The sequence below is a fragment of the Mobula hypostoma genome, chromosome 5, assembly GCF_963921235.1.
Source record: "Mobula hypostoma chromosome 5, sMobHyp1.1, whole genome shotgun sequence".
NCBI classification, from domain to species: Eukaryota; Metazoa; Chordata; class Chondrichthyes; order Myliobatiformes; family Myliobatidae; genus Mobula; species Mobula hypostoma.
Window position 1 is genome coordinate 13,031,863 of NC_086101.1, and position 144,179 is coordinate 13,176,041.

At 45.2% G+C, this 144,179-nt stretch overlaps 3 protein-coding genes across 3 annotated transcripts; all 3 read left to right on the forward strand.

The window, feature by feature from the left end:
• The first annotated feature begins 23,935 nt into the window (after positions 1-23,935).
• LOC134346609 (nuclear factor 7, ovary-like) lies at positions 23,936-37,508 on the forward strand. The gene is made up of 6 exons (XM_063048048.1): positions 23,936-24,475; positions 24,555-24,650; positions 27,814-28,047; positions 29,046-29,068; positions 29,154-29,272; positions 36,876-37,508. Exons 1-6 carry the CDS (start codon positions 23,951-23,953, stop codon positions 37,406-37,408), a joined length of 1,530 nt encoding a protein of 509 aa, XP_062904118.1. The 5' UTR covers positions 23,936-23,950; the 3' UTR covers positions 37,409-37,508.
• A 14,414-nt stretch (positions 37,509-51,922) lies between these two features.
• On the forward strand, positions 51,923-64,385 carry LOC134346112 (valine--tRNA ligase-like). The gene is made up of 3 exons (XM_063047410.1): positions 51,923-52,046; positions 63,331-63,489; positions 64,310-64,385. The coding sequence occupies exons 1-3, from the start codon at positions 52,038-52,040 to the stop codon at positions 64,376-64,378; spliced, it is 237 nt and encodes a 78-aa protein (XP_062903480.1). The 5' UTR covers positions 51,923-52,037; the 3' UTR covers positions 64,379-64,385.
• A 9,423-nt stretch (positions 64,386-73,808) lies between these two features.
• Positions 73,809-99,735, forward strand: LOC134346610 (nuclear factor 7, ovary-like). Its single transcript, XM_063048049.1, has 6 exons — positions 73,809-74,235; positions 74,317-74,412; positions 80,167-80,400; positions 81,589-81,611; positions 81,697-81,815; positions 91,287-99,735. Exons 1-6 carry the CDS (start codon positions 73,825-73,827, stop codon positions 91,817-91,819), a joined length of 1,416 nt encoding a protein of 471 aa, XP_062904119.1. The 5' UTR covers positions 73,809-73,824; the 3' UTR covers positions 91,820-99,735.
• The last annotated feature ends 44,444 nt before the right edge of the window (positions 99,736-144,179 follow it).

The following is a 144,179-nucleotide window of genomic DNA, read 5'->3' on the forward strand; positions in this document are numbered from 1 at the left end:
CGACACACGGCTCTCCTGTCGTGACACCGACCCTCGATCCGCCAGTCTCCAGAGCCCCAAGATTCCAGACTTCCGATTCTGAGCGAGCCTCCTAGACCGAGCCTTTGGCGTGCCGAACGACAACGGCCGGTTGTGCAACCCCGACAGCGGGTCCCACCCCTCAAAGAACCGTAGTCAGCGTGAGACCCCAGGTCAGGGTCTTCAAAAGAACCCTGAAAGGGAAAAATAGAGATATTAAAGATGGAAGTAGAGCTGTTTCTGACGATGCAAACAAAGGAGTTCCCGTTCGGCTCCATTAACCTCCGAAAATCCGCCCGATAGAATACAGAGTTGGGAAATGTATGATAATGCATTTTGGTAGAAGGAAAAATAGTGCGATCTATTATCTAAATGGGGAGAAGATTCACACGTCAGAGGTGCACGGGGACTAAGGAATCCTCCTGCCAGACTCCCAGAAGATTAATTTATGTTGGGTCAGTGGTAAAGAAGACAAATGCAATGTTAGCATTTATTTCACGGGGAATAGAATATAAAAACAAGGAGATGATGTTGAGCCTTTATAAAACACTAGTCAGGCTGCACTTGAAATATTCCTAACAGCTTTGGGTCCTATATCTGAGAAAGGGTGTGTTGTTACTGGAGAGAGTTCAGAGGAGGGTCACAAGGATGATTCTGGGAATGAAGGGGTTAAGATATTAGGAACACTTGGCAGATTTGGGCTTGTATTCACCGGAATTTAGAAGAATATGGCGGGGGGGGGGGGCGATCTCATTGAAACCTACCGAATGTTGAATCGGATAGATTGGGTGGATATGGAGAAGATGTTTCCTGTGGTAGAGTATTGAGAGTTGGAGGGAACAGCATCAAAACTGAAGAGCGACACTTTAGAACAGAGGTTAGGAAGATTTTTTTTTAAGCCAGACAGTAGTAAACCTATAGAATTCTCTGCCACAGACTGCAGTGGAGGCTAAGTCCCTGGGTATGTTTAAGGGAGAAGTTGATCGTTTCCTGGTCGGTCAGGGCATCAAAGGAGAAGGCAGGTTGAAGGGATCTGGGATCAGCCATGATGGAATGGCGGCCTGGACTCGATTGGCTGAATGGCCAAATTTTGCTCCTATGCCTTATGGTCTAATATATGTGAATGCAACCAGCGCTGCCACGCCTCGGTTCTCCTCCTTTTCCTCTCGCCCTGCAGTACACTCTCCACAGCTGACAGTGCTGCGCATGTCTCCTGAACTCGGCAGATTTCCCACCACTCAAATTTTCTGCCTACTTTACCCTTCCTAATCCTGGATATCTTAGTGTGTCCCATTCTTTTGAGGTTTGTAGAATCACTTACCCCCGTTTGGGCTTGCGTTAAAACCCACTTCCCCATCAACAGAGCTCGATATCCGGGGTCCTGCGCCCTCGGTTTCTCGGTTTCCCTTGGGCGAGAGCAGTTGGCAAAGCTCCCACCCCCACTCGGACTCAGCCGAGCGATGGTTCATTAGGTGGCAATTGCTGGCTGAGCCTAGTGCTGGAATCGACCGTCCAGCAGCTGTCCGATCAGCGTCGAGTTCTCCTTCTCCAGCTGCGTGATCCACTGCCTTTCCCTTGGCATTTCCTGTGGAGCAGAAATGCGAGAGAACGGCGACATTTCCGTCCCTTTTCTCACTTAACGGCTTATGTTGGGGGTCGGGCGCATTGCAATTCCGCCATCCTTGGGTGAACCTTCGGCCCACTATCAACGTGCTTGCCCTCTGAAATGCTGTATACAGCCATAGAAGGTTGTCGGGGGATTTCTTCGAGCTGCCTCTCAAGGACTTACACTGCAGCATGTTCTTTGGTCACACGAATTCGAGAGGGACTACTCATCCCATCCATATTCAGCTTTCCATCAAAGCACGGCTGAACCGATTGAAATCTGAACTCTGCATTTTTGCTCTTCGCGAAATAATCTTTTAAGCTCCGCCCCACCCCACTTATCAGTAATCTTGCTCTGCTTTAGAAGTATTAAAGGAATCTCCTTCCAGTGTCCTTTGTAGAGAGATTTCAAAAACTAAAATCTCAGGAAAAAATCTCATTAACGTCAGTTCTTCCACTGTATATCCTCACAAGAGAATCACCTCTCCATACAAGACCACAAGATCACAAAATATAGGAGCAGAAGCAGGCCATTCGGCCCATCGAGTCTGCTCCGCCATTCAATCATGGGCTGATCCAATTCTTTCAGTCGTCCCCACTCCCTTGCTGTCACCCCATACCCTTTGATGCCCTAGCTAATCAAGAACCTATCTATCTCTGCCTTAAATTTACTCAATGACTTGGCTGCCACAGCCGCTCATGGCAACAAATTCCACAGATTTACTACCCTCTGACTAAAGTAATTTTTCCACATCTCAGTGTTAAATGGACGTCCTTCAATGCTGAAGTCGTGCCCTCTTGTCCTAGAATCCCCTACCATGGGAAATAACTTTGCCATATCTAATCTGTTCAGGCCCTTCAACATTTGGAATGTTTCTATGAGATCCCCCCTCATTAACCTGAACTCCCAAGAGCTACCAGGCATTTTTCATATGGTAATCCTTTCATTCCTGGAATCATTCTCGTAAACCCTCTCCAAAGTCAGTATATCCTTTCTGAAATAAGGAGCTGTCAGGACGCTGAAGCAGGGACCCAATCGCAGACCATGTACTGTACGCACTGTGATATTTACTGAGTAGGAAATCCAGAAGGGCAACAAAGTCGGAGTTAAAGTTCAGGCGGAGATCAAAAATTCCAGAGAAATCCAAAAACCAGAATCCGGAATCAGTTGGAGTCGATATTCGGACGGACAGAGTTCAGATACGAATGCTGGAAAGGCTCAAGGAAACTCACGGATACAATCTGGCAACAAACAGGTGAACACACGCGACTAAAGTACACTGAGCAATAAACAGAGAGGCAGATGATAGGTGGAGCACAATGAGACAGAAGTGGCAGCAAAACAGGTAATAATGAGAAACAGGTGAGAGGCGGAGTACTGAGTAATACACGGGCCGGAGTAGAGCAAGAGCGGGGACAGGAGCAAATGGGCATGAAAACAAACAAGAGCACATGAGAATACAAAACCACAGACTGATTGCTAGGGGCAAAACACCCCAAAAAACAAAGTTCAATTGGAGGTAGTGACAGTACCACCCACCTCCCACCACTTACTGATGCCTCCTGGCGTCAAGCCAGGTAGAGCTGGTGGTGAAAATCACTGATGAGAGAAGGGGCCAGGATGTTACGGGCGGGGACCCAGCACCTCTACTCAAGACCGTAGCCCTACCAATCCACAACGTAGTGGAGGGCACGGCCCCGGCGGCGAGCGCCCAGCAAATGACGCACCGTGAAGACCTCTGACCCATCGATGAGTCGATGAACCACAGGGTGATGCAGCTGGTCAGGACACTGAAATTTGAAAGTTCAAGTTCAAAGTACATATATTATCAATGTGTTTATACAGTATACACATTTGAGATTCTGCTTCTTGCAGGCGGCCACAAAACAAAGAAACACAACAGAACCGATTAAAGAAAAATTCCAAAAGTAGGGCACCAGATTGGGCGGTAGAAAAAAGGGATCAGGAAATTTAGGTCCATTATTCATTGATAAGTGGTGGCACAGATAGATAGGGTTGTTAAGAAAGCTTTTGGTGCACTGGTCTTCAGTAATCAAAGTGCTGAGTGCAGGAGATGGATTGAAATATATTTTTTTTAGAATAGTACAGCACGGTACAGGCCCTTCGGCCCACAATGTTGTGCCGACCCTCAAACCCTGCCTCCCATATAAGCCCCCACCTTAAATTCCTCCATATACCTGTCTAGTGGTCTCTTAAACTTCACTAGTGTATCTGCCTCCACCACTGACTCAGGCAGTGCATTCCACGCACCAACCACTCTCTGAGTAAAAAAACCTTCCTCTAATATCCCCCTTGAACTTCCCACCCCTTGCCTTAAAGCCTTGTCCTCTTGTATTGAGCAGTGGTACCCTGGGGAAGAGGCGCTGGTTATCCACTCTATCTATTCCTCTTATTATCTTGTACACCTCTATCATGTCTTCTCTAATCCTCCTTCTCTCCAAAGAGTAAAGCCCTAGCTCCCTTAATCTCTGATCATAATGCATACTTTCTAAACCAGGCAGCATCCTGGTAAATCTCCTCTGTACCCTTTCCAATGCTTCCACATCCTTCCTATAGTGAGGTGACCAGAACTGGATACCGTACTCCAAGTGTGGCCGAACCAGAGTTTTATAGAGCTGCATCATTACATCGCGACTCTTAAACTCTGTCCCTCGACTTATGAAAACTAACACCGCATAAGCTTTCTTAACTACCCTATCCACCTGTGAGGCAACTTTCAGGGATCTGTGGACATGTACCCCGAGATCCCTCTGCTTCTCCACACGACCAAGTATCCTGCCATTTACTTTGTACTCTATCTTGGAGTTTGTCCTTCCAAAGTGTACCACTTCACACTTCTCCGGGTTGAACTCCATCTGCCACTTCTCAGCCCACTTCTGCATCCTATCAATGTCTCTCTGCAATCTTTGACAATCCTCTACACTATCTACAACACCACCAACCTTTGTGTCGTCTGCAAACTTGCAACCCACCCTCTACCCCAACATCCAGGTAGTGAATAAAAAACAGGAAAAGTAGAGGTCCCAGAACAGAGCCTTGTGGGACACCACTAGTCACAATCCTCCAATCTGAATGTACTCCCTCCACCACCATCCTCTGACTTCTGTAGGCAAGCCAATTCTGAATCCAGCTGTCCAAACTTCCCTGGATCCCATGCCTTCTAACTTTCTGAATAAGCCTACCGTGTGGAACCTTGTCAAATGCCTTACTAAAGTCCATATAGATCACATCCACTGCACTACCCTCATCTATATGCCTAGTCACCTCCTCAAAGAACTCTATCAGGCTTGTTAGACACGATTTGCCCTTCACAAAGCCATGCTGACTGTCCCTGATCAGACCATGATTCTCTAAATGCCTATAGATCCTATCGCTAAGAATCTTTTCCAACAGCTTTCCCACCATAGAGTAAGGCTCACTGATCTGTAATTACACGGACTATCCCTACTACCTTTGTTGAATAAGGGGACAACATTCGCCTCCCTCCAATCCTCCGGTACCATTCCCGTGGACAACGAGGACATAAAGATCCTAGCCAGAGGCTCAGCGATCTCTCCTCTCGCCTCGTGGAAGAGAGAAGACATATTTGAAGACGTATAAGACGTAGGTGAGGCCTAATTAGGAGCACAGTGTGCAGTTGTCTACAGGAAAGAGGTAATTAAGATTGAAAAAGTACAGAACAAAATTACAAACGACAATCTTCCTTTCACTGAAAAGGCAGAGTGTGAGGGCGAATAACCGGAGCAATTCTCCCACCTGCTGGCCGCACATGGGAATGCACCTTCTCCAGCGGTCTCCCAGTTCTCTCTTCCACTCCAGAACTGATGTGACTGATGAGGCGAATGTGGGAGCTGCAGAGTAGGGTTTGTGTAAGTGCGTGGGTAATGAATGGCGATGAATCGATTAGGGAACGGTTTGTTTCTGAGCTGCACTTTGTATTCTAAAAATAAACATTATTCCTAATAAAGTATGTAGAAAAGACAAAAAATGGTGGAAAGATTGTTTTACATTCTTAGTAGCATATGGTCGATATTTTCACTCATGTCAACAGTATGCACTATATAAACCATTTCCACTCAGATTGCCCAATGGATGATGCACCATTTCAAGTTTTGGGAGCTTCCCAACACGACTCAGCCCCTCCAAGGTGTCTCTCGACTGCGGTCCTTCCCCACAGAGTGCATCGGCTGCACTGAAGTTTACTGCGTCCAGAAGCACGTCCTCCTACAGCCTGGATGATGCTAGTCGGCAACATTCCCTTACGGATACCTCGCTGTGTTGGGAGACCAACAGGTTTTGGGCAGACCAAAGAGCGTCTCTCACTGAGTTGATGATCTTTCAGCAGCAGTTTCCGTGCTGAATGACTCGATGACACTGAGATCACCCGAAACAGGAACATCAGCACTGAGGGCGGCAGGTTACATGGCTTTTTTTGATTGTGGGGGCGGGATAAAATATTGCAACCCTGGTCTTACTTGAGGGTCCAGCGCTCTGTAATATTACACGCTGTGGAGGGAGGGAGTTGGGTTCAGAGTTGTACAACGGAGGAATGGTAGAGGGAATCGGAAGGGTGGACGGGGAGATAATCGGAATGTTAGGAGGGCGTCATGCACAAATTTGGAAGAGGTCTGATCAGACGGGTCATTAGGAGCTTGTCGTGGATTATGGGGGCGTGTCCGGGAAGGTGAAATGGTGATGGACAAAATGGGGGAGGGGTTCGGTGATTTGTTTTGGCGACGGTCTGGTGATTGGGAGTGGGAAAGGGGACGGAGAATATCATCCGGGAATTGTGTGCGTTGCCAGATAGATGACGGATGAGTCTGGAAAATGAAGGTCAGTCCACCTGAATGGAGGAGATGACAATCTGGTGATTGGACGGGTTTTGAAGTGATTGGAAGCAAGAAGTGAGGGTGCAATCAGTAAAGTGAAAGAAGACCCCCAGGAAATGTAGTGAGGTGGAGCTTCTACACCAATAATAAGGAAATCTTTTGCCTTCCAGTCTAAACAAGTCTCAATAACCTTGTGGTACTGTAGGTGTAGTAGAGGTGTGTCAGCGTCTGTCAAACACATTTATCAATGGGCTTTGCAATATAGGAGGGGCAGGTTGTTGGAGGACATCACAGCTGGCGTAAGGCCCAATTTTCCGCATGTTTCAGTGAACCATGACGACTTAGAGGTGGATGTCCAAATGCAGATATTTGCAAGGGTCGCCTGCGTTGTACGATGAAGTTGTGGGGATAGACCAGAGGTATTGTTGTTCACAATTTTCCCAGTCGTCCTGGGGACCAGCTTCTCTGCATGGGGTAGACTGCGGGAGACGGGAGTTGGAGATGCGCAAGCGTTTTATCGAGTATAATAAGTAGGCATTTTGGAAGAATGGCTCAGAACGATCTTCTGGAAGAATCTCTTCCTGCATTGCCATATAAATACAGCTCACGAGTCTCAAGGTGAAGATCACTCAGCCCATGGCCCTGTCACAGCCTTGATCCAAAGATGGACACAACGAATGAACCCCAGAGTGTAGCTGGAACGAATATGGCATCTGGACTCCTGGATAATCTGCAAAATCAAAATCATGGCAGGCCCTCCGTTGATCAGGGTTGTCCGTGGATATTGCATCCAAGCTGTCTACGCAAGCCAGAGCAGTATGATAGGGAGAGAAGTCTGTTGCCCATACAGCAGGCCCCCCTCTTTACGCAGCTGATAAATCTAAAGACCGGTACAGTTTAGCATCAGTGGCATCGTAGGAATTGCCAGTCAGTATTTAACTCAACCAGGGGAGACCAGCTCTAAACTGATATTTGGAGTTTACACCAGAACCCTCCCCCATGAGTGGTACAACCGCAAGATAACAACGGTTTGAGATTAGGACTAGGGACTGCACCGGGGTACATTGGAGTTGTTACACAGCCACTATACCCACTGCATCACTAATATCAGTCAAGACAGGATTTAAAAACAAATAGTTTTTGGCAGTGTAAAAGGTCATCACCGTGACACAGTGGTGTAAAAAAAACGCTCCCTCAATGTCGCAAAATCAAAGGAGCTAGTTGTGGACTACAGGAAGAAAGCAGACAGATTAACCCCTATTGATATCAATGGATTGGGGTTGAGAGGGTGAACAACTTTAGATTCCTCGATATAAACATCACCGGGGATCTCATATGATCTGTACATACCAGCTGTGTGGTGAAAAAGGCACAACAGCGCCTCTTTCACCTCAGCTGGTTGAAGAAGTTTGGTATGGGCCTCGAAATCCCAAGAACTTTCTATAGGGGCACAATTGAGAGCATCCTGCCTGGCTGCATCACTGCCAAGTATGGGAACTGCACTTCCCTCAATCGTAGGATTCTGCAGAGAGTGGTGCGGACAGCCCAGCACATCTGTATATGTGAACTTCCCACTATTCAGGACATTTACAAAGGCAGGTGTGTCAAAAGGGCCAGGAGGATCACTGGGGACCCAATTCACCGCAACCACAAACTGTTCCAGCTGCTACCATCTGGGAAACGGTAGCACATCACAGAAGCCAAGACCAACAGGCTCCCAGACAGCTTCTTCCACCAGGCCATCAGACTGCTTAATTCATGCTGACGCAACTGTATTTCTATGTTAAATTGTCAAAATATTTATTATAGTTTACTACAAATTGCACATTGAACATTGAACTGGAAACGTAACGTAAAGACTTTTACTCTTCACGTTTATGAAGGATGTAAGTAATAAAGTCAATTCAATTCATTTCAATTCAGAGAACGGAGCAAGTGGGTGCTGGGAAGAAAAAAATGGGAAGAAAGGTGTGGACAGGGACATGTCAACCTCAATGTCCGGCTGCTCGAACCGCTATTTATCACTGTCACATGTACAGTGAAAGGATTTTGTTTGCCTGCCATCCAAACCAATCATTCCATGTGTTGGTGTCGTCCTTACACTGAGAATGTATGATGGAATGTGTTGAGAGAGCTTTCCTCTGTGCTGCTCCCTAGGACTGTGCGTGGAGAGAGCTTTGTGCCTGTGTCCTTAGCCAGGGTGAATGTAGAAACCTTTCCTCTGTGTACCTACTCTGCGAGGGTGTGGAGAGAACTTTGCTCTGTGTACCGAGTCTGGGAGTGTGTGGAGAGACCTTTGTTCTGTGTACCTACCCTCGGGGTGTATGCAGAGAGCTTTCCTCTGTGTATGTACCCTGGGAGTGTGTGGGGAGAGCTTTGCACTGTGTACCTGGCCTGGGGGTGTGCGATGGAGCAGTTGAAAGGAAGGTGTTTTCTGTGTCTACCCTGTGCTGGGACTGTGTGTAACCAGTGACACACCACATTGCTGCTTTCAAATGGCAGAGTTTCCGTGTTTGGAAGTTATTCTGCCGGCAGGGTGTGGCAGTAATCTGGGGAATTTGCAAAAAAAAAAAAATTCGGATTCGGGACAGATTTCATTTCGTAACTGATATGTTTCCACTCACCTGAGATATGAAAGGATCCAGAGGTGGGGAGAGGGCTGGGTTGGTTGGACAGTAAGTCAGTCATAGTCCTCTTTGAATGATGGATTGTAGTCAAGGGGTTGAGCTTCCTGCAATGCCTCTGCCTCACCTAAACATTTCTGCGCAGTGCATCCAGAGCTGGATTTGAGTTTCTCCTTTCCTTCCATTGTTGAAGGAGAAGTAAAGGGAAGTGCAGAAGGTGGAAGAGGCCATGAGGAACTTTGAGAAGATGATTTGACCTGTTGAGTGCAGCAGGGACCGTGCCGGGGATTTTACCCGCTCTCATTTGACTGCGTATACCTGAAGGATGGTGTGACCCATCATCACATGGGACATGGCCTGAGGATGTAAACTCATCTCTGGTCTGGGACGCATTGGTGATGAAATTAAATGAAGTGTCTGCTCTCCCCCTCCCCCTCTGTTTGTCTTCTTTCCATCTTTTTCTCTCCCTTTCTCTCCCCCTCTCCCCCAGCCCCATTCTTTCCCCCTACTACCCCTTCTCCTCTCTCTCCCACTCACTCTCCCCTTTTTCATTCTTTCTCCCCCTCTCCCTCTTTATCTCTCATTACTTCTTCATTGCTTTACTCTCTCTTTTCCTCTTCCTGATTTCTCACTTCAATTTGTCAGCTTCGCTTCCTTGTTTTACCTCTAGTCCCCTTACCCTCCTTTTACTTTCTGTCTCATTTATTTCCTCAAGTTGTAAGTCAGTTTACCCCACCTTTGCCCTCCCTCTCCTGATTATTGATTTCCAATCCCCTTTCTATCTCCTCGTTTACTGCGGCTATGCAGCCCTGCAGACACACCTGGTGTCTACTTCCCAACCAGCTCACCATAAACTGTCGGCAAACATGGGCCCTCCTGTTCGCTGCCTCACTCTCACTTCAAGATGGTGTCGAAGTTTTAAGTTTCTGGACTTCAGCTGAATGATCTGCTGCAGAGGTTCATTGTGGCAAAGTAGTCAGCCTATGCTCGTTTGGGAGAAGAGGGAGAAGGGAAGAAACAATTTTCAGTCACTAATGGACGTGGAGAAGACGTTCAGTGGTTGCCATGTGGAGTGCAGGAGGAGCAGTTGATGAGCTGCCATTCTTTGTTCTAATTGCTGGGGATGGGGCTCGAGCCCGGTCCTGGAGCCCGTGGTGCAGTGTTTCTGTCCACTGTGGTACTGAATCATCAGTCCTTTTATAGAAGGGTGGAATTGGATTTCAGCACCCCTCCCTCCTTCCTGAGCTTGTCCAGATGATGTCCTGTGGCCTAACGCTGCAAATGCCTCTCAGCCACCATTTGTTCCCCTGGGAGTTTGGAGAAAAGCTTTTGTAGGCTCTCTTGCCTTTGCAATAACAAGCCGCACTCCACTTCCAGTGTCGGCGCTTTCCCTGTGACCAAGTCCAGGTTTTGGGATCTGCATTGCTGATGAACATAAGACCGATGTTAAAGTTCGTAGAAAGAGAGTAGACCTTATTCCTTACCAAGGTCTCTCCCTCACTTGTTCTTTTCCTCTTTGTGGCAAGATCAGTGCCAAATAACCCTCACTGTACCCTGGCTGCCTATACACCTGTCTCAAGGTGGAGGGTGGTGTGGATTTAAAAGATTTTTCTGCATGCCACAGGGCAGTGAGAAGAGAAAAACTGAATATTTATTGATGGACTCCATGACGTCGATCTGTGATCTTCTCTTTAAGAAGGGAGCAAGGCAAAAGAAAGGAAATTTGGCCTAAACTTAGTGGTGAGGAAAGTGTTGGCGTCCATTATTAACGATGAGGTTTCGGGGTACCTGGAGACTAACAGTAAAATAAGCCACAATCAGCATGGTTTCTGTGAAGCAAAATCTTGCCTGACATATCTGTCAGAGTTCTTGGAGGAAGTAATAAGCAGGGTGGACAAAGGAGAGAAGTGGATATCATTTACTTGGATTTTCAGAAGGCCACGATTCTGATAAGGTGACATACTTGAGGTACTGGCATGGATAGGGGAATGGCGGACAGGCAGGACGCAGTGAGTGGGAATAAAAGGAGCCTTTGCTGGTTGGCTGTCAGTGACTTGTGGTGTTCCTCAAGGGGTCAGTATTGTGACCACCAATGTTCACACAGTTTGTCATACAAGGATAGGTAGTGCTGAGGAAGCAATGTGATTGCAGCAGGTCTTAGACAGATTGCAAGAATGGGCAGAATGTGGCAGATGGAATACTGTGTTGGGGAATGCATACGAATGCATTTTTTCTAAAGCATAGAAACATAGAAACATGGAAAACATACAGCACGATACAGGCCCTTAGGCCCACAATGCTGTGCCGAAATTATATAGGGTTATCCACAGCCCTCTATTTTTCTAAGCTCTGTATATCTATCCAGGAGTCTCTTAAAAGACCCTATCATTTCCGCTTCTACCACTGTCGCCGGCAGCCCATTCCACGCACTCACCACTCCCTGCGTGAAAAAACGTACCCCTGATATCTCTTCTATACCTACTTCAAAGCACCTTAAAACTGTTGCTAATCCAGGCAACATCCTTGTAAATCTCCTCTGCACACTTTCCATGATTTCCACGTCCTTTCTGTAGTGAGGCGACCATAACCGAGTACAGTACTCCAAGTGGGGTCTGACCAGGGTCCTATATAGCTGCAACATTACCTCTCGGCTCTTAAACTCAATCCCACGGTTGATGAAGGCCGATGCACCGTATGCCTTCATAACCACAGAGTCAACCTGCGCTGCAGCTTTGAGTGTCCTATGGACTCAGTACCCACGATCCCTCTGATCCTCCACACTGCCAAGAGTCTTACCATTTATGCTATATTCTGCAATCACATTTGACCTACCAAAATGAACCACCTCACACTTATCTGGGTTGAACTCCATCTGCCACTTCTCAGCCCAGTTTTGCATCTTATCGATGTACCCACTCCCGCAGAGCCACATCTGCCAGAAATGCACGCGTCTGGGCGATATGGAAGACCGCGTAAGGAATCCGGAGCAGCAGCCGGATGACCTTCGACTCATAAAGGAGAATGAGGCAGTCATAGATGAGAGCTACAGGGAGGTAGTCACATCTAGGCTGCCGGAAGCATGTTGTTGTGTGACAGTCAGAGGGGGGAATGTGAAGGTGAGTAGACAGGTAGTTCAGAACACCCCTGTAGCCATTCCCCTGAGTAATAAGTTTACCATCCTGGATACAGTTGGCCGGGGCGACCGAGCAGGGGAGAGCCTCGGTGGCAGGGCCTCAAGCACTGAGTCTGACCCTGTGGTGCAGAAGGGTGGGACGGAGAAGAGGAGAGCTGTTGTCATTGGGTACTCTATAGTCCGGAGAGCAGACAGGAGATTATGTGGACGTGAGAAGGACACCCATATGGTCTGTTGCCTCCCGGGTGCCAGGGTCCAGGTTGTCTCTGACCGGGTGCACGACATCCTTGTACGAGAGGGAAAGCAACCAGAAGTCGTGATACATGTTGGCACCAACGACATAGGCAGGAAGAGGGATGAGGTCCTGAAGTGTGAGTTTCGGGAACTAGACAGAAGGCTGAAGGACAGGACCTCAAAGCTGGCATTCTCAGAGTTGCTGCCAGTGCTATGTGACAGTGATGGTAAGAATTGGAGGAGATGGCAGTTGAATGCCTGGCTGAGGAGTTGGTGCAGGGAGCAGGGTTTTAGATTTTTTGATCATTGGGATTTCTTCTGGGGAAGGTGGGACCTGTACAGATTGGATGGGTTGCACCTAAACTCAAAAGGGAGCAATATCCTTGCAGATAGGTTTGCTAGCATGGTTCGGGAGGGTTTAAACTCATTTGCAAGGGGGATGGGACTCGGAGAGATAGAGCAGTGAAAGAAGTGCACGGAGTAAAGCCAGATCTAACATATAGAGAGGCTTTGAGGAAAGAGAAGCAGAATAAAGGGTGTAAAGGTAGCAAGGTAGAAGGGCTAAAGTGGGTGTACCTCAATGCAAGAAGCATCAGCAACAAAGGTGATGAACTAAGATCTTGGATACATACATGGAATTATGATGTTGTGGCCATTACAGAGACTTGGCTGGCACCAGGGCAGGAATGGATTCTCAATATTCCTGGATTTCAGTGCTTTAAAAGGGATAGAGAGGGGGGAGGAAGGGGAAGAGGGGTGGCATTACTGGTGAGGGATACTATTACAGCTACAGAAAGCGTCCATAATATAGCAGGATCCTCTGTCGAGTCAGTATGGGTGGAAGTCAGGAACAGGAAGGGAGTAGTTACTCTATTGGGAGTATTCTATAGGCCCCCTGATAGCAACAGAGATACAGAGGAGCAGATTGGGAGGCAGAATTTGGAAAGGTGCGAAAATAACAGGATTGTTATCATGGGTGACTTTAACTTCCCTGATATTGATTGGCATCTGATTAGTTCCAACGGTTTAGATGGGGCAGAGTTTGTTAAGTGTGTCCAGGATGGATTCCTATCACAGTATGTTGACAGGCCGACGAGGGGTAACTCCATACTAGATCAAGTATTAGGTAACGAACCGAGTCAGTTTCAGATCTCTCAATGGGTGAGCATCTGGGTGACAGTGACCACCGCTCCCTGGCCTTTATAATTATGAATGGTAGGGTGAAGGAACCATGGGTGACAAGACTGGTGGAAAATCTAGTCAGGTGGAAGAAGGCAGCATACATGAGGTTGAGGAAGCAAGGATCATATAGGTCTATTGAGAATATAGGGTAGCAAGAAAGGAGCTTAAGAAGGGGTTGAGGAGAGCAATGGGAGCATGAGAAGGCCTTGGCGAGTAGGGTAAAGGAAAACCCCACAGCATTCTTCAATTATGTGAAGAAAAAAAGGATGACAGGAGTGAAGGCAGGAATGATTAGAGATAAAGGTAGGACGATGTGCCTGGAGGTTGTGGAAGTGAGCGAGGTCCTCGATGAATACTTCTCCTCGGTATTCACCAATGAGAGGGAACTTGATGATGGTGAGGACAATATGAGTGAGGTTGATGTTCTGTAGCATGTTGATATTAAGGGAGAAGAGGTATTGGAGTTGTTAAAATACATTAGGACAGATAAGCCCCCGGGGCCTGACGGAATATTCCCCAGGCTGCTCAATGAGGCGAGGAAAGAGATTGCTGAGCCTCTGGCTAGGATCTTTATGTCCTCGTTGTCCATGGGAATGGTACCGGAGAATTGGAGGGAGGTGAATGTTGTCCCGTTGTTCAAAAAAGGTAGTATGGATAGTCTGGGTAATTATAGACCAGTGAGCCGTACGCCTGTGGTGGGAAAGCTGTTGGAAAAGATTCTTTGAGATAGAGTCTATGGGCATTTAGAGAAATGTGGTCTGATCAGGGACAGTCAGCATGGCTTTGTGAAGGGAAGATCGTGTCTAACAAGCTTGATAGAGTTCTTCGAGGAGATGACCAGACATATGGATAAGGGTAGTGCAGTGGATGTGATCTACATGGATTTTAGTAAGGCACTTGACAAGCTTCCGCACGGTAGGCTTATTCAGAAAGTTAGAAGGCATGGGATCCAGGGAAATTTGGCCAGGTGGATTCAGAATTGGCATGCCTACAGAAGGCAGAGGGTCGTGGTGGAGGGAGTACATTCGGATTGGAGGGTTGTGACTAGTAGTGTCCCACGAGGATCGGTTCCGGAACCTCTACTTTTCGTGATTTTTATTAACGACCTAGATGTGGGGTCAGAAGGGTGGGTTGGCAAGTTTGCAGTCGACTCAAAGGTTGGTGGTGTTGTAGATAGTGTAGAGGATTGTCGAAGATTGCAGAGAAACATTGATAGAATGTAGAAGTGGCAGATGGAGTTCAACCCGGAGAAGTGTGAGATGGTACACTTTGGAAGGACAAACTCCAAGGCAGAGTACAAAGTAAATAGCAGGATACTTGTTAGTGTGGAGGAGCAGAGGGATCTGGGGGTACATGTCCATAGATCCCTGAAAGTTGCCTCACAGGTAGATAGGGTAGTTAAGAAATCTTATGGGGTGTTAGCCTTCATAAGTCGAGGGATAGAGTTTAAGAGTCCCGAGGTAATGATGCAGTTTTATAGAACTCTGGTTCGGCCGCACTTGGAGTACTGTGTCCATTTCTAGTCGCCTCACTATAGGAAGGATGTGGAAGCATTGGAAAGGGTACAGAGGAGATTTACCAGGATGCAGACTGGTTTCTAAAGTATACATTATAATCAGAGATTAAGGGAGCTCGGGCTTTGCTCTTTGCAGAGAAGGAGGATGAGAGGAGACATGATAGAAGTATATAAGATATGAAGTGGAATAGATAGAGTGGACAGCCAGCGCCTCTTCCCCAGGGCACCACTGCTCAATACAAGAGTACATGGCATTCAGGTAAGGGGTGGGAAGTTCAAGGGGGATATTAGAGGAAGGTTTTTTACTCAGAGAGTGGTTGGTGCGTGGAATGCACTGCCTGAGTCAGTGGTGGAGGCAGATACACTAGTGAAATTTAAGAGACTACTAGACAGGTATATGGAGAACTTTAAGGTGTGGCGTTTTATAGGAGGGAGGGTTTAAGGGTCGGCACAACATGGTGGAGGGAAGGGCCTGTTCTATGTTCTATATAACCTCTGACATCCCTCTACACTAATCACAACACCCTCAACCTTCGTGTCATCAGCAAGTTTACCAACTTATTTGATCAATAACTCATGCAGGTCGTTTATCAAAATCACGAAGAGAAGGGGTCCCAGACCAGATCGGTGAGGCAGACAACTTGTCACCGACCTCCATGCAGAATATGACCCGTTTACAACCACTCTTTCCATTCTGTGGGCAAGCCAGTTCTGGATCCACAAATCAAGTTCCCCTTGGATCCCATGCCTCCGCACTTCCTCAATAACACTTGCATGGGGTACCTTATCAAATGCCTTGCTGAACTCCATGTACTCTGCATCTACTTCTCTACATTGATTAACATGTTTAGTCACATCCTCAAAAAATTTAATTGGGCTCATAAGGCACGACTTGACTTTGACAAAGTCATGCTAACTATTGCTCATCATATTATGCCTCTCCAAATGTTCATAAATCCTGTCTCTCTGGATCTTCTCCATTAGCTTACCAACCACTAAAGTAAGACTCACTGGTCTATAATTTCCTGGTATATATCTACTCCCTTTCTTGAGTAAGGGAAAACATTCGCAACCCTCCAATCCTCTGGAACATCGCCTGTCCCCATTGCTGATGCAAAGATCATTTCCAAAGGCTCAGCGATCTCCTCCCTCGCCTCCTACAGTAGCCTTGGGTACATCTCGTCCAGTCCTGGTGACTTAAGTTCCAGCACATCCTCTTTCTTAATACCTAAATGCTCAAGCTTTTCAGTCCACTATAAGTCACCCCTACAATCACTAAGATCCTTTTCCTAAGTGAATACTGAAGCAAAATATTCATTCAGTACCTCTGCTTTCTCCTCCGGTTCCATACACACTTTTCCACTGTCGTACTTGATTGGCCCTATAGTCTCACATCTTATCCTGTTGCTCTTCACATTCTTGTAGAATGCCTTGGGGTTCCCTTAATCCTGCTCACCAAGGCCTTCTCTTTCCCCTTCCTGCGCTCCTAATTTTATTCTTAAGCTCCTTCCTGCTGACTTTGTAATCTTCGAGATCTCTATCATTACCTAGTGTTTCGAACCTTTCGTAAGCTTTTCTTTTCTTCTTGATTCGAGTTTCAACAGCCTTTGTGCTCCAAGGTTCCTGTACCCTACAATCCTTTCTCTGTCTTATTGGAATGTACCTATGCAGAACTGAACATTTGCCATATTTCTGCCGTACATTTTCCTGAGAAATTTGTTCCCAATTTATATTTCCAAGTTCCTGCCTGGTGGCCTCATGTTTCCTCTGTTACGAACTGTAATGTTTTAGAAATAAACCAGCAGCAAGAAATTTCACACTGAGTCGGGTTTTAATGTTAAAACTATTATCTTTACTAGTGTCTATTTATAATATCGTAACTTAACCAAGATAAACAAATGTTAATAGTGTTATGTGCATATGTGTGTATGTATAGCTCCCAAACTATGTTGAGCTTGGGAAAACAAAGCTTAGAGTCTTGAGATGGTAAAGTAGGAAACTTCAGTTCATCCACGGAATGAATGATGGGAGAGAGATATTTGTAATCCAGGGTGAAACGTAGAGAAAATGTGGCGACGTCGAATTCCACAGGTAAACGAAAGTATCCTCATCGAAGATCTTGTCCGTCCTATCGTTCCAAATCCACATACGAGCTATCACCGAAAGTGACCTGTCACAGGGACATTGTCTTCAAGTGATTACCACACAACATACCCAGGCAAGGGTTAACACATAAATCTCCAGAGGATATCGTGAAAAATCAGCTCCTTTGGATTATGCGTAGTGACAGACACACATTCTGGAGCCAAACATGCCCCGGAAGTTCGTAATTCCAAATCTTACGAAGTCTGCGAGAAAAGCTGATCTCTCTCACTTTCTCTCTCTTTCCTTCTTTCGACTCCCAGTCGCTCTCACTGTCTCTGCTGCTGCTGCGACTGCGACTACGACTGCCAAAAGTCTCTCTCTCCTTGTGGTTAAGCTCACATTCAGTAGCGGCAGCCCGTGACTGTCGTCACAGTCCCGCTTCACTTCGGCGCTCTTAAAGAAACAGTCCCAGTGAAAGAAGCTTGTGGATTCGTAACACTTGCCCCAAAAAGGAAAATTTTGATCTGAAAGAGCAAAATTTTAACTGCAAACTACACAATGTGAAACAGTACATGCATGCTACTCATAAAACATATTGCAGAAGCGTTTACAAATACCAGCTTCTACTCTAGTATTAAAAATACATTGCAAGCTTAACATCTGGAAAGACAATCGGCAATTACATTATCTTTGCCTTTAATGTGAGCTATCACAAGATCATGTTCTTGCAAGATCAGACTCTAGTTTAACAACCTTCTGTTTTTGTCTTTCATCTTTCTCAAAACACCGATGGATTATGGTCTGTATAAACTACAAGTGGTTTCTGAGCTGGGCAAATATAAACATCAAAATGCTGCGAAGCTAAAATAAGTGACAATAACTCTTTCTCTGTGGTGGAATAATTTCTTTGATGCTCATTGAACTTTCTTGAAAAGTAAGCCACAGGATGTTCAACTCCATCACTTTTGTGACAACACTGCCCCTGCAGTTCATCACTGGTATCCACAGCTGTAGAGAATGGCTTTGTAAAATCAAGTGCTCTGAGCACAGGTCGATGACATAAAATGGTTTTTAACTGATCAAATGCCTCCTGACAAGGTTTTGCCCAAACAAACTTTTCACCCTTCTTCAGGAGGTTAATCAAAGGAAGAGCAATATCAGCAAAGTTCTTACAAAATTTTCGATAATATCCTCCACCCAACCCCAGAGACCTTCTAAGAGCCTCTTTACCAGTTGGAATAGGAACTTCAGAAATTGCCTGAACTTTTGCTTGAACAGGAGCCAACTGGCCTTGACCTACAACATAATCAAGATAGGTCACAGTGGCATGGCCAAATTCACTCTTAGCTAAGTTAACTGTAAGGTTGACCTTCGAATGCCTTTCAAACAACTCTTCCACTGCAGAGATATGTGCCTCCCATGTGTCATTCCCTGTGACTAAATCATCAATATACGCATCTGTATGTTTTAACTCTTGAATAACAGAATTAATCATTCTCTGGAATATTCCTGAAGCATTTTTCATTCCAAATGGCAGAACATTGTATTCGTACAGCCCAGAAGGTGTTACAAATGCAGAAATTTCTCTACCTCTATCAGTTAATGGAACACGCCAGTATCCTTTGAACAGATCAATCTTTGTAAGAAACTTAGCCTTTCCAACTTTTTCTCTGCAATCATCCACCCGAGGGATGGGATAAGCATCTGTTTCTGTTACAGCATTCACCTTTCCATAATCAGTGCAAAACCTAATACTATCATCTGGTTTAGGTACAATAACACAAGGTGAACTACAATCTGAATTCGAAGGACGAATAATACCATTTTTCAGCATATATTCAATGTCTTATTCAGCCAGTTTACATTGTCCTATGTTCATGCGATAGGGGTGATGTTTAATCGTCTGGGGATTCCCGACATCCACGTCATGTACTGCGACTGTGGTTCGGTTTGGAACATGAGGAAATACATTTTTAAACTTCAAAATTAATTCCTTCAGTTGCTGTTGTTTCTGGGGCTGCAAATGGGCCAACTTTTTATCAATGTTTTCTAGAATAGCCGAATTTTTTAGTCTGACGGAGACAATGTTTGCTTTAGAATAAACCTCAGACGAGTCAATTAAATCGTTATCAGGGTTGCCAGATTCATTTGTTTTGACAACAACACTCACTGATGGTGCCTGCTTGTCAAAATATGACTTCATCGTGTTTACATGTAGCATCTGTGTTGATTTTCATCGATCAGGTGTTTTGACTACAAAATTTATATCATTAACTTGAGATATTATTTCATACGGCCCGTGGAACTTCACCTGAAGTGGGTTTGTCAATATTGGAAATGAAACAAGCACCTTATCTCCCACTTGAAACTTACTTTCACGAGCCTTTTTTTAAAAATATGTCCCAGTAAACGAAACCTGTGGGTTCGTAACCCCCCTTACTCCAAAGGGACAATAGTGCAGACTATTATCTGGAAGGCGAGAAGGTTAAGGCATCAAAGCTGCAGAGGAACTTAGGAGACCCCGTGCAAGGCTCCCAAAATTTTAATTTACAATTAGTGTGCATGGTAAAGCAGGCAAATGCAATGTTGGCATTTATTTCAAGAGGATAGTATATGAAAGCAAAGAGATAATGCTGAGGCTTTGTAAGGGACACTAGTCAGGCTGCTCTTGGAGTGTTGTGACAGTTCTGAGCCCCGTATCTCAGGATGTGTTGTTGGAGTAACTTCAGAAGAGGTTCACAAGGATGATTCCGGAATGAAGGGGTTGACATATAACCATATGACCATAAGACATAGGAGTAGAATTAGGCCATTTGGCCCATCGAATCTGCTCCACCATTTAATCATGGCTGATACTTTCCCCCCTCCTCAGCCGTACTCCCTAGCTTTCAGACTTTTTTTTTATCTCTGTAATCTGTGATGTGAAATGTGTTGCTTAGCAGCAGGAGTACAATGCAAAGACATACAATCACTATATATTAGAAAATAAATGGTGCAATAAAGGGAATAATGAGGTAATCAATGGGAATCAGGGGAAACCATTCCAGGGACTGGAACCATCCTGGAACAAAGAATGAGGTTGTGGTGTTTGGAGGCCGATTATTTCAGCCACAGGCCATCTCTGCATCATCTCCCCAGAGCAGTATCCTAGGCCCAAGCATCCCCAGCTGCTTCATCAATGACCACCCATTCATCGTAATATCAGAGGATGGGATAGTCACGATGTTCAGCACCATCTGCCACCCCTCAGATGTGAAGCAGTCCACAACAGAAATGCAGCAAGACCCAGACATTATCCAGGTCTGGGCTGACTGACGGCAAGAGATATTCACACCACACAGTGCCAAGTAGAGATATGTGAACAGCGAATCATAAGATTCTATCTAGGTGCCATACACACTGGGATATTATTATAATGGTAGATGAAAAGTGATGTCAGAAGAGGCAGTGCTATGCTGAGACCGTGGGAGTGTTCAGACAGAAAGGCATATCTCAACTGAGCAGATGTAAACAGGTGGAGGATGGCCAACAGTTTGTAGGCAGAAGAGTTTATTATCAGATAAGCAAAGTCACGGCAGAAACACAAGATCAGAAATTAAGCAGCAAATTACAGAGTGTATGGGGGAAATAAACAAAGGATAAATGCTGCAATGAAAAGTAGTTTTCTGGTGAACTATTGTGAAATCCGCATGTGACCATTGTAGCAGGAACACATTAAAGTGCTGGTAGTTTTTCTTCTGGCTCAGTGGAGTATCTCTGAGTTCACGTTGGAAGTGTTTCCCTGTGCTGACTGTAACAGGACTGGAATAACATCACTTGTTTGGGAAACTCACCACTGCTGTCTGGGGTGTTCTTTATGTACTGAATAATATTTAGTGGAAGATCATTAAGGATCAAGAGTGGGAATACATAAGAGGGGAGATCCTTGAAAGCCCTCACTAGTGGGAATTGACCAAAGAGAACATGAAGAGGTTCTTAATCCGCAAACGGTTTCAGAAACCAAAACAAGGTCAGAGGCAACAGCATAAGTTCCCTACAGGTTTGTAGCAAATTCTGCTATCTGTAGGGTGGATAAAAGGGAAGACTATGACAGGTGAAAAGTCGGTACGCCAGCAGTTCGTCGCCGAATCCTCCAAAATCATTTTCTGATCTGTGGTCCGCTCCATTTCTTCTTCCAAAAGGTTCACAGCTGGAGCCATGTGATCCACAGCATTATGGAAGAGGAAATACTCAGTAGCATCCTCACAACCGACATACTGAGGTTCTATAGGTCCTTCTGAAGCAGTCTGTATGACAGAAGATCCTCCGACTGCACAGCGGTACGGACCTTCATGTTATCTATTATGCAGGTGATAGACAACAGCAAGCGGGAGAGTCTAGACCAGCCACTGACAGACAGCATCCCCATCAAGTCTGGAGTCAGGCAGGGTTACCATTCTCCCCTGTCTTGTTCGTGTGCTGTATAAAACCCTTTGCTAAAGCCATCAGGAAGGAAAAGAACGTAAGTGGGGTGATGCTGCTGGGTAGTGGATGGACGCAACTGAAGACCTCCCTGTGCGTGATCGACGTCACCACGATCTGCTCAGATGCGAGGTCAGTTCACAGACCAATCAGATTCTGCGACTAGCTTGTGTTGGCATCAGGGCTAGGATTAAATACTTATGCTCCTCCGCAATCGAGCAGTCCACTGTCCATTTCACCATCAGGTCTGAATACGTGAAGATCCTGGGGATCTGGTTTGGAGGGGCCGAGGGCTACACCAAGAATTGGCCGAAGCGGATTGGGAAGGTAAAACATATATTGAGACCGTGGGGAGGACGCTCTTTGTCGATAACTGGGAATAACTGGTTATCAGGTGTGAGGTACTCTCGGGACTGCTGTACTTGGCACAGGCGTGGCACACGCCCCGCTCTTCAGGTTCATCTGGAGATCCAAGATGGAGCGGGTCAGACGGGTCACAGAGCACAAGTCCCTACACAACAGATGCAAACCCGTACCCGATGTCGCCCTCATCATGATGATCACCTTTGTGTCTGGCTGCATCAAGCTATGCGTGGAATCTAAATACGTGGGCAGCAAGTACCACTACGTGCCGAGGTTCTAGCTGTCCCCGGTTTTGTGAAGCATGGTCTGGTCGCATTGCCGCACCACATTCCTGTCAGTTGGACGGTGCGACACTGTTCTTCCAGTCCAACGCCTTTGAGACAGTTGTCAGCACTGAACATCCTGCAGCCACTACAGGAGAAGGACTCAAAGTACCCAGAGGGATGGTTTCCCGTGCAGACTGTACAAACCATCTGGTGGAACGCCTCATCGCCAGGCCTCTCCAACAGGGCTAACTAACAGGCACCAAGACATCCCTGAGAACATTATCCCCAGAAAACGCTGCCCGCCTTATGACTGTGGTGGGGAGGAGATACTAACCCTTGTGGACTGTGGGTTTGATAAAAGGGCCTGGAGGAAGATGAAAGAGACGGTGTCGCATTTCATCCAGAACAGATGTGTGACAGAGGACTCTCTGATCTGCGGACTGTTCCCGGAAATGCACACGAAGATAAATATCAAGCACTGTTCATTAACTCGTCGAAAGACGCTCTTTGGTGATTCTGAAACGTGATGGTATCCCAAAACATTGAGATTTCCATGGAAGCATTCTGTCAAATGGCACATTCCAGGATGCAGGAGTACATGCTGAGGGACGAAGTGAAGCTGGTGCAGCAAAGCCTTAGTTTGTGAAGGTCACGCTGTCGGGTTCTTCTCCTGCTGGAGGGTGGGAGGGTGGTGTTGGGTGGGGATGGAAGCCCCTAAATTCTTGTTGTATGTAATAAAAACCCGCAGAGTGCCACATCAATGACAGTAGTTCTAGAACAGAATGGGAATGTAAAGCATGGAAAGGCATGGAACGCTTTATCCTTGTAAATAATTTTATTACGAATAAAGATTCTTTTGTTAATTAAAAAAACATGTGGGTGTCTGGGCCAACTACACACAACTCCACTCCGTGTGCATGGAGCCGCTGCTGTAGAAGCCCCCTAATGATCAGTGTGGGACTGTGTGGTAAGTGGAGAGGCCTGCTCTCTGGAGATGAAGGGGTTCACAGGACAGCCGATTTACACGTGTAGGCACAGACTGGAAGAGATTCTACCGTCTATTGGAGCAGGGCCGTACGTGGCTGAAGACAGGAAGCTTCACGTGAAGAGCAGTAAAAATCAGGACTTCAACGAAACTGAATGTTTTCCACGCTGGAATGTTTAGTGTCCAGTCTTCTGCTTTTTCCGGCAGCCTCATCTCCGTCTCCACCATCGGCTTCTGTCTCCGCGCACACAGTATTCTCTCCACACACCCAGTTTCATGGCGTTAATTTATTTAATAGTTGCTATAATTTTACACTGAACGACTGTTTTACACCCTAGTCTGACTCTTCTTAGTCGTCGAGCAAAAAAATAAACAAACAACCGCAGGGACTCTGCCAGTCAGGCAGGTTCGTTGGAGGGAAATGGACAGCTGTCGTTTCGGGTCGAGTTCCTCCATCTGAAGCATTGACTGTCTGTCGCGCTTTTCAGGAATTTTCCCCTTCAGTCCTGTTTTACACTGAATCAAGCTATTCTCTCCAGCTTCATTTATGTTCCGACCAGCTTGATGTGTTTCTGATCCCACTCTGATGTGCAAATGGCCGTGATTACTTTAAATACTGGCAGCGACATGACGTTCATTCCCGGAGACTGCGCGCGTCTAGAGGAGAGGTGCGGTGCTGCAGGGGTTCAGCAGCTTGCCGAAAGCGAAAGGATCCTGAATCAGGAAATATCTGGAGTTGACATGGCTTCGAAAGGACAGGTTGAGAGTTTAACAGAGGAGGTAATTTGTCCGATCTGCCTGGATTTCTTCATCGAACCTGTAATGCTGGAGTGTGGACACAACTTCTGTCGCTCTTGTGTCACACAATGCTGGGGAAGGCAGGGGAGAAACTCCTGCCCGGAATGTAGAGAGGAGTTTGCAGACCGCATCCTCAAGGTCAATCGGGCTTTAGGAAATCTGTCTGAGAAAGCTCGGAAACTAAACCTGAATCCGAAAGAGAAGGAAAGTAAACTTTACTGCGAGGAACATGACGAAGAGCTGAAACTATTTTGTGAGACGGACAAGACACTGATCTGCCTGGTCTGTGCGACTGCGCGGGAACACAAGTCCCACAACTTCATGCCGGTTAAAGAAGCCACTGAAATTTACAAGGTAAAAATAACCCGATTTATAATCGTCTGTTTCTGTTGTACCATGTCTTTGTCTAATCCATTCACCCTTTAATTCCCAGGTTCGGGTTAAATCTTCCATGAACACTCTCGCAAAAAATAAAGCAGTGTTTGAGGAAATGGAACAGCAACAGAAAAAGAAGATTTCCGGAGTTCGGGTGAGGCTTTCTGAGCAGAATTTCTAATATTGTTCTGTGGGTTTGATCCTTTTAGTGTATAGTAGCAGTGTATGGCAGCTCCAGTGACCTGGGTTTGATCCTGACCTCTGATGCTGTTTCCGTGGCGTTTGCCTGTTCTCCCTGTGACCACGGTAGTTTCAGCGACAGCCTAAGGACATGTTGGTTGAATGTTTTATCGTTTTCTGTAATTAGCTCTGTTGACTACAACAGAGATGAACATCGGCATCGTTATAACGGATGCTGACAAAATTATGAAATGCATTTGTTCTGAATTACTCTCACTGCAAAATGCAGCCTGTAATTTGCCTATAAGCAACGCACTTTTGAACTGACGTAATAAATTAGCGATTTCACAATCTTCTGACGGACTCGGTGGACTTCACTCTCAAACTTACAGCTTCAGCATGTTTAAGCGGACGAAGTTCATCGCCGTGAGAGGTGGGGCGGGGTGTGGGGGAAGCACTCAAAGCCAAACTGAAACGCAGAGGAATGAAACTCCCTGTACCCAACTTCTTGTTAACAAACTTCTAGTTAGTCGCTGATGAATAAGCTTGAGGGCCTAAAGGCAAATTGTTGCAACGGAATGAAATGACGAATTGCTGTGTTCTGTGTTTCACGGAGACACTGATTATTCTAGAGATGCTGGTATGTCGTTAAGACCTGAAGGCTTCTCAGTTCACCAGATAGTCCGGATTCCTGACCAAAGCAAAAGTTGGATATCTCTGTTTCATGATAAACTTTTTGTGTAGGCCAGCGCAGCGGTCTAGTTTGCCTGACACAATTGTCATGGACTTCAGTCAAGCTTGCCTGAAGAATTATCACCTGCAGCCCCAGCGGTCCCAACACTCTTCACCACTCTTACACTACGTCTATGAAAGCTATGCTTAGATCACATTTCTGGAAATATGATCACTTAATTGTCCTCTACTTATCTGCATCCAAGCAGAGGCTAAAGAGCAGAGATAAGGACAACACAGAACTGGTCGTGAGAGGCTGAGGAGTGGTTACGAGATTGCTTCAATCGGTAGACTGGGCCGATCTGAATGAATACTCCATGGCTATCACGGACTTTACGAAAACAAACATAGATTAGTTGTCCACACAAAATCATTCAAGATTTTCCGTATCCAGAAGTCCTAGATGACCCAGATCAGTGGCATTCAGGTCTGGTAGCCACATTAAGTACAAGAGGTTCATGCACAATCACCAAAGTTGATGTTCGACAGCCGTGGCAGGGCTTGAATTCTATCATCTCCTACAAAGTGACAACAAAGCTTCTTTCGCAGATGAGCTGAATGCTTTTGATGTTCACGTTGACCATCAAAATATGTAGCCACCTTCACCAACTCCCGCTGCCCACAGTGAACCTGTAATTTCAGTCACTGAGGCTGACATGACTGCATCCCTCATGAGGATGATTCCACAGAAAACATCTGGCCCAGACCATGTACTTAACCGAGTGCGAAAGACCTGTGCTAATCAACTGGCTGGAGTGCTCTCCGGCAATCCTAACCTCTCAGTTCGGTAATCTGATGTACCCACTTGCTTCAAGCAGGCTTGACTAGTACTTAAGAAGAACAAGGAACCTGCTGCAATAATTATTGTTCAGAGCCACTTAAATCTGCGGCTATGATATTCTCTGAGGGATCAATGATGAAATACATCAACTCTTGCCTGATAAGCAACATCATTTTTCTTCATTTTGCCTACTGTCACAACAGGTCAACTGTAGATGTCATTTCATAGGCTCTTCACTCAAATCCAGAATATATGGACAATGAAAATACATACAGATGCTCTTCATTGACTACAGCTCAGCATTCAACACTATCGCTCCCTCAAAACTAATCAGTAAGTTTCAGTTCCTCGGCCTAAATACTGTACTTCCTTGTGCAACGAGATCCTTAATTTCAGACTCCAGTCAGTTCGGATTGGCAAAAACGTCTCAAAACTTTCCTTCAGCACAGGAGCACCACAAAGTTCTGTGCTTGGAGCCCTTGCTCTACTCACATAATACATATAACTGTGAGGCTAAGCACAACTCCAATGCCATGGGCAAGTGTGCCGATAACGTCACCGTCATTGGCCAAATCAAGGATGGTAACAAATGAAGATATAGGAGGGAGATTAAAAATATAGCTGAGTGATGTCATAACAACAACTTTTCACTCAATGTCAGGAAGGGTAAGGAGAAGATTATTGAATACAGGAGGAGGAAACCGGAGGCCCATGAGCCAGTACTCATCAGCATATCAGAGGAGGAGAGGGTCAGTGGCAGTAAATTTTGAGGGGTTATTATTTCAGAGGATCTGTTCTTGGTCTAGCCATTACAAAGGAGTAACAGCAGCCTCTCTATTTCCTTCGAAGTTTGCAAAGATTCGGCAGGACTACTAGAACGGTGACATTTTTCTGTACATGTGCGGTGGAGATTATACGGCAGTCTGTTATATAAATACCAATGCCCTTGTATGGAAAACGTACAACAAAGTAATGGATACGGACCAGTATGTCACGGGTAAAGCCCCATTCACCACTGAGCACATCTACTAGGAGCATTGCTACAGGATCTTCAGAACCCACACCACCAGGTTCAGAATCAACTATTACCCCTCATCCATCAGGCTGTTGAACCGGAGGGGATAACTTCACTGAACGTTACTGGCACCATCACTGAACTATTCCCACTGAAGTGGACTCACTTTCAAGTATTCTAAATCTCTTGTTCAATTATTGCGTATTTATTATTATTATTATCATCATCATCATCATCATTATTGTTATTACTATTATTATTATTTTTTCTCTTACTTTTTGTATTTGCACCGTTTGTTGCTTTTATGCTCATTGGTGTTGTCCATCCTGTTGGGTGCAGTCTTCCATTAATCAAATTGTTTATCTTGTATTTATTGTAATTACTTGAAAGAAAATGAATCTCAGGGTTGTGTAGGGTGTCATATATGTACTTTGATAATAAATTTATTTTGACTTTGAACTTGAGATGGGCTATGTGAATCAGATCGTATTTAATGGGGATGTGAGGGAGAACCAATATATAATTGAATGGCCGAACAGACAGCTTCCATGTCAGAAAGAAATACAACAAAGCAATGTAGTAAATTAGTCTTCACCTTTCATTTAACAGGCACAGGCACAAATCCTTCAGTCCCACGTCACATCGCAATTTGCAGAACTGCATCAGATTCTCATCGAGAAAGAGCAGTACATCCTGAGAGATCTCAGGGAAGAAGAGAAGAAAATTTTAAATCCAATGGTGAAAAATCTTCGAGAGATTCAAAAGAATTTAAATTCTATCCAGGAGGAGATCTCAAGGTTACAGGAACAGATGGATCAAAAAGAGAGTGTGATATTTCTCAAGGTAAGAGATTAAATTTCAATTTGTCTTTTAAAACGAGGACAAAATTGGGATCAATGTTTGAAGTAACTCTAACATTTACAAACGCTTGTAAACTGACTTAATATAAGCATATATTTCAGAGTTCAGGACTGTTGTGTCCCTAAACTGGACTTCCGCAATATCCGTACATCACAGGACGGTCTGCAAACTTCTTCTGAATGGGTTACTCTGAACATAACACTGAACTGGTGATTGTTTTCTGAATTCCTATGTCAAATATCCATGAAACTCATATTAACATTTAGATCCAATCACGTAGGTGTGAGAATCTCTCTGTCAACCAATGAGAGCAAAGCATGAATTCCAGAATGTGACCCACAGATCAGATTTGTCATCTGCTTTCCATTAAATTAGAGACTTACACTATTGCCCTATGTTTTCAGGTTATGGGATTACACGGGATTCTATCCCATTCTCCATCATTGGCAGGCCATTCCGGTCCATCTGCTCCTATCAATTTGCATATTGCTCGAGCCTTCGCCCACCTGCTCTCCAGACCCAGCAACAGTGCCCTCAACTCCGTGGTCCCTCATGTGTTTATCGAACTTCCTCATTACATCCAATCTTAACTGGTCCAATTTAACCATTCCTGTGGCAGGTAGTTCTGCATTCTCTTCACCAAATTTCTTGTGGGATTTAGTAACGCACAGCTGATTTTTTATCTTTTACATTTGGGCTCCATACAACAAAAATATTTTCTCTACTCCTATCCCATCAATTCCTTTCGGGTTTTTATATTCCTCCATCTGGCCCTCTCAGACAAGGTATCCACATAAAAATACATACACTGTTCAGTCTTTCGTGTACGTTCCATCCTCTCAGTTATGGCATAATTTTCATAAACATTCCTTGTAATTTACCCATGGTTCTGTATTGTTCATGAATGTGTGTGACTGTCAGAGTGGGAATTTTCAACACCTTGTCCAAGTCCATTCAGATCTGCATTTTATTTATTTCAGGAGGAAGCTTCTCAGAAGAGGAGGTAAGACCTGGTCTTTTCTGAAACCCTGTACAGATTTAAAAATAATCAAAACTGCAGATTATAACGAACAGTTTTATTTTTATAGGAGTAGTGAAGATAAGCGGAAATTGTCAGTGACAGAAGGTTTCCTTCCGGTTGAAAAGTTCGATCAGATCTATTTGTTGAACTCAGTGTTGAGAGAAATACTTGATACCATTAATCAAGGTAAAACTTAGACTGATTCATTTGTCCTTGTTTATGAGGCACAATTAATAAGAATTAGAAGAAAAGATTGGCTGTAATAATCTGTTGAATGGGAACTATTTTTATTCGGACATCAATCCTACCTGCTGTGAAACGTGACTGTCACAATCGACAAAGGGACACAATACAACCAATACACGGAACTTTTAGATTACCCACTGTATCCTGGTCACTGTACAAACCCGACAAAACACGAATGTGAATCCTACCACATAAGTTCTTTATGACATTATAGTGAATAAAGGGCGGGCATGGTGGCGTAGCGGTTAGTGCAAAGCTATTCCAGCTTGGGGAGTCAGACTTTGGAATTTACTTCTGGCGCCCTCTGTAAGGATTTGTATGTTCTCCCCTTGACCGCATAAGTTTCCTCCGGGTGCACCGGTTTCCTCCCACAACCTAAAATGTAGTAGTTGGTAAGGGCATTGAAAATTGTCCTGTGATTATACAGTTTGTACTAGTGTTAAATAGGGGTGTTGGTGAAAAATCTAGCTCATTGGGCTGGAAGGACCTGTTCCGTACTTTATCTCTAAATAAAATAAAGTTTATATCAATGTTGTCTCCAGTACTGTCAGAAAGATACACACGAATCCCTGATCAGCTACTTGCCCTGTCTGACCAGTCCGTGACTGCAGACGCAGGTTTGCCCCCTGCTGGACTCGCGAGCCTCAGTGTTGCTATCAAACCGTCACATTGAAGCATTGAAAGACTGAGCCCGGACACAGCAACCAACATTGACCTCGATCGATATTTCAACAGCACCTCACTTACAACACGCTGGAGGAACTCAGCAGGTCGGGCAGCATCCGTGGAAACGATCAGTCAACGTTTCGGGCCTGAACCCTTTGTCAGCACTGAAGAGGGAAGGGGCAGAGGCCCTATAAAGAAGGTGGGGGGAGGGTGGGAAGGAGAAGGCTGGTAGGTTCCAGGTGAAAAAACAGTCAGGGGAAAGATAAAGGGGTGGGGGAGGGGAAGCAGGGAGGGGATAGGCAGGAAAGGTGAAGAAGGAATAGGGGAAAACACAATGGGTAGTAGAAGGAGGCGGAACCATGAGAGAGGTGATAGAGTTGGGAGACGGGGCAGAAGGAAAATGAGATAGGGGAAGGAATTACCAGAAGTTGAAGAATTCAATGTTCATACCAAGGGGCTGGAGATTACCCAGATGGTGTATGAGGTGTTGCTCCTCCAACCTGAGTTTAGCCTCATCATGGCAGTAGAGGAGGCCATGTTTGGACATATCCGAATGGGAATGTGAAGCAGAGTTGAAGTGGGTGGCAACAGGGACAACCTGTCCGTTATGGCGGACGGAGCGGAGGTGCTCGACGAAGTGGTCCCCCAATCTGCGTCGGGTTTCACCGATGTAGATGAGGCCCCATTGGGAGCACCGGATGCAATAGATGACCCCAACAGACTCACAAGTGAAGTGTTGCCTCACCTGGAAGGTTTGTTTGGAGCCCTGAATGGTGGCAAGAGAGGAGGTGTAAGGACAGGTGTAGCACTTACGCTTACAGGGATAAGTGCCAGGTGGGAGATCCGTGGGAAGGGACGTGTAGACCAGGGAGTCGTAGGGGGACCGATCCCTGCGGAAAGCGGAGAGGGGTGGAGAGGGAAACATGTGCTTAGTGGTGGGGTCCTGTTGAAAATGACGGAAGTTGCGGAGGATAATGTGCTGCATCCGGAGGCTGGTGGGGTGGTAGGTGAGGACAAGGGGAACTTTGTCCCTGTTGTGGTGGCGGGAGGCTAGGGTGAGGACCGAAGTGCGGGAAATGGAGGAGATGCGGGTGAGGGCATAATTGATGACGGCAGAAAAGAAATCACGATCCTTAAAGAAAGAGGATATTTGAGATGTATTGGAATGGAGAGCCATATCCTGTGAGCAGATACGGCGGAGACGGAGGAACTGGGAATAGGGAATGGCATTTTTGCATGTGGCGGGGTGGGAAGAGGTATACTTGAGGTAGTTATGAGAGTCAGTGGGATTATCAACTCCACCAAATTTGTGCCAATTGAAGTGTGCAGGCCATGTATAGAAACATAGAAACATAGAAAATAGGTGCAGGAGTAGGCCATTCAGCCCTTCGAGCGTGCACCGCCTTTCAGTACGATCATGGTTGATCATCCAACTCAGGACCCTGTACCTGCCTTCTCTCCATACCCCCTGATCCCTTTAGCCACAAGGGCCATATCTAACTCCCTCTTAAATATAGCCAATGAACTGGCATCAACTGTTTCCTGTGGCAGAGAATTCCACAGATTCACCACTCTCTGTGTGAAGAAGAATATGTCACTCAACAACAGAGTTACCAGCACTGAACTCTGTGAAAAATCTCTGGTCACAGACCTCCAGGCCGAACAACACACCTCCACCACAGCCTCCTGTCTTCTGTGGCCAAGCCATTTGTGAATCCAATCTACATTCCTCTTCTATAATATGGATACGTTCCAAGACATAATGACTCATTTGGCTTAATTCCCCATCACCCATACCTGTCTCCATGGGAAGTACATGAAATGCCCCTCCCACCTCCTGTAACTCCAGATATCAACGGCAACACTGATCCTGAATGGGCTGAACCCTGGATCAGGACTGAGAGTGGAATGTGGGTGATGGGGTGGTGGAGGTTCGTTTGTGGCAAGGGGGACAACAACCTTTTGTTTCATCTGTATTACCAGTTCACCCACACACTTCTCAGCCCTGCCCATCTGCTTCTAATTCCATCTGTCATTTATCTCTCTCCTAATGGGTCCCATTATCACCTCCATTACTGATAGGATTCCTTCACACTTTTCCTTTTCTCCATATCCCTCTGATTTTAATTCTGTGTCTACACCCACCACTGTCTCCCAACCCCAGTCATCACCACCTCCCCTACCCTACTTGGAGGAAGCTGCTCGCCATTCCCCCCCAGTCCACAGTCACCCCAGACTCCTGTCAAGCCACTCCCCTTCTCCTCTCTATACCAGCAATCTCCCCTTTCTACTCTCAGTCCTGCTGTAGGGGTTCGACCTAAAATTTTGACCGTCACTTTTCTCCCACAGATGCTGCTTGACCTGCTGTGATCCTCCAGCAGATTGTGAGAGGCCTGGTTATTGGATATTGTTAAGGAGGAGTTAAAGAAACTTTTGAAAGATCAGGAGACGGAGGTTTTGGGGAACAGGTACAGAAGAAGAATTGATGATTGAATCGATGAGTCACTGTCATATTGAATGAAGGACCTGCTCCATTGCTGTACTGTTCTCTGTTCTCTGTCAAAGTTTAGAAGAATGAGAGGAGATCTTAAGGAAACACAAAATTTTTCCCATGGTCAACAGGCAGGATGCAGGGAGAATGTTTCTCCTGTGTGAGGAGTTGAGGGTCAGGGGTCACTGTGTCATGATGGGGTGAACCCTCAGAGGATTGTGTGTATTCGGAATTCTCTGCACCATAAGGCTGTGGGGTTTCAGTCATTCAGTTCATGTAAGTCGCAGATTTATCATGATACAGCAGAGAAATGGGCCCTTCGGCCCTTCACCTTTGTGCTGCCCTATTTACACATCTACACTCTTCCCAGTGGCCAGCATTGTCAGTCTCCTTCTGTGCCTTCCTTATTGAAGTGTCTGTCTGAGTGTCTCTTAAACACAGTGATTGTATCTGATTCCAGCAGCTCCTCTGCCGGCAAATTCCAACATCAACCACTCACGTTTCAGAAAAATTCACCTTTAAACTCCTTCCTCCCACCTCAGACATGTGATCTCTTAAATTTGATTCCACTCCTGTGGGATGAAGATTTCAACCATCTGCTAAATCTATGCCTCTCATAACCATATATATTTCTGTCAGATCACCCCTTGGTCCATTAATCTATGTTTGGCCCGTAACCTTCTAAATCTTCCCTGTCATTATTTCTCTGTCCCAGGCCTCAACTCCTCTTCTGTGCCGATTCCACAGAGGTCTCAATTCCCCTGTGTACAGAAGACGATCGGCCTCATTTTCTGCCACATTACCGAAGCAAATGTGCTGCAGGTTCTAAAATGCATAAATGTAGATACATCCCCAGGTCCTGATCAAGTGTATCCCAGAACATTGCGGGAAACTCAGGAAGAAATTGTGGTCCCTCATTTGAAGAAACACATTAAGTTACACACCAGACCGCGTGAGCTTCCAAGGCTTAAAAGCTCTGACTCGCCGGAATATGGATGGCTGGCGCAGCCCCTATAAAGATTCAGGCCCAGGATTTTAATGAGGTTCTGTGCTCAGTCTGTGCAAACAGCGTCATCAGTAATGGTTTTTCAACTGGGGTTATAAATTTTCATTTTGTAAGTCAGAATATCTGGTTTCATTCAGAACCATGGGTTGGATAATATTCACATCACTGTGTATGGACATTCACTGTCTAGGGTTCCCGTGTTTAAATATTTGGGTTATTGTTGGATGCGAGACTGACTTGGAGACCACGTATAAAGATTTGGAAGGATGATATGTGAAAAGAAAAAGAAAAAGATTGGTTAAGACAAATGTAGGTCCCCTACAGACAGAAACAGGTGAATTGATCATGGGGAGCAAGGACATGGCAGACCAATTGCATAATTACTTTGGTTCTATCTTCACTAAGGAGGACATAAATAATCTTCCGGAAATAGTAGGGGACAGAGGGTCTAGTGAGATGGAGGAACTGAGGGAAATACATGTTAGTAGGGAAGTGGTGTTAGGTAAATTGAAGGGATTAAAGGCAGATAAATCCCCAGGGCCAGATGGTCTGCAGGGCCAGAGTGCTTAAGGAAGTAGCCCAAGAAATAGTGGATGCATTAGTGATAATTTTTCAAACTCTTTAGATTCTGGACTAGTTCCTGAGGATCGGAAGGTGGCTAATGTAACCCCGCTTTTTAAAAAAGGAGGGAGAGAGAAACCGGGGAATTATAGACCGGTTAGCCTAACATCGGTGGTGGGGAAAATGCTACAGTCAGTTATCTAAGATGTGACAACAGCACATTTGGAAAGCGGTGAAATGATCGGACAAAGTCAGCATGGATTTGTGAAAGGAAAATCATGTCTGACGAATCTCATAGAAATTTCTGAGGATGTAACTAGTAGAGTGGATAGGGCAGAACCAGTGGATGTAGTATATTTGGATTTTCAAAAGGCTTTTGACAAGGTCCCACACAGGAGATTAGTGTGCAAACTTAAAGCACACAGTATTGGGGGTAAGGTATTGATGTGGATCGAAAATTGGTTAGCAGACAGGAAGCAAAGAGTGGGAATAAACGGGAGCTTTTCAGAATGGCAGGCAGTGACTAGTGGGGTACCGCAAGGCTCAGTGCTGGGACCCCAGTTGATTACAATATATATTAATGACTTGGATGAGGGAATTAAATGCAGCATCTCCAAGTTTGCGGATGACACGAAGCTGGGCGGCAGTGTTAGCTGTGAGGAGGATGCTAAGAGGATGCAGGGTGACTTGGGTAGGTTAGGTGAGTGGGCAAATTCATGGCAGATGCAATTTAATGTAGATAAATGTGAAGTTATCCACTTTGGTGGCAAAAACAGGAAAACAGATTATTATCTGAATGGTGGCCGATTGGGAAAAGGGGAGGTGCAGCGAGACCTGAGTGTTATTATACACCAGTCATTGAAAGTGGGCATGCAGGTACAGCAGGTACTGAAAAAGGTGAATGATATGATGGCATTCATAGCAAGAGGATTCGAGTACAGGAGCAGGGAGGTACTACTGCAGTTGTACAAGGCCTTGGTGAGACCACACCTGGAGTATTGTGTGCAGTTTTGGTCCCCTAATCTGAGAAAAGACATTCTTGCCATAGAGGGAGTACAAAGAAGGTTCACCAGATTGATTCTTGAGATGGCAGGACTTTCATATGAAGAAAGACTGGATCGACTAGGCTTATACTTGCTGGAATTTAGAAGATTGAGGGGGGATCTCATTGAAACGTATAAAATCCTAAAGTGATTGGACAGGCTAGATGCAGGAAGATTGTTTCAAATGTTGGGGAAGTCCAGAACGAGGGGGCACAGTTTGAGGATAGAGGGGAAGCCTTTTAGGACCGAGATTAGGAAAAACTTCTTCACACAGAGAGTGGTGAATCTGTGGAATTCTCTGCCACAGGAAACAGTTGAGGCCAGTTCATTGGCTATATTTAAGAGGGAGTTTGATATTGCTCTTGTGGCTAAAGGGATCGGGGGTATGGAGGGAAGGCTGGTGCAGGGTTCTGAGTTGGAAGATCAGCCATGATCGTACTGAATGGCGGTGCAGGCTCGATAGGCCGAATGGCCTACTCCTGCACCTATTTTCTAAGTTTCTATGTTTCTATGAATGCAAGCAGCTCATTTTCCTTTTGCGGTGTATGTCTGGGTATGACAGTGGAGCCTCCAGGGATGTTCTATTGATAATTTATCATGCTTTAATATACTCTTAGCTGGGCAATGGTTGTATAATTTGTAGGGAGGCAGCTCGTTCAGTTTTATTTTCGTTGGATGTCCTACAGGTCAGGACATATAGAAATTGTAGTGGAACATGCCAGATCAGACCAGAAGATGCATTTGGGTTTGAACTAGGAGAGATGCCTCTTGACCAGCAGAGTGAAAAATTCAACCTTGCATACAGGAGTTTCGTAATAAGGTTGCGGACGTCCCATTTAATGTATTCGGTTTAAATGAATTGCTGGAAATATGCTAATAGATTTGCTAAATGTTTTGGGCGGAGAATGGTCTTGTTGATTTGCGGTTTAGCCGAACAGTCGCCTGCCCAGGACAGCCACCTAGGGAATTTCCAGATGTGGGAACAGATTTGTTGTTACTGTGGGATAGACAGGGTCCTGTGGGTGGTGTGAGGGTGTCTGGTCATTTATGGCAGCAGTATTTTTCCTTTTTGCCTAAATCCAAAAATGATTTTCAACTCATAGTTAGTAACAGGATGGGCTCTGGGATATTTATCACCTGGTTTAATGTTGGGGTGGGGAAAAGGCTAACAGTTGGACTATCTTTCTATACAGCAGAATTTATGGCTGTTGTCATTAGTTTTCAATGGGTCGGACAAGTTAAATGAAAAAGAGTTCTGATCTGCTCAAGTGCTGCTTTGGAACTACAGAGTTTGGAATAGAAACGTTGATGGAAGTGCGCAACAATTTGTATGTTCTGGAGAGTGCGGGAATAGTTCTACAGTTCTGCTGTGTCCCAGCCTATCTGGGTGTATCGGGTAATGAAAGGACAGTTAAAAACACCCTTCTCTTATAAACATTTCCACTGGCTACCTTCCGTCTTTCCTTCCCTTTCTGAGGAAGTCTCGACCTGAAAATTCCACAGTCCGTCTCTCTCCACATATGCTGTTTAAACCTCTGATTTCCTCCAGAATTTTGTGTGTTCTGATCGGGAAAACTCCGATGTCCATCCCAGAGGAAAATCCACGGGAATGTTTTATTTGTCCATCCGCTGAAGTTTGGTAAAACCCGGGAAAAGTTTTTGTCGGCCTCCCGACAGTGCCTGAGACCCAGCGGCGTCTCGCCCCGTCGGGGCGCTGTGCTGCCCATGTCTCCCCCGATCCCCGGGGACTCTCTAATTCTCTGCTTCTCCCCCCAGACTCTGTCACCCTGGATTTGGAAACGGCGAATTCGTGGCTCGAGGTGTCTGAGGATCGGAAGAGTGTGAGTCGGACCGAGACCTGGATGAATCTCCCTGATACAGGGAAGAGGTTCACATACTTGGCTTGTGTGTTGGGATCCGAGGGATTCACATCGGGGAGACATTACTGGGAGGTAGCGGTGGCGGGGAATCGGTACTGGAGTCTGGGAGTCGCCGCAGCGTCTGTGGACAGGAAGGGAGATATTGGCCTAAGTCCGGATAACGGATTCTGGATCATCACGCGGCATGATGACGTGATCTATGTTCCCAACTCCCCTGAATCCCGTCTCCTTGACGGTCCCATCCCCAGGATGGTGGGAGTTTATCTCAATTGCGAGTCCGGGATAGTTGCATTTTACAACGCGGAGACCAAGTCCCATCTCCACACCTTCACTGGGAATAAATTTGCGGAGAAACTTTATCCTTTCTTCGCGACGGGATATAGAAACCAGTGGCTAAGTATCTGCTCCGGTTCCGCTCTGTGTCTGTAAACGGGTCGGCTTTCACGACAGGCGTCAAGATTAAGTCAGTGTAAATGTAAACGTCCATTGAGTGAAATAAAACCAATTTGAGAATTATCGATCCATTAATTTTAATACGTTAACGGCATCCGTCAACGGAACAGAAGCCCTGCGGATTCAGCAGCAGCCACTGGCGGCGGGTCCTGAGCTCCAAAGGTAGGGTGGGTCAAAAGTCCACCGGCACTGGACGTGGGTTAACTGGGAGAAGTGGTAGTGATACTGACTGTAAAGGGAGGTCAAGTTTGGTAAGACGGGCATGTAGTTCTGGTAACACACAAAGCGCCGGAATCTCCCTACGTGTCAGGTAACATCTCCACAATAGGCATATCACTTTAGATACTGCTGTGGGGGGAGGTGAGGATGACTTACCAGAGGAAAGTCACAGCGATGGGGTTACTGGCACTGAGTTTGCCTCTTTGACTTGGAAGGGATGCTGAGAAAAGAGGTGTGCAGTGGTGATCGCTGATCCTTTGGTTATTGGAACAGAAAGGGGGTTCTGTGGGAGAAAACTAGACATTCGGATGCCATGTTGCCTCCAGGGCACCAGGGTACGGGATCTCTTGGATCGAGTCGTCAGTATTCTCAAGTAGAGGGAGAACAGCCAAAGGTCGTTGTCCATGTAGGTGCCAGGGTCCGATATATCTGTAACGTTACCTCTCGGCTCTTAAACCTAATCCCACGGTTGATGAAGGCCAAAGCACCGTATGCCTTCTTTACCACACAGTCAACCTGTGCAACAGCTTTGAGTGTCCTATGGACTCGGACCCCAGGATCCCTCTGATCCTCCACACTGCCAAGAGTCTTACTATTGATACTATATTCTGCCATTATACGTGACCTTCCAAAATGAACCACTTCACACTTATCTGGATTGAACTCCATCTGCCACTTCTCAGCTCAGTTTTGCATCCTATCGATGTCCCGCTGTACCCTCTAACAACCCTCTACACTATCCACAACACCCCAAATTTTTTTTCATCAGCAAATTTACCAACTCATCCCTCCACTTCCTCATCCGAGTCATTTATAGGAGAAGGGGTCGCAGAACAGATCCCTGAGACGCACAACTGGTAACCGACCATCATGCAGAATATGACCCGTCTATAACCGCTCCTTGCCTTCTGTAGGCAAGCCAGTTTTGGATCCATAGAGCAATGTCCCCCTGGATCTCATGCCTCCCTACTTTCTCAATAAGTCTTGCATGGGGTAACTTATCAAGTGCCTTGCTGAAATCCATATATACTACATCTACAGCTTGACCTTCATCAATGTGTTTAGCCACATATGCTTGTGGGAAAGTTTGTTAATTCTTAAACGAGAGTTGCAGGAGGATGGAAACCAGAGTACCGGAATAGTGAGTGGAGAGCTTGTGGAAACAGATGTTGCTAAGATCAAAAAGTCAGGAGTCAAAAGGTTGAGCATGGTTTTCCTGGTATCCTGAGCTGTGTATATATCAATGCAAGAATTACTGTTGGAAAGGCAGGTGAGCTCAGGATATGTATCAAAACTTGGAAGCGATATAGTGGCGCATTGGGAGGGGCGTGTTTGAGAGCTGATGTGAAATAAGAAAGCTCTGACCACATTATGGGATTATATTACTGAACTCCAATAGTTCTAGGTATTTAGAGAAAAGAAAATTGTATAGAAATCACAGAATGCTGCAACAAACGTAAGATTGTTAGAGTGGGTGATTTTAGCTATCCACATATTGACTGGGTACCAGACAATGAGAGGATAGCCGACGTTGTTCCACTGTTTAAAAAACACTCTAAGCATAAACCAGGAAATTATCGATATATAAACTAGGAAATTATAGATCGAAATTATTGAGAATCTAACGTCAGATGTGGGAAAGTCATTGGAATGTCTTCTAAGGGAATGGTTATATGAAGTTGGACAGACATGGACGGATTAAGGATAGTTAACATTACGTTGTGCAAGGTAGATCATGTCTAACCAATCTTATAGAGTTTTTGAAGGAAGTTACCAGGAAAGTAGATGAAAGTCAGATAGTGGATATTGACTACATAAACTTTAGCAAGGCATTTGACAAGGTTCTGAATGAATGGTTGGTCAAGGATGTTCAGTCACTCAGCATTCAAGATTAGACACTGGCTTTGTGGGAGAAACCAGAGAGTGGTAGTAGATGGTTATCTCTCTGACTGGAGACCTGTGGTGTGTCACAACAATTGGTGCCTGGTCCCTTGATGTTTGTCTACATCAATGATACGGATGATAATATGGTCAACTGAATGACACCAAGATTGGTGGTGAGGTGGACAGCGAGTAAGGCTAACATGGCTTGAAGAGGGATCTGCAGTAGCTGGACAAATGATCTGGAAAATGGCAGATGGAATTTAATGCAGACAATTGAGAGGTTTTGCATTTCAGTAAGATCAACCGGGGTCGGCCTTATGCAGTGAACGGTAGGGCACTGAGGAGTGTGGTAGAACAAATTAACCTGGAAATACAGGTCCATGATTCTTTCAAAGTAGTGTCAGACGGTTCGTAAAGAAAGCTTTTGGCACATTGTCCCTCAGTACAGGAGATTGGATGATATCTTGAATTTGTATTAGATATTTGTGATGTCTAATTTGGAGTATTGGGTGCAATGTTGGTCACCTACTTACAGGAAAGATGAAAGCAACGTTGAAAGAGTACAACGAAAATTTGCAAGGATGTGGAAGGCCCGAATTATAAGGAAAGATTGAATAGGTTAGGAATGTACACCTTAGAATGCAGAAAATTGAGAGGAGATTTGATAGAAGTATGCAAAATTATGAGTGATTGTCGCTCTCACTTTTAGCTTCCACCACTGGCCTGCAGTTTTTTGAAGAGGAGAGCAGAATGTGAAAGTCTTTTCCTAACAGTACATCGCCTCTCCAACAGCAGGCATCATGTAGTGCCTCCTCGCTGGCGACACAAAGAAACTGAAGTCCATTCGTATTCAGGCTGATCCATAAAGGATGGTGGGGGGAGTAGCACGCAGAGCCACTGGTGTGTGGAAAACCATGGTGCTCGTGAACCAGAGCCACACCTATGGGTAAATAGTCCCACTGCCTTGTGGGCAGCCGTGGAAGAGACGAAGGCTACGGGGGTAAACCCAGACAGCAAATCTGGAGTGGAGCCTCGAAGGCGGCTGGATGTCATTGAACAGATGCTGCAGCCAATCTGGTACCAAAAGTATTGCTTCATAATCTTTCCTTTGGACCACACTAGTGAGGAGGAGAGGGGAATCTTAACGACTGGGCATCTCAGGATCTCCATACATTCTGCCCAGGCTTGTTATGGTTATGATCATCACCCAATGTCCTTCGAAACAGATGGATGACAGCACAAATCGATTGGGTTAATGCAAGCAGACGCTTTCAACTGAAGTGGGTTGGACTACAAACAGAGATCCTGGGTTAAGGGTGAAAGGTGAAAGGTTTAAGGGGAACGTGAGGGAAATTTCTTCGCTAAGAGAGTGTGAAATGAGCTGCCAGCACTTGATACACGTGAGCCTGATTTCAATGTTTAAGAGAAGTTTAGATTGGTACATGGATAAGAGGGGTATGGTGGGCTATAGTCACAGTGGTCAGTTTCCTCACATGGTCCAAAGATGTAGCAGTTGGTAAGTTGGGCATTGAAAATTGTCTAGTGATTAGATTAGTGTTAAATATGGGTGTTGCTCAGCAGTTGGCTTGTTGGGCTGGAAGGGCCTGTTCCGTACTGTATCTCTAAATAAAATGAAATTAAGCTTGTAGCAGTGTGTGTCCAGTATAGTATTGACAGAAAGATACACACTGGACCCTCGTGTGCCGCTGACCCTTTCTGTCCGGTCTGTGACTGCGGACTCAGGTCTGCCCCCTGCCGGACTCGCGAGCTTCACTGTTGTTATCAAACCACCACATTGAAGTATTGTAAGACGGAGCCTGGACACCCCAATAGCATTGACATCAGCCAGTGTTTCAACAGCACCTCCTGTTTTTCATGTGATATGTTCCAAGACATCATTTCCCGAACTTATTTTCTTTAATTCCTTGGTTTCCCTGACAGATGAGAAATATTCATTTTAAAACATTCCCTGCTGCAGTGGTTCCTTCAGTAGATAAGCAAGTTGTTACTTAAAGAGAATAATTCTCTCAGGAGTTACTTTTTCATTTAATATACATGTAGAACCCTTTAAAACTGCCTTTACCTCAATGCAAGAGTGATCACGTGTTGTGCCCTTGAATTTCCCTCTTCAATGTACTTCTCTGTCTCTCTGGTTAGGTCAGAGAGCTGTGACCAGGGGGTTTCTCACAGAGAGAACCATCCACCCTTGTTTACTCTTTGTAACCAGATCCTTCACACTGTATTTTATCAGTTCCCTCAGGAACCTGGTCCCACTGTGTCTGTGCTGACCATGAGAGAAAACTAATCCCAATGCCTACACACATTGTATACCCTCAGTTTCTTGCCTGTCGAATTGCCTTTTAAATGTTGCTGTTCTATATACTTCCGCAATACTCCAGTTATTTAAAGTGGCCTTTAACTGTCGTGTTTCATATTTGCACTTTATTCCATTTTGAAGCACTTTGAGTTGCATCATTTGTATGAAAAGTGCTCTGTAAATAATACTATTATTAATGTATATTCACTTTCTCTCAGCACAATCTGGTAAAACCTGAGGTAAGGGAACAGCCAAGCACACTCATTTCTCAATTGCTAGGAAAATTCTGTCACAATGGGGTGCTGGGAACGGACCCAAATGCAAGACGCAGGAACTGAAGTACAAGGAACAGGACTTGACTAGAGTAGGGACGTGACAGGATACAGACAAGGAGCAGGGACAAAAAGCAGACTAGGGCCAGGACATGGACTAGACAGGGAACCCGGACAAGGAACTAAGAACTAGGAGTCTGTGCTTGGAGAGCGGGACCAGGACTTGGAACCATGAACCTGGAGCCTGGGCTTGGGATTCAGAGCCAGAGACTGGACAAGAACACAGCACCTGGGTCTTGGCTCAGGCTCGGACCCCAGAATTTAGGTAACGACACAACATGGCTTCAGGACAGGACGTGGCTGGGGTCCAGAGGCCTGTGCTTGGAGACAGGCTGGGGTCTTTGCTCTTGAGGCTTGATGCTGTGGTCTTGGGTCTTGAGCTTGGCTACAGGCTGGGGTCTTGGGTCTTGAGCTTGACTGCAGGCTGGGGCCTTGGGTCTTGAGCTTGGCTGCAGGCTGAACACTTCAGGCTAGTGTTCTTGGAGCTTGGCTTGGGATCCTCGAGGCTTGGATTCTTGGAGCTTGGCTTGGTATCCTCGAGGCTTGTGTTCTTGGAGCTTGGCTTGAGATCCTCGAGTCTAGTGTTGTTGAAGCTTGGCTGCGGGATCTTCGTCTTGAAATGCGGAGGCTGATAACTCGGAGACTGGAGCTGAGAGACAGACTGGGAACTGAACATCAACATAGAGCCGGGACTTGTCCTTGGAAAAGCCGGTACTCATCGTTAACACGACACCAACATGAAAGAGGACAGTACATAGACATAGAGCCGGGACTTATACTTAGACAAGCGGGGACTCAACCTCTCCACACCAAGGTAGTACAGGCCAGACTTACCCAACAGAGGCAAAGACAAGACAAGACATGTTCCCCGCAGGGCAACGGCAAGACGGCCTGACTTACCCCACGGAGGCGAGGACAAAACAAGACAAGACATGAGCCCCGCAGAGCAACAGCAGAACGGCCTGACTTACCCTACGGAGGCGAGGACAAGACAAGACGGATCCCCATGCAGAGAAACGGCAAAACGGCCTGACTTACCCCACGGAGGCGAGGACAAGACAGATCCCCCCACAGGGCAATGGCAGAACAACCTGACTTACCCCACGGAGGCGAGGGCAAGAAGAGACAAACGCGAAAGAACGGCAGACAGTTGCACCTCTGCTTCGGGGTTGCTCCGAGTCGCAGTTACCGCCAGCAACCTCCGCTGGCTACGGAAACAGCCGGATCCCTACCTAGCTCGGAGTGGCTGACAGCCACTCAGCTGGCCCGGGAAACAGCCGAATCCATACCGCAAAGACTACTCCAACGAGTGGCAACAAGGCTGCATGAAGTGGTGGTCCTCCAACCAGGCCTAGAGATCACGAATGGTTTCACGAGCCTTCCATAAGCAGGTTGCTCCAAGGGGGACTGACAAGACGAACCAGCAGCCCACACTCAACCCCAAGAGTACTTATATTCCAAGCCCAAAGATGGGAAACAGCGGCCTATGATTAACTCAACCAAACGAAGGACAGTTGGAAGACTCGGAGTCCTGAGTCCACGGACCGGACCGTGAACCGGAATGCCGACTTCACAGACCGGACCATGACACATTCAGATTATTCTAGTGGGGTTTAATATTGAGTGTGAAGGGAAATCTTGCCTGACAAATCTATTAGAGTTCTTCGAGGAAGTAACAAGCAGGGTGGACACAGGAGAAACAGTGGATTTGTTTAGGACCTTTCCTGGTTGGCTGCCAGTGATATAGTGCCAGTTAATAAGGGGTCTATAATAAGAACTAGAGGGCAGGGCCTCAAAGTTGAGGGACAGCCCTTTAGAACAGAGGTATGGAGGACTTTTTTTTAGCGAGAGGGATGATTTTTAGTGCAGTTTGTCGTTGAGTCTACGAGGGGATCAGCTATACTGGATTGGGTGTTATGTAATGAACTGGAGGCAATTAGGGAGCATAAGGTAAAAGAACCATTAGCAACCAGTGATTACCAAACGATTGAGTTCAACTTGAAACTTGATAGGGAGAAAGTAAAGTCTGATGTTGCAGTATTTCAGTGGAGTAAGGGAAATTACAGCGGTATGAGAGAGGAGGTGGCCATAGTAAATTGGAAGGAGCTGCTGGCAGGGAGGTCCGCAGAGCAGCAATGGTGTGCATTTCTGGTAAAAATGAGGAAGTTGCAGGACATATGTATTCCAAAAATGAAGAAATACTCAAATAGTACCCATGGCTGACAAAGGAAGTCAAAGCTATTGTAAAAGCAAAAGAAAGGGCATACAAGAAAGCAAAAAATAGTGGGAAGATAAAAGATTGGGAAGCTTTTAAAAACCTACAGAAAGCAGATAAAAAATCATTTGATGGGAAAAGATGAAATATGGAAGCAACCTAGAAAATTATATCAAAATGGATAGTAAAGGATTTCTCCAGTATGTTAAAAATAAAAGAGAAATGAGAGTGGATATAGGACCAGTAGAAAATGGGACAGGAGAAATAATAATGGGAGACAAGGAGATGGCTGATGAACTAAGTGAGTGTTTTGCATCACACTTCACTGTAGAAGGCACTAACAGTTTGCCTGATGATGTAGTGTGTGAAGGAAGAGAAGTGGGTGCAGTTGCTATTACAAGAGAGAAGGTGCTCAAAAAACTGAAAGACCTAACGGAACATAAGTCACCCGGACCAGATGAACTGCACCCAAGGGTTCTAAAAGATGTAGTGTTAGAGATTGTGGGGTCAATAGAAATGGACTTTCAAAAATCATTGGACTCTGGCATGTCCCAAAGGACTGGAAAATTGCAAATGTCATTTCACTCTTTAAGAAAGGAGGAAAGCAGCAGAAAAGAAATTATAGACCAGTCAGCCTGACTTCAGTGGTTGGGAAGATGATAGAGTCAATAGTTAAGTATAAGGTGATGGAGTACTTGGTGACACAGGAGAAGACAGTACAAAGTCAGCAGGGGTTCCTTCATGGAAAATCCTGCCTGACGAACCTGCTGGAATTTTTTGAGGAAATTGCAAGTAGGATAGATAAAGGGGTTGCAGTGGATATTGTATATTTGGACTTTCAGAAGGCCTTTGACAAGAAGCCATACATGAGGCTTCTTATCAGGTCTCTGGTATTACAGGAAAGTTACTAACATGGTTAGAGGATTAGCTGTTTGGAAGAAGGCAGAGAGTGGGAATAAAATTATCCTTTCTGTTTGGCTGCCAGTGACTAGTAGTGTTTCGCAGAGGTTGGTGTTGGGACCACTTCTTTTTTATGCTGTACAAATGATTTAGGTGATAGAGTAGGTGGTTTTGTTGCCAAGTTTGCAGATGATAAGAAGATTGGTGGAGGGCAGGTAGTGTTGAGAAAACGGGTAGGCTGCAGAAGGACTTAGAAAAATTATGAGAATGAGCAAGAAAGTGGCAAATGTAATACAACCTTGGACAATGCATGGCCATGCACTTTAGTAGTAGAAATAAATGTGAGAACTATTTTCTAAATTGGGAGAAAATCCAAAAATCAATGGGACTTGGGCGGCTTTGAGCAGAACACCCTAAAGGTTAACTTGCAGATTGAGTCGGTGGTGTGAAAGGTAAATGACATGTTAGCATGCATTTCAAGTGGTCTGGAATACAAGAGCAAGGATGGGATGCTGACGATTTATAAGGCACTGGTGAACGGTTTTGTGCCCCTCATCTTAGAACATATGTGCTGGCATTGGAGAAGGTCCAGAAGAGGTTCACAAGGATGATTCCAGGGATGAAATGGTGATCATATGAGGAACATTTGATGGCTCCGGGTCTGTACTCACTGGAATTCAGAAGGATGAGGAGAGATCTCGTTGAAACCTTTCGAATGTTGAAAAGCCTAAACAGAGTGGATGTAGAAAGTATGTTTCACATGGTAGGAGGGTCTAAGACAAGTGGGCACTGCCTCAGGATAGAGGGGCATCCTTTGAAATCAGAGATGCAGAGATATTTCTTTAGCCAAAGGGTGGTGAATTTCTGGAATTTGTTGCCACGTGCAGCTGTGGAGGCCAGGTCATTGGGTGTATTTAAGGCAGAGATTGATAGGTTCCTCATTGGACATGACATCAAAGGTTTCGGGGAGAAGGCCGGGAACTGGGGTTGAGGAGGAGATATAAAAAGGATCAACCATGATTAAATGGCGGTGCAAACTCGATGGGTCAGATGGCCTAATTCTGCTGCTATGTTTATGGTCTAAATGTGTGGAATGCTCTGCCACAGACTGCGTTGGGGGCCAAGTCCATGGTAATCTTTAAGGGTGAAGTTGTTTGCTTCCTGATCGGTCAGGGCATCAAAGGATATGGCGAGAAGGCAGATTTACGAGGTCTAATGGGATCCGCGATCAGCTATGATGGAATGGCGGAGCAGGCTTGATGAGCTGAATGACCTAACTCTGCTCGTATGTCTTATGGTCTTACGATCTCATCTGCACTCTCCCTACATTGTACTATCATCATTCCCACTGACTGTTGGCTTCCTATAATTAAATTCCAACAAAGGGATTATCCTCCTCATATTTGTAACTTCAATCAATATAGCCTCACCGGATGCACTTCCAGGCACTGTGGTGAAATTTGTTCCAGTGTTCGCCAGTTTGGTCTCACTGCACATTTTCACCAGGAATATCACTCTAAACTCTATGGTGCTGTTCTCCCTAACCAGCATCGTGATTCCTCCTCCTCTCTTACCACCATTTCCATTATCCCTGTTGCACCTGTACTCTAGAACGTTGAGCTGCCAGTCCTGTCGACCATGAAAATTGTTTTGGTAACAGTTATACTGTCATAATCCGGTGTTCCACAGTCCCAGATGAAGACAATGAGGCACTGGAAGTCTGAGAGTCATATAGGCAGAAAGAAATCCACACTGGGAGTAATGTGTGAAGACCTTTAACCCTTCACTCCCTGATGTGGGTCTTTTCACAAATGGGGTCAGGTTCACAGGGCTGGACAGTGAGTGCTTGGAAAGGACTGGGGTTGCGTAGTGCATGGAGGGGAATGAGAGAGGATGCAGAGGGGAGGCGGAGAGCCAAGGCTCAAAGGAGGGAGTGGGAATGAGTGGTCTGGGTGGAGAATGCAGGAGGAAGAAGCAGAGGTTGTAGGAGAGAGGGTCTGAGGGAGGCTCTATCGTGATTGAGGGGTAGGGAAGAGCCTGAAGGAGGATCAAGGATCAGAGAGTTAGAGTTAAGTTTGGCAAACATGAGGAGAACGCAGTGGGTATTGCTTCTGTATCTCAGCCTAGCTGTGTGTGTCTGTGTGAGTGTGGTCTGGCAAGCAGCCAATCTTTTGAGTGTGTCAGTATTTAGAGTGGCTTTGGCTTATCAGGCTTGGGCGAGGTTAAGTATTTGATAAGTTTCTCTATTTTTGTAATTATTTCTTACAAAAGAAAAATTTTCTTCATCCTTTTTTGTGAGCGGATAGTAGTTTATGAGAATGGCTCCAGGGGTTGTGTTTTGTACTGTGTGTGGCATATGGGAAGTCTGGGAGACCTCAGCCACCCTCATAAACTCATCTGCACTAAGCTACAGATGAGAGAACGTATTAAGGAGCTGGAGCTGCAGTTTGATGACTTTCAACTCATATGGGAGAATGAGGAGGTAATACATAGGAGATACAGAGAGGTAGTCACCCCTAAAACAGAGAGATGAAGAGATGCAGTATTGAGAAGAGATTCCATAGTTAGACGAACAGAGGTGAGTTTCTGTGGGCGCAATAGAGAGATCTTAGGGTGAGGGTAAGAATAAAATGTTATGGCAGGTGAATGAGTGGCTGAGGAACTGGTGTAGGAGACGGGGTTCTGATTTATGGATCATTGGAATCTCTTCTGGGGAAAGTATGACCTGTATAAAAAAAAGAGGTTATAGCTGAATCCGAGGGCGTCCAATATCCTTGGAAGTAGGTTAGCTGGAGTTGATTGGGAAGGTTTAAACTAATTTGGCAGAGGAGTGATAGTGCTGAGGATGAGGTAGCTAATTTAAAAACAGAGGTTAAGTGTAGTGAGATTCCTAGCAAGAAATGGAAGATGATAAGTCAAATTGCAGTCAACAAAAGGAGTTATGAAATGCAGGCAACATCAAAAGGGCTAAATACAGTACAGGACGTGTTATATTTAAATGTGCAGTATACGGAATAAGGTAAATAAACTTGTAGCACAGATATAGATTGGCATGTATGATGTTGCAGATGTCTCTGATTCATGGCTGAAAGAAGATTATAGCTGGGAGCTTGACGTCCAAGGAAACACATTGTATCAAAAGGAGGGGAGGAAGGCAGAGGGGCTAGCATTGCGTTATGGTAAAAAAAAATGAAATCAAATCAATAGAAACAGGAGACATATGGTCAGAAGATATTGATTCATTGTGGAAAGAGCTAAGGAACTGCAAGGGTGAAAAAAAAAACATGTCTATAAAAAGTATTCACCCCGCTTGAAATGTTCATGTTTTATTGCTTTACAACATTGAATCGCAATAGATTTAATTTCGCTTTTTTTGACACCGATGAACTGAAAAAGACTCTTTGGTGTAAAAGTGAAAAAAGATATTTACAAAATGATCTAAATTAGTTACTAATATAAAACTCAAAATAATTAGTAGGCAGCCGTCAATCCCAGGGGATGATGGGATTGGGCCTCTGTAGGACTGTGACCTCTCGAGGGAGCAAGCCTGGGCGGGAAGATCTGAAGAACCGGCTGTTGGCCATGCAGCGGGTTCCCCTCTCCACGTCACTGATGTAGTCCAAGGGAAGGGCAAGCGCCAATACAGCTTGGCACTAATGTCGTCGCAGAGGTTGTCAGAGTGAAGTTTAAAACAACATCAAACTGCCTTAGGGAACCCGGCTCGGGGTTTCCTCCCAAAGCCTTTCCCATAGGTGCGTATGGCTGTAAGCAACGGAGGTTTAAAATCAGAGTTTTCTTTCTCCAAGGCGGGCTGCCTTCCAAGGCTGACGAGCCTCACCTGCCCGGAGCAACTGGTTTTGAGGCGCAGTGTTCTGTCTTTGCCCCCCCTCTTGTCGGTAGAAACATTCTCGCCAGGAGTAGTACTTAGGCCACATGTGAAGGCCAAGAGTTTGACTTGGTTGTCAGAGGCTGTTAGAATCGCACACCATTTGGAGGACTTTTATAGATAGCTGGAGCTTATCGCCACTACCACCCCTGGCTATGAGGAACCATGAAATAATTGATTGCATAAGTATTCGCCCCTTCAAATCAGTATTTAGTAGATGCATCTATGACAGCAATTACAGACTTGAATCTGTGGATAGGTCTCTATCAGTTTTGCATATCTGTGCACTGCAATTCTTCCCCATTTTTCTTTACAAAACTGCTCAATCTCTGTCAGCTTGCATTGGGGAACGTAAGTGAATAGCATTTTTCATGTTGAAGCACAGCCGTTCAATTGGATTGAGGTCTGGCCTCTGACATTGCTACTCTAGGACATTAACGGTGCTGTTTTTAAGCCATTCCTGTGTAACTTTGGCTTCATGCTTCGGGGTCATTGCTTGCTGGAAAGCAAATCTTCTCCCAAGTTTCAGTTCTCTTGCAGACTGCATTAGGTTTCTCCAGGATTTCTCTGTATTCTGCTGCATTCATTTTACCCTCTACCTTCACACGTCTTCCATGGCCTGCTGCAATGAGGCATCTCCATGTTGCATGGTAGAAATGGTGTATTTTTGATGACCTGCGGTGTTTGGCTTACACCAAACATAGCATTTACTTTGATGGCCAAAATACTCAATTTTGGTTACATCAGACCATAGAATCTTCTTCCAGCTGACTTCATAGTCTCCCACATGCTTCTGGTAAACTGTAGCCAAGATGTCATGCACACAGGTGATCTCCATTTAATTAATTAAATGACTTCGAAGACCAATTGGCTGCACCAATAATTATTTGCTGACTCATATTGAAGGGGGTGAATACATAAGCAATCAATCAATTTGTGTTTTATATTTATAATTAATTTAAATCACTTTGTGGAGATCTGTTTTCACTCTGACATTGAAGAATCTTTTTTTGTTGATCAGTGTCAAACAAAAAGCCGAATTAAATCCATTGTGGTTCAGGGTTGTAAAACAATAAAAGAAGAAATCTCCAAAGGGTGGTGAATACTTTTTATAGGCACGCTATATACAGACCCTAAAAAAGTACGAAGAATGTGTTCTACAAGTTACAATGGGAGTTAGAAAATTCATGCCAAAAGGGCATGGTGGATTTCAATATGCAGGTAGACTGGGAAAATCAGGTTGGTGCTGGATATCAACAGGGGGAGTTTCCAGAATGCCTGTGAGTGGCTTTTCATAGTAACTCATGGTTGAGCCCACGACGTGATCGTGTGTTCTGGATTGCGTGTTGTGCAATGAACCAGAATGCATTAGTGAGCTTAAGGGAAAGGAACCCTGAGGAGAAAATGATCATTAAATGTTTGCATTCACGCTGAAATTACAGAAGGGGAAGATAAAGTCAAATATGTCAGTGTTACAGTGGAGTAACATGAATTACAAAGGCATGAGAGAAGAGCTGGCCAGAACTGAGTGGAAAAGAACATTGGGAGGGATGATGGTACAGCAGCAATGGTTGAAATTTCTGGAAGCAATTCAGAACGCACAGGATATATACATCCCAAAGAGGAAGAAGTATTCTAAAGCCACATAACACAATCGCGGTGAAGAGGAGACGTCTAAGCCAACATGAAAGGCAAAGAGAGGGCAGAAAGTAGACCAAAGATTTGTGGGATGTTAGAGGATTGGGAATTTTTTAAAAACCAACAGAAAACAACTAAAATGTCATTAAGAAGGAAAAGATGGAATACAAAGGTAAGCTGGACAGTAATATTAAAGAGGATGCAAAAGGTTTGTTCAGATGCATGAAATGCAAAAGGGGGCACTGGAAAGCGATGCTAGAGACGCAGTAATAGGGTATCAGGATATGGTGGACGAACTGAATAAGTACTTTTGCATCAGACTTCTCTGTGGAGGACACAGGCAGTATGCTTGAAGTTTGAGAGTGTCAGATGGCAGAAGTGTATCAAATTGCTATTACCAGGGAGAAGGTTCTTTACGAAATTGAAAAGTTCAAAGGTAGATAAGTCAGCTGGACCAGACGGTGAACAGACCAAGGTTCTGAAAGAGGTGGCTGAAGAGTTTGTAGAGGCATTAGTAATGATCCTTCAAGAGTCACTAGAATCTGGAATTGTTCCAGAACAATGTAAAATTACAACTGCCACTCTACTCTTCAAGGGGGAGGAGCAGAAGAAAGAAAGTTATAGGCCAGTCAGTCTGACCGCAATCATTGAGAAGATTAAATCGATTGTTAAGGATATGGTTTGGGGTACTTGGAAGCACGTGATAAGATAGGCAGCAATCAGCATGGTTTTCAAAAGAACATAAGAAATAGGAGCAGGCATAGACCATCCGGCTCATCGAGCCTGTCCCGCCATTCAATAAAATCATGGCTGATCTGTCCGTAACTCAACTCAATCTACCTGCCTTTTCCCCATAACTCCTATTATGTAAATATCTATCTAACTGTATCTTAAATGTATTTAGTAAAGAAGCCCTAACTGCTTCCCTGGGTCAAAAATTCCACAGATCCACGCCTCTCTGGGAAAAACAGTTTCTCCTCATCAGAAAGAATCAGACTGTGGTGCGGTGGTAGAGTCATTCCTGTACCCATGATTTACCTGGGAATTCTCGGGCTCACAGTTTCTCTTCCTGTTGCATGCAGGTGACTTGAATTGCTCGGACCAAAGTACAGCTGATCTGGTGGGTGTGTTCATCCCCTACATCCAGACGCTGCAAGGACTATCCAGTCGTCTATGCCATTGCCATCACCTCAGACCATTGCTCTGTCTACCTGATGTTGAAGGTAAGCTGATCTCAACACCAGTTCCCTGACCCAGTCCTTCCACAGCTGCTACCTGACCACTGAGTTCCTCCAGCATGTCGTGAAGAGGACTTGATTGGTTGCAGGGAAGTCAACAACCCTGAACCTGAACCCATTTTGTTGATAATATTCTACCACCCACGTTATGGAAAGCTTCTTGGTGACTGTGGCTTTGTGGGTTCACGGTACGTGCACTTGGTGGGCCAATTATGGCGTTTGGAACATCAGCTATTACTCCATTTCTTCGTCACCTGTAGCACAAGGCTTCCAATCTTGTCATTACCAGTGTTTGGTCTAATAATATTGTCCAGAAGGTTCACTGGAAGTCAGAAATAGGTCACAAATCTTGTGATACATCCATTTTATGAGATATTCATAACAAAGAATTAAGTTGATTGGGTGTTTAAAATAAGTTTGGGGTATTGGCTTTTTTAGTTGGTGGATTGAGTTCAGGAGCTGCAGGATAATATTGCAGCTCTATAAAGCTGTAGTGATACCACACTTGGAACATTGCGTTCAGTTCTGGTCATCTCATTATAGGAAGGACGTGGAAGATTTAGAGAGGGTGCAGAGAGATTTATCAGAAAGCTTCCTGGTTTACAGAGAATGTCTTTTGAGGATACGTTCTGTGAGATAGGGCCTTTGCTCTTTGGAGCCAAGGTGGATGAGAAGAGACTTGAACGTTATGTTGATTTTAAAATAATTTAAAAATTGAACTGACAGTGCAGGCAAGTAGGCTGGGGGGTTGGACTGGCTCTATTGGTTAAAAATTGAAATCAAATCCTTAGAACGAGATGATATAAGATCGAAAGGTGAAGAACTATACCCCTATTTAGTCTATACCCCTATTTACCTATCCCTATGCTCTATCATTCCCCCCCCTCCTTTATCATTCCATGATAACCAATTAAATAGGGGTCGAGAAGGGCATTATCAGTCTTTCCGTGAACAGTCGGCAGCCAGCATTTAGGGAGGCCATTATCACACAACAAGCAATGATTGTAACGCTGAGAACAGTCATCCCCTGCAGTAAATAAGACCCTCACGATCCTCCCCGTAACTATCCTAAGCAGCCATCCTCTTTTCCTGAACCATCCCTGAAATCATCCAATTGTTTCTTAATAGACTGAATTTCATGGGTCACATTGTATGATTCGTCAGTAACATGGGTGATACATTTGTCTGACATTATGGCGCATACCGCCCCCCCCCCACCTCGTTGCGCCCAGAGCTGTCAAAAATCATGGGCCACCACAGTTGCGTAGCGGGAACCTGTACAAACTTTGGCCTTATTGTCCTTGGCTAACATGCAGGCGCGTGTGAGGGCAAAAACTTCTGCCTTTTGGGAAGAAACTGGGGGCTGGAGAGCGCCACTTTCGAGTGTGCGGTCGTCGTCGACAACGGCATAGTCGCAGAGACGCTCCCCTGGCTCAGAGACTGTGGAACTGCCATCCACGTACAGAGTGAGCTGTGCTGCATCTGAGAGGTCGGGGCGCGGTGAAGTGAGGAAATGGATCCGTAGCAGACAGTCATGAGGATGCTCAGTCAACTCAACGGGTGCCGCCTCTAAAAATGTAGTGGGATTGATGGTATCACAGTATGCAAAGGTGAGGAATGGGTTATTAAGTAATGCTATTTCGTAACGGTTTAGTGTTGGGTTTGGTGGGTGGTCAGCAGTGCTACAATGGTATGGGACGAATACACGGTAACTGGCTGTTGGAGGGTGATGTTGGAAGCAGCCGCAACCAAGCAGTAAATGGCCGGGAGCATCTGCGATCAAAGGGGTAATCCCTGCGCTACGGGGCCTAACTTAATGGAACAATAGGCAGCAGGCCTGCGTCTAACCCCATGAGTCTGAGTGAACACTGCAGTGGCGCAGCCATCTAAAACATTCACAAAAAGCTGGAACGAACGGTCACAGAGTGGGCGGCCGAGAGCAGGAGCTCTCTCGAGAGATTTCTTCAGTTCCTCAAAGGCTTCTTTCTGTTGTTCGGTTAGTTCTAGAGGCCCCTTAAGCAGAGTGGAAGCCAGAAGGCTGAAATGTCTTGTATACAGAGCAACATTGGGAATTTACTGCCTACAATAGCTTACCAGAACAAGAAAAGCATGCGTGGCTTTCGGCGTAGTTGGCAGGGGTTCGCAAGGATCGGGGTTACCGTTTCTCGGGTGAGCTGCCTTTCGGTTGCAATCAAAAGGGTTCCCAGAAATCTCACCTGCCTCTGGGCTCTCTTTACTTTTTGGAGCGGGATCACCTATGCCCACGAATGCAGGGCATTCACAAGTGTGTTGGTGTCCTGCACGTTTGAGGTTTCTGACGGATTTGCCAGTAGGAGGTCATCTACATACCGCAGAGCCCCCGGGAAATTGTAATTTTCTAAGCTGCCTATGTAATATCTGCGAGAAAATGGTGGAAGAGTGCCCGAACCCTTGGGGTAACACTCCTTGATTCCAAAAATGCTCAACTGCCCTTTTCATGGCCTGCTTGCTCCTATTGGTCCAGTCCATATCATTGCTAATAGCCTTGGACACATCCTCGGGGAGACACTGCAATATCATCGAATTAAACTGGGGCGAAGTATTGCCAGCATTATAAGCGTCATCTCCAGCGTAGGTTGCATAAAGGGAGAAGAAGCGCTCCCAAAAATCGCAGCTGCCCTCTCCCGCCTTTGGGCGGCATTGGAGGATCTTAGAGATATCTACAAAGCCTTTTTTAGAGCCTTCTTAATTTTATTCATCTGGTCTGCGAGTGGGGTTGCGGCGGAAAAGGACTCCCAATTGGCATGATTTCCCATAGCTTCTCTCCATTTCTCCTGCTCACTGTTCGTAAGAGCCATGCAGCACAAGCTAAAAAGATCCCGGGGAGACGCCTGAAACATTTGGATTGTGCCAATCATATAATCGATAAATCCCTCGGTATAATTTTTCCTGTTCGGGGCCTGATTCATGATTATACACATTTCTTGGGGCTTCCAAGGAGTATAAACCTGCATGGTAGTCCCTTGGCCCTGCTGTCCTACCCTAGGATTGGGAACGGTCCTGTTAGGAAATTGCCCCTGGATCCCACTCCCTTCGGAATCATCATTTTCAATACCAGTGTCATAATCAGTATCGATCTCAGGGTCTACCAGGGGCCCGTCTCCTACCAAAATGTTTCGTCGCCCCCTAGCCTGGCGCCTATTACTTCCCCTTCGCCGAAGTTGTCCCCTGGTTTGGGAGGCTTTTGGGCTTGGGGACGGTGAATTTGCGGGCGGCTGGGGTTGGGCAGTGGTAACGTTATATGGGGGTGGCGGCGCCGTGAGCTGGGGTCGGATGCGCCATACCTCCCCCTCCTCAGTCTCATTATCATTAAATAGAATGGGCAGTCCAGACAGGTCAAGAGGTACCTCAGTTTTACCTTTGCCGGCTTCATACTCATTCTTCCGTCTATCCTTAGCCCTCCTATCCCTTGTCTCCCTATGTTGTTTTTCCTTATTCTCATCATAATCCTCACACAGTCCTTTTAGTATCTCCCACGATTTCGAATTTCCTTCACTGTTACATACACTAATCTCTCTGCGACGTGCATTGTGCTTCCAACTACTTTGCTTTGATCTGTTATTTAATTCTTCGGCCGTTTTTCTCCAACTGGACATTAAAACCTTCCAGTACTGTCCGGTATTACGTTTCCAAATTGCTTCTTCTGCTTTTAGACTTTTACCTAAATCCCAGGTCCCACCCAGAGGCCAAATCTCACTCCCCAATTTCTTATTTAGGCATGCTGATAACCTTCGGTAATCATCCTCTCTCTCTGGGTCACCTTTACGTAGTTTAAACAATGGCGTGTTATTTACAGACTTATCTAATGTTTTCCCAGTACTTCTTAATCGGGTGGGTCAGCCGCATCCTTTTCTCACTCCCACTTCAGTGTCCTGACCTTCGCGTGGGGTATTTCCCCTCTTAACAACCGATCTAAGGCAGGGTGCCGAGAGAGGCAAATTGTCCTAATCCTACCCCAAAAAGTATTTACAGCATCCGGATAGATTTCAGGGCAGAACCACTTCCCCTGTGTTTGGCCAAACGTCTGCTTTGCCATGTGCTGATCAATTTACTGCGCTACACGCCCCGGCTCCCACGCCATTTAGAATGGTTACCAGCTCCAAAATATAGTAGGTTACTGCCACTAACCCGCTGACCAATTTGCTGTAACACACTCAAAGAAAAAATGTAATAGATCACTGCCAATGATCCATTGCCCAATATGTTAGAACCGGCAGGCTTAATACTCACAATACTTCGTCTGGGACTCCAACCCCTTACCTTACCTTACCTTATACCTTGTCGGGGACTCCAACCCCTCTTTTAACCTGTGGTACTCGGGCGATCCTCAACTTAAGTTTCGGAAGGAGTCTGTCAGAGGATTACCCGCCAGATGAAGGGGTCGTCAAGTTGGACAATTAATGAGAGGTCAAGGTAAATCTTATCTTGTGGACCCACCTGTCTCAGGTCACCGCCACCGAGTCGAACTCTGACGCTGTCTCACGAGAATTCCTCACCTTGGACTCCTGGCTTTGGCTCGCCAAATTGTCGTACTGGATCGACCCGATGCAAGGACAACAGTACCACAAATACACTAACACACACAATTCTTTCTCAAACTTTTACTCTTTATTCATAGCATGCCATAGGGGAGGTTACAGACTGATCTCTCAAAGAGCCAGTCCAGTCACTGCCCCCGAATTACACAATTCTCCACAATTTATAACATTAATCATGTAGCAGGAAATCTTACGATTGCAAGTTTAGACAATATTAGAATCATTTCAATCACATGCTAAGATACAATTAGACGTAAAATGATCATTTAGTTAGTTAGTTATAATTATTCTAAGCCGAAGCTAGCCCATCAGTTCCTCATTCGGACACCTTCCCCTTTTCTCTAGAACATTCTAACCCCTACACCGTTCTTCCCTTATTTAGCTATACCTTGAGATGCTTCTGCATAATCAGATAGTTCCTTATTTGAACCTTTGCCTATCTTTAGAGAATAATGACTAGTACGTCACCTGTTGCTGGGTAAGGTTTCTTTTTGACTTGTTCAAAACAGTAAGCTAAGGCGCCCACAAGGTGATTGATCATTAGTTAATCATTGTTCTTAGTCTATACTCCTATTTACCAACCCCTCTACTGTATCACAGGGAGTATGTAGAAGGATTTGGACAGGTAGAAAGACTGGGCAAAGAAGTGGTAGCTGGAAGTGTATGGTCATGCACTTTGGTCAAGGAAATATAGGCGTAGACTTTTTCTAACAGAGAGAAAAATCCAAAATCAGAAGTATAAATTGTTTTGGAAGCAGGATTCCCTAAAGATTAACTTGCAGGTTGAGTCAGTGTGACGAAAAGCAAATGTAATATTAACATTGATTTTGAGAGGACTGGAATATAAGAACGACGATGTAATGCTAAGGCTTTATAAGGTCAGTCCACGCTTGGAGTATTGTGAACTGTTCTGAACCCCTTATCTGACATGGGAGAGGGTCTGAGATTTACTTGTGCTGTCGGGACACCGGCTTACAGAGAAAGGAACTATAATAAAATACAGGACCGGTCATACCACGAATTACTGAAAATACACTGAATATTTACGGACAAACTAGTGATGATAAAAACGGAAACAAGCATTAAAAATGCTTGTTCCTCTCACGCCAACCCTCCCCTCTCCACTGACACTACCAACCTCCCTCCCACCGCCCCCCCCCCGCCCACCGATCCCAGCTGTCATCCGTGCCGGGTTTTCACCATCCCCTCCGACCTTCCACTCACTGAGGCAGAGAGCACTGTCCTCAGTAAGGACCTTACCTTTGTCCCCCTGCGCCCACACCTCAGCGAGTTCCGCGTGCGCCATGAAGCTGAACTCTTTTTCCGCCAACTCCGTCTCCGAGCTTACTTCTTTGACAAGGACTCTCCTTCCCCCACCGATGACCTTTTCTCCCGTCTTCAACCCTCCTCCTCTTCATGGACACCCCGCTCTGGTCTTCTGCCTGCCCTGCATCTTTTTATTGGTAACTGTCGACGGGACATCAACTGTCTTGAATTCACCACGCCTTGTTCCAATTCTAACCTCACTCCTTCCGAACGCTCTGCTCTCCACTCCCTCCGCACTAATCCTAACCTTACCATAAAACCCGCTGATAAGGGGGGGGGGGGCGCTGTGGTAGTCTGGCGCACTGACCTCTACCTTGCCGAGGCACAGCGACAACTCGCTGATACCTCCTCTTATTTATCTATCGAACGTGAGCCCACTAAGGAGCAGCAGGCCATTGTCTCCCACACCATCAACGACCTTATCAGCTCTGGGGAGCCACCAACCTCATAGTTCCCGCACTCCTCAATTCCCGTTTTTACCACCAACGCAAGATCCACAAACCTGCCTGTCCAGGTAGACACTTTGTTTCAGCTTGCTCCTGCCCCACCGAACTCGTTTCTGCATACCTCGACACGGTTTTATCCCCACTTGTTCAATCCTTTCCTACCTATGTTCGTGACACTTTTTATGCTCTGGAATTTTTCAATGATTTCAAGTTCCCTGGCCCCCATTGTCTTATTTTCACCATGGATGTCCAGTCCCTATATACCTCCATCCCCCACCAGGAAGGTCTCAAAGCTCTCCGTTTCTTTTTGGATTGCAGACCCAACTATTTCCCCTCTACCGCCGCTCTCCTTCGTCTAGCGGAATTGGTCCTTATTCTTAATAATTTGTCCTTTGCCTCTTCCCACTTCCTTCAAAGTAAAGGTGTAGCCATGGGCAACCGTATGGGTCCCAGCTATGCCTGCTTTTTGTTGACTATGCGGAACAGTCCATGTTTCAAGCCTATACAGGTATCTGTCCCCCACTTTTCCTTCGCTACATCGACGATTGCATTGGCGCTACTTCCAGCACGCCTGTTCGTTTCCGACACCTCCCTCCCCTTCCTTGATCTCTCTGTCTCTATCTCTGGAGAGAGTTTAACTACTGATGTCTACTATAAGCCAACGGACTCCACAGCTACCTGGACTATTCCTCTTCCCATCCTGCTACTTGTAAAAATGCCACCCCCTTCTCTAAATTCCTCCGTCTCCGCCGCATCTGCTCTCAGGATGAGACTTTTCATTCCAGGAGGAAGGAGATGTCTTCCTTTTTTAAAGAAAGGGACTTCCCTTCCTCCACCATCAACTCTGCCCTCAAACGCATCTCCCCCATTTCACGCACATCTGCTCTCACCCCATCCTCCCTCCCACCCAACTAGAGATAGGGTTCCTCTTGACCTCACCTACCACCCCACTAGCCTCCATGTCCAACATAAAACTCCGTAACTTCCGCCATCTCCAGTGGGATCCCACCACCAAGCACATCTTTCCCTTCACCACCCACTTTCTGCTTTCCACAGGGATCGCTCCCTATTCGACTCCCTTGTCCATTCGTCCCCTCTCCCATCCCTTCCCACTGATCTCCCTCCTGGCACTTATCCGTGTAAGCGGAACAAGTACTGCACCTGCCCTGATGCTTCCTCCCTCACCACCATTCAGAGCCCCAGACAGTCCTTCCAGGTGAGGCGACACTTCACCTGTGAGTTTGCTGGTATGATATACTGTATCCGGTGCGCCCTGTGTGGCCTTCTGTGTGGTGAGACCCGATGCAAATTGGGAGACCGCTTCGCTGAACACCTGCGCTCTGTCCACAGTATCTCCCAGTGGCCACACATTTTAATTCCATTCCCATTCCGATATGTATATCCACGGCTTCCTCTACTGTCGAGGTGAAGCTATGCTCAGGACACAGGAACTGCACCTTATATTCCGTCTGGGTAGCCTCCAAGCTGATGGCATGAACATTGATTTCTCTAACTTCAGTTATTAACCTCCTTCCCCTTCTTAACCCATCACTAATATTTAATTTTTAATTTTAATATATTTTTCTCTCTCATTACCTCTAACAATAGCTCCATGCCTGTTCTCCATCTTCCTCTAGTGCTCCCCTCCCGTTTTCTTTATTCCAAAGCCTTCCGTCCTGTGATACACACCCTTCTCCAGCCTTGTATGCCTTTTGCCAATCAAATTCCCAGCTCTTGGCTTCATCCTTCCCGCTCCTGTCTTCTCCTACCATTTCGGATCTCCCCTTCCCCCTCCCACTTTCAAATTTCTTACTATCTCTTCTTTGAGTTAGTCCTGACGAAGGGTCTCAACCCAAAACATCAACTATATTTCTCCCTATAGATGCTGCCTGACCTGCTGTGTTTCACCAGCATTTTGCGCGTGTTGCTTAAAAATGCTTGCAAGCATTTCATTCCAGAACTAAGGAGATGTTCTCCTCTGCCTTCACCCACATCTCTTCCATTTCTCACATGTCTGCCCTCATCCCTCCCCATTGATCTCCTTCCTGACATTTATTCTTGCAATTGGAACGAGTGGTAAACCTACCCCTATACCTCCTCCCTCACTGCCATTCAGGGCCCCAAACAGTCCTTCCAGGTGAGGTGACACTTCAATTGTGAGTCTGTTGGGGTCATCTACTGTATTCGGTGCTTGTGATGTGGCCTCCTGTATGTCGGTGAGACCTGATGTAGATTGGGAGACCACTTTGTCAAGCACCTACAAACCAGAAAAGGCAGGATCTCCCAGTTGCCACCCAGTTTAATTCCACTTCCCATTCCCATTCTGACATGTCAGTCCATGGCCTTATCTACTGCCGCGATGAGGCCACGCTGAGGTTGGAGGAGCAACACCTTTTATTCCGTCTGAATAGCCTCCAACCTGATGGTGTGAACATCGATTTCTCCAACTTCCAGTAATGCTCCACCCCACACTCCACTTCTCCTTTTTCATTCCCCATTACCATTTCCCTCTGTCATCTCCTTATGTTCCCATAACCTCCCTCTCATGTTCCTCCCACGCCCTCCCCCACCTTTTTCTTTCTTCCGTGACCTTCTGTCCTCTTCTATCGGATTCCCCTTTCTCCAGCCCCTTATCTCTTTCACCAATCGACTTACCAGCTTTTTATTTCACCCTTCCTCTTCTAGTTCCACCTATCACCAACAACCTTGTATTTATTCTACCACTCCCCCCATCATCTTTCTCTGACTTCTCATCTTTTTTAAGGGCCTCAGTTTGAAACGTTGACTGTTTACTCTTTTCCATAGATGCTGCCTGGCATGCTGGGTTTCCCCGGCATTTTGTGTGTGTTGCCAACGGAACTAATCTCTTCTGTCTACACAATGTCCATACCTTCCATTTTCCTCACAATCATGTAAACAGTGTGTTTCTGGAAGGTGGGAGGAAACCGGAGCACCCGGATGAAACCCACACAGTCATGGGGAGAACGTACAAACCCCTAATAGAGAACGGTGGGAATTGAACCTGATTCCTGATTGTTGAACACTGGCTGCTACTCTACCATCATAGAACCACTTTTGCCAGGACTGTCATGGTTCTGGAAGGCAGCTCAACAACCCTCCCCAGTCTTGTCAAGCAGATTTAGTGGGTGGGCAATACATGATGGTCTGATCAAAGCAAAAACTGGATGAATATACAAAGAAAGACTGTGTTGGAAGATATCGTACCATGTATAAGCACTAGAGATGGTGGGAATCCAGAGCAACACACAAAAAAAACTGATACAATGAGTATCTCAAAAAAACCCTGAAAAAATGAACAAAATATTGATCACATAAGCACAAGCGATTCTGCAGCTGCTGGAAATCCAGTGCAACACGCACCAAATACTGGTGGAACTCTGCAGGTCAGGCAGCATCAATGGAAACGAACAGGGAGTTGAAATTTCGGGCTGAGAAACCCCCAGGTTGGGAACACCTGTCCACGAGGAACTCGTCTAACACCTTGTGTGTGTTGGCCCATACATTTTCTGAGGCAAGGAAGGAGAAACATGTAAGCCTTATTGGAACTGCTTATAACTCAGGTTAAGCTACAAGGTACATACAGTTCTGATCTTGTGTCGGAGGGAGAATATGACAGCACACAGGAGATGAACGGAGGCGGGAACATTACTGTTTTGAGGAGAGAGTGTGCAGCCTGGGTTTATTTTCTTTCAGTGAAGGAGAAGTGATTGATGTTTGCACAATTAAGGGAGGCCAGATCAAGGGAAACTAGTAGAACCTGTTTCCCCTGAGAAAGGAGATACTGGAACTGGAGGCGTTTCAGAAAAGATTTGCTCAAATCATTCCTGGAATGGGAGTGTTATCCTGTCACACAGCAGATTAAAGATAGCCGTTGGTGAGGCCTGGGGCAAAGTCTGTAATTGACAGGGTGTCGGAGGGTCTGGGCTCAAGGACTGTAGGAGAGGTGAGCTGTCTTGGGTTTAGACACCTGTCTGTGTGAGTGGGTTGATGGGTGGAAAAGGAGTTTGTTTTGCTATTGTCTTGTTTTGTTACTGTTGTTGCTTGTGTTGTTCTTCTGAAAATTGTGGGTAAATTACGTTGTTGCTGGAATGTGGCACCCGCACACCCTCGGGTGTGTTGTTTGTTGATGCTAATGACACATTTCACTGTATGTTCATGTGATAAATAAATTTGAATCTTGAAAACCAATCAATCAATAAGTACAATGTTTAAGAATTCAAACTCATTTTGAACCAGTACCTTGTTGAAAATACAGAACAGGAGCAGGAGTAGGCTATTCAGCCGCCTATCCCACCTGTCATTTCCATTCGCCTTATTTCCCCTGCAACATGCTTTCTCCCCCACTTCACCCATCAGGTCACCCATCAGCTCTCCTCCTCTGACTTGCCTCCACCAGAGGTAACTTCCAGCAGCCCACAAACACGCCTTCAGCATGGGGTCAGGGAGCATCCAGAACACACGGGGAAGGGGCAATGAGCCCACACGGAGGATGTGCAAACATGATATAGGCAGGACTGGGACTTTGTATTGCACCCGGGGACATCTGAGTTGTAAGACAGCCACTCTACTCGCTGCATCACTGGCCGATCATTTCTTTTAACACCAGTAAGTTCGGGGGTTTTTAATTTTTGGGATAGAACGGAGAAAGTGGCTGGTGGGATAAAATAAGTGAAGGTGCAGACAGAGACATGCTAACCTCAATGTCCGACTGCCCCAACTATTATATAGACACCACTATTTATTACTGTCACGTGTACAGTGAAAGGCTTCTGCTTGCCTGCAAATCAAACAGATATTTCTATATGTTGCGCTAGTACAAAGGAAAACGGGATGCAGAATGTAGTGAATGAAACTTTAAATAATTGACTGTTTCTTTTTTTTTTGTCTTTTGTTTAAAAGGGACTAATTGATGCAGAAAAGGAGGTCTCAAAACTCAAGACCAAGCAGGGAGAGGTTCAGAAGCAGATTGCGAAATTCAGGGAGAAAATGTCCAAAGCTGACTACAGCACCAAAGTGCCTCAGAAAACACAGAACATGGAGGTGGAGAAGGTGACGAGGGTGAATCTGAAAGTAGTTTGTGACCAGGGTCAGTTGGAGGGTTCACACGCAGGTTAACCTTGTCGATCTGGTCTGCAGTGATCGAGGGAGGTGTGGCATCTCTCACACTGGACCCTGTGGGTGGTCCCACTCAGTCCATGTGATTCACGAGACATGTCCATCAGCTGAGGATAGTCACTGGCTGAATGGTACCATAGATACTATCACCTCCCACAGCTTAAAACATACCTGAATCTGAACTTAAAGAGTGTGAGTTTTGTACATGCGGTCTGTATCAAAGAAGCTCCACATCTGACCTTTCTGAACCCCACCCTGGGAGCATGCGATGGCACGGTATAGGGAGAGATTTACTCTGTATTTTCCTTGTGTTGGCCTTTCACTGAGAGTGTGTGGAGAGAGCTTTGCTCTGTGTACCTAACCTGGGGGTGTTTGGTGGAGCAGTGCAGAGGGATATGTTTTCCATATCGACCCTGTGCTGGGATTGTTTGTAAGCTGTGACACAGCATGCTGCTGCTTTCAAATGGCAGAGTTTCCAGTTTGAAAATTATTCTGCCAGCAGAGAGTGGCAGGAATTTGAGGAACTTGCCAAAACAATATCTGTTTCCGGTCAGTTTTAAATCCAGAACTGGTATATTTTCACTCACCTGAGATATGAAGGGATCCAGAGGTGAGATCGGTTTGGACTGTAAGACAGTTGCAACCTTTTTGAATGATGGAACGTGGCAGAGGCGCTGCGCCTCCCGCAGAGCCTCCACCTCACCTGAACATGCTTCTGCAGCACATCCTGAGCAGGATTTGATTTTCTCCTTTCCTTCCACAGTTGAAGGAGAGCAAAATGGAACTGCAGAAAGTGGAGGAGGCCATGAGGAAATCTGAGAAGATGATTTGACCTGTTGAGTGCACCAGGGAGCGTGCCAGGGGTTTTAACCACTCTCCTGTGACCGTGTATGTCTGAAGGACGGCGTGGCCCTTCTATGCACCAGACCTGACTTGAGGGTGTAAACTCAGCTCTGGTGTGGACGGGTTGTTGATGGGTTAGATGAAGTGCCTGCTGTCTCCCTCCCTTAGATTCAGTTCCATTGTGCACCATTCCCCACCAATCTCTGATCTATGGGTGACAGAGTTTGGCCCATTTCCACCTGGGATGGAATGACTTGAACTCACTCTTTTCCACTTTCCCTCACTCCTGCTCTCCCTCTCAGATTAGCATTCTCTACCCCCAACTCTTCCCGTTTTTCTCTCTCTCTATCTCCCTCCTCTTCCCTCCCCTTTTTCTTTCTTTCTGCCTTTCTTCCTCTTTCTCTGTCATTACTTCACTGTTTTCCTGTGCTCCGCCCCTCTTTCCCCTTTCATTTTCCTCTCATTTCCTATCAGTTTGCTTTCTCCTTTCAATCTTTCACCTTCGCTTTCTTATTGTTTTACCTCAGTGCCTCTTTCTCACCTTTTACCTTCCCCAAGTTCATTTCTCCAAGTTGTATGTCTGTTTGCCATACTTTTTCCCTCCCTCTCCTACTTCTCCATTCCCTATCCCTTTTCCTTGTGCTTGTTTACTTAGGCCATGCAGCCCTACAGGGAGAACTGGAGTCTGCCTCCCAATCACCCCACCACAAACTGTCGGCAAACTTGTGCTCTCCTGTTCTCCCCCTCCCTTGTGTTGGTCTCGAGGTTTTAAGTTTCCAGACTTCACATGAATGATCTGCTGTAGAGGTTTATGGTGACAAAGTGGTCAAGCTAAACTCATTTGGAAGAAGAGTGAGAAGGGAAGCAACAACCTTCAGTAGATATTGGCTGTGGGGAAGACGGAGCTGCCAGTAATTGCCATGTGGGGGAGGGGACAGTAGGAATTGGTTAGCTGTCAATCTTTATTCTAATTACCAGGATGTCAGGATCGAACCCGGGTCTGGAACCATATTGCAGGGTCTCTGTCTGCTGCACCAGTGAAACACGAGGCATTTTTCAGAGGAGTGGGCTTGGATTTCAAACCCCTCCCCCCTCAGTTTATCGAGATAATAGTTTGTGGCTCATGGCTGTGAACATACACCAGCTGCCATCTGCATCCCTGGGAGTTTGCAGAAAATCTTTTACGGGCACTCTTGCCTTTGCAGTGACAGGCTGGACTCCAATTCCAGTGCCAGCTGTCTCCCTATGACCAAGTCTATGTTTTGGGATCTCCACTGCAGGTGGCCAATAGACCGAAGTTAGCATTTGAAGGAAGAAAGTGGAATTAATTCCACACCCAGATCTTTCCCTTACTTGTTCTTTTCACCTTTCTGTTAAGATTAGTGTCCAATATCCCTCACCGTAACCTGGCTCCCTTTACAACTGTCTGAAAGTGGAGGTCGGTTTGGCTTGGAAAGAATTTGTGTTCCTCTGAACACCTCAAGGCAGAAAAAAAACCCTGAAAATTTATTGATGGACTCCCTCACATTGATATGTTTTTGCATCATTAACTGACTGCCCAGTATTGCAGTGAGTTGCAGCCACGTCAGTCTGTGACAGTCTCCACGTTGCTCTGGTTGTATAGGATCTCGATTCAGTTATTCCCATCTTGTTTCCCCGCATCACCAACCCCCAATCCTTTTTCTCCCCACCCACTGTCCTGTTTATTTGCTTCTTCTCAGCATTCATACACCCTCCTCCCACTGTGAGTAGACACACCGGCCATTATATAAGAATATATTAAATAGCAGCAGGAGGAAGCCATCTGGCCCGTCGTGCCTGCTCTGCTATTCAATAAGATCATGGCTGATCTTCCCCACCCCACCCCTCTCCTCCATCTCCCAATTTAGAGCCAGCATGGGTTTAAATAAAAGAAGATGTTTGATAAGGTGCCACATCTGAGGCTGCTTAACAAGATATAATTCTACGGCATTACAGAAAAGGTACCGGAATGGATAGAGGAATGGCTGACAGGCATGAGTCAGTGACTGGAAATAATAGAGGCCTTTTCTGGTTGGCGGTCAATGTCTAGTAGTGTTCGTCAGGGGTCAGCATTGGGACCGCCAATTTTCAAATTGTTTGTCAATGATTTGGATAATGTTATTGGTGGCTTCTGGCAAGGTTTGCAGATAATACGGAGATAGGTGGAGGAATATAGCGCTGAGGAAGCAAGGTGATTGCAGCAGGCTTCAGACAAATTGGAAGAATGGGCAAAAAGTGTCAGATGGAATACAGTGTTGGGGAATGTATGATAATGCCTTTTGGTAAAATGAACAATAGTACGGAATATTATCTAGAAGGGGAGAAGGTTCAAACATCAAAGGTGCAAAGGAATTTCGGAGTCCCTGTACAAGGCTCCCAGAGGGTTAACTTTGTCACGGACCCCGTGAAAGGGATAAAGAACCAGCAGAGATGGAAAACACTTTGGAGTCTCGTATTGTTAAAAACTAATAATATTTATTAGTAACCATGCAATACAGTAATATAAATGTAAATAAATCAAACAGGTTAGCAATGATTATATATCAAAGTAAGTGTGGAATATATATGTATGAAAAAACCAAACTTCTTTAAGTCTAGGGGTAAAAAGATACAGTCTTACGATGTTGAGTGAAGTTCAGTTCAGTTCAGTTTGTGGTATTTAGTTGAATAGTGATGGGGAGAGAGAGTGAGTTGAGTCTTCAGGTGAGATGATGCTGTCGATCTTCTCGTCGTCCTTCGAAATCCTTCACAAGTCACCGGCTGCGACTTTAGCCAGGGGGACCGGTCTTCCTGTGGTGGAGCTATCACCCAGGTGAGGGTGGACACATAGACAACTCCCTACCAGTCAACCCCTTCTCCTTCAATTGGAATAGCAATTTGGATCAATCCGCCAGATTGATCCTCCAAAACCCACTTTCTCTGCGGGCACAACAATGCTCATTCAGCGTCCAGAACATGTGTCCTGAGGTCTGTATCATCTGACCTCCCATTTATTTCTCCAGGTTGAGCATCACCTATCATTCAAAGAGTCCCTCCCTCCTTCGTCTGTAAAGGAGTGCACAAGCAGGCAACCTGTCCTTGGAAGTAACATCAATAACCAGCTGAAAATCATAACATCGAGTGTTCACCGCCTTCGGTCACCATAGCAACTTTCGCGCTGCTTGGTGCTGTCTCCAACTCCAAACTCAGTAAAAATCCAAAGCTACTTCCAATTCCTTAAAGTGACAGTCCAACTGTTAATCTTCGTCTCTCTCTCTCTCTTCAAAAGCAACATATCAGTGGTAAATAACTGTCACTCTCTCCTTTCCAAACAAACCATCAATGATGAATGTCTCTCTCCAAACAGTTAATAGGGGCACTCCTGGATCCCCTCACACTCCCCTTCCTCAGGGAAAAGAAATTGTCGAAGACGATTTTTTTTATATGTCCATCACAGGGTTTTAAACAATACAGGGAATAAAAACATCAGATGACAAAGCAAAAATGGTTACAGTTTTCAACTTAACATCTGGATAACTAGTCAACTATAACATTGTCAGTACCTTTTACATGTTTGATTTTTAAGTCACCTTCTTGCAATACCAGACTCCAATATAACATCCTTCTATTCTCATCCTTTATTTTATTTAAAAACACGAGCGGATTATAACCCATGTAAACCACAAGTGGTCTCTGAGCAACAGAAAGGTTTTGAGGTCTCTGATCATAGGCCTCAAAATGTTGTAAAGCCAGAGTAAGTGCTAATAATTCCTTTTCAACAGTTGAAATTAAAGTTCTTTGAGAAATAAGCTTCTGGATATTCAATACCATCCACTTCCTTTTGTAACAGAACTGCCCCAGCAGCTTCATCACTAGCATCTGTGGCAATCGAGAATGGCTTCGAGAAATCCGGTGCTTTGAGCACAGGATCATAACACAGGATGGTTTTCAAACGTTTAAACGCCTCCTGGTAAAGATCACTCCATGCAAACCCTTCACTCTTCCCTAGGAGCTTTGTTAGGGGGAGAGCAATGTCAGCAAAGTTCTTACAGAATTTTCTATAATACCCAACCATCCCTAAAAACCTTCTCAAAGCTTTCTTGCTAGTTGGAACAGGAACTTCAGCAATCACTTGAACCTTGGCCTGTACCGGAGCCAGCTGGCCTTGTCCCACCACATACCCCAGATACGTGACTGTGGCATGGCCAAACTCACTTTTAGCGAGGTTCACAGTAAGGTTGGCCTTGGAAGGTCTGTCAAACCATTTCTCTACAACTGCAATATGTTCTTCCCATGTGTCATTCCAGACCACTAAGTCATTGATATGAACCCCTGTGCTTTCCTCCAATCACAGAATTGATTATTCTTTGAAATGTCTCTAGATCATTCTTCATCCCGAAATGTAAAACATTGTATTCATACAGTTTAGACTGTGTCACAAACGTTGATATCTCTTTAACCCTCTCTGTTAAAGGAACACCCTGGTATCCTTTTAACAAGTCAATCTTAATAAGATATTTAGCCTTCCTCACTCTATCAATAAATTCTCTTTCTTTGTTTTTTCTTGTTTCTAATTTCTTGTTCAACCATTTTACTTTTCTCAAAGTTCACTCTGTGAAGATACCATTTCAAAACATCAATTAGTCCTTTTACTTGTTTCTTCGGTTTTGGGTCCAACTGATGGACCTTATCAGTAATATTTTTCAAAACAGTGGAATTTTGACATTTTGGTGCGTCTAGATTCAGTGAGAAAACAAGTTTTTCCATTCCATTATCAGATTTCACAATTCCATTTTGTACTCCAATAATTGTCACAGCTGCAATTTCAGTAAACAAGTGTCTTATTTTGACTCGACCATTTTGTAAACTTTCCTTGGCAAAATCACAGAGCTTACTAAATCCCTTCCAAAGTTCTCTAAGTAGGGTCAAAGGTCCTTTTGGCCTGTAACTGAAAACAGGTTCCAACAAACTACCCTTCACTGCCTTCTGAATCTAATCTCCAACACTAAATAAGAAGAGGGGAACCCCCTCATTCCCATTTTCCTCATTTCTCACACAATGTGCTTTACTCATGGTCTTAAGAGTTGAGTTGAGCCGTCCAAGGCTCCCTTGGTCTCTGTGTGATATGTAAATGACACCATGTGTTTAGCTTCTAATTCTCTAGCTATCCCCTGGAATGTTCTCGAAGTAAAGTTGGTCAAATTGAATTTCTTTGGGCAGATCTACCAGTGTGTAAAACTTACTGTATGCTGTTACCACAGTCTTGGTCTCAATGTTTTCAAAAGACTCTGCTTCAGGGGACCTAGACACAGCACACACAATTGTTAACACATACTGAAAACCAGCTGCAGTCCTTTCCCATGGGTCCACGCAATTCACTACATCATTCCTTAAACTAGGCCAATAAAATTCCTTCACAATCCTATTCCCTGTCTCTCTCACTCCATGATGTCCACCTAAAGGCATACTGTAAGCCATGTTTAAAATTTCAGCCCTGTGACCTTCCAGAACCACCACGTGACTTGCAGGCACTGTGGCTGGTCTCCACTTCCTCATCAACACCCCATCTTTAAGGTAACATCCCACTGACTCTCTCTGAACCTCCTCTCCTGTAAGAACCATCTCCTTTAAAGCCACCATTCCAGAATCTTGCTTCTGTTCCTCGATAAAATCCTTTCTCAACAAAGACAAACCTTTCTTGTACACTTTACCCTTATCAATTGTACTACCCTCTAAGTCCTGCTGAAATCTAGAAGGTAGAAAAGTCTCTGACACATCATAATTATTTAAACCTCTGGTCTTGCTATTGCAGGTCCCAATAGCAACTTTGCTCATCAGCTGAATTGCTGAAACACTCTTATCTTGGAGAGCTGTCAACATGCCTCCATTGTTTACCAAATTCTGCATCATCATCAGGCTGATGAGAATATGAAAGAGGCCAAACAACCTCTTTATCAACTTTCTCCGACCTTCACTACGCCTTGCTTCCATCACAGAACACTGAATAACATTATGACCTTGCAGGTGCGTACTTCCAAATGTCCACACAAAATCCAACAAACTAGCACATCCTGTCTCAGCAGGCCTTTGTCCTGCAAGCAGGGTCAAAGGTCGCGCAACCACACCAACCTTTTCCAGCACTTTATCCAAAAGTCCAGGAGCAGTACTTTTCCCATTACTTCCAGCAACATTGACTTCACCAGGCTCTAAAACACAGTCTGCTACAAATGACTGAGAATCCTCACATCCCACTGGTACCAAGGTTAACCCCTTATTCACTGAACCAAGATCATCTGACACACAAGGACTGCATTCCCTTTCAACCAATCCAGTTACCTCAGACCTTAACTGAGTTTCAACATGAGGTTCAGAATCCTGTGAACTCACAGGTACTTCAACAACCTGAACACAGGCAATTGGGACAACTGCCTCTTCCGGGCTGTCATCACTTGTCCCAGTTTAAAATTCAAGGTCATCTCGAACCTCCCAGCTACTCTCTGGCAAACTCCTTCCTGGAGTAAACTCAACCTCGTGGGTTAAAACTTCTTCGTCTGCTTTCTCAACAGACCCCTGCAGGGTAGGGGCATCCTCTGCCGCAGGATATGCCCTTACCTCATCAGGAACACAACTTTTAAATTCATCACACAAAACTAACCCTTCCGAACCGTAAAAATCATCAGGGTCTGACACTAAAACTCTTTGCTGCAACCTCTCCGTTTTAAACTGTCTCTGCCTTTCTGCCACGTGATCTTCACGTTGCCATTTCTCCCTCCCTAGCTGTCTCTGTCTTTCTGCCTCATCTCTCTGTTTCTCTGCCTCTCTGGCCTCTCTCTCGAGCTGTTTTAATTTCAGTTCATGCTCCCTGTTTACTATTTCCAACAGAAGCTGAAGCTCATCCTCAGTGGGTTCACCTTCCACGAACAACTCTAACGCCCCCTCATCAAATGTTCTCTTATCTATATAATATTCAACTATTTTCCTTTGAATTTCTACTTTACTCACACCTTTCTTTACCTCAATTCTCAATTTTTTAGCAATGTCCCGCAACTAGTACCTTTTAGCAAACTTCAAAGTCACCAGGTCTGGCGATTTCAGAAAGTCTCTAACACCCATTTCTGCTGTTTTCCCACACAACCAAATCAAAAGCCCAAATTCAAAAGGGATTTTCCCCAATCAGTTCAAACCAGCTTCCCAATCAATTTGTTCATATCGCGGACGCAGGCCCCAATTTATGTCACGGACCCCGTGACGGGGATAAAGAGCCAGCAGAGGTGGAAAACACTTTGGAGTCTCGTATTGCTAGAAACTAATAATATTTATTAGTAACTACACAATACAGTAATATAAATGTAAATAAATCAAACAGGTTAGCAATGATTATATATAAAAGTAAGTGTATAATATATATGTATGAAAAACCAAGCTTCTTTAAGTCTAGGGGTAAAAAGATACAGTCTTACGATGTTGAATAAAGTTCAGTTCAGTTCAGTTCGTGGTATTTAGTTGAATAGTGATGGGGAGAGAGAGTGAGTTGAGTCTTCAAGTGAGCTAATGCCGTTGATCTTCTCGTCGTCCTTCGAAATCCTTTACAAGTCACCGACTGTGACTTTAACCAGGGGGGCCGGTCTTCCTGTGGTGGAGCTATCATCCCGGCAAGAGTTGACACAAAGACAACTCCCCACCAGTCAAACTCTTCCTCCTCAAACTAGAATAGCAACTTGGATCAATCCGCCTGATTGATCCTCCAAAACCCACTTTCTCTGCGGACACAACAATGCTCATTCAGTGTCCAGATCACGTGTCCTGAGGTCTGTATCATCTGACCTCCCATTTATTTCACCAGGCTGAGCATCACCTGTCATTCAAAGAGTCCCTCCCTCCTTCGTCTGTAAAGGAGTGCACAAGCAGGCAACCTGTCCTTGGAAGTAACATCAATAACCAGCTGAAAATCATAAAATCGAGTGTCCACCGCCTTCGGTCACCATAGCAACTTACGAGCTGCTCGGTGCTGTCTCCAACTCCAAACTCAGTAAAAATCCAAAGCTACTTCCAATGTCTAAAAGTGACAGTCCAACTGTTAATCTTCACCTCTCTCTCTCTCTCTCTCTCTCTCTCTCTTCAAAAGCAACATATCAGTGGTAATTAACTCTGTCTCTCTCTCCTTTCCAATCAATCCATCAATGATGAATATCTCTCTCCAAACAGTTAATAGGGGCACTCCTGGATCCCCTCACAACTTACAGTTTGAGTCTGTGGTAAAGAAGGCAAATGCAATGCTGACATTTATTTCAAGGGGATAAAATATAAAAGCAAAGAGTTAATGCTGAGGCTGCACTTGGACTGTTGTCAACAGTTTGGGGGCCCAAGTCTCAGGAAGTTTTGTCATTAGGGTGAGTCCAGAGGAGGTTCACAAGGATAATGCTGGAAAGAAGAGGCTAACATATAACCTTATGACATAAGACATAGGAGTAGAATTAGGCCATTTGGCCTATCGAGTCTGCTCCGCCATTCAATCATGGCTGTTACTTTTTCCATTCTCAACCCCACTCCTTGGCATTCTCCCTGTAACCATTGATGCCGTGTTTAATCAAGAACTTATCAAGCTGTGTATTAAATATACCCAGCCACTTGGCCTCCAAGGTTGCTCTGGCTAAAGGAGTTTCACTCTGCAACCCCTCCACCCGTCCCCCCACCATCTCCCCCAATATAATGTTGGATGGATGTGAGCATTATTGACAATGGTAAGGGCCATGCGTAGGCTGCATTCTTGGTAACTTTCCCTGATAGATGGAAGAGAGACCCGAATAATCCTCTCAGCTATCCCTGCAATTCTTTGTAAGGACTTGTGGGCAGATGCCTTGCAAGTCCTTTACCAGTCGGTGATGCAGCTAGTCACGGCACTCAAATTTGAAAGTTTAAATCTATCTACAATTATTGTCACAATATTTATACAGTATACTTCCTTGAGATTCATTTTCTTGTAGGTATCACAAAACAAGCAACACAATAGAATCTATTTAAGGTAAAACCGAACAATAGGCACTGAGGAGCGCGGTAGAATAAAGTGATCTGGGAATACAGGTTCATAATTCATTTAAGTGGCAGCACAGGTAGATAGTGTTGAAAAAAAAGTTTTGGGCACATTACCTTTCATAAATCGAAGTATTGAGTACAAGAGACGCAGACTTGTGTGTACTCCATATTACTGTTCTGTTTATTATAGATTACTATAAGTTAATATGATTGAACATTGCACATTTGGATGGAGGCAAAACGTAAAGATTTTTACTCCTCTTGTATGTGAAGAATGTAAGAAATAAAGACAATTCATTCCAGGAGACTACAGCACGTGCTGTGGAGAATCGCAGCACTGCATGGATTCAGCTGCTTCCCGAAAGTGAAAGGATCCTGAACCAGGAAGTATCTGGGGTTAATATGGCTTCGAAAGGACAGGTCGAGAGTTTAACTGAGGAAGTAATTTGTTCCATCTGCCTGGATTTCTTCACTGAACCAGTAATCCTGGAGTGTGGACACAATTTCTGCCGCTCCTGTATCACACAGTGTTGGGAAAGGCAGGATAAAAACGCCTGCCCGGAATGTCAAGAGGAGGTTGCAGACCGCATCCTCAGGGTCAATCGGGCCTTAAGAAATCTGTCTGAGAAAGCTCGAAAACTAAACCTGAATCCGAAACAGAACAAAATTAAACTTTACTGCGAGGAACATGAGGAAGAACTGAAGCTGTTTTGTGAGACGGACAAGACACTGATTTGCCTGATCTGTGCGACTGCGAAGGAGCACAAATTTCACAACTTCATGCCGGTTAAAGAGGCCGTTGAAACCTACAAGGTAAAACATAACCCGAATTAGATTGTTTGTTTATGTTTTGCCACGTTTTTTTGTCTAATCAATTCACTCTTTAATTCCCAGAGTCGGGTTAAATCTTCCTTAGACTCTCTCACAAAAAACAAAGCAGACTTTGAAGAAATGGAGCAGCAACAGAAAGAGAAGATTTTCGGAGTTCAGGTGAGGTTTCCTGAGAAGAATTTCGAATATTGTTTGTATATTTGTTCCTTTTACTGTATAATGACTCAGTATGTCAGCTCCAGTGATTTGGCTTTGATCCTGACCTCTGATGCTGTCTGCGTGGAGTTTGTATGTTCTGCCTGTGACCACGGTAGTTTCAGTGACATCCCAAGGACATGTTGGTTGAACGTTTAATTGATTGCTGTAATTAGCCCTGTTAGCTACTTCAGAGATTTAAAAAAAAATTCGAAATATATTGCTTCTGAATTACTGGCACTGCAAACTGCAGCCTGTAATTTGTCTTCAAGCAACATACTTTTGAACTGACGTAATAAATTAGCGATTTCACAGTCTTCTGGGGGACTCAGCGGATATGCAGTTTCAGCAAGTTTAAGTGGACGTAGTTCATCATCATGCCCAGAAGAGAGGAGGGAGGAGAGCTCTCCAAGCCAGGCTGAAACAAGGAGGAATGAAACTCCCTCAATCTAGCTTCTTGTTAGCAAACATACAGTCGCTGCTGAATAAGATTGAAGACCTAAGGACAAATTGCTGCAACGGAGGGAAATGAGGAATTGATTAGTTCTGTGTTTCACGGAGACATGGCTTACTCCAGATATGCCAGAGGTTGCTAAGACCTGAAGGCTTCTCAATTCACGAGATGGGACTGAAATGATGATCAAAGCAAAAGTTAGGTATTTATGTTTCATGATAAATGCTTTGTGGAGCTCAACGCAGCGGTGTTGTTTTCCTGACCTCATTATCGGGGACTTCAGTCAGGCTTGCTTGATGAAAAATCTGCCTAATTATCACCTACATTCTTACCCTCTGTTGCACTACGAATACGAAAGCTATGCCTAGAACACATTTCGGGAAGACTGTTCACTTAACTGTCCTCCTCCTACCTGCATGCAGGCAGAGGCTAAAGAGCAAGACTGCGAAGGTAACGACAGCACAGAGGTGTTGCTTCGGCTCGGCAGACTGGGCCGAACTGAAGGAATACTCCATTGCTATCACAGTCTTTATGAAAAAAAGTTGTAGATGAGTTGCCCATATCATTCAGAACTTTCCCTCTCCAGAAGCCCTGGATGAACCAGATCAGTGTGTCACGTACCCCGTGACGGGAATAAAGAACCAGCAGAAACAGGAAGCACTTTGGAGTCCAGTATTGCTATTAACTAATAAAATTTATTAGTAACTACACAATACAGTAATATAAATGTAGATAAATCAAACAGGTTAGCAATGATTATATGTAAGTAAGTATATCAGTAAGTGTGGAAATATAAGTGAAAAAACAAGCTTCTTCAAGTCTAGGGGTAAAAAGATAGTCTTACAGTGATGAGTAAAGTTCAGTTCAGTTCAGTTCGTGGTATTGAGTTGAGTCGTGATGGAGAAAGAGAGAGGGAGAGATTTGAGTCTTCAGGTGAGTTGATGCCCTCGATCTTCTCCTTGTCGTCCGAAATCCTTTGTAAGTCACCGACTGTGACCACAACAAAGGGGACCGGTTTTCTGTGGTGGAGCTATCACCCGGGCAAGGGTGGACACATGGACAATTCCCCACCGGTCACTGCCTTTTCTTTTCACTGCAAGAGTCACTGATCGATCTGTCTAATCGATCCTCCAAAAACCAATTTTCTTACGGGCACAACAAAGCTCATTCAGTGTCCAAAACATGTGCCTGGGGTCTATATCATCTGACCTCCTATTTATCTCACAGTACTGGATACCAGCTGTCATTCAAATAACTCCTCCTTCCTCTCACAGTGTAAGAAATGCAAGCAGGCGATGTCCTTGTAAAAGGTATAAACAACCTGTGAGCAGTCTTCGTCTCTCTCTCTCTCTTTCAAAGCAACATGTTGGTGTTAAATAACTCTCTCTCTCTCTCTCTCTTTTCAAAAGCACAGTTCATAGGGGGTAATCGAACACAATTCATATGGCGTAATTCAAGACCCCGTCACAAGTGGCATTTAGGTCTGGCAACCAAGTTAAATAAAAGAGGTCCAGGTACAATCTCCGGTAAACCATCTGATTTGAGAACTTGCGACCGGACCAAAGTTGGAACACTGAAAGATGTTTGACAGCTGTGGCAGGGCTTGAATGCTATCATTCCTACAAAGTGAAACCAAGAGTCATAGGTGACAGCAAAGCTTTGCTCCCAGATGAGCTCAATACTTTGCATGCCGATATAACAGCATCCTTTCAAGAGGGCGAATCCACAGAAAATATCCGGCCCGGACCATAGTAGATTACGAAAGACCTGTGCTAATCCACTGGCTGGAGTGTTCATCGATATCCTTAACCTCTCAGTTCGGCAATCTGACGTACCCACTTGCTTCAGTACTTAAGAAGAACATGGAACCTCCGTCTATGACTATTGTTCAGTAGCACTTACATCCACTAAGATGAAGTGCTTTGAGAGGTTGGTGAAGAAATATGTCAACTCTTGCCTGATAAGCAACTTGGGTTTTTTACAGTTAGCGTACTATCCCAACAGGTCAACCGCAGATGCCACTTCATTGGCTCTTCACTCAAACCTGGAATATATGGACAATGAAAATACATATAAATGCTCTTCATTGACTACAGCTCAGCATTGAACACTATCGCCCCCTCAAAACTAATCAGTCAGTTTCAAGTCATCGGCCTCAGTCGTCATTGTGGCTATCCCTCGGGGTCGAGGATGATGGTCTTCGTTCCGTTGGTCTATTTATTGGCACTCAATTGGCTTACGGGTCCAATCTTGTCTTTGAAAGTTCTTCAGCATTCAGGACAGGTAGTTCCAAATGGCAGATCGGGCTTTGGTTGCTGCTGCCTTTCTTTCCATTTTCTTCTCGTTTCTTCTAATTCTGCACATCTGCTGGCTTCGAAAGTTGCTGTTCCTTTTCGGATGATGGTTTACCAGAGTTTCCTGTCCTTGGCATTGGTTTCCCAATTATTGAGGTCGGTGTTACATTTCTTCATGTTGGCTTTTAAGACGTCTTTGAATCTCTTCTGTTGTCTGCCTCTTTTACGTTTGTCTTCTTTAAGCTAGGTGTAGAAGATTTGTTTCAGCAGACGTTCGTCTTTCATCCGAACAACATGACGCTCCATCTTAGTTAGTTCTTGATGACGTAGGCTTCAATGTTTGTTGTTTTTGCTTCATTTAGAACTCTGACGTTGGTTCTTCTATCTTCCCAACTGTTATTTAAGATGTTTCAAAGACAGCGTTGGTGGAACTTTTCAAGTGTCTTCAGATGTCGTCGGTATGTTGTCCAGGTTTCTGATGCATACAGGAGCGTTGGGATCACCACTGCTTTGTACACTAACATTTTGGTGTCTGTTCGGATGTCACGATCATGAAAGACTCTTGTTCGGAGACGTCCAAAAGCTGTTCCAGCACATTTAAGATGATGTTGGATCTCATCATTAAGGTCTCAGTACATCCTTGTGCAGCTGCATCCTGGATTTCCAGGATCGAGTCAGTTCAGATTGGCCAAAATATCTCCCAGATTTCCTTCAGCGCAGGAACATCACAACGTTGTGTGTTTAGCATTCTTGCTGTACTCACATTATACCTGTGACTGTGAGGCTAAGCACAAATCCAATGTCATAGACAAGTTTGCCGATAACACCACTGTCATTGGCCAAATCAAGGATCGTAACGAATGAAGATACAGGCGGGAGATTAAAAATATGTCTTACTGTTGTCATAACAACAACCTCTCACTCAATGTCAGCAAGCCGAAGTAGATAATTGAATTCAGGTGGAGGAAACTGAAGGTCCATGAGCCAGTATTCATCATTGTATCAGAAGAGTAGATGATCGGTGACATTATATTCCTGGGTGTTATCATTTCAGGGGATCTGTCCTCTCAGCCATTACAAAGAAATCACGGCAGCATCTCTAAGTTCTTTGAAGTTTGCAAATATTCTGCATGACAATTGGAACTGTGACATATTTCTAGAGCTTTGAGGTTGAGAGGTTCAGTCTGTTATACAAATACCTATGTCCTTGTACGGAAACTTTACAACAAAGTAGTGGATACGGATCAGTGTGTGACGGGTAAAGCCCTCTCCACCATTTAGCACATCTACCTGGAGCGTTGTCACAGGAAAACAGTATCCTTCTTCAAGGACCCAGAGCTTCCTGGCCACGCTGTCTTGTACCTGCTACCAGGATCAAGGTACAGGAACTTCAGAACCAGCACCACCAGTGTTCAGGAAAAATTATTAGCCCTCAGCCATCAGACTCCTGAGCTAGAGGGGATAACTTCACTGAACTTCACTCGCACCATCCCTGAACTGAAGCAGACTCACTTTCAAGTACGATAAATCTCATGTTCTCTTTAATTCACTGGACAACGATTTTTTTCAAAAGTGTTGCTTCCTCAGATTTTTTTTGGTTTATGATAGACTGCTTGAAGATGAACACAAATATAATTTCAGACTACTTGTTTCACGTAGAAATTTGGAGAAATAACAAATTAACTTTTATTGAATATAATGTGTTTAATTGTATAATGGTGCTGATGCTTTGCAATAGTTCAACTAAGTTAAAAATATTTTATTAATGATTTCATTTGTACTCAGTGTCTGAAGCTTCTCGATTAAGTGTCCAACAATAATTCTCCAGCATTGATGGATTCCAGTTGCCCTCGTATTTTTTCTCCATGACCGCAATGACCTGGTGAAAACTTTCAACGTGCTCTTCACTAACAGCACTTTCAACGTGCTCTTCACTAACAGCACCAATATTTGCAGGGAAGTCTAAATGGGAATGCAGAAAATGAACCTTTAATGACATGTTGAAGTTCATGGTTTTATATGCTTGAAGCATGCTTTCAATTAGCTACAGGTAGTTTGGTGCTCTGTAGATGCCGAGAAAATTTTCAACAACTTCCTTGAATGCCTCCCATGTGATTTTCTCCGGTCCCACTAGAAATTCTTCAAATTCCCTGTCATTTATGACCTGTTTGATTTGTGGACCAACAAAAACGCTTTCCTTAATCTTGGCATCAGTTATTCTGGGAAGCATCAGTCTCAAATATCAAAATCCTTCACAGAAATGTTTGTGCCTGGTGATAGAAAATTACATCCTTATAGTCCTGAACCCAATAATTATTACTAAAACCTGTCCTGCTATACAGCAGCCTGGACAAGATAGGAAACTTTCCGGATTACATCGTAGGGAACATATTAATTGACTTGAATCATGAATTGAAATAATAAACATAAGTTTATTTTTAAAATGGTACGTGATAGGGAAATTTCATGGTGCTATTCATTACCAGTAGCCCAAAATTCATAAGATACACCTAAAGGTATTCAGGAAGCAAAATCTTTGTTGTCCAGAACTATTTTTATTATTATTATTATATTTTTTTACCTTTTTGTATTTGCACAGTGTGTTGCTTTTTTTTGGCTCATTAGTGTTGTCCATCCTGTTGGGTGCAGCCTTCCATTGATTCAATTGTGTTTCTTGTATCTATTGTGATTCCCTGCAAGAAAAGGAATCTCAGGGTTCTGCATGGTGACACATATGTACTTTAATAATAAATTTGCATTGAACTTTGAACTTGAGATGGGGTATGTGAATCAGGTCGGAGTTAACGGGCGTATGAGGGAGAACAGGGTTCAGGAAAATGTGAGGAAATGGGATTGATGGGATTGCTCTATGAACCAATATAAATTTGATGATTTGAACACACACCTTCCATGTCATAAGGAAATACAACAAAGAAATATAGCAATAAATCTTCACCTTCCATTTGACAGGAACAGTCACACATCCTTCAGTCCCACGTCACATCACAGTTTGCTGAACTGCACCAGATTCTCACCGAGAAAGAGCAGCGCATACTTAGAGATCTCAGGGAAGAAGAGGAGAGGATTCTAAGTCCAATGGAGGAAAATCTTCGAAAGATTCAAAGGAATTTAAATTCTATCCAGGAGAAGATCTCAAGGTTACAGGAACAGATGGATCAAAAAGAGACTGTGGTATTTCTCAAGGTGAGAAATAATATTTCAATTCGTTTTATTTTTAAGCCGAAAAAAATGGGATCAATACGTTTGAGGTAACTACGACATTTTACAAATGGTGGTAAACTGATTTAAGACAGACATTTGTTTCGAAGTTCAGGACTGTTGTTTTCCCGTACATGGACTTCTACAATATCTGCACCTCACAGGACAGTCTGCAATCTTCTTGTGAATGCGTTCCTCTGAACATAACACTGAACTTGTCATTGTTCCCTTAATTCCCATATCAAATATCCCTGAAACTCAAATTAACATCCAGTTCCAGTCACGTGCTGTGAGTGTGTCTGGTGCCATGGGTGTGAGGGTCTCTCTGTCAGTCAGTAAGAGCAGAGGATCAATTCCAGAATGTGACCCACACATCAGATTTATCATCTACAGGTAAATCTGTTTTCCGTTAAATTGGAAACTCAATGGAAACTTATACTATTTATTTATGTTTTCAGATATGGGATTGCACGGGATTATATTCCTGTCCCCATCACAGTCTGGCAATTCCGTCCATCTGTTCTTATCAATATGCATATCGCACAAGCCTTCTCCCACCTGTTCCCACAGTGCCCCGAACTCGGTGGTCCCTCAAGCAACACACATCAAAGTTGCTGGTGAACGCAGCAGGCCAGGCAGCATCTGTAGGAAGAGGTGCAGTCGACGTTTCAGGCCGAGACCCTTCGTCAAGACTAACTGAAGGAAGAGTGAGTAACACTCTTCCTTCAGTTAGTCTTGACGAAGGGTCTCGGCCTGAAACGTCGACTGCACCTCTTCCTACAGATGCTGCCTGGCCTGCTGCGTTCACCAGCAACTTTGATGTGTGTTGCTTGAATTTCCAGCATCCGCAGAATTCCTGTTGTTTGGTGGTCCCTCGTGTGTTTTTGCAGCTTCCCCATTATATTCAATCTCCGCTGCTACACTTCAACAAATCCTGTGGCAGTAAGATCCAAATTCTCTTCACTGCATTTCTTGTGGGCTTTATTAACGGCCATGTGATGTTTTATCTTTCTGACTTTTGCACTCTGCATAGCAGAAATATTGTCTCCCTTCCCACCCCATCAAATCCATTTCGAATCTAAATTCCTCCATCTGATCCTCCCAGACATCGTATCCAGATAAAAATTCACAAACTGTCCAGTCCATTCAGATCTTATGTTTTATTTATTTCAGGAGGAAGCTTCTCGGAAGAGGAGGTAGGACCTGGTCTTTTGTGAAATCCTGTACAGATTTTAAAACATTGAAAACTGCAAATTATAACCTACAGTATTATACTTACAGCATCAGCGATGATTACGAGATATTGTCCGTGAAAAATGGTGTCCTTCCGGTTGAACAATTCGATCACCTCTATTTGTTGAACGCAGCGTCGAGAGAAACACTTGATGACATTAATCGAGGTAATACTTAGTGATTCATTTGTCCTTGTTTATGAGACATAACTAATTACAAATGAAGCAAAGGTAGGCTGTAATAATCTGCTCAAGAGGAACTGTAGTTTTATTCCGGCTTCAGTCGTACCTGCTGGGAAGCATGACTGTCTCATGATCAGCTGGAGATGTCAGATCCCCGAACACACCGACGCAGGGGCACAATGCAACCAATACACGGAACTGTTCGTTAAAATACTGCATCCTGGTCAAACTGTACAAACCCGACAAGACATGAATGTGAATCCTACCAGACAAGGTGGGGAATTAATATTCGCTTAATGACTTTATCGGGGAAAAAGGGCAGACACGGTAGCGTAGCGGTTGGTGAGAAGCTATTCCATCTCGGGCGTCAGAATTCGGAGTTCAGTTCCAGTGCAGTATGTAAGGACTTTTAGGTTCTAACTGTGACCGAATGGGTTTCCTTCAGGTGCTCCAGTTTCCTCCCACGGTCCAAAGCCTGACATCAGTGTTGGAGAAGATGCTGGAGTCAATTATAAACGATGAAATAGCGGCGCATTTGGATAGCAGTTACAGGATCGGTCCGAGTCAGCATGGATTTACGAAGGGGAAATCGTGCTTGACTAATCTTCTGGAATTTTTTGAGAATGTAACTAGGAAAATGGACAAGGGAGAGCCAGTAGATGCAGTGTACCTGGACTTTCAGAAAACCTTTGATAAGGTTCCACATAGGAGATTAGTGGGCAAAATTAGAGCACATGGTATTGGGGGTAGGGTACTGGCATGGATAGAATATTGGTTGGCAGACAGGAAACAATGAGTAGGGATTAACGGGTCCTTTTCAGAATGGCAGGCAGTGACTAGTGGGGTATCGCAAGGCTCGATGCTGGGACCACAACTATTTACAATATACATTAATGATTTAGATGAAGGGATTAAAAGTGACATTAGCAAATTTGAAGGTAACACAAAGCAGGGTGGCAGTGTGAAATGTGAGGAGGATGTTATGAGAATGCAGGATGACTTGGACGGGTTGGGTGAGTGGGCAGATGCATGGCAGATGCAGTTTAATGTACGTTTGTAGATAAATGTGAGGTTATCCACGTTGGTGGCAAGTACAGATTACTATCTGAATGGTGTCGAGTTAGGAAAAAGGGAAGTACAACGAGACCTAGGTGTCCTTGTTCATTAGTCACTGAAAGTAAGTATGCAGGTACAGCAGGCAGTGAAGAAAGCTAATGGCATGTTGGCTTTCATAACAAAGGGAGTTGAGTATAGGAGCAAAGAGGTCACTCTGCAGCTCTACAGAGCCCTGGTAATATCACACCTGGAGTATTGTGTGCAGTTTTGGTCTCCAAATTTGAGGAAGAACATTCTTGCTATTGAGAGAGTGTAGCGTAGGTTCACAAGGTAAATTCCCAGGATGGCGGGACTGTCGTATGTTGAAAGATTGAAGCGACTGGGCTTGTATACACTGGAAGGATAAAAGGGGATCTGATTGAAACATATACGATTATTAAGGGATAGGGCACGCTAGAGGCAGGAATGTTCCCGATGTTGGTGAAGTCCAGAACCAGAGGCCACAGTTCAAGAATAAGGGGTAGGCTATTTAGAACGGAGTTGAGGAAAAACTTTTTCACACAGAGAATTGTGGATCTGTGGAATGCTCTGCCTCAGAGGGCAGTGAAGGTCAATTCTCTGGATGCTTTCAAGAAAGAGTTAGATAGAGCTCTTAAAGGTAGCGGAGTCAAGGGATATGGGGAGAAGGCAGGAACGGGGTACTGATTGTGGATGGTCAGCCATGATCACAGTGAATGGCGGTGCTGGCTCGAAGGGCCGAAGGGCCTGTCCCTGCACCTACTGTCTATTGTCTATTGTCTATTGTCTATTGCCTAAGATGTAGCAGTTGGTAAGCTGGCTGGGCATTGAAAATCGTCCTGTGATTAGACTAGTGTCATATTGGTGGGTTGCTGCTCAGTGTGGCTCGTTGGGCTGGAAGGGCCTGTTCCGTACTGTATCTCTAAATAAAATAAAATAAAGCTTGTATCAGTGCGGTGTCCAGTATTGTCAGAAAGATACACACGAGATCCTCGTGAGCCACTGACCCTGTCTGACCTGTCTGTGACTGCAGACTCAGGTCTGCCCCCTGCTGGACTCGCAAGTCTCACTGTTATTATCAAGCCACCACATTGAATCATTATCAGACTGAGCCCGGACACACCAACCAGCGTTGACATCGGCTAATGTTTCACCAGCACCTCCTGTTTTTCGTTTTTTTTTTGTCATGTGATATATTCCAAGACATCATTTCCCAAACTCATTTCCCTTAATTCCTTGCTTTCAATGACCTTCTACCTGGGAAATACAGATGGGAAATATTCATTTTAAATCACTTCCCTCTGCAGTGGTTCGTCGAGTAGATAACCAGATTGTTACTTAAAGAGAACGATTCTCTCACGAGTTACTCTTTCATTTAATACTCATGTAAATCCCTTTAAAACCACCACCTACCTCAATGCCAGAGCGATCACACGCTGTGCCCTTGAATTTGCCTGTTCAGTGTACTCCTCTACTGATGCACCTCAGGTCAGAGTTCAATCAATCCTTGTTTACTCTTTGTGATCAGATCCTCCACGATTTTCTCAGTTCCCTCAGTAACCTGCTCCCACTGTGTAAGTGCCGACCATGAGAGAAAATTAAATTAGTCCCACCTGCCTACACACGTTGTATGTCCTCAGTTCCCTGCCTGTTCATGTGCCTGTCAAAATACCTTTTAAACGTTGCTGTTGTATCCATTTCCTCAATACTCCTGTTTATTTCACGTGGCGTTTAACTGACATGTTTCATGTTTGCACTTTATCCCATTGTGAAGCACTTTGAATTACATCATTTGCATGGAAGGTGGTCTGTAACTAACACTAGTATTATTGTATTTTCATTTTGCTCAGCACAAGTTGGTGAAACCTTAGGTAAGGGCAGAGCAAAGCACACTTATTTCTCAATTCCTAGGAATTTACAGTCTGTTCTAGTGCGGTTTAGTATTGAGTGTTTCTGGAAATTTACATACATATTGCTGTGTCGGCCTAATTGATTAAAGCTATTGTGTAGTGACTTTGGGATGATATCAGCTGTGGATATTACTATTGGGACAATGTAGATATTATTAATAATATTTTTACTCCGTAGCCAAAAAAAAAACAAGCTGCTGGAGGAACTCAGCGGGTCAGGTAGCATCTGCAGAGAAAAAGAGATGGTCGAAGTTTTAGGTGGAGATCCTGCACCAGAGTCCTACCTCTGTAGCCTCTTGTGGTCTCAACAACAGTCCAAATGAGACCTCACCAAAATTTCATACAACTGCAACAGGAATTGCCAATTTCCACACTCAATGCCCAGACTGATGACGGGAAACATGTCCTCTACACCTTCCTGACCACACTCTACACTTGTGTTGCCACTTGAGGGAGCTGTGCACATGGACCCTAGTATCCCTCTGTCATCAATGCTCCGGGGGTCCTCAGATCTGCTCTGTAATTTCCCTAACATTTAACCTTACAAAATGTATCGTCTCTCATTCGTCTTGGTTAAACTCTATCAGTCATTTCCCCATCCAATCTCCAACTGATCCATGTCCTATTGTATCCTTCAACAACCTTCTTCACTATCCACAACCCCGCCAAATTTGTGTCTTTGCAAGTGCACAGGCCTCATATATCACTGAACATCAGAGTTACCAGCACTGAACTCTGTGCCACACCACTGGTCACAGACCTCCAGGTAGAACAACGCTTTCTCCTTGCTCCGTTTCCCTTTCATTTTATCCTCTGTATCGCCCTCCACCACTTTCACCCACCTCTAGCCTACACACCCCATCCATATCCTGCCTAGAGCAACCTGATTGTCATCCCTCCACAGTCCAGTCACCTCAGACTCCTGTCCCTCATCACGCCCCTTCTCCTCTGTATACCGGCCATCTCCCCTCTCCACTCTCAGTCCTGACGCAAGGGTTAGATCTGAAAAGTTGACAGTCCCTGTTTTCTCACAGATACTGCTCTATACACTGAGTTTCTCCAGCAAGTTGTGTGAGGACTGATAATTGGATATATTTAAGGTGGAGTTAGAGAAACTTCTGAAAGATTGAGAGATTGAGGTTCTGTGGATCTGGTACAGAAGAGAAATTGATGCCGGCTCGATCAGTCACAGTCATATTGAATAAAAGGCCTGTTCCTTTGCTGTACTGCTCAATGTTCTCTGTTCAGAAGAATGAATGGAGATTTCAGGGAAGCACAAAATTCTTCCCGGGCACAACAGACTGGATGCAGGGAGGATGTTTCCCCTGAATGTGGAGTCGAAGGTCAGGGGCCACTGTCTCAGGATGGGGTGTATCCTAAAAGGATGTTGTGTCTTTGGAATTCTCTACACCGGAGGGCTGTGGGGTTGCAGTCATTCAGAGCATTTAAAGTCACAGAGTCATTTTCGTACAGCACAGAAATGGGGCCTTCAACCCCATGCCTCGGCGTCGACCTATTTACCCATCTACACTCATCCCATTGGCCGGCATTTGGTCAGTCTCCTTCTGTGACTTGTGAACTGCAGTGTCTGTCTGAATGTCCCTTAAACACAGTGATTGTACCTGATTCCATCGCCTCCTCCGGCAGCAAGTTCCAACATCAACCACTTCATCATTCATAAACTTACCTTTAAACTCCTTCCTCTCACCCCAGACATGTCACCTCTTGTTTTCGGTCCCCTCCTGTGGGAAGAAGATTTCAACCACCTGCTCACCACTCCGCCCATTTATCAGCATTTGGCCAGTATTCTCCTAAACCTCCCCTGTCATCATTTCTCTGTCCCAGGCCACAGCTCCTCCTGTTCCACTTACACAGGGCTCTCAATTCTCCAATGGTACAGAAGATGATCGACCTCATTTCCTACCACGTTACAGAAGCAAATGTGCTGTAGGTCCTAAAATGCATAAAGGTAGATAAATCCCCAGGTGTATCCCTGGACATTATGGGAAGCTCAGGAAGAAATTGTGCGGCCGTTTTGAAGATGTGTGTTATGATATGCATCCAACTACAAGAGCTTCCAAGGTTTAGATGCGCCAACTCTCCTGAATTTGTGTAGGTGGCGCAGATAGTTTTCACTTGGATACATGGGTTGGATAATATTCACCTTGCTCTGTATGGATGTTCACCGTCTTGTGTTCCCGTGTTTTAATACTTGGTGTTAATGTTGGATGCGAGACTGACTTCAAGAACACATATAAAGTTCTTGAAGGATAAATGTAAGCAGGTCATTAAATTTTTGCAGTCTGTGTCTGGGTATGACCGGGGAGCCACTAGGGATGTGCTATTGACAATTTATCGTGCTTTAATACCCTCTTGTCTGGGCAATGTTTGTATTATTTATAGGGAGGCAGCTCATTCATTTTTATTTTGGTTGGATGTTCTAAAGTCAAGGCACTTAGAACCTGTAGTGGAACATTACAGACCACACCAAGGGATGCATTTGGCGTTAAACTAGGAGAGATGTCTCTTCACTAGCGGAGTGAAAAATTGAGCCTTGCATAGGGGACTTTCGTAGTAAGGTGGGAGACGTCCCACCTGACGCATTCAGTTTTAATGGAATGCTGGAAATATATTAACGGAGTTGGTAAATGTTTCGGGAGGATAATTAGGGAATAAATGCTGGGGTATGGTCTTGTCAATTTGCGGATTAGCCCAACAGCGGGCTGGCCAGGATTTCAATTTGGAGATTTCCGGATGTGGGAATAAATTTGTCGTTACTGAGGGATAGACAGGGTCTTGTGGATGGTGAGAGGGTGTCTGGTCATGTATGGCAGCAGTAGTTTTCGTTTTTGCCTATTTTCACAGATGGTTCTAAAGACCCACTTAGTAATGGGTAGGCTCTGGGATCTGTATCCCCTGGTTTAATGCCGAGGTGGGGAAAAGGCTGACAGCTGGACTATCTGACTAAACAGCAGAATTTATGCCTGTTGTCATTAGTTTGCAATGGGTCAAACAAGTTAAATGAAAAAGAGTTGTGATCTGCTCAGATGCTGCCCTGGAACTGCAGAGTTTGGCAACGAAGCGTTCAAGGAGACCTGATCTGTTGATAGAAGTGTACTACAATTTATATGTTCTGGAGAGAGTGGGAATAGTAGTAAAGTTTTGTTGAGTCCCAGCACATCTGGGTGCATCAGGAAATGATGCTCAAGCAAAACCAGCACTTACTAAATCAGAGGTAGATATCATAGTCAATATAGGAAAATATGAAGCCAAATCTTGTATTAGGTTGGCTGAGATTAGAAAATGGAACAATTTGTGGGGTAGCGGTGGGACAGGGAGGAGACATTAAAATTTGGTTCCAGCAGTTCGGAGGAGGTTGCTAAGGTTGTCACAGCTGGGGTTGGTAGTGACGATAAGCTCCCACAACCTATAAAGTGCTCCGAATGGCGTGCGTCTCTAACAGCCTCTGACAACGAAGTCCAACTCTTGCTTTTCATATGTGGCTTAGCTACTAGGCCCGGCGAAACTGTTTCTACTGACAAGAGAAGGGGCAAGAGAGGAGCACTGGAGCCCCAAAATCATTTGCTTCAGGCAGGTGGGTCCCGTCAGCATTGGACATCAGGAGAAGGAAAACTTTGATTTTAAACGTCTGCTGCCTTACGGCCAAACCCACCCACGGGAAAGGCTTCGGCAGTAAACGTCAATGAAGAAATCCAGAGCCGGGGTCCTTAAGGCAGTTTGATGTTGTTTCTAAGTTCACTCTGCAACCTCTATTCCGACACTTATAACCATATAATCCTATAACAATTACAGCACAGAAACAGGCCATCTCGGTCCTTCTAGTCCGTGCTGAACTCTTTCTTTCACCTAGTCCCACCGATCTGCACTCACCCCATAACCCTCCATTCCTTTCCTGTCCATATATCTATCCAATTTAACTTTAAATGACAACATCGAACCTGCCTCAACCACGTCTGCTGCAATCTCGTTCAACACAGCTACCACTCTCTGAGTAAAGAAGTTCCTCCTCATGTTTACCCTAAACTTTTGCCCTTTAACTCTCAACTCATGTCCTCTTGTTTGAATCTCCCCCACTCTCAATGGAAAAAGCCTATCCACGTCAACTCTATCTATCCCCCTCACAATTTTAAATATCTCTATCAAGATCCCCTCAACCTTCTACGCTCCAAAGAATAAAGACCCAACTTGTTCAAACTTTCTCTGTAACTTAGGAGATGAAACCGAGGTAAAATTCCAGTAAATCTTCTCTGTACTCTCTCAATTTTGTTGACATCTTTCCTATAATTCGGTGACCAGAACTGTACACAATACTCCAAATCTGGCCTTACCAATGCCTTGTACAATTTCGACATTACATACTAACTCCTATACTCAATGCTCTGATTTATAAAGGCCAGCATACCAAAAGCTTTCTTCACCACCCTATCCACATGAGATTTCACCTTCAGAGAGCTATGCACCATTATTCCTAGATCCCTCTGTTCTACTGTATTCTTCAATGCCTTACTATTTAACATGTATGTCCTATTTTGATTAGTCCTACCAAAATGTAGCACCTCACATTTATCAGCATTAAACTCCATCTGCCATCTTTCAGCCCACTCTTCTAACTGGCCTAAATCTCTCTGCATGTTTTGAAAACCCACTTTATTATCCACAACTCTACCTATCTTAGTATCATCTGCATACTTACTATTCCAATTTACCATTTGTGCCAAGCTGTATTAGGACTTGCCCTTCTCTTGGACTGCGTCAGTGACTTGGAGCGGGGGAACCCACTGCATGGGCAACAGCCGGTTCTTCAAATTTTCCGGCCCAGGCTTGCGCCCTGGAGAGGACACAGTCCACCAGAGGTGCAAACCCATGATTTTTTTAAGGTACCAGAGATAGTGGAACATGCGATCATGGTGTGCCACAGATATTTGGTATAGCGTAGGAAGTTGTTCAATCTATTATTGGGTAGATCAGTGGTGCTTAGGCTGCAGGATATTCTGGCACCTGAAGCAGGGTTTGATAAGTCATGTAAGGCCCTGGTGAACTTTTTAACTGAACCAGGTATGAGTGACAGGACCTGATCCCCGTCAGCCCCTATCATACTCCATTCCTGTAGGTGGCGGGAATGCACCTTCCTGACAGGTGCGATCTGCTGTTAATACAAAGGTCAGTGGAAAAGAAGGTTCAGTGCTCAGTTGTCAGATCGACTCTGGATTCTCGGCCGCGTCTAGATCACACTCCGTGCATGTCTCAGTCTCGTATCGTGTATCGATTCTCGTCTCGGATACTCCAGCACTTGGGTCCTTACCGTCCTCGCCTCGGACTCTCGTCATAATATGTGTATCATCAATAGGTACGGGTGAGGGGTCAGAAGACTGCAGGGTGGGGTGGCTATTGTTGAACATTTATTTAAGTTCGACTGTCGGGGAAAGCCTGGGGAGTACAGACCGGTGAGGGTAACGTCAGTGCTGGGTACATCAATGGAGGCAATTCTGAGGGACAGGATCGAAATTCACTTGGAAAGGCAAGGACGAATCAGGGATACCCAGCCTGGCTTTCTGCATGGAGAAAGCAATGGATGATGGAAATGTAGTAGATATTGTCTACATGGACTTTAGAGAGATATTTTACAATATACTTTATGGTAGAATACTCCAGAGAGTTAAGTCACATGGGTTACAGTACGATCAGGCCAATCGGCTACAAAATCGGCTGGGTGGAGTCATGTGTCCAGCTGTGTTCCACAAGGATCGGTGCTGAGTCCACTGCTTTTCATCATTCATATGAATGATTTGGAAGTGAAAGTATGTGACATGTTTCGTAGGCTTGTGGATAACTCTAAAATTGTTGGACATTGAAAACCGGAGGGCTTGGGTTATAACGAGAGGCTGGATAGACTGGGAATTTTCCCTGGAGCTTCGGAGGGTGCCAGAAGAAGAGTAGATATGGGCGCTGTTAAATATTTTTAAAGGCATTCGAACTGGTACGTGGGTAGGAAAGGGTTAAAGGAATAATGCACAAATAGGACAAGCTCACTAAAGCAAGTTGGTCAGCAGGAGAGAAGTCGGCCGAAAAGATTGCCTTACCTCCTCTTTGAATGCCCCAGTGTTCACTCACCCCAGCCTCAGATGAATCCAGTTGTTGTTCCGCCCGTTCCTCACACCAGTTTCCATTGGCTATCTCCCTTTTTGAGGAAGTATCGACGTGAAACATCCACACTCCACCTCACTCCATATATGCTGCTTAAACCACTGAGTTCCTTCAGAATTGAGTGTGTTTTGATTGGGAGAACTCCGTTCTCCATCCCAGAGGAAAAAACCTCGGGAACATATTCGTTGTCCATACGCTGTAGTTGGGTTCTGTCGGCCACCCGATTGTGCCTGAGGCTCCGGGGTCGCGCTACCCGAGTCTCCCCCCGATCCCCGGGGACTCTCTAATTCTCTGCTTCTCCCCCCAGTCTCTGTCACCCTGGATGTGGAAACGGCGAATCCGTGTCTCGAGGTGTCTGAGGATCGGAAGAGTGTGAGACGGACCGAGACCTGGAGGGATCTCCCTGACACCGGGAAGAGGTTCACAGACTTCGCTTATGTGCTGGGATCGGAGGGATTCATATCGGGGAGACATTACTGGGAGGTGGAGGTGATGGGGAATCACTGGTGGGATATAGGAGTTGCCGCAGAGTCTGTGGAGAGGGAGGGAGATGTCGTATCGAGTCCTGAGACCGGATTCTGGATCATCAGGCGGGTCGATGACGAGATCATTGTTCCCACCACCCCTGGATCCCGTCTCCTTGATGATCCCATCCCCGGGAGGGTGGGAGTTTATCTCAGTTACGAGTCTGGGATGATTTCATTTTACAACGCGGAGACAAAGTCCCATCTCCATACCTTCACTGGGAATAAATTCACGGAGAAACTTTATCCTTTTTTCGCGATTGGATATGAAAACGAGTGGCTGAGCATCTGCTCCGGTTCGGCTCTGGGTCTGTAAACGGGTCGGGTCCCGGGACCGGCGTCAGGAGAAAGTCAGTGTAAATATACATGTTCGGAAAGTGAAATAAACACGATACGAGAATTATAGATCCATTAATTTTAACTCGTTCACTGCATCTGTCAACCGAACAGAAATACTGCGGATTAGGCGGCAGCAGCGGGCGGCGGGTCCTGAACTCCCCGGCTCCCCCTGGTCCTAAAGTCTACCAGTACCATCAGGGTCAGTGGAACATGTGGTGGTGCTGCTGACTAGAAAAGAGAGGTCAGGGTGAATCTTGGTAAGACGGGACATGTAGTGGTGGTAACACACAAAACGCCGGAGATTCACAGCGTATCAGGGAGCATCTCAACAACGGAGATATCACTTTGGATACTGTTGTGGGGGATAACCTGGCAGAGGAAAGTCACCGTGGTCGGATCTCTGCTATTGAGACTGCCTCTGTGAATCTGAAGGGAAGCCGCGAGAAGAGGTGCGCTGTGTGATAGGGGATTCGTCAGGGGAATAGAAAGGAGGTTCTGTGGGCGAGAACGAGATTCCCGGATGGTATGTTGCTTCCCGGGTGTCGGGGTCCAGGACATCCCAGATCGAGTCGTAAGTATTCTTATGTAGAGGGTGAACAGCCAAATGTCGTGGTCCAATGACATGGGGGGGACGTGTAACAGGACCTGCACAGGGTGTTCTGAGAGTTTGGTGCTAAGTTAATGGGCAGGACCTTCAGGGTTGTGATCTCAGGATTGCTACCCATGCCACATGCTAATGAAGCCAGAAATAGCAAGATTATACAGTTTAACACGTAGTTATACTGTAGGCGCAAACATAAAATCTTTGGATCATTGGTCTCTCTTCCAGGGGAGATGGGACCTGTACCACAGGGACTGCTTGCACCTGAACTGGAAGGGGAATCATATCCTTTTGGGAAAGTTTCTTCATGCTGTACGGTGGGGTTTTAAATAGAGTTGCAGGGGGGTGGGAACCAGAGTGCCATATCAATTAGTGGAGAAGTTGTTGAGACAGTTATTGGTAAAACCTCAGACAAAGTCAGGAATCAAAATGTTGAGCATGGTGTAACTAGTATCCTGAACTGTGTAAATATCAATAAAAGAAGTACCGTAGGATAGAGGGATGAGCTCAAGGCATGGATCAACACCTGGAATGATGACATCGTGGCGCTCTGGGAGGGGTGTGGTCGACAGCTGCTGTGAAATAAGAAAGGTCTTGCCACATAATGGGATTATATTACAGACCACCCAACAGTCTGAGAGATTTAGAGGAACAAATGTGTAAATATCACAGACCGTTGAAACAAACATAATATTGCTATCGTAGGTGATTTTAGTTTTCTACATATTGACTGGAAATCCCACATGTTTATTGAGGACCAGAGGATTGTTGGATCGTCAATGTTGTTCTACTGTTTAAAAAGGACTCTCAATAAAAACCAGCAAATTATTGACGTTAGTTGTGGGAAGGTTATTGGAAGGTATTCTAAGTGACCAGGTATATAAATTTGATCAGACATGGACTAATCGAGGATATTCAGCATAACTTATTGTGTGGTAGACCATATCTAACCAAAAAAGTTACTACGAAAGTGGATGAAGGCAAGGCAATGGATGTTGACTACATAGACTTTAGCAAGGCATTTTGACAAGGTCGCGCATGAGAGGTTGGTCAAGAAGGTTCCGTAGCTCGGCATTCAAGATGAGCTTGTAAATTGGATCAGACATTCACTTTGCAGGAGAAGCCAGAGAGTGGTAGTAGATGGTTGCCTCGCTGACTGGAGACCTGAGACCAGTGGTGATGGGTCCCTTGATGTTTGTCATCTATATTTAACACCCTGGGAATGGTTTCACTGCTAATGTAATAATCTTTCCGTAGAAGCAGTGTTTGGGTTATGGTTTGAGATAACGGGTGCTTTGGAATGTAAGCAGTCCAATGACCGGAGGGTGTTCGTGTGTCGTGTGCATGACACCCGAGTGATCTGGGTCTTTTCTTTGTGATTGATTTCGTTGGATGGTGTGTGATTGCCCTGAGCATTGAACCAGTAGGTTGCGTGTTTAAGTCTATGCTAAACTATTGTTCGGTAAAGTGATTACGATACGTGGTTATAGATGCACCAGAGTTGAGCGGTGGTGTGAATCCCCAGGGCTATTGGTAACGAATGTGTACTTGTTGAATGGGGTAAATATACGTACTCCTGATGAATTGTCAATTCGACTTTTAAGTACTGTTAAATCTGAAGGCAAGGTTATGATTGTGAGGCGGAGGTTTGATAAAAAGGGCGGGCACAGACTTTGTATTAGTTCAGACTAGCGCTGACGTAATGGAAATAGAACTGCCTGGTACTTTTGGTGCTCCAGGGAAGGTGGGGTCGCGTGGACTGTCTATACTTTCCGGGAGGAGGAGAGTGTAGGGCAGCGGGCCGAATCGCAAGTCGAGTCTCCCGCAGCTGAGGACGGAGACTTCAAAGAGATGGCTCTCTGGGTTCTGCGTAGCGAGGGGAAGGGGTGGTCTGATTTGGAATGTCTAATTATCCTCCCAGCGCGAAGTGCATTGGTAGCTCCTCTTACCTCCCTAGCGAATAAATGGAAAAATGCCCAGGTTGGAAGTCCCACCTATGGTAGGCTCTGCCTGTTCTCAGGAATGAAGCCCACCCCTAAAGGCGAAGAGGAGTATGAGGCGGAACAGACCTCTCAGTTGTTAGATGAGTGACAGTGCTGTAATGATGTAAACAAGAATGATTGGTTGAAAGTTCAAGCGGGAGGGCTGTTGACCTGGTGAGAGCCGTAAGGCGCAAAACCCCCTTGCTATTTCTGCGGCCTACATGCAAGCACTAGAAAAGGTGTTTGATGTGACGGGAACCCCAGTGGAGCTTATGAAGGGGTTTCAGAACATGTCAGGAGAAGGGGGAGCAACTTTCTGCCGACATCTTTCGGCTAGCGAGGCGGCTAAATTGCTTGAGATGCAGGGGTAAATTCAGATGGCTGAGGTGGAGAGTGAAGAATGGACCAAATAGCCAAAGGCGCCCAGTCCCAGAACCTGATCGCTTGGGGTCTCCGACTGTCTCCTAAGACGCGCCCCCTCCCTCGTTTGTTGAGATGATCAGTGAAGTACAAGAGGAGGAGAATGCGTCGGAGGCGCGGGAGGCATCCGTCATAAGGGTACAGTCCTCTATAGTGGTCCCCCGCGTTGAAGTGACCACGGATAGCCTGCCCCGGGGAGTGGTAGAGGAGATCATGACAGAGTTGAGAACTGAGATGTCCCGGTTGTTATGATGGAGCTGATAGGGAGGCGGATCCTCTAAGCGGACGGACTATGCAGAGGGCTGCTCGCAGCCGGGGTCCCGGAGAAAGGGAGCGGCCGGTATTGTCTGTTATAAATGTGTTGAATAGGGACACTTCGGGCGGGAGTGTGAACGAAGGGAAATCCCTCGGAAAGTAACTTCCCGGGTACTTAAGCAGAGAGAGACGTTGGGAAAACTCTTAGAAGAGACCTGGTGTATTGGGGTGAACACATTCCCAGCAATATGTCAAGGAACACCCTAAAGCAAAGCATCATATTCCTGAAGGCTTATTGGTGCCAAGCTCCAGTGTATCGCTACAGATAGAGGGTATTTATGCTATAGCCATACTTGACACAGGTTCGCAGGCCACTTTGATGTACCATTCATTTTACAACCAGTATTTGACGCATTTGTCATTGACGCCACTCAATGCACGAGAGATCTGGGGTCTTAGTGCGGGTGATTATCCGTACGATGGTTATTTGTCAGTGAAGCTGGAGTTTTCGGAGGCCGATGTGGGAAAGACTGAGGTCCTTGATACATTAGCACTGGTTTGACCGGAGCCTGTTGAGAAAAGCGGCGTTTCAATTCTTGTGGGGACCAGCACACCTATTGTGAGGAGCATCATGGGAGCCTGCAAGGAGAAAGAGCGAGCTTCCTGAGAACATTGTCCGTTCACACGGCGTTTCAAAATGCTTTTGAGGAAGTGCGTGGCTGCATTGGGCCGGATAACGAGTTTAAACGAGGGACTGTGTGGATCACCCAGTCCAAGCCAGTCGTGTACCGGTCCGGGGAAGTAGTGAAAGTAATGAGAGGATTGGAGGGAGGCAAATCCTGTCCCTTTGTTCAAAAAAGTTAGTAGGGATAGTCCCGGTAATTATAGACCAGTGAGCCTTACGTCTGTGGTGGGAAAGCTGTTGGAAAAGATTCTTAGAGAAAGGATCTATGGGCATTTAGCGAATCATGGTCTGATCAGGGACAGTCAGCATGGCTTTGTGAAGGGCAGATCGTGTCTAACAAGCCTGATAGAGTTCTTTGAAGAGGTGACCAGGCATACAGATGAGGGTAGTGCAGTGCATATGATCTATATGGACTTTAGTAAGGCATTTGACAAGGTATGAGTACAATGTTTTACCGTTTGGGATGAAAAATGCTCCAGGGACATCGAAAAAGATGATGAATTCAGTAATTCAGGGTGTAAAAAACACAGGGGCTTTTATCGATGATCTGGTTGTACGGAATGACACATGGGAAGAGCATATTGCGGCTGTAGAAAAGCTGTTTGAAAGCCTGTCCAAGGCAAATCTTACTGTGAACCTCGCTAAAAATGAGTTTGGCCATGCCACCGTTATATATCTTGGCTATTGTAGTAGGCCGGGGCCAAGGTTCAAGCTATTGCTGTGGATCCTGTTCCAACAGGCAAGAAAGCTTTATGAAAGTTTTTAGGAATGGTTGGGTATTATCGTAAGTTTTGCAAGAACTTTGCAGATATCTGTCCTCCCCTAACGAAACTCTTAGGGAAGAGTGAAAGATTTCCTTTAAGATAGGAAATTTTCCACTCTTAAAGATAGCGGAATCAAAGGTTATGGGGATAAGGCAGGAACTGTATACTGATTGTGGATGATCAGCCATGATCACAGTGAATAGTGCTGCTGGCTCGAAGGGCCGAATGGCCTACTCCTGCACCTATTGTCTATTGTCTATTTGTATTGAGTGACCTTTGTCAGGAGACAACTGAACGCCTGAAAACTATTCTGTGTTATCATCCTGTGCTCAAAGCACCTGATTTTAATAAACCATTTTCGATCACGGTAGACGCCAGTGATGACACTGCCGGGACAGTATTGTTGCAAAAGGATGATGATGAAAGTGAACATCCAGTAGCTTATTTCTCGAAAACATTTAATATGCACCAGAAAAATTATTCTGCTGTGGAAAAGGAGTTGCTATCACTTATTCTGGCTTTACAACATTTTGAGGTCTATGTTTGTCCTGCCCAGAAACCACGTGGTTTACACGGACCATAATCCATTGGTGTTTCGAACGAAGATGAAGGATAAGAATAGAAGGTTACTTAAACTGGAGTCTGATCTTGCAAGAATATGACCTGAAAGTAAAACATGTGAAAGGTACTGACAACATCATAGCTGATTGTTTATCCGGATGTTAAGTCAGAAATTAGGCCATAAGACCGTAAGACAAAGGAGCAGAAGTAGGCCATTCGGCTCATCGAGTCTGCTACGCCATTTTATCATGAACTGATCCATTTTCTCCTATTTAGTCCCACTCCCCTGCCTTCTCACCATAACCTTTGATGCCCTGGCTACTCAGATACCTATCAATCTCTGCCTTAAATACACCCAATGACTTGGCCTCCACTGCTGCCCATGGCAACAAATTCCATAGATTCACCACCCTCTGACTAAAAAAATTTCCTCGCATTTCTGTTCTGAAAGGGTGCCCTTCAATCCTTAAGTCATGCCCTCTCGTACTACACTCCCCCATCATGAGAAACAACTTTGCCACATCCACTCTATCCATGTCTTTTAACATTCGAAATGTTTCTATGAGGTGTCCCCTCATTCTTCTAAACTCCAAGGAATACAGTCCAAGAGCGGACAAACGTTCCTCATATGTTAACCCTCTCATTCCCGGAATCATTCTAGTGAATCTTCTCTGTGCCCTCTCCAACGTCAGCACATCCTTTCTTAAATAAGGAGACCAAAACTGCCCACATTACTCCAAGTGAGGTCTCACCAGCGCCTTATAGAGCCTGAACATCACATCCCTGCTCCTATACTCGATTCCTCTAGAAATGAATGCCAACATTGCATTCGCCTTCTTCACTACTGACTCAACCTGGAGGTTAACTTTAAGGGTATCCTGTACGAGGACTCCCAAGTCCTGTTGCATCTCAGAACTTTGAATTCTTTCCCCATTTAAATAATAGTCCGCCCGTTTATTTTTTCTGCCAAAGTGCATAACCATACGCTTTCCAACATTGTACACGTTTTGCGCAGTTATCTGAAAATTATTCATGTATTGCTTCAAACTTTGTAATTTAAAGTTAAGCCAAAAATTTTGATCCTTTCTCAAAATTTTTCCCAAAAAGAGGGAGGTGTGATGGGATCCTGAGTTATCCCTTATGAACTGTGCTTTTAAAAGGAGAGTCAGAGCTGTACAGCACAAACACCTTGTTACTAAGAGAGAGAGAGAGAGAGAGAGAGAGAGAGAGAGACGAAGACTACTCACAGTTTGTTTAGAATTTCTGCAAGGACACTGCCAGCTTCTGAGTTCCTACAGAGAGAGAAGACAGGAGCTACTAGATGGACAGCTGGTGTTCAGCATGGTGAGATATATAGAAGGTCAGCTGGTAGACACACAGACACATGATTTTGGACACTGGATGAGCTTTGCTGTGCCCACAGAAAGGTGGGTTTTTGGAGGATCGATCAGTGGCTCTCGCAGTGTGGAGAAGGTATGACCGGTTGGACGTTAATAGTGTGTTCAACCCTCGCCTGGGTTGATAACTCCAGCACAGAAAACGGTCCCTTTGTTGTGGTCACATTCGGTGACTTCTAAATGATATCGGAGGACAACGAGAAGAATCGACGGCATCGGCTTACTCGAATAACTACAACACCTCTCGCTCTCCATCACTGCTCAACTAAATACCACGAACTGAACTGAACTTTACTTATCATCGCAAGACTGTATCCAGTCTAGGCTTGAAGAAGATTGTTTTTTTATATTTCCACATTTATACATATCTAATCTTTGCTAACCTGTTTGATATATTTGAATTTATATTGCTGTATTGCGTAGTTACTAATAAATATCATTAGTTAACAGCAATACCAGACTCCAGGGTGTTTTCCATTTCTGCTGGTTCTTTAACCCATTACGGGGTACGTGACAGGTGGGAGAGACAAAGAATGTGGTATGAGTGGAAAGCTGAGCCTGAAATAAAGGAGAATGAGGGTGATGGCCAGATGAAGAGGGTGGGGAGGAAGGGAAAGAGATAGGATGATGAAGGCTGGTGGATCCTTACCACCCGGGCCATGCTCTTTTCTTGCTGTTGCCATCAAGTAGAAGGTCCACGTGCCTCAGGACTCGCGCCACCAAGAACAGTTACTCAGGACTCGCGCCACCAAGAACAGTTACTCAGGACTCGCGCCACCAAGAACAATTACTGAGGACTCGCGCCACCAAGAACAGTTACTCAGGACTCGCGCCACCAAGAACTGTTACTCAGGACTCGCGCCACCAAGCACAGTTACTCAGGACTCGCGCCACCAAGAACAGTTACTCAGGACTCGCGCCACCAAGCACAGTTACTCAGGACTCGCGCCACCAAGAACAGTTACTCAGGACTCGCGCCACCAAGAACAGTTACTCAGGACTCGCGCCACCAGGTTCAAGAACAGTACTATCCATCAAGCATCAGGCTGACAAACAAAAAAGGGATATCTACACTCATTTAAGGACGCTGTTATATTGCTATTTCATTCTCGTTATTTATTGCTATTTATTTATATTTGCACAGTTATTTACTGTTTATGGTTCCGGACGTTTATAGTCACTGTTTTATAAGTTTGCTAAGTATACTCACAGAAAAGGAAATTCGGGGTTGTATGTGGTGACATGTATGTACTATGATAATAAATTTTACTTTGACTTTTGAACATTGAACCAGTTTGCAGGCTGCTCTTTAATTTACAAGACAAGTAGAGCCGGGATCCTAACTGGTCCACATGGAATCGGTTATTCTATTTTGGACTCATTTTATCCCCAGGAAATGCAGGGAAAATAACAGCCGGTCGGTCAGGATCCACAGAGAGAGAAATGGAATTTGCATTCCACGTTAATGGCATCTTCTGGAATTCATTCAAACGCTGCCTGACCGTCTGCGGCTTTCATGTATTTCCGGTTCGTTTTTAGTTTATCGACCTTCTGATTCAAACAAAAAAAAAACAATCAAACAACTAAAAATGATCTTTCATTAAAGGAAAGATACTGGCATTCATAGAGGAATGACTGAGAGTTAGGAGGCAGCAAGAGGGAATGAACGGTGCCTTTTCTGGTTGGCTGCCAGTGACTAGTGGTGCTCCCAGAGGTTGCTACTTTTCACACCGTTTGTGAATGATTTAGATCATGGAATTGATGCTTTTGTGGCAAAGTTTGCAAATGAGATGGAGATAGGTGGAACGGTAGGTAGTGCTGAGGAAGCAATGCGATTGCAGCAGGACAGACAAAATGGAAGAAATGGGCAAAAAGGTGGCAGATGGAATACACTGTTGGAAAATGTATGATAATGCATTTTGGTAAAGGAACACTAGTGTGGACTGTTATATTAATGAAGAGATGGTCAAACACCAGAGGTGCAGAGAGACGTGTGCAAGACTCCCAGAAGGTTCATTCGGTGGTTGAGTCTGAGTTAAAGAAGGCAAATGCAATATTGGCATTTATTTCAAGGAGGGTAGAATATAAAAACAAGGAAATAATGCTGACGCTTTATAAGACACTAGTCAGGCCGCACTTAGAGTATTGTCAATGCTCCTGGCCCCAATATCGCAGAAAGGATATGTTGTCATTGGAGAGAGTCCAGAGGAGGTTCACGAATAAATGGGGTTAACATATGAGGAGCGTTTAGCAGCTTTGGGTCTATTCTCACTAAAATTTAGAATAATGCGGGTGGGGGTGGGGAGTCTCATTGAAACCTACTGAATGCTGCAAGGTCTTGATAGGCTGAATGTAGAAAGGTGCTTTCCTATGGTGGTGGTTTCCAGAACTAGAGGGCACAGCCTCAACGTTGAGGGTTGAGCTTTGAGAACAGAGAGATGGGGGATTTATTTTTAGCCAGAGAGTATTGAATCTGTGAAGTTCTTCCACAGACTGTGTGGAAGCCAAATCTGTGGGTAAATTTAAAGTGGAAGTTGAGAGTTTCCTGATTGGCCAGGGTATGGAAATGTGCATAGAAAGGGTGCAGAGGAGATTTACAAAGATGTTGCCTGGACTGGGGAGCATGCCTTATGAAAACAGGTTGAGTGAACTCGGCCTTTTCTCCTTGGAGCGACGGAGGGTGAGAGGTGACCTGATTGAGGTGTATAAGATGATGAGAGGCACTGGTGGTGCGGATAGTTAGAGGCTTTTTCCCAGGGCTGAAATGAAGAGAGAGCACAGTTTTATGGTGCTTGGAAGTAGGAGATGTCAGGGGTAAATTTTTTATGAATGGGCTGCCGGCGTCAGTGGTGGAGGCGGAAACAGTAGGTTATTTTAAGAGACTCCTGGATGGCAACATGGAGCTTAGAAAAATAAAGGGCTGCGGGTAAGCCTAGGCAGTTCTAAGGTAAGGACATGTTCGGCACAGCTTTGTGGGCTGAAGGGCATGTATTGTGCTGTAGGTTTTTGATGTTTCTGCACAACAAGCTATTCTATGTTTCTATGATATGGCAAGACGGCAGGTGTTTGGGGTTGACTGGGGTCCAGAAATTCCGACTAGTGTGTTCCAGGCTGCAGGAGGACGTGCTTCTGGGAGACTGGAGAAGGTGCATTGCCCTGTGCGGCCAGCAGGAGGGAGAATTGCTCCGGTTATTCCTCCTCACACTGCTTTCACAATTTCTAAAAGGAAGCTTGTGAAATTAACATCCTTTGTGATTTTTTTCTTTACTCTTTCAATATTATTTGCACCTTTCCTGTTGACAACTGCACACAATGCTCCTAATTAGGCCTCACCAACGTCTTACACATCTTCAATATATCAACCCATCTCCTGCACTCAGTACTTTGATTTCTGAAGGCCACAGTGCCAAAAGCTTTCTTAACAACCCGATCTATCTGTGCCACCACTTTCAATGAATTATGGACCTGTATTCCCAGATCCCTTTGTTCTATCACATTCCTCGGTGACCTACTTATGGAGTTTTCCTTTAATCGGTTTTGTTGCGTTTCTTTGTTTTGTGGCCATCTGCAAGATGACGAATCTCAAGGTTGTATACTGTATACACACTTTGATGATATGTGTACTCTGAACTTCAACTTTGAAATTTGAATATCCTAACCAGATAAATCACCTTCAGGTTTGGGAATCTGTCCACAAGTCCTTACAAAGGACTGCGAGGACTGCTGAGAATATCATCGGGGTCTCTATTCCATTCATCAGGGATAGTTATCAGAATCAGGTTTAATATCACTGGCATATGTCATGAAATTTGTTAATTTTACGGCAGCAGTGCAATACAATACATGATACATAAATATCAAGAAAAACACCGAATTTCAGTAAGTATAAGTATTAAATAAAAGTAATGCAAAAAAAAAAAAGAAATGAAAAATGTAGTGAGGTAGTGTTCATGGGTTCAATGTCCATTTAGACATTGGATGGGGAAGGGGAAGAAGCTGTTCCTGAATTGCTGAGTGTGAACCCTCAGGCTTCCTTGCCGATGATAACAATGAGAAGAGGAGGTGCCCTTGGTGGTGGGGGTCCTTACTGATTGAGTGCTGCAAACATCGGGCCTTTAGCATTGTTAATGATCCTCCCATCTATCCAACAATACCATTAACCAGCAGGCTGGTGGAACTGTAGCATCAGGACAAGCACTGTAAGGATGGGAAACAGCTTCTTCCCCAGGCTGTAAGACTACTGATCACACTGCCAGGTCTCCAGGTATAAAGCGTGAGCATAAGTGAGGGAGAGAGTGAGTGACAGTGTGAGTGAGTGAGTGAGTGAGTGCGAGAGAGAGTGAGGGGGAGAGTGAGTGAGAGGGGATAGGGAGAGGGGGAGAGGGAAAGGGGAGAGAGGGGGAGGGAGGGAGCGAGAGAGAGAGTGAGAGAGTGAGGGAGAGGGTGCGAGAGTATATGTGTGAGAGAGAGAGAGAGGGGAGGAAGAGGGGAGAGATAGGCGGAGGGAGGGAGAGAGGGACGGGAGAGGGAAGGGGAGTGAGAGAGAGAGTGAGAGAGTGAGAGAGTGTGAGATAGAGAGAGAGAGGGGTGTATATATATTCTTGCCTACATTTTTGCATTTTTTGCATTTGCAGATTTTCTCTTGTTTGTGATCATCTGGTCAAACCCATTTTTTGCAACAAATGTTATCAGTTAATAACTCTGCAAATTAAAATAATAATTCACTCCAGCAGAACCAGTTGAAAGCAATTCAAGTTTATAGTATCAATTAGAAGCAGATTGGAAACACCAAACATGGATGTTTCTCCCTCCTTGCTTCAGAAGACACGTCATTGAACCACACAAAGAACGAGAGTTGATCCTCTAGGACAGGGGTCCCCAACCTGGGGTCCACAACCCCTCAGTTAATGGTTGGGGTCCATGGCATAAAACAAATTGGGAACCCCTGCTCTAGCACTCTGTGAACATACACAAAGTGGTAGAGGAATTCAGCAGGTCAGGAGGTATCTATGGAAGGGAATAAAAAGTCGATGTTTCTTGTCGAGACCCTTCATCAGGACGAGCCTTGGTCTGAAATTTCAACTCTGTATTCCTTTTCATGGATGCTGCCTGACGTGCTGATTTCCTCCAGTATTTTGTGTCTGTTGCTCTGGATTTTCAGCATCTGCAGAATCGCATGTTTATCTGCTCAATATTTTGTTCATTTTTTTCACTGTTTAGTTATTTTTTCAAAGATTCGTATTGTAACAGTAATTTTGTGTGTGTTATTCTGGATTGCCACCATCTCCAGTGTTTACATATAGTACAAGATATCTTCCAATACATTTTTTTTAAAAATCATGCAGTTTTTGCTCGGATAAGACCAGACTGTATTGCCCACCCACTAAATCCCCTTGATGAGGCTGGGGAGGGTTGTTGAGCTGCCTTCCATGACAGTCCTGGCAAAAGTGTTTCCACAATGGGGATGGCACAGTAATGTAATAGTTAGTGTAACGTTATTACAGAGCCCGTGTTCAGCAATCAGGACTCAGGTTCAATTCCCACCCCTGTCTATGAGGAGTTTGTACATTCTCCCGGTGACTGCATCGGTTTCCTCCCACCTTCCAAAAACGTGTTTACTTGAATGTGAGGACAATGTAAGATATGGTCATTGTGTAGATGGAAGAGTTTAGTTTAGTTGGCTACACACACAAAATACTAGTGAAACTCAACAAGCCAGGCAGCATCTGTGGAAAAGAGTCAACAGTCGATGTTTCAAATCGAGACCCTTCATCAGGACTGGAGAGAAAAGGATGAGGCCAGAGGAAGAAGGTGGGGGGAGGGGTGGGAGAAATAAGGAAGTAGTGATAGATGAAACCGGGAAGGGGAGAGGGGTGAAGTAAAGAGCTGGGAAGTCCGTTGGTGAAAGAGATAAGGGCTGGAGAAGGAGGAATCTGATAGGAGAGGACAGAAGGCCATGGAAGAAAGGGAAGGGGAGGAGCACCAGAGGGAAGTGGTAGGAACATAATGAGATAAGGCGAGAGAGGGAAACGCGAATGGGGAATGGTGAAGGAGAGGTGTGGTGAAGGGGGGGAGAAGGGCATTACTGGAAGTTTGAGAGATCAACTTTCATACCATCAGGTTGGAGGCTACCGAGGCGGAATACAAGGTGTTTCTCCTTCAGCTTGAGTGTGGCCTCATCGCAGTAGTAGAGGAGGTTATCGACAGACATGTCGGAATGGGAATGGGAAGTGGAATTAAAATGGGTGGCCACTGGGAGATCCTGCTTTTTCTCGCGGATGGAGCATAGCTACTCAGCAAATTGGTCTCCCAATCTATGTCAGGTCTCACTGATATACAGGAGGCTGCACCACATGCACCAGATACATTAGATAGCCACAATAGACTCCTAGTTGAAGTGTCACCTCATCTGGAAGGACTGTTTGGGGCCCTGAATGATAGTGAGGGAGGTGGTGTAGGGGCAGGTGTAGCAGTTGTTCCTTGCAATGAGAAGTGTCAGGAAGGATATCAGTGGGGAAGGACGAATGGACAGGTGAGTTACGTGCGGAGTGATCGCTGTGGAAAACAGAAAGTGGGGGAGAGGGAAGATGTGCTTGGTGGTAGGATCCTGTTGGAGATGGCAGAAGTTACGGAGCACTTCTGTGCTGGACGTAGAGGCTGGTGGCGTGGCAGGTGAGGACAGAGAAACCCTGTACCTGGTGAGGTGTGTGAGGATGGGGTGAGGGTGCTGACCACAAGACATAGAAGCATAATTAGGCCGTTCAGTCTCTTCCTCCTATCTTCGCCTTTTCAATATTGGATAGGCTTCAATGAGATCCCCCCTCATTCTTCTGAATTGCAGTGAGTACAAGCCCAGAGCCATGAAACGCTGCTCATACTTAACACTTTCAAGCTGCTGTCTTTACAATAACCTCCCTAATCAAATCTGGTTCATTACACAACACCCAATCCAGAATTGCCTTTCCCGTACTGTTCACAAACGCCTCTGACTATCCACACAACCAATGCCTCTCATCATCTTAAACACCTGTTAATTCTCAATTCCCTGTTATGAATATCTGATAAAATGGATGTAACCACAAGATTTGTGACTCATTCCTGACTGCCACTGAACCTTCTGGACAATATCGTCCCCAGATCCAACACTGGTAACAGCAAGGCGAGAAGCTTTGTGGTGCTGGTGACAAAGAAACGGAGTAAAAATAGACATTCCGAAAACCATAATTGGCCACCAGGTGTACATACCATGAACCCACAAGGACACGGCCAACAAGAACCGTACCATATCCTGGGCAGTGGAATATTATCACCAAAATGGGAATTGAGATGGGCAGCATCTCCAAGTTCAGGAAGGTTGACTTCCCAATCCGGTACTCTTCACCAGTTGCAGGAGGAACTCAAGGAGTCAGGCAACATCTGTGGAAGGACTGGGTCAGGGAGGTGATGTTGAGATCAGCTTACCTTCAGCATCAGGTGGACAGAGCAGCGGTCCGAGGCGATGGCGACGGCACAGCCAGCTAGACAGTTCTTGTCCACCAGCACTGTCACCCGCTTGCAGGAGGACAGCGTCTCCACATCCACCCTCTCTTGTACTTTCAACATTCGATAGGTATCAATGATATCCCCCTGCATTCTTCTAAATTCCAGCGAATACAGGCCCAAAGCTGACAAATGCTCCTCATATGTCAACCCCTTCATTCCCAGAAGCATCCTTGAGAACCTTGTCTGGACTCTCTCCAATAACAACACATCCCCTCTGAGATATGGGGCACAAAACTGTTGACAGTACTCCAAGTGTGGACTGACTAGTGTCTTGTAAATGCTCAACGTTATCTCCTTGTTTTTATATTCTATTCCACTTGAAATGAATGCATTTGCCATCTTTACCACAGACTTAACCTATCAATTAATCTTCTGGGAGTCCTGCATGAGGACTCCTCAGTACCTCTGCACCTCTGATGTTTGAAACTTCTCCCCATTTGAATAATAGTCCGCACTATTGTTCTTTTCACCAAAATGCATTATCATGCAATTCCCAACACTGTATTCCATCTGCCACATTTTTGTCCATTCTTCCAATCGGTCTCAGTCCTGCTGCAATTGAAAACAGTCCAAGAGCCACTCTTGTATTTGCTTCTTCCACCAGCTCTGGCAGCTCAATAAAGCGCCAGTAGTGTTATACTGTTTACTTTTTTTAACTTTCGATGTAAATACACCTTATAATTTACTTATTTACTTGTGGTAATATTATTTTATGTGTTGTGTGTGAGTTATACATACTGTGTTGTGCACCCTGGTCTGGAGGAATGTTGTTTCATTTGGCTGTACACGTGTACAATTGAAATGACAATAAACTTGAACTTGAACTTAGACTCCCCCCCTCACCGTAAAACCATCTCTCAGTTTGTGTGACAGCAATAAACTTCTCCTCGTTATGACTATCAGGAAGGGGGCACAGAAGTGTGAAGACGTGCACTCAATATTTTAGTAACAGCTTCTTCCCCTCTGTCTTTCTGCTCCGATGTCTTATGGCATATCAGATTTCTGAACTGACAATGAAGCCATGAACCCTACCTCACTATTTTGAGGAACATGCACAAAATGCTAGAGAACTCTATAAGTCAGGCAACATCTATGGAGAGGAAAAGATTCTGATGAATAATCTCAGCCCAAAATGTTGACTCTTCATCTCCATGGATGCTGACTGATCCGCTGAGGTCCTCCAGCATTTTGTGTCTGCTGCTCAAGATTTCCAGCATCTGTAGAATCGTTTGTGTTTATGTGCTGTATTTCGTTTGCTTTTTTGCACAATTTATTTAATTTCATATGTTTCTTTTTGTAACTTATAGTAATTTTTATGTCTTGCTCTGTTTGCTGCCACAAAACAACACATTTCACAACAGATGTCAGTGGTAATAAACCTGATTCTGATTACCGGTTATTTATGAGTTCTACAGCGAACAAATACACACACAGACGCACAAATACCTCATCACAGTGGGGATAAGAGATCACGGTGATACTTGACGGGTCCTAAACAAGTCACCTGGAAAAACTTTGGTACAGGTCCTCGATGATGAAAGGCATGAAGGTGCTCAGAAGGTGGAGGTCCAGCCAGAGCATGCAGCTGAAGATGGGTCCTCGACCGAATTTGGGAGACGGAGCATGCAACTGGAGCAGGGGCACAGAGCCTCGATCTGGGGAAGCGTGTGCAACAGGAGCCGGGGGGGGCGGCGGGTGCTGGACCATTGTTAACAGCTGGAGCTGGGGCCCAGAGTACTCCGGATCCCAGACTTGAGCATGTAGCTGGAGCCTGGAGCCAGAATGGAGTGCGCATCTGTTGCAACAGGCCGGTCCGAAGTGTACAGCCATAGCCTGGATTCCAGACTGCAGCGTGCAGCTGAAGCCAGGGTGTGGAGTGTAAACCAGCTGTGGACCTGGATTGGAGTATGTAACTGGAGCAAGGGTCCGGAGTATGGATCAGAGACGGACTGAACTGGAGCATACAGCTGGAGCTGTGGCCCGGAGCATCATCTGCACATCCACCCTATTGAGGCTTTTCAACATTTAATAGGTTTCAATGAGGTCACTACTCATTCTTCTGAATTCCAGGGAGTGAAGGCCCAGAGCCACCAAATACCTTTGCACCTCAGATTTTTTGAATTTTCTCTACATTTAGAAAATCGTCTATCCTTTTATTTCTTTTACTAAGGTGCAGGACCATATACACTTCCAGGCACTGTATTCCATCTGCCACTTCTTTGCCAATTCTCCTAATGCATCTAAGTCCTTCTGTAGCCTCTCTACTTCGTCAAAATTACCTGCCCTCCACCTATTGTCTGCAAAAACTTTGCAAAAATGCCATCAACTCTATCATCTAAGCCATTGACAGACAAGATAAAAAGAAGCAGTCCCAACATAGACCCTTGTGGAACATCACCAATCATTGGCAGTCAACCAGAAAAGGCTCTATTTATTCCCATTCTTTGCCTCCTGCCAATCAGCCACTGCTTTATCAATGCTAATATATTCTCTGTAATACCATGGGCTCTTACCTTGTTCCACAGCCTCATGTGTGGCACCTTGTCAATTTTTTATCACTGCCTATTACACTTATTCCCCAATCTTCTTTACAAAACTGCTCAAGCTCTGTCAGATTGCATCGAGATCATGAGTGACCAGCTCTTTTCAAGTCAAGCCACAATTTTTCAGTTGGATTGAGGTCTGCACTGTGACTTGACCACTTTAGGACATTAACATTGGCAGTTTTAAGCCATTCCTGTGTAGCTTTTACTTTATGTTTGGGGTCATTGTTTGCTGGAAAACAAATCATGGTCCAAGTCACAGTACAAATGCTGACTGCATCAGGTTTTCTTCCAAGATTTCTCCGTATTTTGCTGCATTCATTTTACCCTCTACTTTCACAAACCTTCCAGGGCTTGCTGCAGTGAAGCGTCCCCACAGCATGATGCAGCCATCACCATGTTTCACAGTAGGGATGTTGTGCATTTAATGATGTGCGGTGTATGGTTTATCATCTGGGTGTCTCTATCCTGCCCACAGAATCTCATCTCTCTTCCTCTAACTGTGGAATCTCCTCTCAATACTACAGTCTTCTTCATCCCTCTGCTCTTCTAGGTGTACACCGGGAAGAGGTTCACACACCGGCCTTGTGTGCTGGGATCGGAGGGGTTCACATCGGGGAGACATTACTGGAAGGTGGAGGTGACGGGGAATCGGTGGTGGAATCTGGGAGTCGTCGCAGAGTCTGTGGAGAGGAAGAGACGGGTCACACGGAGTCCGGAGACCGGATTCTGGATCATCGGGCGGATTGATGACGGGATGTGGGTTTACACCTCCCCTGAGTCCCGTCTCCCTGCCGGTCCCATCCCCGGGAGGGTGGGAGTTTACCTCAGTTACGAGTCTGGGACAGTTTCATTTTACAACGCGGAGACCAAGTCCCATCTCCACACCTTCACTGGGAATAAATTCACGGAGAAACTTTATCCTTCATTCGCTATTGGATATAAAAACGAATGGCTGAGAATCTGCTCCGGTTCCGCTCCGGGTCTGTAAACGGGTCGGGTCCGGGACCGGCGTCAGGAGTAAATCAGTGTAAATATAAATTTGCGGAGAGTGAAATAAACACGATTTGAGAATTATCGATCCATTAATTTTAACTTGTTCACCGCATCCGTCAACGGCGCTCCCCGCAGTGCTAAAGTCCACCGGAACTGACAAGGGAACTGGGACAAGTGGTGGTGGTGCTGACTGGAAAAGGGAGGTCAGGGTGAATCTTGGTAAGACGGGACATGTGGTGCTGGTAGCACACAAAACGCCGGAGACTCCCAGTGTGTCAGGTAACATCTCAACAACAGGCGTATCACTTTGGATACTGTTGTGGGGGGTGACCTGGCAGAGGAAAGTCACAGCCGTCGGGTCTCTGGCACTGAGTCTGCCTCTGTGACTCAGAAGGGAAACCGGGAGAAGAGCTGAGCTGTGTGACAGGGGATTCATCAGTTAGGGGAACAGAAAGGAGGTTCTGTGGCCGAGAACGAGATCCCCGGTTGGTATGATGCCTCCCGGTGCCAGGGACCAGGGTGTCTCGCGTCGAGACCTCATAGTGAACAGTCAGATGTCGTGGTCCATGTCGGCACCAATGACATCGGTATGACGAGTGACAGGTCGTGCACAGGAAACTCTGGGAGTTTGGCGCTAAATTAAAGGGCAGGACCTTCAGGTTTGTGATCTCAGGGTTGCTACCTGTGCCACATGTTAGTGAGGCCAGAACGAGGACGATTATACAGTTTAACACGTGGCTAAGGATTTGCTGTAGGGAGGAGGGCATAACATTTTTGGATCGTTGGTCTCTCTTCCAGGGGAGGTGGGACCTGTACCACAGAGACTGTCTGCACCTGAACTGGAAGGGGATTCATATACTTGTGAGAAAGTTTGTTAATGCTGCATGGTGAGGTTTAAGCTGGAATTGCAGGGGGATGGGAACCAGAGTGCCAGAATAGCTAGTGGAGACTTTGTTGAAACATAACATAGAAACATAGAAACATAGAAAATAGGTGCAGGAGTAGGCCATTCGACCCTTCGAGCCTGCACCGCCATTTATTATGATCATGGCTGATCATCCAACTCAGAACCCAGCCTTCCCTCCATACCCCCTGACCCCTGTAGCCACAAGGGCCATATCTAACTTCCTTTTAAACATAGCTAATGAACTGGCCTCAACAGTTTGCTGTGGCAGAGAATTCCACAGATTCACCACTCTCTGTGTGAAGAAGTTTTTCCTAACCTCGGTCCTAAAAGGCTTCCCCTCTATCCTCAAACTGTGACCCCTCGTTCTAGACCTCCCCAACATCGGGAACAATCTTCCCGCATCTAGCCTGTCCAATCCCTTTAGGATCTTATACGTTTCAATCAGATCCCCCCTCAATCTTCTAAATTCCAACGAGTACAAGCCCAGTTCATCCAGTCTTTCTTCATATGAAAGACCTGCCATCCCAGGAATCAATCTGGTGAACCTTCTTTGTACTCCCTCTATGGCAAAGATGTCTTTCCTCAGATGAGGGGACCAAAACTGCACACAATACTCCAGGTGTGGTCTCATCAAGGCCTTGTACAACTGCAGTAGTACCTCCCTGCTCCTGTACTCGAATCCTCTCGCTATAAATGCCAGCATACCGTTCGCCTTTTTCACCGCCTGCTGTACCTGCATGCCCACTTTCAATGACTGGTGTATAATGACACCCAGGTCTCGTTGCACCTCCCCTTTTCCTAATCGGCCACCATTCAGATAATAATCTGTTTTCCTATTTTTGCCACCAAAGTGGATAACTTCACATTTATCCACATTAAATTGCATCTGCCATGAGTTTGCCCACTCACCCAACCTATCCAAGTCACCCTGCATCCTCTTAGCATCCTCCTCACTGCTAACACTGCCACCCAGCTTTGTGTCATCCGCAAACTTGGAGATGCTGCATTTAATTCCCTCATCCAAGTCATTAATATATATTGTAAACAACTGGGGTCCCAGCACTGAGCCTTGCGGTACCCCACTAGTCACCGCCTGCCATTCTGAAAAGGTCCCATTTATTCCCACTCTTTGCTTCCTGTCTGCTAACCAATTCTCCACCCACACCAATACCTTACCCCCAATACCGTGTGCTTTAAGTTTGCACACTAATCTCCTGTGTGGGACCTTGTCAAAAGCCTTTTGAAAATCCAAATATACCACATCCACTGGTTCTCCCCTATCCACTCTACTAGTTACATCCTCAAAAAATTCTATGAGATTCGTCAGACATGATTTTCCTTTCACAAATCCATGCTGACTTTGTCCGATCATTTCACCGCTTTCCAAATGTGCTGTTATCACATCCTTGATAACTGACTCCAGCAGTTTCCCCACCACTGACGTTAGGCTAACCGGCCTATAATTCCCCGGTTTCTCTCTCCATCCTTTTTTAAAAAGTGGGGTTACATTAGCCACCCTCCAATCCTCAGGAACTAGTCCAGAATCTAACGAGTTTTGAAAAATTATCACTAATGCATCCACTATTTCTTGGGCCACTTCCTTAAGCACTCTGGGATGCAGACCATCTGGTCCTGGGGATTTATCTGCCTTCAATCCCTTCAATTTACCTAACACCACTTCCCTACTAACATGTATTTCGCTCAGTTCCTCCATCTCACTGGACCCTCTGTCCCTTACTATTTCTGGAAGATTATTTATGTCCTCCTTAGTGAAGACAGAACCAAAGTAATTATTCAATTGGTCTGCCATGTCCTTGCTCCCCATAATCAATTCACCTGTTTCTGTTTGCAGGGGACCTACATTTGTCTTTATCAGTCTTTTCCTTTTTACATATCTATAAAAGCTTTTACAGTCCGTTTTTATGTTCTCTGCCAGTTTTCTCTCATAATCTTTTTTCCCCTTCCTAATTAAGCCCTTTGTCCTCCTCTGCTGAACTCTGAATTTCTCCCAGTCCTCAGGTGAGCCACTTTCTCTGGCTAATTTGTATGCTACTTCTTTGGAATTGATACTATCCCTAATTTCTCTTGTCAGCCACGGGTGCACTACCTTCCTTGATTTATTCTTTTGCCAAACTGGGATGAACAATTGTTGTAGTTCATCCATGCAACCTTTAAATGCCTGCCATTGCATATCCACCGTCAATCCTTGAAGTGTCATTTGCCAGTCTATCTTAGCTAATTCACGTCTCATACCTTCAAAGTTACCCCTCTTTAAGTTCAGAACCTTTGTTTCTGAATTAACTACGTCACTCTCCATGTTAATGAAGAATTCCACCATATTATGGTCACTCTTACCCAAGGGGCCTCTCACGACAAGATCGCTAATTAACCCTTCCTCATTGCTCAAAACCCAGTCCAGAATAGCCTGCTCTCTGGTCGGTTCCTCGACATGTTGGTTCAAAAAACCATCCCGCATACATTCCAAGAAATCCTCTTCCTCAGCACCTTTACCAATTTGGTTCACCCAGTCTACATGTAGATTGAAGTCACCCATTATAACTGCTGTTCCTTTATTGCACACATTTCTAATTTCTTGTTTAATACCATCTCCGACCTCACTACTACTGTTAGGTGGCCTGCACACAACTCCCACCAGCGTCTTCTGCCCCTTAGTGTTACGCAGCTCTACCCATATCGATTCCACATCTTCCCGGCTTATGTCCTTCCTTTCTATTGCGTTAATCTCTTTTTTAACCAGCAACGCCACCCCACCTCCCCTTCCTTCATGTCTATCCCTCCTGAATATTGAATATCCCTGAACGTTGAGCTCCCATCCCTGGTCACCCTGGAGCCATGTCTCTGTGATCCCAACTATATCATAATCATTAATAACAATCTGCACTTTCAATTCATCCACCTTATTACGAATGCTCCTTGCATTGACACATAAAGCCTTCAGGCGCTCTTTTACAACTCTCTTAGCCCTTTTTAATGCTTGCCCTGGATTTGTCGGCCTGCCACTTTTACTTTTCCCCTTTGTACTTTTTGCTTCTACGCTCACTTTACACCCCTCTGTCTCTCTGCACTGGTTCCCATCCCTCTGTTGTGAACTAACCTCCTCACACCTAGCCGCTTTAATTTGATTCCCACCCCCCAACCATTCTAGTTTAAAGTCACCTCAGTAGCCCCCGCTAATCTCCCTGCCAGGATATTGGTCCCCCTAGGATTTAAGTGTAACCCGTCCTTTTTGTACAGGTCACACCTGCGCCAAAAGAGGTCCCAATGATCCAAAAACTTGAATCCCTGCCCCCTGCTCCAATCCCTCAGCCACGCATTTATCCTCCACCTCATCGCATTCCTACTCTCACTGTCGCGTGGCACAGGCAGTAATCCCGAGATTACTACCTTTGCGGTCCTTTTTCTCAACTCCCTTCCTAGCTCCCTATATTCTTCTTTCAGGACCTCATCCCTTTTCCTACCTATGTCATTGGTACCTATATGTACCAGGACCTCTGGCTCTTCACCCTCCCACTTCAGGATATCTTGGACACGATCAGAAATATCCCGGACCCTGGCACCAGGGAGGCAAACTACCATCCGAGTCTCTGGACTGCATCCACAGAATCGCCTATCTGACCCCCTTACTATCGAGTCCCCTATCACAACTGCCCTCCTCTTCCTTGCCCTATCCTTCTGAGCTACAGGGCCAGACTCTGTGCCGGAGGCAGGGCCACTGTCGCTTCCCCCGGGTAAGCTGTCCCCTCCAACAGTACTCAAACAGGAGTACCTGTTGTTAAGGGGCACAGCCGCCGGGGTACTCCCCATCACCTGCCTTTTCCCCTTCCCCCTCCTAACCGTGACCCACTTGTCTGCCTCCCGTGGCCCCGGCGTGACCACCTGCCTTCCCCTCCTCTCTATCACCTCCTCGCTCTCCCTGACCAGACGAAGGTCATCGAGCTGCAGCTCCAGTTCCGTAACGCGGTCCCTTAGGAGCTGCATCTCGATGCACTTGGCGCAGATGTAGACGTCCGGGAGGCTTGGAGACTCCAGGGCCTCCCACATCCGACACCGAGAACAGAGATTGAGATAGAGCTTGGTAAGTCCTCTGACCAAGTCAGGAATCAAAAGGTTGAGCATGTTGTGACTAGTATCTGAGCTGTGTGAATATCAATGCAAGAAGTATTGTAGGAAAGGGGGATGAGCTCAGGGCATGGGTCAACACCTGGAGTTATGATGTTGTAGCGTGCTGGGAGGGGTGTGGTCGATGGTTGCTGAGAAATAAGAAAGGTTTTACCACATTAATGCGATTATATTACAGACTAGCCAACCATCCTGGGGATTTAGAGGAACAAATTTGTAAAGAGATCACAGACTGTAGCAACAAACAATAGATTGTTATAGTAGGTGATTTTAACTTTCTACATATTGACTGGGTACCAGAGGATTGGAGGATAGCCAATGTTGTTCCACTCTTTAAAAAGGGCTCTAAACAAAAACCAGGAAATTATTGACGTCATTTGTGGGAAAGTTATTGGAAGGTATTCAAAGAGACCGGATATATAAATGTGGACAGACATGGACTGATTAAGGATGGTCAGCATAACTTTGTACGTGGTTGATTATGTCTAACCAATCTTGTAGAGTTTTTCAGTGAAGTTACCAGGAAAGTGGATGTTGGAGACATGGACTTTAGCAAGGCATCTGACAAGGTCCTGCATGAGAGGTTGGTCAAGAAGGTTCAGTCGCTCAGCGTTCAAGATAAGGCAGTAAAATTCATTAGACATTGGCTTTGTGGGAGAAACCAGAAAGTGGTAGTAGAGTGTTACCTCTCTGACTGGAGACCGGTGACTTGTGGTGTGCCGCAGGGATTGGTGCTGGGTCCCTTGATATTCGTCATCCATATCAAAGATCTGGATGATAATATGGTCACTGGGTCAACAAATTTGTGGATGTTGCCAGGTCTGCCGGCATGTGGTCCATGCGAGCCCGATTTGAGCATTTGAGAGAAATTTGGATTGGTACATGGATGGTAGGTGCATGGTGGGCTCTGGTCCTACTGCAGCTGAATTGGCGTCAGCAATTTAAATGCTTTTTTGCATGGACTAGACAGGATGAAGGGCCTGTTTCTGTGCTGTACTGATCAATAACTCTATCTATGGAGGGAGATGGACAGTTGACGTTTTGGCTCAAGGCCCTTCATCTGGACTAAAAGGAAGAGAGGAGACAGTCAGCATAGAAAGGTGGGAGGAAGGGTGGAGTGAGAGCTGGCAGCTGATCCAGAGAGGGAGGGGTGGAGTGTGAAAATGTGTCAGAAGCTGGGAGGTGAGAGGTGGGAGAGACAAAGATGATGAAATCTGGTAGGAGAGGAAAGTAGAGCCTGGAATAAAGGGAGGAAGGTGTTTAGGAGTGTGTGAGTGATGGGCAGATGGAGAGGGTGGGGGAGGAGTGTAAAGAGATAGGGTGATGGGGACCGGTGGATCAGCAGGAGAGAGAAAACTAAAAAGGAAAAGGGACAGAGGTGAAGCGACTACTGAAAGTCTGACAATTCCATGTTCATGTCACTGGAGGTCCATGAGCCAGTACTCATTAGAGGATCAGAAGTGGAGAAGGTCAGTAGCTTTAAATTCTGGGCTGTCACTATCTCAGAGGACCTGTTCTAGACCGATCATATAAATATTATCACAAAGACTGCACGATAGCACCTTTACTTCTTCAGGAATCTGCAGAGGTTTGGCATCTCATTGAAAATCTTGGCAAACTTCTATAGATGTGAGGTGGAATGTGTGCTGACTGGCTGCATTATGGCCTGGTATGAGAACACCAAGTCTCTGAGTGAAAAATCCTACAAATGCAGTGGATTTGGCCCAGTACATCATGGGTAAAACTCTCCCAACCATTGAGCACATCTGCATGAAACGTTGCCATAGAAAAGCAGCATCCATCATCAAAGACCGTCACCACCCAGGCAATGCTCTTTTCTTGCTGCTGCCTTCAGGTAGAAGGTATAGGAGCCTCAGGACTCACACCACCAGGTTCAAGAACAGTTACTACCCCTCAACTATCAGGCTCTTGAACAAAAGGGGATAGCTACACTCATTTAAGGACTGTGTTATATCGTTAGTTCATGCTCGTTATTTATTGCTATCTGTTTATATTTCCAGAGTTTGTTTACTGTTTAGAGTTCCTGATGTTTACATTTTACAGTTACTGTTCTATAATTTGCTAAGAATACCCACAGAAAAGGAATCTCAGGGTGTTCGTGGTAACATGTATGTACTCCGATCATAAATTTTACTTTGAATTTTGGACATTGAACCAGTTTGCAGACTGCCCTGGCGGAACGTAAGGAGCTGTTCCTCTCATTTACGACTCAAATCGAGACGGATCCCAACAGGTGTCAACATGGAACCGGTTATTCTATCTGGAATCATTTTATCCCCAGGAAATGCAGGGAAAATAACAACTGATCAGTCAGGATCCATAGAGCGAGAAACGTAGTTTGTGGTCCACGTCGATGACATCTTCTGGAATTCATTCAAACGCTGCCTGACCCTCTGTGGCTTTCAAATATTTCCTGTTTATTTTTAGTTTATTGACCCTCTGATTGAAACAAACAAACAAGTAAAAAATGATCTTTCGTTACAGGAGAGGTACTGGCATTCATAGAGGAATGAGAGGCAGGGGACAGTAAGTGGGAATGAAGGGGGATTTTTCTGGTTGGTTGCCAGTGACTAGCGGTGTTCCCCAGGGACCGCTACTTCTCACATTGTTTGTCAATGATTTACATAAAATACATAGAAACATAGAAAACCTACAGCCCAACACAGGCCCTTTGGCCCACAAATTTGTGCCGAACATGGCCCTACCTTGGAAATTACTAGCCTTACCCATAGCTCTCTATTTTTCTAAGCTCCATGTACCTATTCAAAAGTCTCTTAAAAGACCCTATCGTATCCACCTCCACCACCGCTGCTGGCAGCCCATTCCACTCACTCACCACTCTCTGAGTAAAAAACTTACCCCTGACATCTCCTCTGTACCTACTCCCCAGGAACTTAAACCTGTGTCCTCTTGTGGCAACCATTTCAGCCCTGGGAAAGAGCCTCTGACTATCCACACGATCAGTGCCTCTCATCATCTTATACACCTCTATCAGGTCACCTCTCATCCTCCGTTGCTCCAAGGAGAAAAGGCTGAGTTCACCCAACCTGTTTTCAAGGCATGCTCTCCAATCCAGGCAACATCCTTGTAAATCTCCTCTGCACCCACATGGTTTCCACATTCTTCCTGGAGTGAGGCGACCAGAACTGAGCACAGTACTCCAAGTGGGGTCTGACCAGGCTCCTATATAGCTGCAACATTACCTTTCAGCTCCTAAATTCAATCCCATGATTGATGAAGGCCAATACACTGTACGCCTTCTTAACCACAGAGTCAACCTGCACAGCTGCTTTGAGTGGCCTATGGACTCGGACCCCAAGATCCCTCTGATCCTCTGCACTGCCAAGAGTCTTACCATTAATACTATATTTAGATAATAGAGTTGATGGCTTCTTGGCAAAATTTGCAGATGACAGGAAGATACATGGAGTGGTAGGTAGTGCTGAGGAAACAATGCAATTGGAGCAGGACTTAGACAAATTGGGAGAATGGGCAAAAAGGTGGCAGATGGAATACAGTGTTGGGAAATGCACGATAATGCATTTTCGTAAATGGAAAACTAATGTGGACTATTATCTAAATGAAGAGATGGTTCAAATATCAGATGTACAGAGAGACTTAATAGTTCCGTGCTAAACTCCCAGCAGGTTAATTCTGTGGCTAAGTATATGTTAAAGAAGGCAAATACAATGTTGGCATTTATTTCCAAGGAAATAGAGCATTAAAGTAAGGGGATAATGCTGAGCCTTTAAAAGACACTAGTCATGCCACACTGAGAGTACTGTCAACAATTTTGGGCCCCATAACTCAGAAAGGACGGGTTGTCATTGGAGAGAGTCCAGAGGAGGTTCACAAGGACGATTCTGGGAATGAAGGGGTTAACACATGAGGAGCGTTTAGCAGCTTTGCGTCTGTTCTCATTGGAATTTAGAAGAGTACAGGAGGATCGCATTGAAACCTACCGAATGTTGAAAGGTCTAGATAGGGTGAATGTAGAGAGGATGTTTCCTCTGGTGGGGGTATCCAGAACTAGAGGGACAGGCTTTGAGAATAAAGATGAGTAGGATTTCTTTTTTAGCCAGAGAGCAGTGAATCTAGAATCTTCTGCCGCAGGCGACGTGAAGGCCAAATCTGTGGGTAAATTTAAGGCAGAAGTTGATAGTTTCCTGATCCGTCAGGATATCAAAGGATATGGCAAGAAGGCAGGTGTATGGGGTTGGGTAGGGTCCAGAATCCGCCACGACAGAATGGCAGAGCAGTTTCGATGGGTCGAATGGCCTATTTCTACTCCCCTGTCTTGTGGTCTATCTGACACAAGAGATACAAAAGATTCTGCGGATGCTGAACATCCCGACTAACACAAGCAAAGTGCCGGAGGAACTCAGGGGGTCAGGCAGCATTAATTGAGGGGAATAAACAGTTGATGTTTCGCGCCAGGAACCTTTATCGGGACAAGAAAGAAAGTAGCAGAAGCCAGAATTAGATGGGGGAGGGTAAGGAGTACAAATAGCTTGTGATCGGTGAGGCCAGGTGAGTGTGTGGGGAAGGGACCATTAAGGAAGAAGCTGGGAGGTGATAGGTGGTAAAGGTAAAGAGTTGCAGAGAGTCTGATGTTGAGGAGATGGAAATCAGAATAAAGGGAAGGATGGGGGTAGAATGGATTTTCATTTGGTCAGGTTGTAGCTGCCCAGACGGCGTGTTACATGTTTCCCCTCCGACCTGAGTGTGTCCTCATCGTAGCAGTAGAGGAAGCCATGGACTGACATATCGGAATGGGAATGGGAAGTGGATATTAAATGGATGGCCACTGGAATCCCAGCTTTTGTGTTGGATGGATAAAAGGTGCCCGATGATCTGGTCTCCCATTCTATGCCCGATCTCACCGATGGATAAGGGAGTCGCAAAGAGAGCGATCCCAGTAGAAAGCTGAGGGAAAGATTCCTGCAGAAAGTTGGAAAATTAGTCAGCTCCATCATGAGTACTAGCCTCCGTAGTATCCAAGACATCTTCAAGCAGCGGTGCCGCAGAAGTGGATCCATTATGAAAAATAACCATCAGCCAGAACACACCCTCTTTTCAGTTTTACAAGCCTGAATACCCACATTCAGCGATTCAGGAACAGCTTCTTTCCCTCTGCCATACTTCCTGTGATTCATTGATTTTTTTCTATATTTATCATGTATTGCATTGTACAGCTGCCGCTAATTTCCCGACCTGTTCCGGTGATGTTAAACATGATCCTGTTCCAGGTGAGTTGCAGTACTTGGTGTTTCGGTTATTCCTGCAGTACCGGTTACCAGCAGCAAGTGGGGATCTTCGCCGTGAACTTGACGTTTGGGCCGCTCGCTATCCCCATCGTCTGGTTGAAAGCGGTACTGCCATGAACTGAACTTCAAAATATTTTTCAATTGGATTGGAGTCCTGAATTAAGAGCATTAACAACGGATGACCGGGGTGGAGGGTCACCCTTTCCTCTCTCATCCCTCCTCCACGTGATCCTCAGACTCAGTGCATTCCACTCACTCACTCACTCTCGAATCCTGTGAACCTCACTGGGAGCCGAAATGCCCCCCACCAAGGAGTGAGGCGTCAAAGGTCTTCACACATTGTTCCACATTGTGAATTTCTCTCTGTCCATCCTTCACTTAGTGTTAGACCGTTAGACCGTAAGATATAGGAGCAGAGCAAGCCATTCAGCCCATTGACCCTGCACCACTATTCAATCATGGGCTGATCCAATTCTTCCAGTCATCCCCACTCCCCTGCCTTTACCCCATACCCTTTGATGCTTTGGCTAATCAAGAACCTATCCATCTCTGCCTTAAATACACACAATGACTTGGCATCCACAGCTATTCATAGCAACAAATTCCACAGATTTACCACCCTCTGACTAAAGTAATTTCTCCATATCTCAGTTCCAAAAGGATGCCGTTCAATCCTGAAGTCATGCCCTCTTGTCCTAGAATCCCCTACCATGGGAACTAACTTTGCCATATTTAATTTGTTCAGGCCTTTTAACATTCAGAATATTTTATGAGATCCCCCCTCATTCTCCCGAACTCCAGGGAATCCAGCCCAAGAGCTACCAGACGTTCCTCATACGGTAACCCTTTCATTCCTGCAATCATTCTCGTAAACCTTCTCTGAACCCTCGCCAATGTCAGTATATCCTTTCTAAAATAAAGAGCCCAAAACTGCACACAGTACTACAACTGTGGTCTCACAAGTGTCTCATAGTGCATCAACATCACATCCCCGCGGTTATAATCTATACCACTAGAAATGAATGCCAACATTGCATTCACCTTTTTCACAACCAATTTAACCTGGAGATTAACCTTTTGGGGACCTTGCAGAAGGACTCCCAAGTCCCTTTGCATCTTTGCATTTTGAATTTTCTCCCCATATAAATAATAGTCTTCCCATTTATTTCTTCCACCAAAGTGCATGACCACACACTTTCCAACATTGTATTTCATTTGCCACTTCTTTGCCCATTACCCTAAACTATATAAGTCTCTCTGCAAGCTCGCTGTTTCCTCAACACTACTCGCTCCTCTGCCTATCATTGCATCATCTGCAAATTTAGCCTCAAATCCATTAATACCATAGTCGAAATCATTGACATACATCGTAAAAAGCAGCAGTCCTAACACCGACCCCTGTGGAACTCCACTGGTAACCGGCAGCCAGCCAGAATAGGATCTCTTTATTCCCACTCCGTTTTCTAGCAACCAGCCAATGTTCCAACCATGCTAGTAACTTCCCTGTAATTCCATGGGCTCGTATCTTGCTAAGCAACCTCATGTGCGGCATCTTGTCAAAGGCCTTCTGAAAATCCAAGTACACCTTGTCTACTGCATCTCCTTTGTCTAACCTGTTGTAATTTCCTCAAAGAATTGCAGTAGGTTTCTCACGCAGGATCTTCCTTTCAGGAAACCATGCTGGCTTTGGCCTTTCTTGTCAGGTGCCTCTAGGTACTCCATAATATCATCCCTAACAATCGATTCCAACAACTTCCCAACCACTGATGTCAGGCTAAAAGGTCTATAGTTTCCTTTCTGCTGCCTCTCACCCTTCTTAAATAGTTGAGTAACATTTGCAATTTTCCAGTCATCCGGTACAGTGCCAGAATCTATTGATTCTTGAAAGATCATCAATAATGCCTCCATAATCTCTCCTGCTGCTTCCTTCAGAACCCCAGGGTACATTCCATCAGGTCCAGGAGATTTATCCACCCTCAGACTATTAAGTTTCCTGAGCACCTTCTCAGTCGTAATTTTCACTGCACAAACTTCACATCCCCGACACTCTTGAATGTCCGGTATAGTACAGACGTCTTCCACTGTGAAGACTGATGTAAAATACACATTCAGTTCTTCTGTCATCTCTGCATCTCTCATTACAATATCTCCAGTGTCATTTTGTATTGGTCCTATATCTACCCTCGACTCTCTTTTACTCTTTATATACTTAAAAAAGCTTTTAGTATCTTCTTTGATATTAGTCGCCAGCTTCCTCACATGTTACATCTTTTCCTTCCTAATGACCTTCCTAGTTTCCTTCTGAAAGTTTTTGGAAGCTCGTCAATCCTCTGTCTTCACACTAGCTCTGGCTTCCTCGTATGCCCTCTCTTTTGCTTTTACTTTGGCTCTGTCTTCACTTGTCAGCCACGGTAGTGTCCATCTTCCCTTTGAACATTTCTTATTATTTGGAATATATCTGTATTTCACCTCCCTCATTTTTCGTAGAAACTCCAGCCATTGCTTGTCTTCTGTCCTTCCTGCTAGTGTCCCTTAGCAGTCAAGCTTGGCCAGTTCCCCTCTCGTGCCCTTGTAATTTCCTTTACTCCACTGAAATACCAACACATTGGAATTTAGTTTCTCCTTCTCAAATTTCACATTGAACTCGATCATATTGTGATCACTGTTCCCTAAGGGTTCCTCAACCTTAAACTCTCTTATTACCTCCGGATAATTGCACAACACCCAACCCAGCACAGCCGATCCCCTCGTGGGTTCAACAACAAACTGTTCCAAAAATCCATCGCTTAGGCATTCTACAAATTCTCCCTCTTGAGGTCCAGTACTGGCCTGGTTCTCCCAATCCACTTACATGTCAAGATCCCCAACCATTATCATGACATTGCCCTTCTGACACGCCTTTTCTATCTCCTGCTGTAATTTGTAATCCACATCCTGGCTGCTGTTTGGAGGCCTGTATACAACTGCCATTGGGGTACTTTCACCCTTCCCATTTCTTAACTCAACCCATAGAGACTCTACACCTTCCAATCCTATGTCATCTCTGTCCAATGATTTAATATTATTTCTTACACACGGAGCCACACCACTCCCTCTGCCTACTAGCCTATCTTTCCGATACACCGTATATCCTTGGATGTTCAGCTCCATCCTTTAGCCAAGTTTCAGAGATGGCCACAACGTCATATTTACCAATCTGTAGCTGAATTTCAAAATCGTCCATTTATTCCTTATGCTGCGTTCATTCAAATACAACACTTTTCGTGCAGTATGTGTTGCTTTCTGTTTTAACTGCACCACACCTCTATTGGCCTGTAACTCATGCCACTGGCTGTGACTAAAATTGGACTCCTTTGGGTTCACATGTAACCCATCCTTTTTGTACAGGTCATACCTCCCCCAGAAGAGGCCTCAATGATCCAGGAATCTGAAGCCCTGCCCACTGCATCAGTCTCTCAGCCACACATTAATATGCCTGATCATGCTATTCTTGCATTCGCCAGCACGTGGCACAGGCAGCAATCCTGAGATGACTATCTGAGAGGTCCTGTTTTTCAGCTTCCTACCTAACTACCTGAATTCTCTCTTCAGGACTTTGTCCCTTTTTCTACCTATGTCATTGGTACCAACGTGTACACAGAGGTCTGGCCGTTCACTCTCTCCTATCAGAATACTCTGCACCCGATCCGAGGCATCCCGTACCCTGGCACCTGGGAGGCAACACACCATGCGGGTATCTCTATCAGGCTGATAGAACCTCCTGTCTGTTCCCCTCACTATGGAATCCCCCAGGAATACCGCATTCCTCATCTTCCTCTTTCCCTTCTTGTTTCACTGCCTCGTTTGTTCCATCCATCACTTGCCCTCACTCACAAGATCACTGGGGACACGTGTCACCTGAGCAAGGATTGGGTGACACAGTTGTGTGGGAAGGAGAGCCCATTGAAGGGGTCACAGGGAGCTACCACATAGCGAACAGGATGCAGCAAAAGGAGCAGTGGGCACGTGTTGGAGGGATGAGGTCTGAGAAAGGGTGCACAGAGGGTAAGGGACACGGGAAATCCTGGTGGATAGAACAAGATTGATTTTTATTTAATTTATTTATTAATGCAGAATGGGCCCTTCCGTCTTTTGGCTCCACGTTCCTCAGCTATCCCCCAATTTAATCCTAGTCGAACCATGGAACAATTTACAGTGACCTATTCACTTGCCAACTAGTTTGTCTTTGGACTGAGGGAGGAAACCTGAGGTCTTATCGGGTTGAAGGCAGGAGATTCGAGGAAAATGGATCAGCCATGATGAAATGCCGAAGCAGACTCAATGGATCAAATGGCCTAATTCTGTTCCTATATCTTTATGGTCTTGTGGTCACTCGGAAGGAACCGATACAGTCGTGGAGAGAACCTACAAACTCGTTACAGGCAGCAGCAGGAATTGAACCTGCGTCGCTGGCGGTGTAAAGTGCTGTGCTGGCCACTGTGCTACCGTGCCACCCGGATCAAGGTTGAGGGAGGTTCAGTTGAGTCTGGGTGTAAGTTAAGACAAGACTGAGAAAAAGGTAAATGCTTGAACTCGCATTGTGTGCGTGTGTGTGTGTGTGTTTGTGTCAGAGGCAGAGAGAGAATGTCTGAGACTTCTTGGCTTTCCAGGTAGATGCAGATTCAGCACTGGTGCATTTTCCCATAATTATTTTAAAACTCATTGAAAGATGCTCACTGGGGCAAAATAGTTCCCCACTGACATGTTAACCACTTTCCCAGTCACACTTACTGCGAGGTGTCAAGTGTGCTCTAGTCAAGCTATCTACATATATCTTGACAAAACATTCAGGATATTTTACATTTTACATATCATGCCCTGCCAAATTCCTCAGCACGATGACTATCCCAGTCAATATTAAGGATGTTGAATTCGCCTCTTATTGCAATTTTAATATTCCAATATGTATTCAATATTCCCATTCCAACAGGGATGTGAACCAGGATGATAGAGTTGATAATGAGCCAGCAGGTTTACAAGTCGATGATGGGTGTAACATTAGTGTAAGGAAGGACAAGCGAATGATTGGGTACAAATGCAGACAGAGCAAACAATTAAATTGTACCACAGAGGCAAAATTCAAAAGGGCAAAGAAAGCAGGACTGATGGTGCTGTATTAAAATACACGTAACACTCGGAATATGGTGGACAAACTCGTGGCCTAACTAGAGATTGGTCGGTGTGACATTCTGGGCATCACTGTCCTGCTGTGGCTGAAGGAAGGCCATACTCGGGAGCTTAACATCAAAGCTTATACTTTGTATCAAAAGGAAAGGCGGGAAGGCACAGGCAGTGGTGTGGCGCTATTGGTAAGAGATGGAATTACACCTTCAGAAAGAGGTGACATAGGGTCAGAGAACGTTGAATCTTTGTGGGTGGGGTTAAGAAACTACAAGAGTAAAAAGAACATTGTGTGAATCATATGCAGGCCTCCAAATAGTGGACAAGATGTGGAGTTAAGGTTGCAAAGGGAGCTGGAAAAGGAATGTAATAAGGGAAATTGTAATTACCAATTGTAATGGGGGAATTCAATATGCAAGGAGGTTGGGGAAATTAAATTGTTGTCAGATCTCAATAGAGGGAATTTGTTGAAAGCCAACGAGATGGCTTTTTAGAGCAGATTGTGCTTGAGCCTCCTTGGGGAATGGCTATCTTAGACCGGATGTTGTGCAATAACCCAGATCTTATGAGGGAGCTGAACATCAGGGAACCCTCAGGAGGCAGTGATCACAATATGATTGAATTCATCCTGCAGTTTGGGAGGGAGAACCACAACCCACATGTATCACTATCACAATGGAATGAAGGGAATTACAGAGGCATGAGAGGAGCTTGCCTAGGTGGATTGGAGGAGGATACTGTCGGGGATGACAGTAGAGCAGAGGTAGCTGAAGTTTCTGGGAATAGTTCCCAAGGCGCAGGATTGAATCTTATAAAATTCAACAAGAGGCAACTAGATAAGCCATAACGGAAAAGATGAAATATGAGTTTAGACAAGCCAATAACATAAAGTAGGGTACCAAAAGATTTTTCAGTTATATAAAGAGTAAAAGGGAGGTGAGAGTTATATTGGACCACTGCAAAACGATGTTGGTGAGGTACTAATGGGGGACAAAGAAATGACAGATGAACTCAATGAGTACTTTACTTTAGTCTTCACTGTGGAAGACACTACCAGGGTGCCAGAGCCCCGTGAGTGCCAGGGAGCGGGAATGAGTGCCAATGCTATTACAACGGAGAAAGTGCATGGCAAACTCAAAGGTCTTAAGGTGGACAAGTTACCTGGGCCAGATGGACTACATTCCAGAGTCCCAAGTGAGGTTGCTGTTGGTCTGATCGGAGGGGATGACGAGGCAGCCTACAGGGACGAGGTCCAGCATCTGGCCACGTGGTTTGCCGACAACAATCTGGCCCCTAACACCCGGAAGACCAAGGAGATCATTGTGGACTTCAGGCATGGCAGGAGTCACACTCTCGTCCCCATCTACATCAGCGGATCTGTAGTGCAGCGTGTTACAAGCTTCAAATTCCTTGGACTCCACATTTCCAAGAATCTCACCTGGTCCCTGAACTCCTCCATCCTGATCAACAGTGCCTTTATTTCCTGCGGAGCATCAAGAAAGCTTACCTCTGTCCCAGGATATTGACAGACTTTTACCGCTGTACCATTGAGAGCATACTCACCAACTGCGTCTCAGTGTGGTATGGCAATTGTACCGTTTCGGACCGCAAAGCACTCCAGCCTGTGGTGAAAATTGCCCAGCAGATTATCGGCAGCCAATTGCCCACCATTGAGTATATCTACCATAAACGCTGCCTGGGCAGGGCGAAAAGCATTATCAAGGATGCATCTCACCCTAACCATGGACTTTTTACTCTCCTCCCATCCGTTAGGCACTACAGGAGCCTGCACTCCCACACCAGCAGGCACAGGAAGAGCATCTTCCCTGAGGCTGTGACACTGCTGAACCTATCATCACAGCACTAAGCAATATTGCATCCATATTGTACTGTCTCAGTACTTTTAAATTTGTGTGCTGTAACACTTTTTTCAAAATTCACAGTTATTTTGTAAATAACATTATTCTTTGCATTTCTGGTCTGATCTAAATGCATTTCATTGGCTTTGTGTCTGTACTTGGCACAATGACGATGAAGTTGAATCTAATCTAATGTAATCTAATGATCTTTCATTTCATGATAATTTGATTCTGGCATGATCCCAGAAGACTGGAAGACTGCAAATGTCTCTCCAGTCTTCAAGAATGGAGGAAGGCAAAATAAAGGTAATTATAGGCCAGTTAGCCTATAATTACCTCAGTGGTTGGGAAAGGGTTGGAGAAAGGTAGGATGAAGAATGGTAGGGTGAAGGAACCATGGGTGACAAGTGAGGTGGAAAATCTTGGAGGAAGAAGGCAGCATACATGAGGTTTAGGAAGCAAGGATCAGATGGGTCTATTGAGGAATATAGGGAAGCAAGAAAGGAGCTTATGAAGGGGCTGAGAACAGCAAGAAGTGGGCATGAGAAGGCCTTGGCAAGTAGGGCAAAGGAAAACCCCAAGGCATTCTTCAATTATGTGAAGAAAAAAAGGATGACAGATGTGAAGGTAGGACCGATTAGAGATAAAGATGGGAAGATGTACCTGGAGGCTGTGGAAGTGAGCGAGGTCCTCAATGAATACTTCTCTTCGGTATTCACCAATGAGAGGGAACTTGATGATGGTGAGGACAATATGAGTGAATACTTCTCTTCGGTATTCACCAATGAGAGGGAACTTGATGATGGTGAGGACAATATGAGTGAAGTTGATGTTCTGGAGCATGTTGATATTAAGGGAGAGGAGGTGTTGGAGTTGTTAATATACATTAGGACAGATAAGTCCCCGGGGCCTGACGGAATATTCCCCAGGCTGCTCCACGAGGCGAGAGAAGAGACTGCTGAGCCTCTGGCGAGGATCTTTATGTCCTCGTTGTCCACGGGAATGGTACCGGAGGATTGGAGGGAGGCGAATGTTGTTCCCTTGTTCAAAAAAGGTAGTAGGGATACTCCGGGTAATTATACACCAGTGAACCTTACGTCTGTGGTGGGAAAGCTGTTGGAAAAGATTCTTAGAGATAGGATCTATAGGCATTTCGAGAATCATGGTCTGATCAAGGACAGCCAGCATGACTTTGTGAAGGGCAGATCGTGTCTAACAAGCCTGATACAGTTCTTTGAGGAGATGACCAGGAATATAGATGAGGGTAGTGCAGTGGATGTGAGCTACATGGATTTTAGTAAGACATTTGACACGGTTCCACATGGTAGGCTTATTCAGAAAGTTAGAAGGCATAGGATCCAGGGAGGTTTGTCCGGGTGGATTCAGAATTGGCTTGCCTGCAGAAGGTAGAGGGTGGTGGTGGAGGGAGTACATTCAGATTGGAGGATTGTGACTAGTGGTGTCCCACAAGGATCTGTTCTGGGACCTCTACTTTTCGTGATTTTTATTAACGACCTGGATGTTGGGGTAGAAGGGTGGATTGGCAAGTTTGCAGACGACACAAAGGTTGGTGGTGTTGTAGATATTGTAGAGGATTGTCAAAGATTGCAGAGAGACATCGATAGGATTCAGAAGTGGGCTGAGAAGTGGCAGATGAAATTCAACCCAGAGAAGTGTGAGGTGGTACACTTTGGAAGGACAAACTTCAAGGCAGAGTACAAAGTAAATGGCAGGATACTTGGTCGTGTGGAGGAGAAGAGGGATCTTCGGGTGCATGTCCACAGATCCCTGAAAGTTGCCTCACAGGTGGATAAGGTAGTTAAGAAAGCTTATGGGGTGTTAGGTTCATAAGTCGAGGGATAGAGTTTAATAGTCGCGATGTAATGATGCAGCTCTATAAAACTCTGGTTAGGCCACACTTGGAGTACTGTGTCCAGTTCTGGTCACCTCACTATAGGAAGGATGTGGAAGTATTGGAAAGGGTACAGAGGAGATTTACCAGGATGCAGCCTGGTTTAGAAAGTATGCATTATGATCAGAGATTAAGGGAGCTAGGGCTTTACTCTTTGGAGAGAAGGAGGATGAGAGGAGACATGATAGACGTGTACAAGATAATAAGAGGAATAGATAGTGTGGATAGCCAGCGCCTCTTCCCCAGGGAACCATTGCTCAATACAAGAGGGCATGGATTTGAGGTAAGGGGTGGGAAGTTCAAGGGGGATATTAGAGGAAGGTTTTTTACTCAGAGTGGTTGGTGCGTGGAATGCACTGCCTGAGTCAGTGGTGGAGGCAGATACACTAGTGAAGTTTAAGAGACTACTAGACAGGTACATGGAGGAATCTAAGGTGGGGGCTTATATGGGAGGCAGGGTTTGAGGGTTGGCACAACATTTTGGGCCGAAGGGCCTGTACTGTGCTGTACTATTCTATGTCTATGTTTTCTATGACTGTTATCGAGGATGAGGTTTTGTGTGGTTGCGGAGTCCATGGAGGTGGGGTGAGCGAGAAGGGGAGTGCCAAGTCTCAAAGGGTGGAGTGGGAATGAGTGGTCTGTGCAGGGAATGCAGGAGGAAGAAGCAGAATGTGGGGTTGTAGCAGAGAGGGTCTAAGCGAGGCTGCAAAGTAATTGAGGCGTAGGGAAGAGTCCGAAGGGGGATCAAGTTTCGGAAAGTTAGAGGCAAAGTTGGGAAATGTGAGGAGCAGCCAGTGGGTAATGTTTCTGTACCACAGCCTAGCTGTGTGTGTCTTTGAGAGTGTGGTGTGGTGACTAGCCACTCTTTTGAGTGTGCCCGTGTTTAGAGTGACTTTGGCTCATCATGCTTGGGTGAGGTCAAGTATTTGGTCGGTTTCTCTCCTGACAGATCGTATTAAGGAAACGGAGGTGCAGCTTGATGACCTTTGACATATGGGAGAATGAAGAGATGATGGATAGGAGGTTCAGAGAGGTAGTCAGCCCTACAAGAGCAGGGAGGTGAAGAGGACTGCAGTAGTGAGAGGAGATTCCATAGTTAGAGGAACAGTGATGAGATTCTGTGGGCGCGATAGAGACACCCGGATGATATATTACTTCCCAGGTGCTAGGATCAGGGATGTCTCAGATCGGGTCCATGGCATTCTCAAGGGTGAGGGTGAGCGGTCAGAACTCCTGGTAAATATCAGTAACAATGACAGGAGTAGATAAGCTGAGGAGGTCCTCAAGAGTGATTTCAGGGAGGTAGGTAGAAAGCTGAAAACAGGTCCTCCAGGTTGTGATTTCTGGATTGCTGCCTGTGCCACGTGCCATTGGGGGTAAGAATAAGATGATAAGGCAGGCAGGTAATCGAATTTGGTAGATGAATTATCTTGCTGAAGATGAGGTTGCTAATTTACAAACAGAGGTTATCTGTAGTGAGATTCTTAGTAAGAAGTGGCAGATGATAAGGCAAAATTGTTGTCAACAGCACGAATTGCAATGTGAAAGGCAGACAAAATCAAAGAGTGAATACAGTACAGGAGGTGTTAGATAGATAGATAGACATACTTTATTGATCACGAGGGAAATTGGGTTTCGTTACAGCCGCACCAACCAAGAATAGAGCATAAATATAGCAATACAAAAACCACAAACAATCAAACAACAATATGCAAACTATGCCAGATGGAATTAAGTCCAGGACCAGCCAATTGGCTCAGGGTGTCTGGCCCTCCACGGGAGGAGCTGCAAAGTTCGATGGCCACAGGCAGGAACAACCTCCCATAACGCCCAGTGTTGTATCTCGGTGGAATATGACCGGAGTCCAACTGCAAAAAGTTCAATATCGGGGCTACAAACACGTTCCTCAATCGTAATGACCAGGATTGCACCATCCGTTGTTAACCAGAACAGTGAGCCCCCAACTCTTTTATGCTTACCGCTCTCAGTGCACTTCCGGTCAGCTCGAACGGTCTGGAAGCCCTCCATGGAAAAGTTTTGGTCGGGTATGTCCTCGTGAAGCCACATTTCAGTCAAACACATAACACTGCTCTCCCGAAATGTTCTCTGACTCCTCGCTAGCGCTTATATTTAGCTATATTTGAATGTGCAGTATATGCAATAAGGCAGATGAATGTGTAGCACAGTTATAGTTTGGCACATATGATGATGTAGGCATCACTGAATCTTCGCTGAGAGAAGATTATAGCTGAGAGCTCAATATCCGAGGATACACATTGTATTAAAAGGACAGGCAGGAAGGCAGAAGGGGTGGTGTTGCTCTCTGTTGAACAATAAAATCAAATCAATAGAAAAAGGTGATTTTTGGTCAAAAGGTATTGAATTATTCTGCATCGGGCAAAGGAACTGCAAGGGTAGAAAGACCCTGATGGGAGTTCTAGAGCCAAAGAAAGTATTCACTCCGATATCCCCCCACCTCGCCTGAAAGTTTTAATGTTTTATTGTTTTTCAACATTGAATCACAATAGATTTAACTTGGCTTTTATTGACACTGATCAACTGAAAATGACTATTTTGTGTCAAAGTGAAAACACATCTCCACACAGTGATCTAAATTAATTACAAATATTAAACACAAAATAATTGATTGCATAAGTATTCACTTCCTTCAAGTCAGTATTTGGTAGATGCACCTTTGGCAGCAATTACAGCCTTGAGTCTGTGTGGATAGGTCTCTATCAACTTTGCACATCTGGAAACTTCAATATTTCCCCATTCTTCGGGGATCATGAGTGAACAGCCCTTTTCACATTTGAGCCATTGCTTTTCAATTAGATTGAGGTCTGGGCTCTGACTTGGCCACTCTAGGACGTTAACATTTTTGTTTTAAAGCCATTCCTGTGTACGTTTGTCTTTATGCTCGCAGATCTTCTCCCAAGTTGCAGTTCTCTTGCAGACTACATCAGGTTTTCCTCCAATATTTCTTTGTATTCTGCTGCGTTCATTTTACCCTCTCCCTCCATAAGTCTTTCGGGGCCTGCTGCGATGAAGCATCCCAACAGCATGATGCAACCATCACAATGTTTCATGGTAGGGATAGTGTGTTTGTGATGATGTGTGGTATCTGGCTTATGCCAGACAGCAAATAGTCTGACGGATTTTGGTTTCATGAAACTATAGAAACTTCTTCAGCTGAGTTCAGAGACTTCCACATGCCTTCTGGCAAACTCTACCCAAGATTTCATGTGAGTATTTTTCAAGAGTGGCTTTCTCTTTGCCGCTCTCCCATAAAGCTGTGACTGGTGAAGCACCTGTGCAGCAGGTGTATGTACTGTTTCTCCCATCTCAGGCACTGAAGCTTGTAACTCCCCCACAGTCGTCACAGGTCTCTTGGTGGCCTTTCTCACTCATCCCCTTCTGCACAGTCACTCAGATTTTGAGGACTGTCTGCTCTTGGCAGATTTATAGCTGTGCCATATTCTTTCCATTTCTTAATGATAGACTTAACTGTACTCCAAATGATATTCAGTGACTTCGACATTTTCTTGTATCCATCTCCTGACTTGTGGTTTTTCAATAACCTTTTCATGGAGTTGCTTAGAGTATTCTTTTCTCTTCATGATGAAGTTTTTGTTAGGACACTGAATTACCAGAGTTGGTCCTTCCAGATACAGGTGTATTTTTTTACTACAATCAGCTGAACCATCTTGACTGCAGACAGGTCACCTCCTTTTAAATAATTTTGTGACCTCCAAGATAATTTTGGCTGCACCAGTGATGATTTTGTGTGTCATATTAAAGGGAGTGAATACTTACATGCAATCAATTACTTTGTGTTTTATACTTGTAATTAATTTGTATTTTATAATTTGTGTTTTATATTTGTAATTAATTCTGTTCACGCTGGAGAGGTTTGTTTTCATTCTGACATGACAGTTCTTTTCTGTTGATTAGCATAAGGAAAAAGTCAAACTAAACGCACTGTGATTGAATGTTGTAAAACAATAAAACATGAAAACCAAAAAGGGTGGTGAATACTTTTTTATAGGCACTATATAATGTGACGAAAGACCAAGTTATCAGAAGATTGATGCTGATGAGAGAGATAAGAGAGACAAAGAGAGAAGCGTTCAAAATGTTAATGAGAGAGAAGAGAGATTAACGAAAAGAGACACAGTTCCGAGTATTGACAGACCGGTTGCTTTGAACCTGAACTGTTTGAAGTTTGATGGACAGGTGATACCCCAGCAGGGGAATAAAAGGAACAGGTTCGCTAAGGCACGACAGACACCACGAGATAACGAGACCCTGGAAAAGTGGTGTGCCCCCACAAGTTGGTGCGCGTTTGGAGGTCTGGTCGCGGGAACCGACCATAGATGCACAGGGTGAAAAGGTACGATCGGCGGGACTGGTGTGCGTGTCCGCCCTTGCCTGGGTGCCGGGTTCACCGCGGAAGAACGATTGTATCCGGAACGGAGGGGTCACAGTCGGTGACCTCAGAAGACAGTAAAAGGGCTCGCCCAAAAGCTAACTGCGAGGAACATCAAAGGTCTGTTTCAATCAGAAATTTGCATATTCGCTCTCTCTCTCTCCAACGGCACAACAGCGATTACTGCGAACTGTACTCAGCTGAACTGAACTCTGCGTCACTTGAGACTGATCATTTTACCCCTAGACTGCGATAGAGGTTGTTTGATTCCTATTATCCTAGTTCTGTGTACACGTGTGTTTTATCATTGCTAACCTGTTGCATTTATATCCTTACGATTAGAGTACTGTGTTACTTACTTCTTTAATGAAACTTTCTTAGTTCCAGTAATCCAGACTCCAACTAAGTGGTCCATTTCTGCTGGTTTGGCAACCCAGTTACGGGGTACGTAACATAAGTGGGGTTCTCGTCCGCGATTTGGAATGCTAAATTTGGGACGGGGTAAATTGATTGGGTTAAAATTCCCGAAAGAAAGAAAGGGCAAACAGCAGAAATGGAGATTGAGGAATTTCTAAAGGCGCCAACCTTGGAGGCATTAGAGGATGCCAGGAAATTAGAATTGGCAACTGTGGCCAAACGGTTGAATCTTTTTAAGGGGAAGTCGACAACGAGGAGAGCGGAGATGCACAGGGCTATCATAGAGCATTATGTATCTAAAGGTGTGTTTCCCCAAGGGGAGCTGGAGGTGGTATCAATGGGAAAACCTGGTGGAGAAGCAGTACAGCTGCAGATTGAAAAATTGAGACTCGAGCACGAGTTCCGGGTGAAACAGCTGGAGCGAGAAGAGAGGGACAGGCAGTTAGAGCGAGAAGAGAGAATAAAACAGCTGGAGCGAGAGGAGAGGGACAGGCAGTTGGATCAAGAAGAGAGGGACAGGCAGTCAGAACGAGAAGCGAGCGAGAAACAGAGGGAAAAGGAATTTGAGCTGGAGAAGTTAAAGATGACGCTAGCGCAGGGGCCCATGCCGAACCAAGGTGGAGGGTTCAGGGCGACCCAGGAGGTTAGGCTGGTTCCTCCATTTGAGGAGGTCGATGTTGATCGGTATTTTCTACATTTTGAAAAATTTGCTGCAAGTCAGGACTGGCCGAGGGATCGGTAGTCTGTTTTGCTTCAGAGCGTACTTAAAAGAAAAGCCCAACAAGCTTACTCGGTCTTGTCCGCAGAAGATGCCCAGAGGTATGATGTGGTGAAAGAGGCCATACTCAGGATTTATGAGTTGGTCCCGGACGCACGTATTTAGAGTTTGCCCGTGAGATGCAGATGTACTGTGAGCATTGGTGCGCCTCGAAAGGGGTCAATGGAGATTATGACAGACTGCTACAGCTAATCCTGATTGAGCAGTTTAAAGGTTGTGTCCCCGAAGGTATGAGACCCTACCTAGATGAGAAAGAGACAGACACTTTAGCCACAACTGCTAAGTTAGCGAATGAGTACGCGTTGACACATAAAACGAAGTTTACCCCAAGTAAAAGCTACCACAAGGGTAGTCAGGACGGCGGAGAGAGTCCGCCAGAAAAGTCAGAAAGTAAGCCGGGGACTAGTGAGAAGGATAAGGTAGACCGGGAGCAGTTTGGTAGGAAGTCTCCTGGGGTCGTATGCTATAATTGTGGGAAAGCCGGACACTTTGCGTCCAGATGCTTTGCCCCAAAGAAGGAGACGGGGAAAGGGAAAACGACGGTTCCGACTGGCTGTATTAAGCTGGTAAACAAACCGCTAGGGGAGAAGAGGTCTGATAAAGTTCAGGAAGGGCGCGAGATGTTTATCTCGGCCGGATTTGTGTCGGTGACTGAGGGGTTAAACCCAGTTCCAGTACGGATCTGAAGAGACACTGGAGCTTGTCAGTCATTGATATTAAAGAGTGTGTTAGACTTTAGTTCAGAGACCCAGACTGGGGAGGTCAGGGTGATAAAACGCATTGGGAAAGGGACTGCAGCAGTACCTTTGCACCAGATACACCTAAAACGCGACTTGGTCTCCGGACCGGTCACGATCGGGGTGAGGCCCGAACTACCAATGGAAGACGTGGAGGTCTTACTCAGTAATGATCTCGCCGGCGGAGAGGTGTACCCAGCAGTAAGATTGACAAGCCAGCCAGGATTGAGGCCCCGCCCATGGACTCACAGGTTTATCCCGTTGGCGCAGTGACTCGGCGCATGCCCAGAAAGGCTGCCGAAGCGAATGTAGATTTAATGGAGACGTTTTTACCAGCCTTGTACCAGGAGGGGTTAGAAAGTGAGAAGCAGTGTAGTGAAATGGAAGTTAAGGTACACTTATCAGTAGCAAGGAAGGAACTTGTACAGGCACAGGAGCGAGACGAGGAGCTAATGGTTTTGACGGAGACAGCTCTCTCTGAAGCAGAATTAAAAAGGGAGCCAGTAGTCTATTATGTGAAGGAGGGAGTACTAAGGAGGAAATGTAGACCAAGTACTGTGCCCGCAGATGAGGAATGGGAGGTGGTGCCGAAAATTTATGGGGATACGATTTTTAACCTGGCCCACAAGATACCCCTCGGTGGACATTTTGGGGGGGAGGAAGACAGTCAATAGAATCATGAAAGAGTTTTACTGGCCGCACAGGAGGAAGAATGCTATTGACTATTGTAGACGTGAGCTAACACAATTACAGGCTATTGATATGCTAACAGCTTGCCACGATAGGCGAACAAACCAAGTCGGTGTTATCGTGAAAATTAATGAGGCTAGGGTGGCACCTGATAAGGTGAAAACCCATTTTGAAAAAATAAGTGTGATGCCGACCAGATGGGAGAACTCTATTGTTTTGGCCAACTTTGCTGATGAGTTCTCTCACTTAATGCCCGAACAGGGCGAGCCGTTGATAAAGCTAATTAACCGGCACCCACACGTATGTCCGGATGCCCCGAAGCGATGCAAAGAGCCGGGACATGGTGGTGTTGTCACATCAGGTCAGCCTAGTGAGCAACACCCCGAAAGGATGATTAATTCAGAGACAAAAGGGCTAAAGAACGCAGAAGCGTATACTGGCGATGTAGTGGTCTGGAGTGACACGTGGGAGGAGCTGTTTGAAGCCAGCCTGACAGTGAACCTCGCAAAATGTGAATTCGGCCACGGAAAAATCACTTATCTGGGATTTGTGGTAAGGCAGGGGCAGCTGGCACCGATGCAGGCTAAGGTGCGGGCTATCTCTGAAGTCCCCACCCCGACAGAAAGGAGAGCCCTGAGAAGGTTCTTGGAGATGGTGGGGAACTATCGGAAGTTTTACAAAAGCTTTGCGGATATTACCCTCCCTCTTGCTAAGCACTTGCCAAAGAATGCTAAATTGGTGTGGGACGACCCTTGTTATCTTTGTCCTGGACGAAAACCACTGAGAAGTTACACTGATCACAACTCATTAAGGTTTTTGGTCACTATGAAGTTTGCTAAATTGTAGCCTGGTCTTAGAGGATTCTTAAAATAACACATATAAAAGGAACGGGAAAGTGATGGCTGACTGTCTGTCAAGGTGTTGACAACTTAAAGTTCTCTGTATTAGCTGAATAGCTATTGACCCTGTCTATTAGTGTGTATTTAATAATGTATTCATGCCTATAATTTTTACCCCAGTAAAAATCCTTTGAAGGGTAGGAGTGTGACGAAAGACCAAGTTATCAGAAGATTGATGCTGATGAGAGAGATAAGAGAGACAAAGAGAGAAGCGTTCAAAATGTTAATGAGAGAGAAGAGAGATTAACGAAAAGAGACACACTTCAGAATATTGACAGACCGATTGCTTTGGACCTGAACTGTTTGAAGTTTGATGGACAGGCGATACTCCAGCAGGGGGATAAAAGGAACAGGTTCACTAAGGCACGACAGCCACCACGAGATCATGAGATAACGAGACCCTGGAAAAGCGGTGTGCCCCCACAAGTTGGTGCTTGTTTGGAGGTCTGGTCACGGGACCGATCTAGACGCATAGGGTAAAAAGGTACGATCGGCGGGAACTGGTGTGTGTGTCCGCCCTTGCCTGGGTGCCGGGTTCACCGCGGAAGAACGATCGTATCCGGAACGGAGGGGTCACAGTCGGTGACCTCAGAAGACAGTAAAAGGGCTCACCGGAAACCTAACTGCGAGGAACATCAAAGGTCTGTTTGAATCAGAAATTTGCATATTCGCTCTCTCTCTCTCCAACGGCACAACAGCGATTACTGCGAACTGTACTCAGCTGAACTGAACTCTACGTCACTTGAGACTGATCATTTTACCCCTAGACTGCGATAGAGGTTGTTTGATTCCTATTATCCTAGTTCTGTGTACACGTGTGTTTTATCATTGCTAACCTGTTGCATTTATATCCTTACGATTAGAGTACTGTGTTACTTATTTCTTTAATGAAACTTTCTTCGTTCCAGTAATCCAGACTCCAACTAAGTGGTCCATTTCTGCTGGTTTGGCAACCCACTAACGGGGTACTTAACAATAAACAGACCCCCAAACAGTACTTAGAACGTGGTCTACAATTTATGATGGTAAATAGAAAATGCATGCCAAAAAGGCAATGTTACAATGGTCATGGTGGATTTCAAAATGCAGGTAAATTGGCTTTGGTGCTGAGTAAGAAGAGGGGCAATTTCTATACTGCCCATGACCATTTTAGAGAAATGCATGGTTGAGCCCACTAGGGGATCAGTTATTCTGGATTGGGTGTTGTGCAATGAAGAGTAATGGATTAGAGAGTTTAAGGAAAAGGAACTCTTAGGAGTAAGTGATCATAATATGATTGAATTCAGACTGAAATTACAGAAGAAGAAGATGAAGTCAAATGCATCAGTATTACAGTGGAGTAAAGGGAATAACAAAGGCATGAGAGATGAGTTGGCCAAAATTGATTGGGAAAGAACATTTGCAGGGATGATGGCAGAGCAGCAATGCTTCCAATTTCTGGAAGCAATTTGGAATGCACAGGATATATACGTACCAAAGAGGAAGAAGTATTCTAAAGGCAATATACCACAACCATTGTGAATAAGAGACGTCAAAGCCAACATCAAAGCCAAAGAGAGGGCATATAGGAGTCCAAAGATTAATGGGAAGTTAGAGGATCAGAAAGCTTTTAAAAACCAACAGAAAACAACTAGGAAGACTTCAAGAAGGAAAAAGTGGAACACAAAAGTTAGTGGGACAATAATGTTAAAGAGGATACCAAAAGTTCAGACACATAAAGTGTAAAAGAAGGTTGCTGGAGTGGTAGTAATGGAGCACAAGGAAAATGCAGATGAACTGAATAAGTATTTTTGCATCAGTCTTCACAGTAAAAGACACAGCCTGTACACTTGAAGTTCGAGAGTGTCAAGGGGCAGAAGTGTGTGAAGTTGCCATTATTAGTAGAAGGTTCTTGGGGAAACTGAAAGGTTAGAAGTTAGATAAGTCACCTGGACCAGATGGTGTACACACCACGGTTCCGAAAGAGGTGGCTGAATAGTTTGTAGAGGCATTAGTAATGATCCTTCAAGAATCACTGGAATCTGGAATGGTTCCAAAACAATGTAAAATTACCAATGTCAGTTCACTCTTGAAGAAGCGGGAGAGGCAGAAGAAAGACAATTATAGGGCAGTTGGTCCGACCTCAATGGTTGGGTAGATTGAATCAGCTGTTCAGGATGTGGTTCGGGGTACTTGGAGTCACAAGATAAAATAGGCTGTAGTCAGCATGGTGTCCTCAACGGAAAGTCTTGCCTGACAAATCTGATGGAATTCTTTGAAGAAATAACAAGCAAGATAAACAAAGGAGGATCTTTGGATGTTGGGTACTTCTATTTTCAGAAGGCCTTTTACAAGTTTAGGCTGGACTATGAGTGGTCCACTCAACCTCCAAGTTCGAGGTAAGCTCAGGGCTAAAGACTCTGACTGGTCCAAAAACAGTTGTTACAGAAACAGCAATAAAACATCCTCCTATCATGGACGACCTTCAATGCTGCTGTAAACACCAGCAGTGTAACAGACAGTGATAAAAACAAATTCAGAAGGTGACACACCTGAGGCTGCTTAACAAGTTCAGAGCCCAGTATATGACAGGAAAGATACTGGCATGGGTAAAGCAGGGACTGATTGGCAGGAGGCAAAGAGTGAGGATAAAGGGAGCCTTTTCTAGTTGACTGCCGATGACTAGTGATGTTCCTTAGTGATCTGTTTTGGGAGCGTTTCTTTTTACCTTGTCTGTCAGTGACTTGGATGATGAAATTAATGGCTTTATTACAAAGTTTTTGTGGATGATAGGTGGAGAGGCAGGTAGTTTTGAGGGAGTAGAGGCACTACAGAAGGACTTAGCTATGTTTGGAGAATGGGCAAACAAGTGGCATTTGGAATAGAGTGCAGGGAACTATGTGGTCATGCACTTTGGTAGAAGAAATAAAAGGCAAGACTATTTTCAAAATGGAAAAAAAATTCAAAAATCTGAGGTGCAAAGGGACTTGGTGACTCTGGGCCTCAATTCGCTGGAACTCAAAAGAATGAGGAATGACCTCACTGAAAACTATTGTGTTACGTACCCCGTAACTGGGTTGCCAAACCAGCAGAAATGGACCGCTTAGTTGGAGTCTGCTTTAACAGAACTAATAAAGTTTTATTGAAGAAATAAGTAACACAGTATTCTAATCGTAAGGATATAAATGCAACAGGTTAACAATGATAAAACACACATGTACACAAAACTAGGGTAATAGGAATCAACCAAGCTCTATCGCAGTCTAGGGGTAAAATGATCAGTCTCAAGTAACGCAAAGTTCAGTTCAGTTTAGTACAGTTCGCAGTAATCGCTGTTGTGCCGTTGGAGAGAGAGAGAGAGAGAGAGAGAGAGAGAGAGAGGATGATATGCAAATCAGATTCAGACCTACCTTAATGTTCTTCGCAGTTAGCTTTCGGGCGAACCATTTTATGTCTTCTATGGTCACCGACTGTGACCCCGCCGTTCCAGATACGATCGTTCTCCCGCGGTGAACCCGGCACCCAGGCAAGGGCGGACACACACACCAGGTTCCCTGCGATCGTACTTTTTCACCCTGTGCGTCTATGGTCGGTACCCGCGTCCAGACCTCCAAACGCGCACCAACTTGTGGGGGAACACCGCTTTTCCAGGGTCTCGTTATCTCGTGATCTCGTGGTGTCTGTCGTGCCTTAGCGAACCTGTTCTTTTTATCCCCCTGCTGTTGTATCGCCTGTCCATCAAACTTCTAACAGTTCAGGTTCAAAGCAACCGGTCTGTCAATACTCTGAAGTGTGTTTCTTTCTCGTTAATCTCTCTCCTCTCTCATTAACATTTCCCTTATCTCTCTCATCAGTATCAATCTTCTGATAACTTGGTTTGTCGTCACAATTGAAAGTTGAAAGGCCTCGATAAAGTGAATGTGGAGAGGATGTTGTAGGCCGCAGCTCCAGCTGTGTGCTGCAGTCCGGGTCCGTGTCTGATCTACACTCCGGGCCCTTGTCCCAGCTGCACACTGCAGTGGGATCTGGGCTCTGGCTGCACACTTCAGACCAGGCCCTAACAACAGATGCACACTCTATGCTGGGTCCAGGCTCCAGCTGCATGGTCCAGTCTGGGATCCGGAGTACTCTGGGCCCCAGCTCCAGATGCACTCGACTCCACATCGAGGCTCCATGACCCCGCTCCAGCTGCATGCGGCAGCTCCCAAATTCGGTCAAGGCTCCACTTTTAGCTGCATGCTCTGGCCCTCCACCTTCTGATCTCCTTCATGCCTTTCATCACGGAGGAGGTGTACCAAAGTTTGTCCAGGTGACTTCTCCAGGACCTGACGCGTATCACCGAGACCTCGTATCCCCAGTGTGATGAGGTTTGTGTGCTTCTGTGTGTATATCTTGAGCCACAGACACAAAATATTGGAGGAACTCAGCAGGTCAGTCAGCATCCATGCAGAGGAATAAAGAGTCGATGTTTCAGCTGAGAACCTTCATCAGGATCTTCTTCCCTCCGCAGATGCTGCCTGACTTACCGATTTCTCGAACATTTTGTGCTTGTTGCTCAAAAGTGAGATATGGTTCATGTGTACGTTGTTGGTTCTGAAATCTGAGACAACCGTAAGACATAGGAGAGAAAGACAGAGGGGAAGAAGCTGGTCCTAAAATGTTAAGTGTGCGTCTTCAGACTTCTGTGCCTCCTTCCTGATGGTAGTAATGAGAAGAGGTTTATTTTTGTCACACGAACAGAGAAGCAGTTTTAGGATGAGGGAGGGGAAGTGTAAGTTCAAGTACAATTTTTTGTCATTCCAATTGTACACGTATACATCCAAGTGAAACAACATTCCTCCGACCAGGGTACACAACAGAGTACATATAACTCACACACAACACATAACACATAAGGTAACATTATCACAAATAAATTGATGCCTCAGCTTTCCTCCTCTTCCTCTCTTCCTGCAGTACACCTGGATGGACGAGAAACTCGACCGGAACATGGAGTTTGTCCATCATCCACACAGTCTGGTCCCTGTGTGCCGATTACAACCTCACTAAGACCAGAGCTGACTGTGAGTCTGCACTTCCACTCCAACATCCCGCGCAGTTCGCCTGAGTGTCCCAGGATGCACTTCCCACGTATTCCAGAGCTGAGTGGTGGTTCACTCTCCCCTGGTTAGTGTGGATGGTCACCCGGATCTCAGCTAACAGCTGTCCGGTGTAGCACAGAGTAGAGTCAGCGCTGGGGGCGATACTGTCCTTGAGAGAAATGTTGGACGATGAACCCTGCTCCCCTCCCTTGTCTGGACCTCTGGGGTTTCACAGCCAAGTGGGTTATCAGTTTTAATATTGATATTGTTTTATGATTATGTTTGTCACATCACAGGAAGCAGCATCTCCCCTATGATTTCTTGCCGATACTTCTCACTGTCTCAATCAAGGAGCCCGTATAATCAAAGATCCATGCAATCCAGACAGTCTCCCTTCTCCCCTTCCCACCAGGCAGAAAACACAAAAGCCTGAAAACACACTGTTACTGACTATTGAACGAACTTCTTGTACTCTTGGTGCAGAATCGACCTCATTATGATCTTGCAGTTTATTGTTGCCCTGCACTGCACCTTCGGTGTAGCTGTTACACTTTATTCTGCCTTGTTATTGTTTAACCTTGATCTACCTCAATGCACTGTATCATGATCTGATCTGTATGAACACTCTGCAAGACTAGCTTTTCACTGTCTCTCGGTACTTGTGACAATAATACACCAATACAAGTTGGGGGACCTCAGGGGGGAACTCCTTCACTCAGGGGGTGGTGAGAGTGTGGAACGAGCTGCCAGTGGAAGTGGTGGATGCGGGTTTGATTGCAACTTTGAATAGAAGTTAGGAGAAGTATACCATCTGGTTTTAGATAGGGAGAATGTTTCCTGCTCTCTGCCTTACCTGTACACCATGTTTCTCTCAATGAGCCGCCCTCCATTTGACATCAAGAATCTCCTACCAGCTGGGCCATGCTATCTCCTCACCGCTACCACTGGACAGGAGGTGCAGGAGACTGAAGTCCCAGACAGTGGTGCAGTGGTAGAGTCGTCCCTGTACCATGTCTTACCTGAGAATTCTCGAGCTGACAGTTTCTCTGCCAGTTGCGCGCAGGTCACTTGAAGTCCTTGGACAAAAGTACAGCCATCCTGGTGGGTCTGCTCACCTCCTCCATCGAGTCACTGTCCTTCTGCAATATGGTGATGGTGCTGGTGGACAAGGACTGTCCATCAGCACAGAGAAAAAGCTTCTCGCTTTGTCATTACCAGAGTTGGATCTGGGGATGATATTGTCCAGAAAGTTTTTTGGAAGTCAGGAATGAATGTCACGAATCCTGTGGTTACATCCATTTTATTCGATCTTCATAACAAAGAATTAGGTTGATTGGATGTTTAAATAAGTTTGTTGCATTGGCCTTTCGTAGTTGGTGAATTGAGTTCAAGAGCGCAAGGTAATCTTGCAGCTCTATAAAACCCTAGTTAGACCACTCTTGGAATATTGTGCTCATTTTTGGTTGCCTCATTATAAAATGGATGTGGAAGATTTAGAGAGGGTGCAGAGGAGATTTATCAGAATTCTGCTTGGATTACAGAGTATTTCTTGTGAGGATAGATTTGCTTGGATTACAATTTAACTCTTGTGAGGATAGGTTATGTGAGCGTGGAGCTTTGCACTTTCCAGCCAGGGTGGACGAGACGAGACTTAAGGATTAGATCGATCTTAAAATAGGTTAAAAATTGTATCAAAAGTGCAAGCAGAGAAATGGGGGGTTGAAATGGCTCTTTTGCTAAAAAAAAAATGAAATCAAATCTTTAGAAAGAGATGATATAAGATCGAAAAGATGTAGAATTGTTGTGGCTAGACTTATGAAACTGCAAGGGTATTAAGACCTTGATGGAAGTTATACACAGTAGCCAAGATGTGGGATATCAGTTGAAATGGGAGATAGAAAAGGCGCATAAAAACAGGACAATGTTACAATCATCATGCGAGATTTCAATATGCAGGTAAACTGGAAAAATCAAGCTGGTGCTGGACGCCAAGAACTGAAAGTGGAGAATGCCGGTGAGATGGGTTAGTAGAACAGTTTATGGTTGAGAGTAGTAGGAGAAAGGTAATTCTGTATTGGGTGTTGTGCAGAACCAGATTTGATTGGGGAGGTTAAGGTAAAGGAACCCTTGGGAGGCAGTGATCATAATATGATAGAATTCACCCTGCAGTTTGAGAGGGTGAAGATAAAGTCAGATGTATCAGAAGTACAGTGGAGTAAAGGGAATTACTTGGATTTTCAGAATGCCTATCACAAGGTGCCACACATGAGACTGCTTAACAAGATAAGAGCCCGTGGTAGTAAAGGAAAAATACG

Excerpts from the sequence above, each read along its gene's own strand:
- LOC134346609 (XM_063048048.1), top strand. The coding sequence starts at position 23,951 with ATGACGTTCATTCCCGGAGACTGCGCGCGTCTAGAGGAGAGGTGCGGT. Across the intron at positions 24,651-27,813 it reads AGAAGATTTCCGGAGTTCGG|GCACAGGCACAAATCCTTCA; the intron begins GTGAGGCTTTCT and ends TTCATTTAACAG. Across the intron at positions 28,048-29,045 it reads AGAGTGTGATATTTCTCAAG|GAGGAAGCTTCTCAGAAGAG; the intron begins GTAAGAGATTAA and ends TATTTATTTCAG.
- LOC134346112 (XM_063047410.1), top strand. Across the intron at positions 63,490-64,309 it reads AGGTGGAGAAGGTGACGAGG|TTGAAGGAGAGCAAAATGGA; the intron begins GTGAATCTGAAA and ends TTCCTTCCACAG.
- LOC134346610 (XM_063048049.1), top strand. The coding sequence starts at position 73,825 with ATGGCTTCGAAAGGACAGGTCGAGAGTTTAACTGAGGAAGTAATTTGT. Across the intron at positions 74,236-74,316 it reads AGGCCGTTGAAACCTACAAG|AGTCGGGTTAAATCTTCCTT; the intron begins GTAAAACATAAC and ends TTTAATTCCCAG. Across the intron at positions 74,413-80,166 it reads AGAAGATTTTCGGAGTTCAG|GAACAGTCACACATCCTTCA; the intron begins GTGAGGTTTCCT and ends TCCATTTGACAG.